Source organism: Neolamprologus brichardi, chromosome 9 (assembly GCF_056152115.1).
Source record: "Neolamprologus brichardi isolate AB-2024 chromosome 9, ASM5615211v1, whole genome shotgun sequence".
In the NCBI taxonomy this organism is placed as follows: domain Eukaryota; kingdom Metazoa; phylum Chordata; class Actinopteri; order Cichliformes; family Cichlidae; genus Neolamprologus; species Neolamprologus brichardi.
The window spans coordinates 33,387,190-33,506,552 of NC_142112.1; the positions used below are offsets into that span (position 1 = coordinate 33,387,190).

At 40.8% G+C, this 119,363-nt stretch overlaps 2 protein-coding genes across 3 annotated transcripts; one reads left to right on the forward strand and one right to left on the reverse strand.

Moving 5' to 3' along the window:
* Window positions 1–256: 256 nt before the first annotated feature.
* Window positions 257–62,512, reverse strand: rnf152 (ring finger protein 152). Of its 2 annotated transcripts, XM_006799196.3 has the most exons (4): window positions 62,143–62,512; window positions 39,366–39,396; window positions 24,364–24,441; window positions 257–5,130 (listed from the first exon to the last, which is right to left on the reverse strand). In XM_006799196.3, exon 4 carries the CDS (start codon window positions 4,988–4,990, stop codon window positions 4,358–4,360), a length of 633 nt encoding a protein of 210 aa, XP_006799259.1. In that variant the 5' UTR covers window positions 4,991–5,130; window positions 24,364–24,441; window positions 39,366–39,396; window positions 62,143–62,512; the 3' UTR covers window positions 257–4,357. The 2 variants fall into 2 exon arrangements, with proteins under 2 accessions (XP_006799259.1, XP_006799261.1); XM_006799198.2 differs by lacking the exons at window positions 24,364–24,441; window positions 39,366–39,396; window positions 62,143–62,512 and adding an exon at window positions 23,428–23,593.
* LOC148101495 (uncharacterized) lies at window positions 56,383–94,514 on the forward strand. The gene is made up of 6 exons (XM_087845516.1): window positions 56,383–56,456; window positions 73,255–73,366; window positions 84,135–84,367; window positions 93,288–93,507; window positions 93,847–93,936; window positions 94,023–94,514. Exons 1-6 carry the CDS (start codon window positions 56,383–56,385, stop codon window positions 94,311–94,313), a joined length of 1,020 nt encoding a protein of 339 aa, XP_087701642.1. The 3' UTR covers window positions 94,314–94,514.
* The last annotated feature ends 24,849 nt before the right edge of the window (window positions 94,515–119,363 follow it).

Here is a 119,363-nt window from a genome sequence, read left to right on the forward strand (position 1 = left end):
ATCTATGCTTGATATTTATTCAGATTGATTGTTTATAAATCAATCTGTCAATTCAAGTTGGTCTGTTTTGTGTTTTTCAGAGTAAACTTTAATTGCTTAAAAAAAAAAAAAAAAAAAAAAAGCAACCTAAGGAAATAACATACCATGGTATCTCCTCTTTCACGTTTGTCACATGTGCTCAGTGTGAACGAGCTGAATGACGATTGAGGTGAATGGTGCCAGGGTCTGAGCACAGCTCCCAATAAAGATGTCAGGTCCTCATAATAGAGTCTGTTTCAGACTGTTTAGTTAGAAACGTGCACTTGAGTAAACTTCCTGGAGTAAACAAAAATGCCCCCATGCACAAAACTGGGCCTGCTGCTGGGTTATTGACCTTCTTCAACCCTGTCCAACTCATAATTACAGCTCAATCCAAATGTCCACATCACAGATTCATGGATATTGAGGGGCATTACGCACATTCGGGGCATCAACAGTGTCAACCAAACAACATCACTGAAAGAGCAACATGGTAGTTTGTGCACTTTGATGTAAAGTTCATCATAAAAGTTGGTAACAGTCCTCTGTTAGCTTGCCTTGTGAAGACTGGTTGTTGTTCCTACACCAACTGCACCAGAAAAAACTGCACGTATGTCTTGCTTAAATTTCAAAGTTCAATGATGTTGACTATAAGGTTACTGAAAAACAGCAAGTATGGGAGAAGCAGCCATGTTTTCCCTTTGTTCACTCTTTAAGACAAAAGCCTATAAGATGTTCCACTGAGCGAGTTGGTCCTTTAAGTTCTTGGCTCTAAAGAAATTAAAAATAACCTTAGTTTTCAAGGACTCCTCAGACAGGTGAACACTGTGAGAAGTCAGTCCTTATAGGCCTTAGGGTGGATATTGGTATTAAACCTGCCATTTAACTGGATGGCTGTGCTGTGTGGGAACATCAGCCAAAGATAAGTTGTTTGGCAAAAACTTCTACAAAAATACTATCTAGTGTGGACTAAGTGTGTAGTACTTGACAACAGGTTGGCCGAGTTGGATATTTTTTTGTTTTTGTCTCTTTTAAGCCCAAAGATTCCTCAGATATCTGAGACATAGATACAAAAAAAACTTCAGCAGATATATTTGACCTTATGAAGCATTGCTGAATAAACCCACATGGGTTAAGCTGGTCTTTAAGAGCACATCCTCCACTTGGCCCCTTCAGCATTGCTCTTGTGGATTAAAAGTAGCAGTCATGCCACATTATGGTAATAAAACTGTGCATGACATACTTGTAATGCTTTAAACTGACATTTTGACTCAAGTTCCCAGTAGAAATGCTGTGATTCTACATTAGGCACTGAGATATGGATGTTTTTAAATGTTAACAGTAATAATGGCTTTGGGTTGCAAGGTCCATTAGAGGATCTTTTTGATGATTTAAAGGCAATGATGACATTTTAAGAAATGAATAACAATTTATTAATGTTTATTAAGCAATAATAAGCCATTATCTACAACTAACAGGCATAAATAAAATCCAACTTTTTTTTTTAATCTTGGAGAAAGCTTTCTCCCCAAAACACCACTTCAACCCCAAGTGTTGAGAAATTAGAAAGTTCTTTAGAGCATATAGAACACAAAGTGCTAGTAGCGGAAAATATTGCAACTTTGAGAAACTTCAAAAGGGCCTTCAGCGCCGTTTCATAGCAACCAGCACGACACAAACCATTTCGGCTGAACTTAACTCCATCTATCCCTGCATCTGCAGAACAAACAGCTGCCCCCTCTGCACCCTGAACGCCTTTTCAGGAGAGTGTCGCAGAGCTGAAAGGCAAAATATCTGAAGCACGTTTGATTTAATCTCCAAATTTATTTACTTTGAACAGTTTGGAATTCTTACTTTGGCGGCAGTCGATAAAATCACGCTGATATGAATCCAAACCAATAAATATTGAGTATAAATCAAATAATATTTCTTCTAGTTTGTTTGTCAGGGTAAAAGTCATTTTATAGTTTAGGTGTCTCAAATAAACCTAGAGTATTATATTAAACATTATTTTTCTCATGTTTGTCATTGGTGTGGTGAAACAAATCTGAGCGCCCTGAATAACTCATGTTTATTTAAGCTCAAACACACAAAAGAGGCTAAAATATGTCAAAGAAAAAGGAAATGATCAAAAATGACAATTACAATCATTCTGTACATGATGAGACTGCTGTACAAAAGCGTTTACCCTGTTTATGTGTACTGTACATCTACTGATTTACAGTAAGCAGACAAAATGCTTGCCTCAACATACAAAAGTGGGAATAAAATGAGTCTGGAAACATCCACCTCTGCAGTGAAATATTCAAAAGCAGATAAATCAATACAGCCCTCATTAACAGTAACCTTACAGCGGCCTCCCACTCCTGACTTGTTACTCACATACATAAACTCATTGTTTTACAGTTCAGCCCATATACAAAGCAGTTTCAGAATTAAGGGGAAGATGAGAAGGTGGAGGAAGATGGCATGTGGGCTGCTGGCGAAGGCCTGGAGGATCTGGCTTTAGAGGATGGAGTCAGTATGAGGCGGGTCAGGGTGAAAAAGCAAATGAACAAATTCAATCACATGAATAAACATCAAAAACATAAAAACTGAAAATAATAGAACAGAAGAATGCTGCAATTTTGAAAACTCTCAAATTTTACTATTTTTATGAGCTTGTTGGCTTCCTTGCAGAGAATTTGATGAGAGGATCAGCATCACTGTATCTGTCCATTCACAGCTGGAGCTCAGCTCAAATGGGGACACCAGCTAGCCTGGCTTGCTTTAAAGTTCAAAAATGTGATTTATTTTTTAATATATCCAAAGTTCTCGAATTAAAGAAAAATGTTTTGATTATTTTTTTAAAAGAAGAACAAATGAAAAAAAAAGAAAAAATATGAATAGAAAATATCAAGTTGTGATTTTTTTTTTTTAAACAGGCAGAGATGTAGAAAGCTAGCCAATCAGCTAATTTGAGGGGAAAAATGTAAATTTTAAATATTCATTAACTATTAAAATTAAGTTAACTTTAAAGTTAACAAATATACCCTCACAGGTAAGCTCTATATTGCCACGTCTTGATGTTTAAACGTTTTATTTTTTTAGAGCTTTATTTTGAAAGCTAACCTGCTAGCTAGTTACACGGACACAAGGGGAAAGCGTTAGCCTAGCTAACAAAGAGAAGTTCTGATGCTCTCAAGTTAGTGCAACGTGTTTTTCTTGCAAAGATATCCCTTCTCTCTAGCTACAAGACAGATAAGAAGGTGATGCTGAACTTCTCATCCAATTGCCTGAAGTGAAGCTAAATTATTCCTCCAACTGCTCATCATTTTCATTTAAATTAATACCAATTCAAGGTCTTAATTTCTTCATTAAATTGCTTATATCAAGTCTCTGTCAATTATGAGTTAATTGGCAATCCTAAGTGACAGCTTTAGATTGTTTTTGTGTGCAAACAACAGGCCAAAGTACAAGAGTATTTATCGTACAGTAATATAAGACAGAAAAACCTGATATATGAGAGGCTGGAACCAATGACAATCAATTCATTTAACATTGTTTATTTCTTAAAGCCCTAATAAGACGACTCTGTACTACCTGTGTTTGTATTTCAGCTGGTATGTATGAACATTACAATCCATATTTTTGACAACGCAGCCTTTACTAACTATGTGGAACTATCATCACAGCAACAGTTTGTTCTGCACAGGTTGTGTTTTTGACAAAAAAAAAAAAGAAAATTGATTTTAGCTCCCCAGAATATTCAGGCTGGAGGAGGCAGAAGAAAATCCTGCACAGTTAATTCCTGCAACATGAGGGAACGGTGAGCGGCCAAGTCCGGACTACCTGTACTGCAGCACCAGCTGGAGACATCGCACTCGGAGCGGGCGTTCATCTAAACAACTCTATGATGATGCATTTCTACAAACCACAGACTAAACGGGCAATCCAACCACAGCGAGTGTGAGTGTCAGCACAGCTTCCAGCCAAAAACAAATCGGCGGGCCAGAAACGTATCTGTAGGGATACCCAAAGCGTTCTTTCAGGAAAAATGGAAGGAATGGAGAAAGGTGGGTGTTTCGACGCCAGCAGAGTGCTGTCCAATGAGAGGAGAGTGAAGATTTAAATGCATATTTCCATTTCGATTAAAAAAACCCCACAACATTAGAGCAGTTTGTGGCTCTCCTTCCTGCCCTCTTCTTCTTTATCATCATCATCGTCTCTCTACACTGCACTGTAGTTTCCTTTAATGCCCTCGATGTGAGTTTAGTTCCCTCTCCTTAACAGTGTCCCACCCTGAGGAGAGGCAGGGCTGGTGGGAGGGAATCCTGAGGGGGGTCTGCAGCGGCCTCCCTCAGCCGCAGGAAATAACAGTGAAGCGTTTGGAGATGCAGGACATGTTGTGCAGCACGATGCCCAGGAGGAAGAGCAGCACACACGCCACCAGGATCACTGTGCACACTCCAGACCATGTGGAGCCCTTTCCTGCTCCTCCCACTGGACCAGTAACCCTCCTCTCTCCTTCACTTCCCTCCAAACCTACACCGTCTAGACCCATAGCCAGACCCAGTGGCTGCTCCTCGGGCACAGTCACCACTGTCACCCCCTTCTGCTGGCTGCCGGGCAAGAAGCGACATCCCAGCTCCCCTGGCAGGCCCAGTGCCCGGTCTTTAGCGATGGGAAGCATGTAGCAGCCATTGCTGGGGAGGCGAATAAAGACAGGCGTGTGCTCAGAGGTGTGAGGGATGGCGATGACGGTGATGATGTCTGGGTCATCCGGGAGGTGAGACACGGACAGGCCCGGGGGGAGCTTGGTGACGCCACGACACCATGGGCAGCGGATCTCCTTCTGGCTGCTGCGCATTTGGGTCAAACACACCGAACAGCATGTGTGTCGGCAATCCAGGAGTTTGGGTCGCCGTCGGGGGCTGTAGTAGTTAAAGCAGATCTGACACTCGAGCATCGAATCCTGGGAAAGAGTCTCCATTTCCAGGAAAAAAGGTATTTTCACAAGAGGGAAAACACAATTTAATCGGCTCTAGAAGAAACGCAGGGGGAAGCAGAGCTGGTTCCGTTCACGACTTCACAGTGATATTACGGCCCTTTGGGGGCAACATGGCCCTTCATCTGCAACAGAAAGAAATAAAGGAATAAAAACAACATCAATAAGAATTCAAGGTTTTGTACGCACATTGCAGAACTATCTACTGAGGATCTCTTCTTTTTGATATTCATCATTTGATATCAAGAGTCTGCAGCATCAGCAGGAACTAAGACTCTTCTGACTCTGGAGAGAAAAAGGACACAGTGCAGCTGCTGTTTGCTTAAAGTCTTTTCACCAAAAACTCATCTCTCGGTAGCTTGCTCATCACTGAATACTCAAACATCGGCTCCAATATTTACCATTTCTCTGATGCAGAAACGTCTTGTTTTTTGTGCCCAAACCCAACCTTTCATGACTGCACCGGTGCTTTTGCCTGCAATTACTGCGGCTTTTAGAAACCGTGCTGCTGAGCTGAGCGGTGTGTGTTTGACCTTTTGAAACAGCAACTAAAAGGTCAACTGACTCACTTGTTCCCAAGCTTTAATCAGCACAGGAAGTAGGTTAAATTTCCATCAGACACCAACATTTTTTTATAAAACATCAATTCATTGTCGTAAAATATGAGTGTGCAGGCTGGCTATTTTTGCCTGTACAGAAATTAGAAAGTGGTTACCAGTGATGGCAACTTGATAGTGTCTATTGGTTTGAAGGTTTGGCATTTTGGAGTTCGACATCAAGTTTTTTTTAATGACAAGTTAGGAGTGGATCTGATTGTGAGAGTGCAGCAGACTCATATTCTAGAAACTTGTCAGTCAAGCATGTAGTGCTTTATCATCTACTTTAAAACTAATAACTGAGCATAAACACATGAGACCAGTATTTATAAAAAATAAGTTGTTGCAAAAGTGGCAAAGATTTTTTGTTCAGAGACTGTCTGCAAAGTGCAACACTAGAAAAACTGAGATCCTGTTAAACATCAAATTTAGAGACCAGTCCCAGAGTCACACAGGCCTACAGACTAGTCAGTGACTGACTGGTCAGTGACTGGCAATCTGATAGTGACTAAATGCGATGAGGTTTCCAATGTAGCACCATATTGAGGATTTGCAGACATGTGACCACTAACCACATGACTTGTCTGTAATTTGGGACGTGTGATAATGTAGAACAAGTGAATAAGGCCCAAGAACTGGAGACTGGACACAACCACATGCATGCAGCCTGTCACCAAGGAAAAATATGTATTTCCCAACTGGCTGGCAAAAGAAAACCTCGTTCTGATTGCTTTGATTTCTAGCGTGTGGCTGCAATCGAAGATTGAGTCACGTTTTTGGCTACAAACACTATTCAGCTACTCTAAGCACTAGTGAAACACACACTTAAAAACTGTATTTGCTTAATTAGTATTTTCAGAGAAACATGAAAGACTGCAAACAACCTTGGCAATCAGCCACAGCAAACACTGAGGTTTTTGATGTAATGCTTTCTTTGCAAACTTCACCCAGCAATGACCAGAATGACTTTTTCCCCTAACAACTACTGGTTACCAGGGAAAACAAGAACCTTTCCCTGATATAATAACAGCAAAGGCACGAGGCCTTTTTCTAAACAGTTATATCATGTTATGACCTAAATGTTAGCATTTAAAATGTATTACTTTAATATGTATTAAATACAGTAATATGTATTTTATAATGAGTGCTTTGTTGTGTGCCTGTATTGAAGGGTTTTATGTGACCTTCATAGGGACTATAGGTTTGAAATAGCAGTTTTGCAAAAATCTGACTTTTTGACACTGAAAACTTATTATAATCTCATGGATGAAGTTAAAATATTGCTTTTATATGTGATTAGTGTGCTAAGCTAATGCTAATGCTAAGAGCCATCTTTCATGGCGTCCACATGCCTGTGCTGTATATGATTATGCATTGCTCCAATAAGCGGTTATATATCAGCTTACTCTTCAGTTTCTCGGTCAAAGTATTGCAGAACTGTACTGGACTTTTCACTTTTCTTGTTTACAACTTCCTGTCCCATTAATTAAAAATATGTTTAAATATGATTGGCTCCGATGATTTCAGATATCGAAGCAACTTTAACTAATAAATAAAAAAACATCCAACTTCTTCCTAAATGTTCAATGTCTGTTTAATCTATTTAAAAGTATTAATCTGCTGGATCTGATTTTGAGGAGGTTTGACAGCACCACGTGCCGTTAAAAATTAACAGCCTCCTATCTCATAATTGTCTGTAAACCATGCATGCATTGTGGTTCAGCTAATGAGCACCTCCTGTTCTGGATTTTGCATTCATGTTGACAAAACAAAGTAGTTTTGTGCAATCTGCTTGCTACTGCAGCAAAAACAAAATCACAGGGAGAATTAACCAAATGCCATCGTTTGCTGCTCTTATTGGACCTTCAAGCTGTGCGGCGGCTGCTTTGTATTAGAGGAGCTTTCAGAACTTGCAAAGATGCTGTAAGAGTCATGTCAAATCACTAAATGCAACATGAGTCTGCAAGAGGAACAGATGTGACTTATGCACAGATAAGAGGCCTAGAAGAAGGGAAGGTACAAGGGCAGTGGTCAAAATACAACAATGCATCATGAAGGATGAGGAGTCGTGATATGCAACAGACACTCTACACATCAGCCGGCAGTGGACTGCAGAAGAGGCGAGTTCACAAGACTCGTTGTCGGTATCTTTGTTAACCACGGCTAATTCTTTTCTCCTTCAGGCCACAAACTCCATAAACAGTTTCTTCCTCCTCCTCCTGCATAATCACGTCTCTACCGTGTTAATCCATGCGGAAGCTGTGATAGTTTGCTTTTGCAGATGATTAAACCCTGTCAAAATAGCACCAAGGAAACAATGAATACCAAACAGGGCCCTGCTGACTTTATATTTTATTTTCTCGCTCACATTGTCAAGTGTGAAAACTGCTGAGGAGGGAAGGGTACATCTATCTTTCTCTACGCTGCCATCTCGGCGCCGTCGGCGTCCGTCCGGGCGTGACTGTGGGCCGACGTCGAGGACGAAAAGGGTGAGTGGGGGTTAGCAAAATAAAGTGTTGATAGAAATGGGGAAAAAGGTGACCACTGATTGCCCTGCAACACTGCGCATCTTACACTGTTATCAAAAACAAGATCTTAGGCAATTAAACTCATCCTCTGGCCCTGTGGGGACATTGATGTAGCAGTGACAGATAAGAATGAGTTCACACTAAGCGTGCTTGGAGCGCTATATTCAGTCTTCTTTTAGTTTGCTTCACTTGAGTGAAAAAAGATGATCACATTCGACCTTGAGTGGCGTTAAATAACAACCACAACGAAAAAAAGGACAGGCTGGTCTGTTTTAAATAATTTCACTGACTGAGTCATCAATATATGCTGTAAGAAAGCGGTAGCCTAGGCACCCTCATGCATAATCACATCCTGCAGCTCTTCCTGAGGGATCCTGCATAGCCAGATGGGAAGCCTAATCCCTCCAGTGTATTCAAGGTTCGCCCTGGGGTTTCCTCCAAATTGCCCTAACCAGAACACCTCCTTAGGGACGCATGCAAGAGGAATCCTGATCAGAGGGCTGAGCCACCTAAACGAACGCTTTCCAGAATAAAGAAGCAACAAAACCCTTCCCAGATTTGCAAGACCGTTAAGCTCTTTTCTGAATATGATTACTGATTCTATTTAGCTTTAATTTTTAGGGATTCACCACTATAGCAATTTGATAGAAGATGGTGAATTCCATGCGCAGATATTTTGAAGGTGAATGTTCTGCACTTTTTTCAGTTTCGCTACCACTCAGCAACTAGTCGGCAAGCTTTACATGCAAACAACAGGTGACTGCAGCAATGTTAGCGACGTTTTTTGCTGCACACTCTTTACTACTGATTTCACCTAATTGCAGCAAGCAACCATTCACCAACCAGTCAAGGATTGCATTTGATATCCTAGCATGTGGAGGTTACCATTACACTTCATCACTTCAACCACTTTAAGCATATTTGCACTGCACAAGACACTATATAATGTGGATTGCACAACACTGGACGTTATATTCCTCATTTCCAGTTAATATTTGTACAGCTGCTGTTATTGTGTGTATATATATATATATATTTATATTTATATTTCTTCATACATTCTTATATATTTCTATACTGTGTATTGTGTATTTTGTTGTACAGTTATTTTATTTTCAACTTTAATTTATATATTTTATCTTATTCTTTCCCAGTTAAATTTACCCTTCATTCTAATTTGTGTTGTACAGTTATCTCATTCTTAACTTAATTTTTATATTTTATTTTATTCCTTCCTGGTTAAATTTACCCTTTTTTATTTTCATATTTATTTCCTATCTTATTCATAGCCTTTTCTTTTTTCTTTAGGTCACGAGCAGTTGTCTAAGCATTTCACTGCATATCGTACTGTGTATGACTGTATGTGACAAATAAAAATTTGAATTTGAATTTGAATTTGAATGGGGTCACCAATTGGTCTGTAAAGCGAGAAAGTGAAACCAAAGTAAAACTAAGAAAATGGGATACAAAGCAAGCTGGAAAAAGACCAATAACTCTAACACATGAACATGTGATATATATTACATGTAATGTTTTAATTGCAAAGTTCTTGAAAGCATCAGGCTGGGCTTTTCAGAGGCTAAAACCCAGAAGGTGATGTATTAATGATCATTTGACTAAATAATAATATTGCAGCTTTATTAGGCAAGTCCAAGTATGTTGGTACAATGTTGCACTTTCCTTCAGAAAGTTATGATGAGTCCTGTCGTGGAGCATCTCTAGTGTCTGTCGTCAGCATCCTCCACTCGGCCGCCCCGCCTCCCTCTCCTGCCTTCAGCACCAGCACCAGCACCCCCTGAGGCAAAACTCCCTCTCCAGCTGAGTCTGGAGGCTAGACCCTCAATTCCTCCTCCTCCTCCTCACTCTGCACTCCCCAGCTGACCCAGTTTCTCCACACTGAGTGAAAGCTGGGAAAAGGTGCAGAAAATTTCCCCTACTTCCATGGAAAAGTGAGCAAGAAGAGCAGAGACAGAAACCTGCCCTTGAGGGGGGGGGGGGGGAAGACAGCTCAGGGTATTACTGAATCCTTCTCCCAAAGATAAGGATTAGCTTTGATCTGACATAAATGCTTTGTGGCTCAATATTCCCATACACCCAGTCGCTCTCCCTCTTTTCTTCCCTTCTGACTGCAAATCCTTTCCTCCTCTGCTTTACATCAGTTCAGGATTTTCACTTTCCAAGTGACTTTTTCGCTCTCCTCCCTTTGGCCTTTTTCCTTTCTATGCATTTTGTCGACGCCATTGATGAAAATAAAGCCACGTGATATAAAAATACAGCATAGACTTGTAAAATAAGAAAAGTGCACTTTGTTTTAGTTTAATCAAATTGTCAAAAAGACCAATACGATAGCAGGTTTGAATGAATAGCCTGTGCTGTACAGTTGAGTCAGTCATAACCACAAACCCACTCCGAAACCCTTCGATGTAACCTGACATCACTCCCTCTGGAAATTTAACTCTCAGGAAATGTTGCATCGACACAACCTGTAACTATTGTGGTTTTTGAGTCCAATACTGGCCAACCACAGTGTGTGAAAGGTCAGTGGTTGGTGGTTCCTGCAGTCATTTATACGATCTACAATAAATCATTAAATCTATTAATGCAAACAATGAGCCTTATTTATTGCATTTATACTAAACTTTACTAGTTTTCACTGGTGCCTTTTACTTTTTGCTCACACACTTGTTTAATTTAATAATATAATAATAAGAAGAAGAATAACATATTTTGACTATAGAAACTTCCACACACTCCCACGCTTCATTAATTTCCTTGTGTTGTTATACTGTGTTTAGACCTCGAAGCCACGTTACAGATCCACATATAAACAATGTTTGTGTTTTTTAAGGGTTAGACAGTAACAGACCGCCATGAACTGCTGTAGTAATTATTGACTTCTGGTGTGTTTGTGTTCAGAGTGTAGTTCAAATGTTAATTAAAGCATTCTTTCTGTAGCTGTGTAAGATATGAAGCCTGAGAAGGGCTAAAAAATGTAATTTAATACATTGGTACAAACACTGTTAAGTGCATCTGGTTGCAAAAACTAGATGACTCAGGAGGACATTGGCTCCACTTGGGCTAAGGGGTGACTGCAGTTGGCATCTACCCTGATGGTGTTGGGTCTAGCCCAGCGGTCCCCAACCTTTTTTGCGCCACAGATTGGTTTATGCCTGACAATATGTTCACAGACCGGCTTTTAAGGTATCGCAGATACAACAAAATAAAACCAGTACCGGTACCAAAAAAAGATTTATTTATAACACACAGGAAAAGACCCAGGGAAACTGAATTAACTATAAAAATTATTTAAAAAAAAAAATAAAGCTAAAAAACGATAAAAACCCTGAAAACCATCAATTTCACACCCGAGCCTCAGCTCTCGCGGCCCGGTACCAAACGACTCAGTCCGTTGGTCTAGCCCAATCAGGATGTGCGATTTAGCCCATCTCTTTGTTCTCTTTAGTGATAAAAATGTCGTTCTTCAGATTGTGTAGCTAGCTTTAAAGCTTTAAACCAAATTGCAATTGTAACTGCAGGAGTGAGTGTTTCCATGGAAAAAGCAGAGACGAACTGATGTGTGCTCACGCTCGGATCGTTCAGCGGAGTGTGAGCATAGTCCAACCGGGGAGTGGGCAGAAGGGGACACTCGGGATTGGATACAGCACAGAGCAACCTCTGTTTGTGACAGAGCCCACAAACTCCTCTTTAAAGTGTTCACAGAGGTCAGCCGAAGGCTCTTTTCCCACAGACCTTTTTGCAACCACAAGTATTGCCCCCTAGTGGCCTTTAACAGAGTGCAGGTTTAACATTCTTCTCTGTTAGCTTAACTTTGCAGACCTGAAAGCTTTGTTTATCTTTCACATTGCCTGCAGCACCATTTAGATATTTAGAGGTATGAATTTGTATACTTTTATCTCAAATTGAGGATTATGTAACTTTGTATTTTTTTTAACATTTGTGTGAATAAAGAAAGTTCTTTAAAGTCTTTTTTTTAGTTTTAATATTATAGAAGAGAATCGGTTGCAGTTCTGAGAAACAGAAAGAGACGTAAATTACCTACACGGGATAAAAGTACACGTGTATCGTTATCATTCCCAATGCACTTTATGTACACAACAACAACCACCACGGTGCATTTCTCTGTAAATTATATCCGTCTGTGCATAGTATAGTATTTTGCGTACGCTACACTATTTTTCTTATTTATATTTTTTTATATTTTTATTTTTCGAATACATCTCTAATTTTATTCTGTCCCTTGCGGTAATGAGTGAATTTCCCCACTGTGGGATTAAATAAAGTCAGTGTCTATAATTAGCACAGATTATTTATGTTTTGGATTAATCGCCATCATTTTCCAAAATCTGTCACCATCATCGTCACAATCTGGATTTTAGTTGTTTTTGTTGTTGTTGTTCCCTGAAAATGGAGAGGGATGATAATAGAGAATCAGACACTCTATTATCATTTTCTCAGCCTGTAAGGAAAAAAAAGTCCTCGTCTGCTCTCGAGGAGCGTTGTGAGGTCATGAAATAACAGCAAGGAGCTGGAGGACCAAACGCGGCTGCGACTTAACAATATGATTTATCGATTCAACTGAGCTGTAACCAGGACAACCTGGCTGACCCACTTACTGTCACACCTACATACTGTGGATACGCAACAACGAAATCTCCACAAAAGGCTTCAGGAGCAGCGTTGAACAACAGCAACCTGAGACTGAAGCGCACCTGGAGACGGTTCGTTTGAAGGAAAGTTTACAGCGTGGGAGGAGGGAATGATGTCCGATTTAGTAACGATGCAGAGTGACCGAGCGGCAGCCTCCATAGGCCCATCGCGCCCGCGGTCCTCTGGGAGTGACCAACAGAAAACAACCCCTCCCCACGGGGCCTCCGCACACAAATGAGGAGGAGGACAGAAAAAGTGTTCCTTCTCGCAGACAGGAGTTAAAAATAACCACAACAGCCACAGCTCCACATGGCCGACATAATAAAGAAGCTGGAAGCAGCGTTGGGGAGAGCTTTGCTGCACGATCTGATATCCTCGTGTTGGTGTTGTTCCCAGATCATCATACTAAAGGTTGTTCCAGGATCAACATTGCAAGTGACCAATCAGAATGTTGTGATGTCATACTTTTGCGACTTCGGGAAAAACCGGCGTAAAACAAAAAACTGTACTTAAGCTGCGAGAAACCGCCTTTGTCCGCCGATCAACGGACCCTAACCCTGACCCTAACCCTTTAATAAACGCTAAGCAGAATTGATATTGTCCTTGCAACATTGGAATTTCATAAATGCATGAATGGGTTGGTGCGCAAAAGAATAACGTCACAACAATGTGATTGGTCACTTGCAATGTTGAACCTGGAACAACATTTTCATGATGATCTGGGAACAACACCAACACCAGGATATCAGATCATCCGAGCTTTGCTAATCCGGCGGTTTGCACCCATGAAATGTCAGTGAGCTGATGATGTACAGTGTGAGCTCGAGGGAGACGAAAGAGCAGATGACAAAGGACATTACTAAAAGGGTTGATAGTTTGTTTTGGCATATTTGGTTTTTTAAAATACTACAGACAATAAAACTCAGGTGAGGTCGAAACAAATGCAACACCTCGACCCACAAGAGCCAACAACTAACAAACTGACACACAAACTTTGTGTTCATGTGTCTAAAGGATCCTATGTCACTGCTAACCAGATCTCTTAGGAACTGAAGTGTTTTTCTACACTAACAAAATGACATTTAAAAAAACAAACAAACAAAAAAACGATTAAATCAATGCTGTCAGCTCAATGTTTTTGTCAGATTTCAACCAGATTTGCCCAGATTGAGGTTGGAAAAAATTAGACCGCAATCAGAAACTGATCTATTTTTAATTTTTCTTTTTACTTTGAACAAATAAAACCACAAACATTACTGTCAGGTGGACTGGACACGGTTTCATGTATCTAAAAGTCTAAAAATGAAAAAATTAAAGCACTCGAAATGAAAATTAAGCTAATTTATGTCATATTGAACACAACAGTGTCCAATAAATTGTTGTATTTGGCCGTCATAATCTTTATGAGAACAGCTGATCATGACTTATGATTTTCTCACATGTCACTGCTTCCAAATTAGGTCTTTGACAATTTGACAGACTTTATAAAGATAATAAATCTGATAAGAGGCCAGAATTTAAACAATCTGAAAATATCCTCCACACCATTACACCACCATCACCAGCAGCAGCCTGAACTGTTGAAACAAGGCAGGATGGATTCATGCTTCCATGTTACTTAAGCCACATTCTGAGCCTACCATCATGTTACCACCGTGTTTCAGCAGAGACTCAACAGACCAGACAGTGTGTCTTTAATCCTCTGCTGTCCCGTGTGGGTGAGCCTGTTTGAATTATAGACTCAGTTTCCTGTTCTTAGCTGACAGGAGTGCCATGCAGTGTAGTTTTCTGCTGCTGTAGCTTCAAGCTTTGATTTGTTGTGCATTTATTGATGTTCTTCTGGATACGTTGGGTGTAATAAATGGTTGTTTGAGCTACTGTTGCCTTCCTATCTGCTCAAAGCAGTCTGGCCGTTCTCTGCTGACCTCTGACATCAACAACACATTTTCACCCAGAGAAACAACACGCACTGGATATTTTCTCTTTTGTGGATCATTTTTTGAAAACCTTAGTTGTGTGGGAAAATCCCAGCAGATCAACAGTTGCTGAAATACTCACACCAGTACTTCTCAACCACATCTGCATGCTAAATTGCTGCCAATCACATATTTGCATCAATGAGGAGGTGTCCTTCATAACGTTGCCGGTGAATGTAACTCGTCAGTTTACTCAGAACAATCTGGAAAATTCAATTCAATTCAATTTTATTTATTTAGCGCCAAAATTCGCCTCAAGGCGTTTCATAGATACAGAGAAAAACCCAACAATCATATGACCCCCTATGAGCAATCACTTTGGCAACAGTGGGAAGGAAAAACTCCCTTTTCAGCCCGTTCTCACTCCCGAGGCGTAACATGCCGACGTTTTGTCACATCCCGCGGCGTTCCTGAGGAACGCGAAAGGAGACCTTCGGCGTTCTTATGGTACGTGGCGGGTTATGGCCGAAATCCAGTGCAATGACGCTCCCGCGGTAATAGACGTTCCAGCCCTGTATTCCAGCCCTAAACCTAACCTTATCCCTAGCCCTAACCATAACCTTTTTCCTGACCTTAACCATGACTTTAATTATGTTAAATAGCGTGTTTCTAAGCGATTTGAAGAAAAAGAGTGAACAGGTGTAGATTGAGTCCATACGGTTCTCATATTTCCTCATTTTTCTGAGGTAGGAACGTGGTGGGTAGCCGAAAACGTAATATGTTGACGATTTGTCACCTAGCCTAAAATGTTACGCTTTGGGAGTGAGAACGTGTTGCCCTTTTAACAAGAAGAAACCTCCAGCAGAACCAGGCTCAGCGAGGGGCGGGGCCATCTGCTGCAACCGGTTGGGGTGAGAGAAGGAAGACAGGATTAAAGACACTTATTTGAAGAGTTTCAAATAAGCGTATTTCTGCTGCAAAAATACACTGAAAACTTATTTCTGCAGCAGCTTCCTAACAATAAATTCGCTTCTGATCCTCTATCATGAACAAACAACTCAAACCAACATCAAAGAGCTGAAGCACCTGCGTTCTCCCCGGCAAACATCTATGAAATGGCAGTGTTGCCTCCAGGGTCACTGCAATAGGTTACTACTGATTAGTGTGAAAATTAGTGTGGAAATCTGTGCTGTGGCCCTGCTACCATTGTTAAAAAACGATCAATTCAACCTGTGAAAAACCAGTTTCATCCAGTTAACCCACTTATTCGTCCACAACTGCATCCAGATTTGCTTTTAATAACACAGACAGACGCTGATGTAGCTCACTGCTGGAACTCATCGCTCACCTCCACCCCACTTTGCTTTTTTCACCTGTGTCGCCTTCAGTGTCAAATAAACTGACCAGCATAGCTGCAGAGTGCCAACATCACCGCTTTAATGTATTCCGTGACATGACAGACAAATGGGGATAAAGTGTTGGTTTTACTGCAGCTAATCGTCACTAATGTATTCCAATTTTTTTAATCTTTCCATCAACATTCATGTTTTCAGCTGCAGGCTCTTTGCAACGACATAAATGTTACAGTGCGAATAAACATGCCAAATCAAACGTGCTCTCCTCTGCTGTGTGTCAGGACTGCAGGCATTGTGCTGAGGCAGCGTTTGCATAAAGCTGCTGTGTCGATTTTCTCTCCCACACATCACGAGTCTGGATGGGTCTCAACACTTCTCCTCCAGAGTACATTTAACTGAAGGTGAAGTGGTCAAGCAGGAGCTGCTGGGGTTAAGGCTCAGGCAGCTGTGTGTGCGCGCATATGTGCGTGTGTTTTAATCCAAAACTCATCAATTTCGTTAAACTGCAGCCCATTTTTCATATACATTTCATGTTAACTGCACAGGCGAGAAGGGCAAAGAACAGGCTGTCCTTGAGACGTTACATTTTACAGTATATATGTGAGTGTGGGCTCAAGAGTAGAGTACAGAATGAGGACCAGTTTTTGATTCTAGTGTACAGTCCTGTGTGGTATAATTTCATTCATCTTCTTTTTGCTATTCCTTTTAGCGGTCACCACAGCTGCCTCAACAACTGTCTGCATGTCCTCCTTCACTACATCCATAAACCTTTTCTGTGGTCTTCCACTTTTACTCCTGCCAGGAACCTCTATTTTCAACATCCTTTGTTCAATGCATCCACGATCCCTCTTGTGCACTTGTCCAAACTCTTTCCTCTCTAACTTTGTCTCTAAACTGCTTAACCTGAGCTGATGTGCTTCTTGTTTATCCTGTCTATTCCACTCAATGGAAACCACAATAAAAATTTTATCATCTTCAGTTTGGCCTCCTGTCTTGTCCATGCTACAGTCTCCGAATCTTAGATAATAGCAGGACTTACTTGCAGGACTTCTCTTGTAAATGTTTCCTTTCATTCTTTCATCTCCACCCACTCCACCCTGCCGGCACTCTGTTCTTTGCCTCTCTTCACTGTTTCTTGTATGCAAATTTTATCCACCTTACTCTATTTGCTTCTTATACCCGTCTCCCTCTCATTCATACGCATGTATTCTTTCAAGCTTCTACTGACACTCATTCCTCTTCTTTCTACAGCATACCTCCACCTCTCCAGGCTCTCTTCCACCTGCTCCCCACCCTTACTACAGATCAATATTATCTGTAAACATCATGTCCACGGAGACTCCCGGCCAGCCTCATCTAGCAGTCTGTCCACCACCACTGCAAACAAAAAAGTGCTCAGATCTGTGATGTAATCCCACCCCCACCTTGAACACATCTCTCACTCCTATCACAAACATCACAGCTGTCCTGTACCACCCTCGCTTACCTCTCTGCCTCTCCTGGCTTCGTTATGGTGTGCCACAGTTCCTCTCTTGGTAGTTTATCATATGCTTTCTCTAAAGCCACAATAACACCATGAAACTCCTTCTGACCTCTCTACACTTCTCCATCAACACCCTTAAAGGAAACATCAGTAGTGCTGCTCGCTGATCATCACCTCTCCTCTTAACTTAGCTTCAACAACTCTTTCCCATAGCTTCATGGCTCATCAGCTTTATTGCTCTGTAGTAGCTACAGCTCTGCATCAGCCTTACTCTTGAACATTGGAATCAGTACATGTGGGATTTTAGGTTTTGGAGTACTGGTGAACAGAAAAGATATAAACTATGGCTTTTAAAATGTCACCGGCACATTTTATTATTGGTCACTAGTATCACCGAAAAGAACATGGGGAAGGTTTGTTTTTCTTGTTACACTAAATCAGCGGTCCCCAACCGTTTTGGCACCATGGACCGGTTTATGCCCGACAATATTTTCATGGACCGGCCTTTAAGGTGTCGCGGATAAATACAACAAAATAAAACTAGTACCGGTACCGAAAAAAAGAAGATTTATTCATAACACACGTGAAAAGACCCAGGAAAACAGAGTTAACGATAAAAACGATAACAAAATAACGCTGAAAACCGATAAAAACCCTGAAAACGAAACATTTCACACCTGAGCCTCAACTCTCGCGGCCCGGTACCAAACGACTCACGGACCGGTGCTGGTCCGAGGCCCGGGGGTTGGGGACCGCTGCACTAATTGATAAACATTCATGCAAAAGAAGAATTACAAATCTGCAGCTAAGCCTATTGAACAGACCAAACACAATGACACACACACTGTCACAATGCATGATGGGTAATGCCAGCTAGCTGCTGGGTTACTGTGCTGCTTTCAACAGTAAAGACAGATACAGTAGAGGGTGCAGAAAAGAAAGTAGAGATGCTGTGTGCTTGGTGAACCAAAGATAACGAGTTACTGAAGACAGAAGAATTTCTGCCCCAGAATTGGGAAGAACGACTCCAAGCTGAGTTTGTTTCTAAGCTTCTCGCTGTGATCAAAGTGCAAACTGCTGCTTCCCTAATGCTTCTTTACAACAGCAGCTTAACCAAACCTGAGTCCACATTAGTAATCGTACCGTTTTCCTCTGCGTATCTAAGCATATATTACGTGCACATATTAGCTGACACTGTTGTATCTGCGCGTTTCTTTCTGTGCATCACACATAATGTGATAGTGTTGCACTGTGTATATGTGTGTCAGCAGAGCAGATGGAGCGTCTGAAAGAGGCCTGTGCAGCCGACCACTGCAGGATACATTATGGCAATTTCCAGCTTGAGAAGCCAGAGAGAGTCAGAGCTGCTGGATGGATTCCCTCCACCAGCATAGGTCTGCCTGTGCAGCACTGTCCGTCACATCAACTCCCGCAATGCTGGGAGGTTACCTGGTGAGAACCGACCTCATCCAGTACCTCTCTCCAGGTACAAAAACAAAGTCTGACTGCAAACTTAAAATCAGCTATAAAAGCCAGTTAGAATTGAGACAAAACTAAAGTCAGCTGCATTTCAGTTTCAACTGTAGTTTAATTATAAAGCATAACAACAATTCATCCCAGGATGATTTACAGTGACTTACACAGTCCATTATATTACAGATGGATAATTCAACCTTATAAACTTAAAACTGAATTTTTTTTAAATGTATCGCTTTCTCCAATAAATATAAGACCAGAAAGCACACTTCTACTGAAGCCACGGACTGATTATGAAGACTTGAGTTGACAATCTTTGCAGTCAACAACATGAAACTGGATGCTTTCCCTGGTTTATTAAAATTAAAATTAAATAAAAGATCAGCTATAACTCCCTGTTTTCTGGGCGTGAGACAAGAGCTTTAAAAGCCACAGAGGCAATAAGATGCCAGGTAATGATTACAAGGCTTGAACAGAAGCAGTTACCAATACCACATACTGTTTTACACAGCACACTGCAAGTGTGTGGTACAGCTTAAGGCTGTCTCCTTTACAGGGTTCATCTATTCAATTCAATTCAATTCAATTCAATTTTATTTATATAGCGCCAAATCACAACAAATGTCGCCTCAAGGCGCTTCATAGATACAGAGAAAAGCCCAACAATCATATGACCCCCTATGAGCAAGCACTTTGGCGACAGTGGGAAGGAAAAACTCCCTTTTAACAGGAAGAAACCTCCGGCAGAACCAGGCTCAGGGAGGGGCGGCCATCTGCTGCGACCGGTTGGGGTGAGAGAAGGAAGACAGGATAAAGACATGCTGTGGAAGAGAGACAGAGATTAATAACAGATACGATTCAATACAGAGAGGTCTGTTAATACATAGTGAGTGAGAAAGGTGACTGGAAAGGAAAAACTCAATGCATCATGGGAATCCCCCGGCAGCCTACATCTATTGCAGCATAACTAAGGGAGGATTCAGGGTCACCTGGTCCAGCCCTAACTATATGCTTTAGCAAAAAGGAAAGTTTTAAGCCTAATCTTAAAAGTAGAGATAGTGTCTGTCTCCCGAATCCAAACTGGAAGCTGGTTCCACAGAAGAGGGGCCTGAAGACTGAAGGCTCTCCCTCCCATTCTACTTTTAAATACTCTAGGAACAACAAGTAGGCCTGCAGAGCGAGAGCGAAGTGCTCTAATAGGGTGATATGGTACTACAAGGTCATTAAGATAAGATGGGGCCTGATTATTTAAGACCTTGTATGTGAGGAGCAGGATTTTGAATTCAATTCTGGATTTAACAGGAAGCCAATGAAGGGAAGCCAAAACAGGAGAAATATGCTCTCTCTTTCTAGTCCCTGTCAGTACTCTTGCTGCAGCATTTTGGATTAACTGAAGGCTTTTCAGTGAGTTTTTTGGACATCCTGATAATAATGAATTGCAGTAGTCCAGCCTGGAAGTAATAAATGCATGAACTAGTTTTTCAGCGTCACTCTGAGACAGGATATTTCTAATTTTAGAGATGTTGCGCAAATGGAAGAACGCAGTCTTACATATTTGTTTAATATGTGCGTTGAAGGACATATCCTGGTCAAAAATGACTCCAAGGTTCCTCACAGTGTTACTGGAGGCCAAGGTAATGCCATCCAGAGTAAGAATCTGGTTAGATACCAAATTTCTAAGCTTTTCAGCGCCGAGTACAATGACCTCAGTTTTATCTGAGTTGAGAAGCAGAAAGTTAGTGGCCATCCAAGTCTTTATGTCTTTAAGACACTCCTGCAGTTTAACTAATTGGTGTGTGTTATCTGGCTTCATGGACAGATAGAGCTGGGTGTCATCTGCATAGCAGTGAAAATGTATGCTATGTCTTCTAATGATGCTGCCTAGGGGAAGCATGTATAATGTAAACAGAATTGGTCCTAGCACTGAACCCTGTGGAACTCCATAATTAACCTCAGTGTGTGAAGAGGACTCTCCATTTACATGCACAAATTGGAGTCTATTAGATAGATATGATACAAACCACTGCAGTGCAATACCTGTAATACCTACAGCATGTTCTAATCGCTCTAATAGAATATTATGGTCAACAGTATCGAATGCTGCACTAAGGTCAAGAAGGACAAGCACAGAGGTGAGTCCACTGTCAGAGGCCATAAGAAGATCATTTGTAACCTTCACTAAAGCTGTTTCTGTGCTGTGATGAGCTCTGAAAAAGTCTGAAAATCTACAAATCAGTGATGGAGGCTCAGCCTTATATTATCGGACTTGTAGTTTTTTTTTGTTTGTTTGTTTTTAAGGACTACACTGTAATTAAATGACATTGATAAAAAACTTAAACATGGTTTAAAATGCTTAGTGTTGGGTGTGTAGTGGGATGTCTTCCAAACAAAAAATCTCAGTGGCATGCCACTTAAATAATTTTGACCGGTTTTAAAGGGTTAACTTTTCTGACTACAACAACAGAATATGTGCATCATGTTTTAATGTACGAGACTATAAACTTGCACACTGACCTTGTAAAAGCCTCAAAAATCTTTTTAGTGAAATAACAGATCGACTGAGCAGAGGACTCAACTGCTGCTGGCCATTAAACAGAAGCCCAGTTTAAGTCGCTTTCAGGATTGGCTTCACGTTTCAGCCCATGAAGCTTCGTCCGTCCTTTAAACTGCCTACGACTACAGCATAGGCATGATGCATCCCTTCAACTTTCACGGAGGTCACAGTAAGTCCAAAAAACTCCCTCTGGAAAACTAATCAATGTTCCTCTCTGCTCTTTGATGAGAGGCATCTCTATCCTGAGAAAACATGCGATTTTTAAAGCAGAAAAAGGTCATCGCTGCGACTACAGCAGCCGCAGGCTCGATCTACATCTGCAGATTCAAAGAAAGATCCAGGAGCTTGGAGATAAAGGCAAGCGCAGCAGCTCTGGCTAAACTTCAAAAACAGCACTGACAGTTTTAATTAAGCTAATCTGCTTACAGAAATTATGTAAATGAGGATCACACAAATTATCAACTGTGGGACAATGGCGCTGTTATTATTTTATGTTGTTTCCTGGAAGAAGAAAAAAAGTTTGAATAATATTTCACAAAAAAAAAAAAAAAAAAGAAAAAGAAAAACTTTCAGAGGTTAATGCAGTCTCCAGATGACTCATAGCTCATAATGTGCTTTTTTCCTCTCATGGCAGAAATCATTTTGTACCATCAGGTCTTCAAATGGAGCACATCTCGCTGCAGAATGAAACACTTCAATTCACTTATTAAATAACGGAGTTCACAGGCGAAGGGATGGCATTTAAGGACAGGCCGCGAGGCTGTGAGAAGACATTTGAGAGGAAAAAAACAGAAACCATAATCACAGGTGTATGAAGAAGAGCTGTTCTCTGTCTCTGTGTGTTTGTGCCCTGATTTATGGGTTTAAGCCTGACAGGAAGTGGTAAATAAGACTCTCTGGTACCTGAGATAATGCACCTCGACCCCTGATCCCTCAGTATGAGCTCATTCGCACATCAGGAAGCAGCACAGCAGGAATTTGTGTGCGTGTTGGTGCAGGTGTTCATGTGTGTGTGCGTCCATTTGCAGCATTTTCACTGCACAAGCTCTAAAAATTCCAGTTGAGTGTCTTTTAGAAGCTCGGCAGGAAAACATTCAGGGAAAAAAAAAGAAGAAGAAGAAAAAAAAGAACCAGTCGATTAGAGAGTCGTCACACGTATCGCCTCCTCTTCAACCTGCACCTTGGCTCGCACATCCATCGACGGCAGCGCTGCCAGCTAACGCTTTCAAGAGTCTGTCAGTCAGTTTGAAGCGCGTTTGGAAACCGTGGCACGTTGTTAGGAGACACGGGTTGTCATATCGTGGATGTTTTGTCAAAGACTCGCTCCGAGGGCGTCGGGGAAACGACCGGCGGTGGGAGAACTGATGAGGTGACAGCGGCATATTTTTAGAGCTGCCCTCAAACCTTTACATGTCACCTTGTCACCATTAACACCTCTATATCGTCGCCGGCGTTTTGACACGTTAATTATGGGCGAACCCAAACAAACGTCGTCTACTCCCACACGCACAAGAAAACCAGAAGAAGGCCTGAGGATTAATTCTGCGTATTTCAGTGTAATTTAATGCTTTGTGACAACTTAATTATTTCACAGAACGTAAACAAATATTTTCTTTTTGTTTTACTCGGCAGTAATTGCTGCAATAAGCAAGGTTTACCTTATCAGTATGAAGGAAATGGAAATTTTCATTTGGTAGAATAATGACACCAGCAGAGTTTAGACAGGTTTCTTATGATTCTGATTAGAGAAAGACACTAAATTGAAATCTATGGGACAAATATGTGGCAAAAAAAATAGTGGTAAAAGTATTTTGCAGACATGTGACCACTAACCAAATGAAATTACCTGTGAGAAGAGAATAAAGGCCCAGAGATTAGTCCTCAACCAGCTGTTAGCCACCGGTTGTGAGGGGAAAAATTCTGAGTGTTTGCTAAAATTGAGTCACACCAGACCAGTCCGTGATCCTGTGGCAACCAAAAATCACAAGAGAAACATTTATATTCCCAAACTGGTTTTCAAAAGCCTCCTGGTTGCTAGCATATTGTTGCAATTGTAGTTGTAGCTTGAATGGAAATTCGTTGTCTACAAATACTGTCCTGCTCTTCTCTGAGCTGTAGGAAAAAGTGCGACGCAAACCAAATATGAAGAAAGTTCACCATGAAAGCAAAAGGCGTGCCAACATGTTTTAGAGGGAGCAACTTTTACTTTGGAGATGAACCATCATTTCCTGTTTGTGTTGCACTCTTTTGTTTTTTTGTTTTCCAAATTTTACGACCACTCAGCTGGTACTTAATGAGATTTTACAGACAAACTACAGGTAACCATAGTTCAGCAATTAATGCTTACAGGTACAAGCTTCTTAAAGCCGGTAAGTACAGCGTTGTTATATCTTTAATTCATGAACTATAGTTTGACTTTAATGCTTGTTCTCATTAAATGCAGCACTTCCTTCTAAATACTACACAATTTCTGTAGGGCAGCAAGTTTTATGGTCAGGTCAAATATAGTCTGTATATGTCTGAAATGTCAAATTCACTCTCAAACACATCAGCTATCATTTCTGGAGCTAAAAGGGGCAGGACTGCCATGTTGTTCCTTCTGTCTTATTCTAAAAGAGAATGAAAGATAAACAAAAGACTAAATATAGTAAAGAGCAGAGCATAAAATTAGTGATTTCAAGTATGTAACTTATGTGTGACATGACCTAATGCGGAGAAAATAAAGGCAAACCAGAGTCTAACGAGTGTCTTTGGGGTCTCTCGACAGGCAATAGAAACTCACCCAGACAGAAGCGGATTCCAACTTATTCCGATCAGTCGTGGTGCGCAAATCACAAATGAATCAGAGCCAAAAGGATCGCTGTTAGGAGAAAAGGACAAAAGACAAACTGTCAGTACTGGCCCCGATTGAAGAGCTGCCTCTATGGAGGCCTGAGGAAGTTGAGGGGTTAAAGCCTGTATTTCTGGAGTGAACGGATGATCCACTTCTTTCATATTTTGCTAAAGAATCTCAGGTCAGGCACACCTACAGTTTGAGGGGATCGCCTCTGATCGCTGAAGAACTGCCAAAAATAACTTGTGTCTATTTATGGCTTAATAACATCACTGGTTCCAGCCCTGGTGCCCCCTCCCCCCCGACATGCTCAGATGACCAACGGATCCTGACCAGATCACCAAATCTAGACCACAAACTCCTCAATCTGGGCTGAACCCAGCCACACTAAACACAAACTTTATTGTTTTGGTCTCTAACTAAAGCTCATGACCACAGCTGAGTGTTTGAATATGGATTTGCTATCCAATCACTCTTGACCAAGATCTAGAAACATTTCAACTTTTTTTTTGAAAAAGGGAGCAATAAAAAAAAGTTTAATCATGGATGGGTACAGCTTAGCATTAATAATAATAATGTGTATGTGTTAGTCCCCATAGGGAAATTGCTCCTCTGCATTTAACCCATTCACCCAGTGAATGCAGTGGGCAGCCACCAATGCAGCGCCCGGGGAGCAGTGTGTAGGGACGGTAACTTGCTCAGGGGTACCTCAGGGTAGCCGTTCAGTGGAGTCGAACCCCCGACCTTCCGATCATGGGGCCACCACTCTACCTACTGAGCTATCCCTGCCCTGTCCTGCTATGCTAACATAAAAACAAAATCATGTTTCAAACTCAACTTCACAAACACAAATCTCATCTTTACAGTAAAATAAGAAAAATATATTAGATCACAGGTGTCGGATAAGAAAATGTCTACTTGTGAAACTCATCTTTACATTCATTATTAGCACTCAGACATGCCATTATCGGCTGTGTAATGTCCCCGACTCTTTACTAAGAGGCACTCCACAGATCCGGTGTTATCCAACAGCAAGTTCAACCTCCATGCATTAATTTCCTCCCTATAAGCTGTATTTAAATGATGGATTATTTTTCTTTTCAGAGTAACGCTCGTCCCATTAGCTGCAATCGTGTCAAACCGCCATTAAAGCAAATGCATAATAGCCAGTTTCCATTTAATGAAATCGAGACTTAACATGCCAATGAAACACAGGAGCATCGTTGTGAATAACATGAAAAGCCTCGAGGAGGATTGAGTGGCCTGAGATGACGAAGTCGTAGGATGATGGAGTATGTGCTGTTGCCAAGCAATTGGTCCAAAGACAGATGTCAGAAATGAACTGCGTCCTGTACCAATGACAGCCCAGTAAGCCATATTGTAAACAGGCATTAAAGTATATCTGATGGTTTGGGGAAATGTGGAAAACATCCCAGTTTTTGTCTTTTCATGCTTTTACTGTCAACACAACATTTATACACGTTTCATAAAAAAAAAATAACTTCCTGCCAATCTTACTTCTGAAAAAGCTGTCAGGTTGGGGTTACACGTGTGAACAAGTTGGAATATTTTCTGACACAGGATGAAAAAGAACCGTGTGCCACTTTGACACTTGCTCGAGGGTTTTTCTGTCTGGCATTGGCAACAACAACAGGTTGTTTTCCCTCCAAGTCCTCGCGGAAACGTGTAATGTGATTTCCAGTTCGGCTCACTTTCCTCTCTCGCTCTCCCCTCAGTAAAATTCAGCATGTGTCGAGTGGGATGGAGGGAAATAAAAACAGGAAACTCTGCTCTGAATCCAGCTGTAAAGTGCTGAGAGGATGGTGGTAAATATCACCTTTAAATTCCAGTGTTTTAAGGTACTGCAAAATCCTATCTACTGATATGAGCGAACCATTGATTTAATGGGGGTATGTAAAGGACCCCCCGCTCTTCCATTGCCCATTTTATTTCTAATTATAATATCTTAGTCTTTTTTTTTTTTAATCTCTTTCTAGTCAGTCTTGAAGTGAGGTCTTTTTGTATCTCATTATTTTTGTTTTGCATCTTTGTGGTTGTTCTGCATCTCTTCAGGGTTGGATTGCATCTTTATATTCAGTGATTCATGATTTTTTTTGTAACATGTTCTTGTTTTGCATCTTTTTATTGTTTCCTTAAGTTCCTTTTATTTTTCCATCTTTTTGAGAAAGTTTTGAGGAAGTCTCTTGGAATAGTTTGATTCATTTTGCAAGTTTGCTTTATATAGTTTACACCTTTTGAAAGGGGTCAGTTACCACAATAAGGCAAAGCTTTTACTTTGAAGGCTAACGGGCTGGAGCGAATCTGAAAGGTGCAATCCAAACTGGAAATTGGAAACAATGGGTAGCTTGTGAGTGTTAGCAGACAAATCAGTGTGTACCATGCAAACTATTGACAACCCAGCCTAACTGAAACTGTCTAAAGCAACTGCGCCAAGGTTAGCAACATCTTGGAAATTGGTTGGAAATGGGAATGCACATTTTTTCCTCGCCCCCAGAGGTTGCCAGGGGGTCACTGCCTAGGCCTGTATGACTAAGCCATTAGTTTGTTGTGCTCTAGTCTCCCAAACTTTCAGCCAGAAAGTGAATAAACTCAGATTATAAAATGCAAAGTTAGGCACTGTGAGCAACAATGTCACTTTTAGTAGCACACATAACATAACTGGCTTATCAAAGCTCTTACACTGACAGCCCAACAACTCTTATCTTATCTTAAGACTCCAACCTCAAATGATGTGCACTGGCATCACTTACCTCAAGAGAAAATCTTCAAGAGGAAAAGTTTTTTGCCATCTCTAATTATCAAAGAAGAACCAAAGGCCTTCGTTCCACATTCTGAACCTTAATTACGACTCAATATTGTTCTTCGTAGCAAGTAGGCTCCAGATACGTCAGGGTAAACCTGTCTTTTTGTTTCTGGGTGCTTGAAGATATTTTTCAATAAGCACCAGTCTTAGAAAGCTCTGTTTTCACCCCCAATAACATTGACTTTCAGGCAAGATGACGTAACTCTATATTATAATCCTAAATCCTTTGAGTATAAACCAATTAAGACTATTTAATCCTTCTGTTTCAAGTGAAAATTGAAATCTTAAAAACAAGGAAAAGAAGAAACACCAGAACAGAGAGCAGAAATCTTTAAGTAGCAGCTGTGGTGTCTCTGGAAGGACAAAGGAAAGCTGCCTGTGTTGTAAAACTGCAAATGAAACAAAACTCCTCAAACACATTCTACATTAGGGAAAGTAAAGGCTATTGTTTTGAAGGACTATGTGGCCAGTTTATAGATAAAAATGGGAAAAGCGAGTTAAACAGTATTTCATAAAGTCGCCGAATGCTGTGCCACCTGCTAACACAGTTTAGACTTTGAGGAATGGCCGGGATGTTGCCTCTCTCCCTCCCCGTTCATCTCTTTTAGTGAGACAGACTGTGTTGAGGCTGAGGACATATTTGGCACTCAGCCTAGGATAGAAATATTCCACAGAGACCGATGTCAGCGTGGACACCTTCAGCTGGTGAAAACACAAAGCGAGTCAATACCCTGATTGGCAGGTAGCTCCTGAGTCACAGGTCAGGACAACTACTAATAAATCCATCAGGACGCAGTGCAAACCGATACAGTAACCTCTTAATCTCTTTAACGAGCCTTATCAACAAATAAATGGAAAGATACTGTGTCACCTTTAATCAATGGTAACATTCAGTTCTGTTAGGAAAAGGTGACATTATGGCCTTTTAGACTCATTTTTATTAATAAAAAGTCAATTTTACACATTTGTACTGTTTAATTCACCAAAACTTGTTTTGATTTCTCTAAATTCATCTTCCTTGCAGCCCCGATTTCCCTTTGTCCTCTAATAGCTTTGTTGGGGGCTGTTTAGTTAAAGTTTAGATTTTATGGCCATTTAGAATAAGAGAAAATGATCAGTGCATATATCTTTACAAAGTATTGTTACTGGAAGTAATGGCTCCAACCTAAGACATCTGATTGTAAATATATCATTGTACTGAGAGAAAGGACCCAAATATAAGACACTGGCAGACGACATAACAAAAGATGAGAATCCATCTGAGGTACCCTGTTGATGCCAGATGTCAAAGGGAAGTGACCAGACTGGGTCAAGCTAACAGGACTGCAACAGTAACTTAAATAACCATTAATTTGAACAAAGGTATGCAGAAGAGCATCTCTGAATGCACAACATGTCAAACCTTGAAGCACAGTTTTAGCACAATGTGGTCCTCTTTTGCTATTACACTAGAGGACCACAGTCTGTTTCCTGTTGGGTGCCTCTCCTCTTGGGAAGAACAGGACACAGAGGCTACAATTCAAAACTGGACAGCAGAAGACTAGACAAATATTGCCTAGTCTGATGAATCTCGATTTTTGCTGCAACACCTGGATGGTAGGGTCATTTTTAGGATAAACACAGCCCGTTCTCACTCCCGAGGCGTAACATGCCGACGTTTTGTCACGTCCCGCGGCGTTCCTGAGGAACGTGAAAGGAGACCTTCGGCGTTCTTATGGTACGCGGTGGGTTATGGCCAAAATCCAGTGCAATGACGCTCCCGCGGTAATAGACGTTCCAGCCCTGTATTCCAGCCCTAAACCTAACCTTATCCCTAACCCTAACCTTTTTCCTGAGGTTAACCAGGACTTTAATGATGTTAAATAGCGTGTTTCTAAGCGATTTGAAGAAAAAGAGCGAACATGTGTAGATTGAGTCCATACGGTTCTCATATTTCCTCATTTTTCCGATGGTGGGTAGCCGAAAACGTAATATGTTGACGATTTGTCACCAGTGTGAAATGTTACGCCTCGGGAGTGAGAACGTGTTGGATAAACAACATGGAAGTATAGATTCATTCCGCCTTATATCAACACTTCAGGCTGGTGTTGGTGGAGCAGCAGTGTTTTCTTGACACTTTAGGTCCCCGGGTACCAACTGAGCATCTTTCAGCTGATAGCTGCTCATAGCAGGATAACACACCATGTCACGCAGCTGGTTTCTAGAACATTAAAAAGAATTCAACATACACAAATGGCCTCCATAATCACTAGATCTCAATCCAATGTAGCACCTTTGAGATGTGGTGGAATGAGATATTTTCATCACAGATGTGCTGCTAATAAATCTGCAAATCTGTGAGAGTATCGCGTCAATATGGACCAAACTCTTGGAGGAATACATACAACAGCTTGTTGAATCTATGAAATGAAGACTTAAGAAAGCAAAAAGAGATCATAGTTGGTACTACCAAGGTGTAACAAACAAAGTGGACAGTTACTGTGTTTACAAAGTGCACTAATTAGAGAACAAGACATATACCAGTGCAAGGAAAGAAATAACAGCATGGGAGAACAGTTAACCAGAAGGAAGACAGAGACAGGAAGTAACTGCGTAAAGAGAAAGACAAATGCACAGACATAGAAAAGGGAAGCAAAGAAAAGAAAATATTCACAATCCCTGAGACCATGACAAGATTGCAGCTGATCTCAATGAGTGGGAAGAACTGAAAGCTGTTCTTTCCACTCATCTACTTTCCAGCAGCATCAAGTGATCCTTGATGTTGCTGTGAAGCCTACACAGAAAGTCCTGAATCGTGTTTTTGGTGCAACTGATAAGAAGAAGTATCTAAAAGAAAACACACTATCAGATACTGTCAGGGATGAACTCTGGCACCCTCGCAGTTTATTTGATAGACTAAGGCATACATTGTATCACATTTCTGTAAAAGCGAGCTGCGAAATGAATGCAAGGTTATTACCTTTACATGTATGAAATATTAGAACATGTCTGGCCGATATAACAAGACTTGAGAATCTGTTATGATCCCATTAAATCAGCAACCTGTGCCAACCAGAAAGGAAATATATAGTCTTGGTGTTTCCGACCTCAGACGGGGAACTACGGCTTTGACAACTATTTGCACATCAACACACATCAAGAAAACGAAATGAAAAGAAAAAAAACCGGCTCAGCCTCGAAGCCTTTCCTTTTTCTGTAGAAGTTAAAACACGGGGCTGGTTTTGAAATAAGAAGCAGTCCTCAGTATGGGGACTGTAAAACAGCTTGCCAGCGCTAAAGAGACTCCTCTCCAGAGGAACCTTGACGTGCATAATTCCCACTTTAAGGGCAGCTTTCATTAGTTTCTGTTGCAGTCAGCCTCCAGAAAATGTCCCCAGATGTTGCCAAATAAAAAGGCTTTGATATTCCTACATGCCTTATCCCTCACTGGCAAGCTCGCTGTGTTTGCTGTGTTTAAAAAGAGCATGGAGTTGATGTGTCGGACAGCTGAGTAGCAACATCAAAGCCCCGCAGCTCTCACATATACAGGTTTGGTTTATATGAACACATAGAGGGAAATTTAGAACCTATTACGTTTGGATTACCCCTCGCATCCTATCAGCACTCACTTAAGATAATGGGCCCTGGTAGGGAGGATATAGGATGCACAGTGACTCTGGGAGCTTATGCATGTTAGTGAATGGGCAGGCGAGGCAGATAAAGGGCTTTAGAAAACAGACCAGTGGTGGCAATTTGACAGGATTAAAGCCTGACGGCGTGTTGTTGTCGTGGTGTCAGGTGTTGCTCGTTACACCCGAGCATGTCGGGGAATCGTGGCGTTGATCTGTGCGCATGTCGAGGTCATCTGAAGTCGTGGTTTAATCCTGCACTCTGGCACAAGGCATGGATGGACCCAACAAAGGCTGCGTTGTTGTTTTTAATTCATGCCAGTAATCAAAAAGGGAGATTTTGACCATTTCTTGGTGGTAAAAGTCTTAAAGAACGTGTTTTAGATCAGATCAGGTCTGTGGCTGCCTGTGACTCATTTAAGTACCACTTAATTTGCACAATAACTACCAGAAAGAAACGCATGAACATGTCAGAGTGACTAATGACCGATTGTCAGGATACAGTTGGCAGAGGTGTGTAAACATAATTTAGTGCAAATGCAAGCTTCAGAAATACAGCAGTAATACAAAGACTCTTCTAACAACAACAGTTAGCTAACTAGCTAAAGATTATATGTCATGATGTTGCAAACACAGAGCACTGCTGTATGTTAAAGTTTCCTTGGGGGAAGATACTGAACCCTGAACTGCCCCTGATGAATCAGAGTGTGAGGGTATAAATAGTTGGTTAAAAGCACTTTAAGTAATCAGATATTGTGGGAAAGCACTACACATGTACCAGTCTATGAACTATTAGCACAGGAAAGATGCTAATCTTTCAAATATCAGCAAAGTTCAAGTATCATCGTATGGTAGGAGAGGATGCTGAAAATGGACCAAACTTCTGCCAAGAGCACGTCTGAGATTGATGACTGTATTGTTTTTAGGAGCTGACAGACGAAGCACTGTGGCACGTTTAATAAATGGCAATTTCATCCATTATAGGAGAAACTCAGATGTGGACTCTTAAGCGAATGACTGTTCAGGAGATAAACAGAAATAATGAAAGCCTCTACTGCAGTAAAAAAAATCTCTAATAGTCTCAGCTGCTTGTTTTATTCTGGCCTAACGGGAGGTTAATCCATCTTGTATTACAATCCTTTGCAATGTAACAGAGAGTGGGGGGTAGTTAGCGGGAAAGACAAAGAACAAAACTAGAGGCAGAGAAGCTCGTGTCATTGTCTCTACATCCACATGAGCTGAATGACGCACCTTTGACCTGTACAGACATCACACAGATACGACGCTGACAAACCCCTGATTACCTCCACCTCCAACACCACCCCTCTCCTGTAGATCACCCCTCTCTTTAAAGCAGTGCAACACACATGAGCCCCGCAGCTGAGTGAGCTACTATTAAAAAAAAAAAGAGAGAGAAAAAAAAAGGCAAATGTCAAACACAAAACACACAGACACACACAAACACACATATTGCACATTCACAGCTGACACGCTTGACCTTCAGTGGTGTCTCCTGAGGCCAAACATGTGAAAGGGTACCTGTGCACACATGCTTTCAAGGTGCCTCTGATGAAATTGGTTCAGCCTCACAGAGCTCCTTTTGTAAAGCCAATTCTCGGGCTTGGCAGTGGACAACCTGGGGAAACAATTGGTTTCCGGAAAGACCTGCAGCTGACAGAGAGAGCTGTGGCTGTAGTGGTCAACAACATGTAGCTTGTATTAAAGAAACACCTCCATGGTAAGAGAAACCAGGAGAACAGTCCTTTGACCTGCAGACGTCAGGTGATATGTGAATATTATGTACAAAGATGTCCCTGTGTTTGAGTGCACCACTTCCTCTTACACACTGTGACATCATTGCAGTGGCTCCCACCAAAGAGAAACCGTCACAAACCAGCCTGGATGAGATCCTCTAATTTGTCCTACATATTCTCTCTTTTTTGGGGGGTTGCAGAAAAATTTGACCCAGTTTAAAATTTAAAGTGCATTTTGTCATTTTAATTGTAGCCCAGTGTAGTATATAATAACTGTATAAAACAGACATGACCTTGTCTGAATACATTAGTAGATAATGTAGTTCTAATACAAGTGGAGGAGTTTAAGTATCTCGGGGTCTTGTTCATGAGTGGGTGATTGACAAACGGATGGTTTACAGGAACGGTGGTAAAGAGAGCTGCTGACAATTTACCGGCCAATCTATGTGGTCATAGGGTAGTGATGGATGGATGAGCAGTGTATTCCCTGGCATATCGTAGCAAGAAGAGGCTGTGAGGTAGACCCAGGGCAAACCAGAAAGATTACGTTTGTCCCGTAGACGAGCTGGAGGCGGCTGTTGGTGAGAGGGAGGTCTGGAGTTTTCCGCCAGCTACTGCCGCCATGACCACAACCCAGAAAATCAGTACTAGATGGATGGATGAATGGATGGGTGAGTGGATGAACGGACGGATTGGTGGATGGATGAATGAATGGATGGGTGGGTGAGTGGGTAGATGGGTGAGTGGATGGACGGATGGATGGATGGGTGGATGGATGAATGGATGGGTGAGTGGATGAACGGACGGATTGGTGGGTGGATGAATAAATGGATGGGTGGGTGAGTGGGTAGATGGGTGAGTGGATGGACGGATGGATTGGTGGATGGGTGGGTGAGTGGGTAGATGGGTGAGTGGATGGACGGATGGATTGGTGGATGGATTGGTGGATGGGTGGGTGAGTGGGTAGATGGGTGAGTGGATGGACGGATGGATGGATGGGTGGATGGATGAACGGATGGGTGAGTGGATGAACGGACGGATTGGTAGATGGATGAACAAATGGATGGGTGGGTGAGTGGGTAGATGGGTGAGTGGATGGACGGATGGATTGGTGGATGGGTGGGTGAGTGGGTAGATGGGTGAGTGGATGGACGGATGGATGGATGAATGGATGGGTGAGTGGATGAACGGACGGATTGGTGGATGGATGAATAAATGGATGGGTGGGTGAGTGGGTAGATGGGTGAGTGGATGGACGGACGGATGGATGGATGGATGGATGGATGGGTGGGTGGGTGAGTGGGAGGATGAGTGAGTGGATGGACGGATGGATTTGTGGATGGATGGATGGATGGATAGATGGATGATTGAGTGGATGGACATACGGATGGACAGATTTCAGCTGGTCATTCAGTTTATTTTAAGAGTTGACTGAAGAGGATTTGCGACAACCTGGCAACCCAAATGCAATCAGCTGATTAACAAAGCATCAGAAAGTGACTCAATCATTAATTTCGTCCTTTGTAAGATGCACAGACTTCAGAGTGTTTGTGATGTGCTGCTTTTCTTTATCACACTTGCACAGCACACGCTGTTCTCGGACAGCAGCACAGGTGTGGATGGACGCTGTTGAGGAAAACGAGCTACATTAACACCTGCTGAGGCATTCTGCGCAGTAACCTAAATGTTAATGACTCGAGCAGTTGGCAAGAAAATGGACGGGATAACAAGCTCTGACGAGGCCTGTCGAGTTAATCAATGGCCATGACATCCGATGAGACGGTTGTAAAGGACCAGACAAACACACAAAGGTGCAGTCAATGAAGAGCACAATGCCATCTCAGCAAGTGACAGCTCAGCAGCCAGAAGCGAGAAGGAGGAAAGCTGTTTTACAGCGTCAACGTCTGATGAAATGCACCACATCCACTCCAAGATTCCTCAAATGGAAGCAGAGTGGAGGGGGGTTTCACAGCAGGAGGATCGGTGTGTTACAGAGCAAATAAATCAGCCGCTTGGCATCGAATGTCGTCAGACAGACTGCGGGCATGTTTCAATCAACAGGCCAAGGGACACACTGACAGCATGTGGTGAGGGGGGCGGGGAATAAAAAAAGAGTACAACGAGCACGAATGAGATATGAGACGCCGGCAAGAAAGACATACATCAAGCTTGAAGACATCACCAGAGGATGAACTGAGTGAAGTCAGTCCCACGAGACATGAATATGGGTCATATATATTTCTGGAGCTCATATTCGTAGCCATGTTAGCTTGCTGTCACGCACACAGTTGTCTCATGAATTCTTTCGTATTCCCTTCATATGAACTCCACTACAACAATGATCTGAAAGCAACTTTTATGGCAGTATGATACAAGATAGCATAAATGTTATACTGTAAGCTAAAGTGCTGTAATATTAAAGAGCATTTAAGTGTCAATACATGGACAGAGATATGTGAAGCCATTTTAATACAGTTCAATTAGAGGATTAGAGTGAAGAAGCTACTTCAACACGATTATATTCATAAAAAAGTTTTAAATGGGGGCCTATTATGCTCATTTTTCATTCGTCTTGGACTCTAGAGTAGCTTTGCATGCTTTACAGTCCAAAGAAATCCTATTCCGTCCTTGACATCATAAAAAAATGTAAAAAAAAAAATGTGTGAAGCCAAAGCTTTAGGGATTACATCTACATAGGCTTACCTCATTATTTGAAACTTCAACCATGTTGCAGCAGGCCGTGAAGGCTCAAGCCACGTGACACGAGACTCACTGGAGAGCCAGCTGATGGCATCTCCAGTGAGTCTTCCTACAGTAGCAAAATAGACGAACAGCGAAGGCTTGCTGGTTAGCAGCGACTAAACCTTTTAAACTAAATGGTAATTGGCCTGCATTTGTATAGATAGCGCTTTTCTAGTCCCTAAGGACCCCAAAGCGTTTCACACTACATTCAGTCATTCACCCATTCACACACACATTCACGCTACATTGTAGCCACACTGGGGCGCACTGACAGAGGCGAGGCTGCCGGACACAGGCGCCACCGGGCCCTCTGACCACCACCAGTAGGCAAACATGGGGTTAGTATCTTGCCCAAGGATATTTGGCATGCAGCCAGGAGGCAGCCTGGGATCGAACCACCGACCTTCTGATTAGTGGCTGACCTGCTCTGCCACCTGAGCTACAGCCACCCCTAAACCTAAAATGCATCACCAAATATACCTGTGGAGTCATACCATGTAAAATCTGTGTAGGAAACACTGCATTTCTTTTCACACAGCCAAAAATACAGACATGTAAGAAAGGAAGACTTCTTCAACAATGTCCTTTGGACAGGCAAGACCAAAGTGAAGATGTTGGGTGATAGTGGACAGCATCACCATCCACATCCTGTCAGTTGAAACACCGCACACCAGCTGTCAGCGCTGTGGCTGAGGGGTGATGATTTGGGCCCGTTTTGCAGCCACAGGACCCGGACACATTGCAGTGACTGAGTCAACCAAGAATTGAGGTGTTGCAATGATCCCGTCAAAGCCAGATATTAAGCTGGTTTAAATGATGTGGCAAGATCTTAAGAGAGCTGTTGAGGTGTAGTTAGTTTTTAGGATTATCACAACTTATTATTGTTACATTTAAATTTGAAAAAAATCTTTGTGCAGGAAACACTGCATTTCTTTTCAGGGATGCAGGCACGCAGTATATTCCATGAGTTTGGACTCGTCAGCTGGTATCTCAGAAAAGAGTTTTTAATGTGATTAACATTGTAACAAAGTCCACTTTACCACAAAAATAATCTAACAACAAATTAGACGAAAGCATAAGCATTGGGAGTTAAACCCCACTCTCCTGGAGTGGATCCTTGTGGATTATTAATGATGTTTTTCTATCACCTGGTGTTTCCATACTTTAATTGTGAAACTCACACAGATTTCAGCTCATTCAGTTTAACTGGTTGCTCCAGATGGCATTAAAAGAGAATTAACCATGAGTACTAATGGTGCACTCATGGTTAGCAGCTTGGTGGCCTTAAAAACACAGTTGGCCAACAAAAGATTATTACGGGTGAGCCAGCTTTCTCTGCACTGAGAGGAGATTCACTAAATGCATGACTGAACAGAGTAAATCTACAAAGCCATTTGAATTAGAGAAGGCTGGAAACATCTTTTATTCTTTGCTTCCAGTGTTCGATTTAGTTAGAGCTAATGGGCATAATTTATACATGAAACACCTGCCTGGTCCAGCACGGAGTAAACAATCAGGGGAGGCGACGTATGGACATCCGTGGATGCCTCCGGGATTTCAAAAACAGCAAGTCCATCTAAATATTTCCTGAGAGGACTTGAGAATTTATCAGTACCACTTACAGATTGAGTGATTATCAGACCTGCAGCTCACAAAATGAAAACTCCACCTGCACATAGTTAGCATCTGTTTTCCACCTGTGATTTTCTTTGTCAGCAAAGCTGAAAACTATTTATTTTCCCAGAAAAATCAAGCAGGAAAGCAAGAAGGTGGTTTGTTTGATCTGTCAGCCAGCTCCTGCTTTCATTCAGGCCACCCGAGGAGTGGACAGATTATCATCGGCAGGAAGCAGAGCAGCGGGATCGGTTCTCAACCTGCCGAGTTTAGGCCTCGAGATGTAGGCAAAGCTTTGCTTTCATCAAATACCTCGCAGAGAAAACCAATCCCAAAAGCTGCAGTCTGCCATAGCAGAACTGAAGAACGTATTAGTGCAAAATGGTAAAATTATAAGAAATAATGGCAGCAATTTTAAGATATAACCACAGTGTCTAGTAAGAATCATGTAGTTGCATGAGTATGAAGATGCTTTCACAGAGAAACTGAGTTCACGTCTCCAAAAGTTGCATTTTCATTTCAGGCTGAATTGAGACTCATCATCATCTCTGTAGCTGAACTTCACATGCCCGCAGCTCCCGACTCCAGTATGAGTCAACTTTAATGCCCAGAGAAATCCTGCAAGGTGACATCAAGTGCACGTGAACACAGCACGCTTACTTCAGCTGTCCCCGCCAGACTGTGAGGCTTTAAATCAAAGAAAACCACAAGCATCACACTCGCACAAACCCAAAACCCTGCCAGCACTCACAACTTCTCAAATCCAACTCATCCTTTCCTGCGAGCAAGGATGCGTTTGTACTGTAACACGCGCCAGATTTTTATTTGGAGGGAACCCATGTTGTTGTAGTTAAAAAATGAATGACACGTCTCATCAGCTTCATTTGTGATTAAGGTTGATTAGCTCGTTAGATTTTTCCACAGAAAAACATCATAAAAAGGCAAATTAACTTTTTGTGCAATCAGTCATTTTTGCAGTCATATCAGGTACCAGCATGCAGTTTATACATGACACAATATTGGATGAGAACTCTTTTTGAAAGTGAAATTTTAGCTCTTTGTGCAGCTCATCATCTCATCTTCTGTCAGAAACGAGCCGTTTTCCTGTTTCTTCAAATCTCCCTCCCTCAGACTCTTTGGAAATCTACTTTGGGGTGGCCCTCCTGCCTTTACTCTGTGGGTGTGTCATGCTTGTAGCACGGCAGATTATATTACAAAATTCAGCACTTGTTATTCAGACAAGTCTATGCAATGTCCATGTGCTGTGCAAGCGTTGCATCATCTCAGTGCAACTTGCCTGTTTATTAAACTTAAAGTGTAATATCCATCCATTCGCTTCCGCTTATCCTTTTCAGGGTCGCGGGGGGCGCTGGAGCCTATCCCAGCTGTCATGTGACAGCTGAAGTGTAATAATGAAACCAAAATTGAGATTTTTTTTTTTTCGCAGTGAATAAATGTTTTTATTTTATTTATTATTTGTTTATTTTGAGTATCGCCATCACAAATTCCCCAACTCTCTGTGAATGGTCCTCATGGCCAGTGAGGACCAGCTGGTCTTTAACTTCCCTTAAAGACCAGCTGCAATGTAAATTTTTTCAGATAGCTAGACAAGTTCATCGGGAGTGCAATTTGTGGTTTTTGAGAATTAACACATTGGCAGTATCTGCCAATCTGACTTGGCTTTGACACCTGAAATCAAACTTTTCCTATCTCAGACACTAAACTAATGCAATGATGTTTTCAGATGTGCCATTTTTATCATTTCAAAACGGTTCCCATTTCAAACTTAAAAGAGGCAACATTCCTCTCTGACGTCACACATACCTGTCCATTCATGTGCAATTTTAAGTCTTTCATTTGATTGCGGAGTGGACAATTTCCATATTAATGATCAAAAAAACTGACCTCACAGCCCTTTGTTCTTTAATTGGGCTGCTTTCAGTCATTCTGCAAATGTACTGTTTATAAGATTTGGGGAAACCTGCAGTCAGCTGAAACTGAAGAAGTCACTTGGATGAGCGACAAAACGTTTCTACTGAAAACGTCCAGATGAACAGAATCAACGTTTTAGGATTTACTTACCTGGATGATTGAGCGTGCATCAAGAAAAAGATAATAATGAAAACCAAAAGGTACAAACTAATGGGAACCATCACTGAAAGTCAATGAAAGAATTAGGAATAAAATAAAATACTTTTTAATATAAAAAGTAGTCCAGTGAAATTAATAGAACCTAAAGGTTACTATGAAATAAGCAGAAATCATCCCTGTTTCTCAAAGGTTTTTTTAGCACGCTGCATTTTACACCTCATAAGTTCACATCTGAAATGCAAAACGTTCATTAACAATTACTAAAAGTTAAAAACACAAGGGCACGAATCTAATTCTACTTAAATAAACTTCACTCACCAGCGTCGTTGGACTCCTGTGTTTATTTTTTCTGAAAAACAAAGAAACAAAAAAAATCATCTTAGTGCCATTTTTTTTTTTTTTTTATATAATCTGCTTCAGGAGCATAGACTGTATATAAAAGACAACATAGCCACCAGGCTGTCACCCTTTGTGTGAGAAGGTAAACTACTATGAATTGCACAGGTACAAAGAACAGACAGGGACACCTGCAAATTAGTAACAGACCAATAAAATATGAGAATTTCACACATCAAAACTGAAGCACAAACATTTAGGATGGTGTGTATCACACAAACCAACCACAAAATCAGTCAGATAATCCATTAAAAGAGGTCCACAGATTAGTGAGCAGATACCAGTCAGTCAAATACACCACGTCCCTACCTCCAGTATCAAGATCAGAGTGATCATGAAGAGGGAAACTATCGAAAAACTGTTTTTTGTAACATGCTTTGTCTAAATGCCTCTGGGGATTGACTCACTTTTGGGGCCAGCCTCAAGTGGCCACTAGAGGAACTGCAGTTTCTGGTAGGTTCAGGTCTAATTGCTGCTGCTTGTTCAGGAGCTACACAGCTAACCGTCTGGAAAGCAATTCAGACAAGTGTGCTGGATTAAGGCTCACTAATTAGCATGATTTCCTTTCAGTTTTTATAGTCAGTTAATATAATTTTATTAGTGGGATACAACCTTTTCCCAGGTGTAAATGAGTACCGCCCTCTAAATACCACCTCATCTCTTAGAGAATTTAGCAGGTGGATGTCCTTTCCAGCCACTGTGTGGATTAACAGCACCAGCTGCAAAGTGCTGAATGTGAATGCAGTCCCGCTGAGGAGGCAGCTAGCTCGACAGAGATATCAATATGGACACCTGTGGGCCCTCCTGTTGCCATGACCACCAGCAACAGCTGCAGCAGAGTCGCTCTATCGTCACCGGCGGCCGGTGGGGGAATCAGCACTTCCTAAACAAATTAGTCTGAGGAAAACTGCTGAGGCCCGAACCCTTTAATTACATCAACCCCAAACCAAATTATACGCAGACTCTGTAATAACTAATGCACATCAAACAAGCCCTCCTCCTCTTCCTCCTATCCCACTCAATCTTATGTGTGGAACATTTATATCGAGGTGTTCATTCCCAGAGGAGAGACGCAGAGAAATGTCAAGACAAAGGAGACATGGCTTCTCCTCCCTCCCTGGCCTTTTCGCTTCTCGTTCTATCACTCTCTCCATTCTTTTCGCTCCCCTTCCCCATTCATTCTCCGTCTCCTTCTCCCTTTATCCTGTCATCTACATTGTGGGGAGCGTCTTTCGCTCCTTCGAGCTTTGGCTGTGTAAGCAGAGCTGGCGAGATGAGAAGAAGCAGCGCTGTACTCTGAATAGTGAAGCACAATAGGCGATGAGGTTTTGCAAGGAGAGAATTAAAATTCTGCCACCGGTGGAGCAAAATAAGATGCCGCGTGTGTGTCTGTGAGGGGAGGGGTTTAAAATGAAATGAAATGTGTTTTTGATAGAAGAACTTCACTCTCTTGGAAAGAGAGCTTTCAAAAGTAAACAAACACAAGCTTTACAGAGAATTTAGAAGAAAAGAAAATGAGCTAAAGCAGACCAGACACATTTAAGTCCTTTTTCTCATTGTTCTTTCTTAAACAGCTAAATGTGATCTTAAGAAAAGTGCAAGACAGAAAGGAGGGGAAAAAATCTTTCATCTTTCAGGCCACACTTCATCCATGCTCTCGTGGAGAGCACCAGCTATAAAAAGGCCATTCATAAAAAGGCAGGTAAATACCATCAATCATGGATGCATGCAAATTAAGGTCAATGAGCTCCTCGTATAATGCAAACATCACACTGAGCTCTTACTACTGGGAGCAGAATATTAATAAGTACATGTACAGTGTACACAGGAAAAACCTGCTCACCAAGGATAATAAGGTCTTTAAGGGATGTTAAGATAATAAAACATGTGGCACCTTCAGGTGACTGCCCAACATTAAAAACAGTACATCCTACTATAAAGGTTAAGTGGACATGTTGTTATGTAGCGCTTTTCGACTCTACCTGAGCACTCAAAGAACTTTGTACAACATGCCACATTCATCCATTCATCCAAGCACTTTTTTCTATGTTCAAGTTCTTTTTATCTAACATTTACAAGCATTCAGCTTGGGGTTGATTTGTTGCCCAAGAATTATTGAGATAAGATAAGATAAAACTTTATTAATCCCTCGGGTGGGTTCCTCTGGGAAATTCGGTAATCTCCATCGCCTATTGGCATGGAGACTGGAGGGAGATCGAACAAATAACCTTCCGATTAGTAGACGAGTTATTCTACTTCCATATAATCGTATCATATCATCATTGTAGTATATGTATGTATGAATATTTGTGTGTCTGTACCTTATGTCCTCCTTAATTCATGGGAAAACTTAAACATAAATACAGAGATTGATACAGTGTTACTCTTTTTAGGATAACTCTATAGAGTTGTTGTTTTTTGGTTTGTTTTTAATAGCTTATCCATTTCATTGCTGGAGTTGTTGCTTGGCTGCTTTCAATGACTAGTCTCCCGACCACAGATAGTATAAAGGTCTTTAAAGTGAAGCTACCAGGGGCCAATAACTGTGGTTGCAAAAGGACTTCGGCCCTATAGATGTTTGTGAGAAAATGGTCCTCAACACCTAGGTCAGTAAAGTCCATGGTGTCAGTCAGCAGGATATACTCCTTATCTAATCGCCTCTCATCAAAAAGTGGTAACATCCCTCTTTTTATACTACCTTGGCTGGAATTCTAGAATTTTATGCATCTGTTGCTTAGCTAACTAGGAGATATGTACACGGCAGCAGTGAAACTGCAAAACACGTTTAACTGATGTGTGGTGTAGAGGTGTGGACATCCATATATTACACAGTCTGTTTTACACAATTCTGATTCAACCAATAAAAAAGACAAAGTAAAGCACCAAATTCTCTGTTTTAAGTATATTGCAACTTTATTTCAACCGAGATTTTTCAACACTGTGCGATTATAACTTCACTGATTATGCTAACTTTGCAAAACTCCACCTGTGTTATAAAGATTTGAACGTTGACATTCTATCAGAGCAAGCAAGGCAGGAAGTGCTTGTGCAGTGGACTCTAAATAAATAGGCCTAAATTAAGTGAAAGAAATCTTTTTTCATCTCAAACAGTATTCTGTCATAAAGCTTCTCTCATCCCTCATTGCATCTATCCTTTAGATCTCTGCCATCTTGTGATTGCAGTTGGATATTGTTTCTGGAAGCAAACTTGATTACAGAACTACTAAAATTTCATGGACTTCTGTCTCCATCTGCTATTAATAAAGCTTGATTGCACATGTGAAGTGTGGACAAACCTCTGGTCTGTGACGGGAGACTGTCGGAGATTAGCATGCTAGCTAAGCCACTGCTGGCTCTGCTTTCACTGCTCTCAGATCAGTTACCTTCTGTGCTTTGTGTGAAACAAAGCTAGCATTGGCAAGTAAACAACTGCTTTCATTTATCGTTGTAACAAATGAGCATTCTCTCACTGACCACCTCGGCCAACTTGTATGACGTAACCAACTTAATAACTTGTTTGATTAGCAGCTGTGAAACCACTTGGTTGGCCAAAATGTACAAAGTTTAACTTAACATGGTTGTTTTTTTTTCCTTTTTAAATAAAGTTATCTGTGTTTCTGAGCTCTCATTGCCTTTCTGTAAACGGTACCAACATGCCTCTGAATTGGTTGTCACAAAAAGGTTCCAAAAACTATCTTTCTAGAAAGCTGGTTTTTACATGTGTATATTTGCCATTCTGACAGATCCAAAGTAAATACATATATTAGCTGCCTGGGATGGCCATTTTGCTGCCTGCATATGAGGTCACCATCTAGGGATACTTCCAAGCAGAGGTGGTAAATGCAAAGTTAGCATGAGCCACAAGAGCCATTTAATGGGAACTACGTCATAGTGTTTATCTTGAAAACATTACGGCAACATGCAGGCACTAAGGCAATTAATTACTGAATTATACCATGCTGTTGCACAATGAATGCAATAAGCCCTCTGGGCTTTTTTCTCATTACCAGGTACACACTGTCCTACACGGGCGAAGCAGGGGAGGCTTTTAATAACATTTAGTATTCAGATTAAACCGTTGTACGCAGCCAAAGCTATGGCTTCCAGGGTTTTGGCTCCAAAGTAGGATCAATTTACAATCCAATTAATTCAAATTGTGTGGAAACATGCTCACAAGGAGGAAAACAATCGGCTGTCCCATTAAGGCAAAGACAAATGAGGGTTTGGAGCCGAAAGAGAAGAGACACCTGATGCGCTTGACATGCCTGCTTTCATTGTTTGGTTTACTTCCAATACAACAGGCTTTTAAAATAATATATGCATAGTAGGAGTACTTTTTTCCTTTTTACCTAAAAGCCACTGATGGGCTCCAGTTGGATTTGATCTGGATTTGAAGTGCGCTTCAAACACAGTGTTCAATTTGTCTGTTAAAAAAAGAATAATTTATTACAGCTCATCAAAGACTTGCAGCAAATAAACCACGATGTTTCCCAGAAAGCGCAAATGATACACATCTCTCACAGCAGCAAGAGCAACGCTGTCTGAATGTTTAAAAGCTGTACAAAAAAAAAAAAAAAAGACTAGAATATAGATCCACTGCCTTCAAAGCAGCTGGTCGATCATCTTTAGCCACTCTTTCCTGCTCTTTAAATGACTTGTCATCCTGTCTTTCAAACCTACTGTTGAGCCACGCACAGCTGCAGATCACCAGCATGACCTTTAGAAAGATTCAGGGAAATTCATTAACGAACCTTTGATTAAGTCGTTTCACGCTGGCAGAGTTTTTCCTTGATGGGAACCTAAATAAATAATATACCACTTCCAGCTGATGTGTCCTTATTAAGCTCAAAATAACACCAACATAGATAACTCAATAAGTGATTTGTGAGCAGATCATCTTAAACTGGTTTCTTGAACATGATAACACTGTTCTCAAATGGCCTCCACAGTTACCAGATCTCAATCCAATAGAGCCGCTTTGGAATGTGGTGCAATGGGAGATCTTCATCATGCGTGACTGTGTGACGCTATCATGTATCAAAACCTCCAAGGAACGTTTCCAGCAATTTGTTCAATCTATCCTGTGAAGATTTAAGGCAGCACTCAAGGCAAAGGGGAAGTCCAACAAGGTACTAGCAAGATGCAGCTAATGAGGTGGTTGGTGAGTGTATATAGATTTACAAAACAGAAAATCATCTTTGAAGAAAAACCATGCAAGCATAGCATTCATATGTTAATAAAAAACAGCAACATGCAACTTCCATTATTTTTTTTACCAATAGCCCAGAGCTGTTTGATATAACGATATATATCGGACGAATATAAAGACGTTGACCGTTTCATTTTACGCTATTGTTTGTTTGATGGTGTCGCAAAATAAACTGTTTGCAGCTATAATTTTTCATCGCTTTGACGGTCACTGTTAGGGGTGGGGGGAAAAAATTGCAATAATATCGTATCGTGCGTTAAGTATTGTGATAATATCATATTGTGGGATGTATGGTGATTCCCACCTCTAGTCACTGTAGTAGCTATGTTAATTTCTTAAAGTTCCCCCTTTCGCTTATATTTAAAATGACCACACTACGGACGGACAAACGGCTGTTTTTACGCTTTGTCATTAGCAACAACGATGGTACACCCAGCGTCCGCTTATTTATTTTCCACATAAACCTTTCACAATAAAGCTGAAGATCCTGTTGAGACAGAAAGACCAGTCAAAACAAATCGAGGACCTTATTCCTAAAGGACGGGCTATGTATATGTCTTATATTGGTATATGGGATTTTTGTCATATCGCACAGCCCTACAATAGCCACCAAAACCCTTAAAAGGATCTTTTCTACCACCTTAAGGAGTCAACGTTAAAGACTTGCAAAAATGCATACTTGTCTATTTAACAATCTTAACATGTTCATAAAAATGAACATATTCTGCAAAAATCTTTGAATCAAAACAACGCTTCAGGATTTTGCTTTCAATCAACTAAAACCTGCATATTTAAATGTTTAAAACAAGAAAAATATAACATCTTGACCCACAGCCACACTAAGCTCTATGTTTATGTGTGTTTAAAGTGTGTGCATCAAAAGGGTCATTTCATGCTGCTCCACATGCAACCATCAACCTCCCCATCGGCAAGGTGCTGGGCAAAGCCTCGCCACCCACCATGGTGATCCACAGCCACTCAGACGCCTAATGCAGCAGAAGGGAAGGCGGCTGGGCCCAGTTTGTCATTCTGTTTGAGCGCTGACTCAGACTTAAAAACAGGTAGAGGGGAAAAAAGGAAAAGAGGGATTAAAGTCACTGTAGTGCTTCCTGGCAGCAGTAAAGACACATTAGAGTCCAGGTAGATGGACGGTGTAGGATTGCTGCTGCAGACTTCACTGCTTTGCTTCGTCTTCTGGAGAGCATGTGTGAAATTCTCATAAATGTTCCCTTCCTGTTGTTGACTGCATAAAAAGCAGTACATAATATCAGCATATATGACAGACTAGTCTATTAATACCAAAACCAATCACATGTGTGACATCTAATCTCAGGAAGGACTCCTTTCTGGGTGAGAATGAAAGAAAAGAAATGAAAGTTATTCATTTGAACATCCTCTCCACCTCCAACCCCTCCACCCATGGCTTGTTTTATGTCCAACAATGATCCGAGGAATGACTGCCAAGCACATAAATCTGGCTACGAGGACAGGTTCGCTGGCAGAGCTGAACAGAGTGAGCACTGGGGAATCCAAAGACAGTACATCTTTATTACCGTTAAATAGCTGCAGCACAGAAAGACCTGACTCAAAATGTGGAGCAGTGGACTAATGATGAAGGACGGAAGGGAAGGCTGACTGGCATCATCCGGCACAAAGCTCAGTCACTCATACATGGTGGATTTAAAAAAAAAAAAAAAAATGAAAACAAATTTTAACATGAAATCTTATTTTATCCCAATATCACACATCACTTGGCAAATCCAGCTGTAAAGCGTCAATCTGAACATGTTTGATAGATCTGACTGAGAAACCAAGGACACTAGACACGTTGCTTTGGCGTTTACTGAGACCAGGGATCAGTGGAGCCCAAGGACCATTTTTCCCAAGATTTCTGTAAACCAAAATAACCTTTTGCAGTGGCTGTACCTGCTAGTCATTAGAAAGCAAGCAGATTTATGGCTCTTCTGGATTGCCCTAACCTTTTAGACCCAGAAGATACATCAAATAGTTACAATACAATAAAATTACATGTGTTATTGTACAATACAAATGTCTAACTTGCCAGAAAAACCACAATAATTTCACATCAAACATACAAAGGCGTCTTTACATCCAATCTAATTAATGATTTGTATAAACCACCTGTCTTAATCAGACAGAAATTTCGTTCCAAACGAGTCTGATCAGGTGTTTACATTAAGCTTTTTTTTGGTCAGGCTTTTGATCTGGTTACTTGTTTCCATGTAAACATGGCTGCCGTTTGTTTTAAAGCTCGCTAGTCAACTAGACGATTAAATATTGCTAAATACTAGTCAGCTAGATATTTATATTTAATGGAAGTTTTACACCAGTAAACTGCTGCTTCTAAGTTTTTATAATGCCACTGGCGACTAACAGAGGGATATCCAACAGAAACGAGCTCCCCGCCATCTTTCTGTGAGAGGAAATTAACAGCGAGTTGGAAAATAAACATAGCAGAAGCATGAACCAGATTTTTACTGATATTTAAACACTCAGTTGGAACAATGTCTATGTGGAGCAATTCTGCACAGCTGCACTGCTAACGTTAGCCACACTCTGCAAACTGATCTAGGACAGTGTGTTTGCAATGCCAACTACAGCAGGAAGTGCAACACATTTTAGCAACATGATCTGATTATTAAAGAATGTGACTGATGGTTTCAAAAGGTTCAGAAAAATACACAATATTTGTACAGTCAATCTTTCATCCAGTAGCTGAGCTCAATTTTAGCCATTTCTTGTAGATTAGTTGACTTGTCGATTTTTTTCTCCTGTTTTCACGGGCAGTAAAATACCTGCTGTTGTCTATTAGTCTTTTTTTAAAATCACTTTGATGTCCAAACTACTTTCTTACAACACTGTCACCACTTTCTCTGCTTGTGGGGTTGTGTCAGTGTATAAATGGTATGAAAAGTGTTTGCAGATTATAGAAATCTGTTGGTTAAAGAGCAAAATAGGCCAGTGTATTTTTTTTCTCCACAATACACGATATATATCATGATATGTTCAAATAACCTCCATAAATGTTATTCTCAACCATATAATGCCCAAAACTGCACTGGCTTCCTCATTCAAATCCAAAATTCAATATTTTTTCCTACTTTGAATAAAAAAAATAATCAAAATGTTTTATTTTAACTATTTTTTAACCATCAGCCGCACAGAGGTTTTTCTCAAATTACAATATTGTCACAGTGCGTCTCTTTGTGTGGTCAACACTACACATTTAACAAAAAAAATGTTTAAAGTGACAAAAAAGTACACCAAGTATGAATTTAAGAGACAAAATAGAATAATTCAAAATAAAAACGTTTAACATTTTCTTTGGTGTGTGGGGAGATGATGATATGCGGAGTTTAAAGCATTCTTCATTTTGCAGTGGATGACTTTTCAGGTGGTAGAATAAATTTATAGTACTCCTACCTTTAACAAAAATAGTTTTATGGCATTTCTTGAAGATAATTACATTTTGTTCAACATTCTTCTTGTGAAATCCAAACCACTGCCAGATCATTGAGCTCATCTGACTACTCTTCAGTTAGTCTCATTCCCTCGCTCATCTGAAAGCGCTGTTGTCGCCATTCTTTCCCCCCCTATCTGGTAAACACGCATGCTCAGCGCAGTGTGGCAGGCAGAACATTTTCCGATTAGGCGGGGGGAGTTAGTGATGCCTTCGCAACATGTGGGATTAAAAAACCCCCAAAAAAACCCTGAATGAATTACATGCAGTCCCAAAAACATCTAGTAGATACGATATATTGCCCACCCCTAGGCCAGTGTGCACATTTAATAAATCCAATGGTAATTTTGCATATGCACTTTTTTGTTTTGCAAGATTTCGATGCACAAGGTCTCCAGGAATAGGGACAGTGTCTCCTACTTTGTCTTACATCAGTTGCCTCTGTATTCATTATGCCCAATTTTACCTTTCTTATGAAATAATCTGAATTAATGCCAAAAATCACTTTTAAACTGTGCCTATAGCATTTTGTCTATTAACATTTCTTAAGCCTTACATTGATAAGCTTGCTGCAAAGAGAGCGAAACATTTAGCATACAGGCTTGACAACATGCCTACAAATCAACATTACAGCTTTTAGAGAGCAGCAGGATACAAGAGTTTCTAAAGTTAGAAAGATCCGTGCATTTATGCATTCTGATGAACGAGGACATCGAGGGCAAAATCACTCAGGAGCTAACATTAAACAAGACTGTGAAGGTTACTTTCCTTCACACTAGACAGGTGAGCTGTCACATGAAGTCACAGTTTATCAGCATCAGTCTTATCCTTTGTTACGGACCATCCTGCTGATCGTGACAGCTCTCGAGACACTTTTATTTTACTAAATTAAAATCTGGTTATTAAAGTCAAATATTTTGTAGGTTTAGTATGAATATTTTCTCAGCTTCACAGACACAGCAGGTTATTTCTCTGCAGGCTCGTCACCATAGCATTAACTTTGAAGTAACTTCCAAAAAAACAGGTATCCTAGTAATAAGGAATGGTTCAAAGCTATGTAACCCAGGACCAAAGAGTTGGGCTGATGGACTTGGAGCTACGCCTCAAGCATAATTAAAAATCAAATGCACGCCTCTGCTGCTCATCTACCTTTTATGTGCCCTTCTTCTAAACTTTCCGTTATCACTGATCTTCTCTTCCTCCTCCCTTTGCACCATCAAGCTGCATGCCTTTTGGGGTTTTGTCCTACGTACAAAAAAAATAAAATAAAATAAAAACTCAATCACGGCAGGAGTGCGTTGTGACTCCTCTACCCTACAGACACAAAACAGCATGCAGCCATTTCCACAGAACGTCCCCCAAAAAGCTCCAAAAGGTTCAAAAGGAGAGGTCACCCTGAAAAAAATAAAGCACATTTCCCGGGATAACAACAACATTAACAACTCACCTCCCGGGCCTCAGTTTGCCAGAACCTGGCACAGAATATGAAAAGAAAAAAAAAAAAAATACACAGAACAACTGCAGAAGCCTAATTTTTAGCTTCTGTTATGGCTTTCTAATTCAGTCCCCCGGTCAAATAAGATGTGTGTGCAAAGAGATAAAGATAAAGAGAAAAAATAAGTAATAAACAAACAGGGTTTATCTTTTTAGAGCATCTGTAACATCATTTAAGGCACCATATGCTGCTGCTGTTTATATTTCTTCTCTCATGATGCCTTCATGAAGAGCAGCTGTCACAGATTGTGTTACATCCCCGTAATGAATAACGAAGGCATGCGCGAGGCGTCAAATCGAGGCAGACGGCCCCAGATGTTGGAATAAAAGAAAAGTGGGTCAGGTGTCTAGCTGATGCTCAGCACACGGCTGCGTGACGAGCAAGCCGAGGCTTCAGCCCAACCGGAGAACGGATGGTTGAAATCTGTCAGGCTTTAAATAAAAATGAAAAACAGGTCACATGACAAGCAGCGGTCACACCTGAGCCGAGCAGGGCACAAACTCGCGAGTCCTTTGGTTGCAGTTCATTAAAAGGTCAAAAGGTGAGGCGTAGAGTCACGTCGCCTGAACTGCCCGACGAACGACTCCCAGGGGCGTCTTGCCAGCTCTCGATACATCACTCGCTGCACAGTGGAGAGTTGTGCGCTCCAGATTTTTCACAGCTCAACAATGCTTCACAGCCTCGTACGTCTCCAATACAAAACATCCATCAATCCTCCAACGTCTGCCTCAGACATTGAAAATCCCAACCCCGACGCCAGCCGACGCCATCTCATCATGCAAATCCCAGCATTCAGGACATACGTCTTTCACCGTAAATCGACCATTTACAGTCCAGCTCATCAATCATATCTGGATCATTTCACAAATCGCACAACACACCCTTGTTTTATTAAAGCTCCTCAATTCAGCCCATTAACAATTACCACCGCAAAGTGAGCTTTGCACACCTAAAAACTTAATTATGCATTTATTAACACCTTATTGACATCAGTTCAACCCTTGCGATGGTATCTTGCTTTTAGCCCTTCGTCCTTTTTTTAGCACTACAATGACTGCTCTGCAAAGAACATGTAGATACTTCGCATTTAAATGCAAAAGAGCAAAAAGGAGAAAACAACTACCAAAAAAAGAATAAGTTCTGCATCTTTTGCTGCTGTTACTTTGAAATGGATGACATCTAGTTTGAATGAAATTCAACAGCGGTACACAAAACTCATGGGCTGGTATGTACCTCAATAATATCTTGGCTAAAGCACTTCTGGATGGATGCAAACTGCATTTCGTTGCCCTGTACCTGTGACATGTGCAATGACAAAGTTGAATTCTATTCTAATTGTATTCTATAATATAAAAAGAAGTGCAGATAGTCTAATATTATGTGTACTGCCTTTTAATCTTGTGTGAGACCACATACTGTACATCAGAGGTCTCAAACTCCAGTCCTCGAGGGCTGTGCCCTAAACATTTCCATGTGTGCTTGTTGCAACACACCTGAATAAAATTAATAGGTCATTAGTAAGACTATAAAACCTGACTGCATGCCTTTGTGGCAACCCCTAACTGTACTCAAGTAAATCTAAGAGGGAGGACCAGAGTTTGAGGCCCCAGCTGTACATAAAAGATGGATGTAGTGACATCACACATGGTGATGTCACCGTTAGCAGGCAAAGTTTCGCTGTGAAGCCTGAAACTGCCTCCATCGCTATCATTTGACTGAGAAACTGAGGAAAACTAGCAAATATTTGCTGAGTTGATCAAACTACAAGACTGAGGAGTCATATTACTATAGACGTCATTTTGGAATATGAAGTTGCTTTTATATGGTTTTCACTAAAGCGACACTATTGACCTAAAAATAACTGAAGCTCGTGTTCAGAATTACAGACCATATTTTGAATCAGCCCTTGGATGTCTGATTATTATGCAAAGAATCCTTTTTGGAAGCATCCCTAATAGTGTCTAATTTAAATGCATTTACAATAATCACCTAAAACATTTAAACCTGAAGATTTTGACATGGTTTGGGTTTTTCTGCAGCTCAGGCCTGTTAAGGCATGGGTGAGATATCTCTGCTAATCTGCAACATGAATGTTGATTGCATTATAACCAAATAATCAGTAGGTAATAGGTCATTTGGGCCTGAGCCCTTTGTCAAATCAGTGAGAAGAAGCCCAGCTTGACTGTTTCTCAGCTGATTAGCAACCGCGACTACCAAAGTTTGTGACATGCACCGCCACTCACATTATATATAAATGAAGCATTCGCTGCATAATTCCTCAAATAAGCATCTCAAACGCTCACTAGCTCGCTACCTGGGTAAACAGAGAAAGGGCAGCAGATATGAATATTTTACTCAGTTACTGCCTGACACTGTGGCTAAATCACCGTGGGAGACCAACTTATTAAAAAAGCATGGCTGAGTAGGTGGACCTGCCCCAGGAACTACAAGGGGGGTATTCAAATAGTGAACAAGCACTATAAAAATCACTTTCTGTGGTCACAACATGGCAGCTCCGTAGAAAAAGTCAGCCCAATCCTTAACTCAGCCGACACAGTTTAGTCGTCCAGCGCTTGCCTGATCAAGCCGTGTGGGTCAACGGACCACCATTACACAAACACAAGTGCCAAATTATCTCTTCTCTAATAATTATCTAAACAAAGTGGCTCTCCTTGGCTAACACAATAGAGAAAGCTGATGATGACTTGTTTAATTAAGGGCACCCTGCACTTGTCTTAATGGATATATTGTTATCCATTTAACACTTGAGTCAACAACTCCACAATTCATTCTTAGTGACAGTGAGCTGCATTTGAATGCTGTACCTCTCACCGTCTTTCTTTCCAACACGTTCTCACTCCCAAAGCGTAACATTTTACGCTAGGTGACAAATCGTCAACATATTACGTTTTCGGGTACCCACCACGTTCCTAAATGACGACATCGGAAAAAGGAGAACACATGAGAACCATTTGGACTCAATCTACACATGTTCGTTCATTTTCTTCAAATCGCTTTGGAAAACACTATTTTACATCATTTAGCGTCTCGTTAATGTTAGGAATAAGGTTATGGTTAGGGATAAGGTTACGGCTGGAACGTCTATTACCGCGGGACCGTCATTCCACTGGAATTCAGCCATAACCCGGTGCGGACCATAACAACGCGGAAGGTCACCTTTTGCATTCCTCGGGAACGCCACGGGACGTGACAAAATGTCGCTATGCTACGCCACGGGAGTGAGAACGGGCTCTTCTTTCACTTTCATTTCCATTACAAAAGAATAATCACAATGTTCATTTTTTTCTGTTGTATAAAAAATGTATTGATTTTTTTAAAGCTTCTGGATGGATGGATAATACAGCAGTATGATATCTAGTAAACCCTTTGCTCAAAGAATTCAATGTTGGTTTAAAAAGAATCATCAGAAAAAGGTCAAGTACAAGGCCTGGACTTACAATATGTGAAAAAGCAGACAAAGTCCAGGTTAAGATTTTTGCCCAGTACTGTACCTGTCACACTCTTCACCTTACCAACAGGAACAATAGCATACGTTATGGTCTCCAGCTCAGGTTTGTACAGGCTCAAATCTCAACAAGTGAGATTTTGATATCAGATACTTTGTACATATTTTTCCTTGCTAGAGTCCAAGACGGAAGTCCACACAACATTCGAGCTGATCAGATGTTGAAGTAGCATCAGCACAACATTTGTTTTGGAGCCAATTTTCAGCAAAGACTAAATGTAAAGAACCGTCAGCCATCAAAGTGCATTTCATACACTCAACTTAATGTTCACAATGGCACGTGCATTACATATAAACTGCAGAATCCACAGATCCCGTTCAGTCCATCTTCTGTCAGTGTCAGAGAGAAACCACAGCTGCACATCCAACTTTTCTTCTTCTCATCGGCTTAATGGATTGTGAAGGCAAGGTAAATGATTCTCCTTGACAACACATGATGCATTAGCCTGCACCATTCGTCACCGTTTACAATGCATCCCGCGAATGGAAATAACTGAATCCATCATTGGCGGAGACACCCACCAAACAACAGGAACACCAGGACAGAGTGTGATTGAATCAAATTGGATCCTTTTCAGGAATCCGTGGCCACAGGTACACAGCACTCCTCCAAAGGGAAAAAAAAAAAAAGCATTAAATGGTGTCATTAAGGATGGATGTACGACTCTCTATGCATGCATGCAAGTCATTTTAGATTACAGCAGCTAAACAAATCGACTGTCAGGCCGCGGGAAGGAGAAACACGGCGGTATCAGCTCACAAGCCTGGTGCACGCAATCAAATCCTTGATATCAGGAAAGTAAAAACGATAACGGCATTAAAACATACTGATGTGTGCAATTCTCTGAAAGCGTCTCAATTTGTGGTGCTCTAACAATGTCACTTACTTCTCTCGTCTTCCCTCAACTGCCACACGCCAGCTCATCATTTCTCTCCTCTTTCCTTTTTCTTTTATGGCAAATTAAATTTACCCAAGCAGTGCACCATTCACCATCTCCTCATGCTATTCACTTTTTTTTTATATAACTTGCAGATATGGAAACCTTCCCTCATTACACAAGGTCAACACTGGCACCCCACCGAGTGTCGGGGAGCTCTCAAAAAGAGCTTGAAATTGATTCATCACTGGCGGCTCTCTCAGAGGGGATGGTGTGATGAGCTTTATGAGTAGAAACACACAGATGATTGAGAGCTCGTCCTGAACAGTCAGAGGTAACGGCAGCAGATGAAAACATACAGTAATATAATACTTAAGCATTATATGAAGGTAATGTAGATCATAAAGTACTGCTGAAATCTGAAAATAAGAAATGACGGAGGAAATGTTTTAATTTTTCTGTCAGAGAATAAAAACAAAATCATAAAAAAAAAGTGCCAAATGCGTTCAAAGCAATCAGCTAAGAGACTAAAAGAAAATTACCTGACACAAATGTTTATTTAGTTGCAAATTAGGTCCATTAAAAAGAGACAGTAAAAGGTATTTAATCAAGGAATATTTAATGAGTGGGCGCTTAAAATCTTTCTATAACCTTAAAGTTCTCCCTAAACGCTTGTTTGGTGCTCAGATGCACATTAAATGAAGCTCATTTGTGGCAGAGGTTTATTTCCCTCTTCTTGTTATGCAAATGTCTCCTGAAAACACTTAATCTTGTTCAGTTTTTTTAATAATAACACACACATACAAATGCTTTTTCAGTCATTATATTAATAACATGAAGACGCAGAATGTGCAGTGTGACAAAGGTCTTTATACAACAACACATTCAGGGGGCAAAACATGGATTTTATCAATGTGCCTTTGTAATTTTAATAAAATGTCATAAAACTTCACTTTAGCAGGTTTACAGATACAGGATGTGATGCACAAATGTTCACAAGTGGAGAAGGAATGCGACTGATGTATCAGAAGAATACAAACCGACTGCCGTCTCAACCTGTAGCTGGTGGGATTTTTCAGTTTGCGGTCTCTTTTTTTATCTACCAGATTGAGACACCTGTCAGTACTTCCCAGACACGTCATATTTATTATAGTTTGGGAACTTAAAGTTAGTCAACATCATGTGGTTAGCAGTCATATGACTCCAGAATACTGAACAGGAAACCAGTTACTCAGCAAACTTTGTTTGTTGTACTTAAATGTTTGCATCATGGCTGCTGCTATGTGGGTTTTTGGGAGCTAGATGTGCCCATATTTGGACAAGAGGAGCGCCAAGTTATCAGCAAACGCAGCCAACCTGCATTTATCAACTTATAGTTGTAACACACAGAGACGCGGATTAGTAGGATATAAATAAAATACTAGAAATATACTCGCTAAAACTGAACCACAAACTTATTGGATGTTCTCTACCTCACAGAAAATTATATTACAACAAAAACACGCCATCAGCCAAACACACTGGTTGGCTACAGCTGCCCTAAATCAATGCATCAATCACATTATTTTTTAAGCTTTAACCACTTTCGTATAAATGGGAGTCTACTGGGAGTGACTCCAGTGGCCACTAAAGGAACTACAGTTTTTTGCACTTACATAATGACTGCTTTTTTGGGGGGGGGCTTGGAGTTTGCAGACTAACTGCACCACACAGCAAACTATATTACTGGTTACATAATTGCAATAAAAACACTCCAAAAGATAGAATACGACAGACATGCTTGATATTCTTACAAACACAGCATCAAGTGGCCCAGATGTTGCAACTTGTCTGCAATAAATCCTTTGAATGAAAACTAAAAATACATATCAAATGCAAAGTTAGCAAAGTTAATACAGCCGAGAGGCAATGATAGTGAGGGAGAATAGTGGTGCAACGGATCACGGTTGATCCGTAATCCAATCCGATCAATCGGATCACAGCGGAGTGCGATATAATGAGCGGCATGTATTATTGTAGGGTCTACCTTACAATATAAAGCACCTTGAGGCGACTGTAGTTGTGATTTGGTGCTTTATAAATAAAATTGAATTGAATTGAGTGGTAGATACAAAGCCCTATATTGTACCTTTTTTTTTTAAAATGATTGTGTGGAATGAGTCTTGAGTTGAATGTTTTTAAACAGGCCAAAAATACTTCAATAAGTAAAAAAGTAAATGTTAAATTTTTGTCTTTTTTCTTTTTTTGCTGATCCGAAAATTGATCCGATCCGTGACTTAAAACCGTGATCCGATCCGAACCGTGAGATTTTTGATCCCTTGCACCACTAAGGGAGAATATGCCAATAGTCATGCATCCACCAAATCAACAGCTTTGGGGCACAACCAGAGAGCATCTCGTCCTTGCCAGGAACCCCATCCTTTGGTAAGTTATCACAGAATCTGCAACGCTCCAACTTAACACTGCAGTCAGTCTGTCGCTCGCCCACACTGGCTCAGCCCAGACACCGCCACCCCTCCCCCCGCCCTCACCCCTCACCATGCTGGTTCTTTGCAGCCCCCTGAGGCTAAACACAGTCATCTCTGTTAATACTGAATGTTAAACTGCTGCAGTAAAGTGCTGTATGGAAGAGAGCCAGCAGTCTCCTGGGCTGCTGTGTGAAATTATGTCCCCGACTTCAGGTAGCTCCAAAGTAAACAAAATGTCCTTTTCATGGCTCTCGCGTGTGTCTCATCAAGCGTTTCAGTGTTTCCTGCCACTTCCTGTTTTGGTTTGCTGGGCCCATGCTAGATCCAACCACTTCCTCCTCTCAGAGTTATCTTTACACAGAGAGAAACTCATGCTGCAGATAAGGATTGTGAAACTATTAACACACAGAAGCAGCCAAACATTGAAGCACAAGCCTTGATGTACTTCTCCTCAGAAACAAGTGAAAATAAAGCTTGCAGCAGAACAGTCTTCACTTCTATGAAAGGCAGAGCAGCAGAAAACAGAGCTCAGGCAGCATAAAGGAAACAAAAGGAAAGAACTCAATCAATATGGTAAAACTCCTGACACAAATTACCCACCATCCCGTAAAGGCCGCCTTCTCCCAACAGATGGGAACCAATTAGCCACCTGACTCCCAGAAAACACTTGGGCAGCCGTGTGGAGCCAAGATGCAAATGAAGCAGACGGAAAGGTGGAAGCGGACCTGCCAACGTCCTGGGAGAGGAGAAATTAATGGAGGAGACAGCGGAAGTGCGCTTTTGGAAAATGGACAGAGAAAAAAAGAGAGAAATGATGTATGGAGGGAGCACAGGGACTGAAGATCCCCAGAGAGCTAACAGAAACAAGGGGGGAAATATCTGGTTAAGGAGGATGTTTATTAATATTGCATTAGCATCAGGTTGATATATCAAATGCCTCAAATTTGACCTACTTGACATATTTAACCAACTCAAAATGGATCTTTGCAAACTCCAACTGTGGCTCACCAATCAGTGTAGGTGCAGAAAAATAAATGCAAAGTAAGTTTGTGATTTATGCGTGTTAAAATTTACACGAGAAGGCAGGGCTGTGAGCTATACAGGATCAAAGATCAGTTGTTATGCTCATGCCTTTGCTCGTGGTTTGATGCGTAGGCAATTTGTTGAATTTTTGTGAACGCACACCTCTTCAACTGTTTGTTAATGCAAATGTCTAATCAACCAATCATGTGGCAGCAATTCAATGCATGGTCAAAATAACCTGTCGGAGAGCAAATTGAGCAGCAGAATGGGGAAGAAAACTGATATATGTGACTTTGAATGTTGCATGGTTCTGCTGATGTACAGGGACGTTCACACAAAACCATCTCTAGAGTTTACAGAGACCGATTTGAAAAAGAGAAAATATCCAGTGAGTGACAGTTCAATGGATGAAAATACCTTACTCATGCTAGAGCTCTGAACATAACAGAAAGCAATGGTAACTCAAATAACACCTCATTATGACCACAGCCTGCAGAAGAGCATCTCTGAGTGCACCTCAAACCTTGAAGCAGATGGGCTACAGCAGCAGAAGACCACTCCTGTCAGCTAAGAAGAATCTGAAGCTGCTGTTCACACAAGTTCACCAAAGTTGGAGAATAGAAAATTAAAATAACCATTGCCTGGTGTGATGAGTCTTGATTTCTGCTCCAACATTCAGATGGTAGGTTCAGAATTTCATATAAACGACATGAAAACGTGGATCCATCCTTCCTTGGATGAGTGGTTCAGTCTGATCATGGAAGATATTCTCTAGGCACCCTCTGGACTCCGCACAAGCTGAGCATCATGACATGATAATGAGTTCACTGTATGACGACCCTCACTTGACCTCCAGTGACCTCCACGGTCACTCGTGACTTCAATCCAAAAGAGCATCTTTGGGATGTGGTGGAATGGGAATATCACATCATGGATGTGTAGCAACTGTGTGGCGCTATTCTATCAAATATGAATAAAAAACCTGTGAGGAATCTTTCAGTGAGCATTGGTAAATCTATGCCGTAAATAATTCTGAAGTCAAAAACCCAGCACCGGCAAGCTGTTACAAAAACCTTAACCTGCAGGGTTGAAAATAATCTCCCCGTTTCAACTGACACTGAACGAACGTGCAACATTTCATGATGTTAAATATCAAACGTCTACCCGAGAGCAGAGAAAGAGACAAGCAGCTGGAATAAGATGCCAGGACGAGTTAGGCTCTCCAGAGGACAGTCTGAAAGCTGTGCATGTTTCTAAGGATCCTTGCCTCAGCAAACTTAAAGGCAGTGTTTACCTTCATTCCCTCTGACTGCTCGCAGAAGGCAGGCAGCTGCTGAATGAAGCCAAGTAAATATTGGTAAGTGTTGGTGATATAAGGCGACATACTCCCCCAGAGATTTAGTCGCACTGGTGCTGAAGTCTGCGACTCTGCATAACCTGGACTTCTAACAAGGACTGCATGCAAATGTAGGGCAGAGATGTTACATCGTTCCCTTGAAAGTCTGTTAAAATCGCTGTGATTTGTTACTAAAAAGAAAGTTGGCTTAAAAGGGGGCTGCGACAAGAGGAAGACAAATATAGATTAATTTCAACTGTGTGCGTGAAAATTCACTCGAAACAAGGATGAAAATGCACAGCTGTAAATGAGCAAAGCAAGTCATCTTTAAGGCTTCCCTCTAGTCCAAACTAGTATACGTAAAACCTGTCCATATACTTTTGACCATCTAGTATGACCACATATCCGGAGGAAAAAACCCCAAAACATTCCATCTGCATTACTTCCAAAGATTTATGAGATTTTCACTCCGTGTGTTTATTTCTCACATACAAAGCACTATAAAATGTTTGCACGTCTGGTTCCTTGAATTAAGTGATACACCTAAACTGCAGCTCCAGACTTTTGTTCTTTTTGCCTAAAACAAAGACCGCAATGTCTCTGTGAAATACCTCAGCAGCTTCTAAATTACTGCAAGCCCAAATCTGTGAGAGGAGAACATGTACATTTTTTTGGTTTGTTTTTGTTTGGTTTGTTTGACCAAGCTTGTCAAATCCATCACATTTCAAGTACAATCAGATTTGTTTTGACTCTCACTGCCAAACTTTCTTTTTTAGGCAGGTTGACGGGTTACCACAACTCTTCCCAGCAAACAAGCAACTTATGAATACATGCAGCTTTTGTTTGGAGGAACAACTTCTAATTAGATGGTGTTGGCAAAGAAGAAACAAAACTGCAGCAATATAAAGCTAGTTTGAGCCAATGGATGAAAACTGTAACTTGGGGAGATATTTTGTCTTTTAATAATATAAGTGTAAGGTTGTAGCAGGATGACTGCACTGAAGGAACTCTTAAAGTTAAACATTTCTCCTGCTGCACTCAGTCTGATATTCTGTTTTTTCTGTACCATGCCTACTTGCTTGCACTTATTTCTGCAACATGTCCTGATGAGTCACCAACGCCAAACCCTGTTTGTTTAAACAGCATTTGATAAACACTGTTAATTAATTTCAATTAATGTCATTAACATTAAATCCTGCCAGTTTGGCAGGTATAACCAGGCAAAAGGCCCTGGACCTAGCTGCACCAACTGTTTAATAAGCCTGAATTAAGAGAACGTTTGCACACAAAATTAAATCACTCCAACTATTTACGTAGAAACTACCAGGTAAAAATGTGCTTAACTGAATCAGTTAATGCTAGCTGTTATCTAATAAACGTGAACCAACCCAACAATCTACCAAAACTACTGTTATTTCATTAATATTTAATCAAATTAGCATTAGCATTAACTCAACAACCTAAAATTAGCTAACACGTGGCCTATTTAGAGTAGCTAATAAAACTAATATATATACACTGTATAGCAAACCACTGACAAAGCTAACATTTAAGTGCTAATATCTGATATTTTAAGATAAAGCTAGTTCAAGTGGCTAACTTAGGTTAGCAACTTGCTATTATAGTAACTAATATGCAACTTGTTTGCAGTGAGCCAACTCAACACTCTGATAAATCTAATGCTAGCCTGCAAACAAGTTGACTTATTTAAAAGTGTGCTAACTCAACCAACTGACATGTGTCACAAGCTAATAGTGGTAAGAACAGTAGGCTAAGCAACACTGCAAACAGACCTGGAGCACTGGTTTGTTGAGTCATGTTTTCAAAGCTTTTTTGCATTCATCCTAGCAATTTGAAACCAGATTGACGAGTGCAGGACAAGAAACAGTAGCTATGCTCACTGACCTGTCAATGACAAAGTAACCCTCTTCTTAAGCATGCCCTCTGTTCTTCTGATTTTTTACTCTAATTTGTGACCAAGAATTACAAAATAATCATCATATCATATTAAATAACACGTAAATCCCATAAAGGAAAGTGGTTAGTCAGGCTCAAGAGGCCTGGGGCTGTTTTCCCATAGATTTCAACAATGAATTAGAAACCAGATGAGTCACACCCTGCTGGTTATTAGACAATGCAGATTCTTTTCACATCTTTTTTTAAATTTAACTTTATAATAAAAGGCTACAGTTCACTGTCAACCCTGTGGCCCTTTGAAATGGATCCTTCACTGCCTTAATATGGTGTTCAAACTTCTTGGTATTTTTCAAATAATTAAATTTAGCAGCCAAATTCTTACATTTGAAAAAGCTGACAGACTGTCGCCTGCTGAAAGTGTCTGACACACTGATTACACTGAACTGCCTGTATTATTTTTTTATTTTTTTTGTTTAAAAAAAGGGGGGGAGGACAGGTTATAAAGCAGTAAACGTTTAATTATTTGCGCAACAGGGAAATAAAACTGTGATAATAGTTCCAGATAATTAAGCTAAAGCCCAAAATTAGGTAGGAGCACAAACATCCTAAACGCTACATGAAGTCTGGCAGCTAAAAAAATAAATAAATAAATGACAATGTCATAGGGAAGATTAAGACTGGGTTAGATCAAAGTTTACATTTAGATTAGTGGTAATCGGAGTGCACAGTTTCGTGAAATGACCCTGTGTCTTCTTGCTGAAAAGGCACACAAGCGCTGCGTAAAGCACAACATGGATGGCCTGTGGCACAGCTGGGGCGCTTCACTTATTGTAGGTTGTTAAAAACCATTTACAGAATAAAATCCAGGCAGTGTTTGAGGACATCAGCGTTTAAACGGGAATGCTCGCAGTCTCAGTAAACACAGCGGGCAGATAAAGCTGAGCAGACCCAATTACCGAAGTGCATACTGGTAAGGGCAGTTTGATGAAGGCGCAGGGATCCTGATAACAACACAAAGGAAGTGCGATAAAGAAACAAAGAGGAAGGTAAATCCGCTCGTACAGGAACTTCTTGTGCTTTTGCAAAAGTGCACACTGCTAAAATACTCATTTTCCTAAAATAAGTACCTAAATAAAGTCACTATCATGCATTCCGTGTTGCGCGAATCACCGAGCACAATGCGCACGCAAAAGTGAGCAGACAAAGCCAAACAACGGGGATGCTGCTCCTACCTTTGCACGACAAAACAAAGCAATCCTCTCCCTCATGATAACTTGTTTCTTCCGTGTTTCGAACCCCTTAGACCAGGCTTCACTCACCAAATCACCATTTTAAGAGATAAGAGGAAGAGAGACACGGCGCTTACCTTTTGTTAGTTCCTCTGTCTGCCTGATGTATGACGGCGGATGTCTGCTCTCCACCGCTCCTCTGTAGATTTAAGCAGGGCACCACCAGCAGCAGCAGCAGCAGCAGAAGAGGTGGTTGCGAAATTGTTGGTACGCGCTTCGGCTTGTTTAGTGGGCGGCGTGGCTCTCCACTGTTTTCATCCCGTGTTTCCAACCAGCCCTCCCACTCCTTGCACTCACGCTGTACTCGCTCAGCCTCCTTCTCAAAGCGGATACGCCCTCTCACTGTCAGGGGAAGACAAAATAATGTGTATAAATAAATACATCACAGGCTGCAGGTATCAGAGTAAAACAGGCTGCGCTGCGATGTGATGCGGGTCCTGCTGCACTCCCGAGCTCCTCTGGGGCTCTAACTGCTCTGCAAAAGGCATGTGCGGTTTTAAAGTGGAAACAGATGCCCGGAGGAGGAGGAGGGGTACAGTCTGTCCTTTTTGACAAGTGCCATTCAGAAAAGCTGGGGCATGTCTACACCCCACGCAATCACCCCCACCTCCTTTTACGCCTTATTATATCAATTAATCCGAACCCTAGATACACAAAAGCCCACGATGTTTGACCCAGTTTCACCTCTGGTCTCCAGTCCAGTCCAGTCACATAGACTGATTTGTGCCCCCTTTTAAGCCCCAACAACCCCCGTGGTTACCCAAGTTCCTTTAACTTGGTTGTCCTACTTTTTAAGTGGCCTCCATTTTACATTTTAAGTGCCTGCCCATTCACGCAGTCATTAATTTTAAATGGTAAATGGTCTGTATGTGTATAGCGCTTTTACTAGGGACCCCAAAGTGCTTTACACACCCAGTCATCCACCCATTCACACACTGGTGGAGGCAAGCTAAGTTAAGTTAGGCAATTTTAAGCTAAATCTCCTCCTATATCCATTTCTTCCTAAAGGCTGTTCCCACTTGCATGCCATTTCCATGTATAGCTCCAGCAGGCGCCCTCCTCCAACAACAAGGAAGCTCCGGTCGTTGTCACGCCATATAAGGGCGGCTGTGAAATGTCATAAGCCAGTGAACCTCAACTATAAAAACACTGCCAGCTGTAGTGGCTGACATTCAACTACAAACTATGGATCTACCACCCACCTAAACACCAGGGCTGTTTTGACTGAGCATCCATGATCCCAGGGTTTTGTGGTTCAGATTCTTGTTTGTCATTATGATTTTTTTATTCTTGATTCCTTTTCATGATAATTCTCTTCATGCACTGTAGGTCTTGGTCAAAGTGGTATTTTTAGTTCCCTCAGTGTTTCCCCGCCTGAATCATCTTGTCTGTGTGATCAGTATTTCTCTTTTACTTTCTTCCTGCTTCACTTTGAACGTTTAGTTTCTTTCCATGTCCTGCTTTAGTTCCAAAACAGGAACAGTTTGCAAATATCATAAACCCCTATTTTATTCACAAAATACAACATAGAGAACATATGAAATGTTTAAACTGATACGTTAAAATATTAGCTTGTTTTGAATTTCATGGCGGTATCAGAACTCATAAATGTTGTAGCAGGGGAAGCAAAGGGTTGGTAATGTAAGTGATACTAAAATAAACATCTGGAGGAATATTTTGCAACTAATTAGGTTAAATGGGAAGTGGAGTCTAAAAACAGCATCTTTGAGAGGCAGAGTTTCTCAGAAGTAGAGATGGGCAGAGGTTTACAAAATCAGCAAAACTCCATCTACAAATTGTTGAATCAAGACTTTGAATGTCATTGTGAAGTAGTCAGACTCGAACGTCAAGGAAGGTGGTAGGGAAGCAGACTATGCAGACATTTCAGGGTTCCAGGGTGAGCAATTTATTTACAGTGAACTTAATTTAATGTAACTTAACAAAACTCCCCCCCCCCCCCCCCCCAAATAAACCCTATTAACAAAACATGGATCTGGTGACACAGTTCACCTCTCCCCTCTCCTGCATCTGGTAGAGACTGGCTTTAAATAGGGCCATCAATTTCCCTCCAATTGCCCAGCCAGTACCACTCACTCAACTGAGGGATCTAAAACGCTACACAGATTATCCAAAAACACAAAACCTCTACACACTTCTAACATGCACATTTACACAACTAAATGGCAGTATTAACAAAAGGAAAAACATTCAAAAAATCCCTTTAAACCTTAACACAAACAAAAGGAAGCATTTCTATGGAAAAAGAAACCCCTCCACTTGGTTTGACCTGCTGATGTCCTATATGACATCATCAGGACTTTAAAATAAGGAAATGCCGGTGGGCGTTTCCCCACACCTGACCCTTATGAGGACTGAAAAGACAAAGTATGAACAAATGACTTAATCTGTAACATAATAAAATATAAAGAAACATGTAACTGAGTATTTAGCTTAATTTGCCGAATGTTTGATTTGCCGGCAACAGAACGCTTACACAAACAAACCCGGGATAGTGAGTGAAGCAATGTTACATGACAAATAGCAAATCATAGCAAATACATAGAAACAGAATAATGTGTACAAAGAAAAGGTAAACACATATGGGACAAATGGAGAGCATTACAACTGCTCCTCCACTTTGTCACAGTTATCCAGAGAGAATATGAAGAAATCTCTGTGTGTAAGGGACAAGGCTGAAAATCAATATTGGATGCTAACAAACACTGCCGTGTTCTCTGCGCCAAAGCCCATTTACGTCTAGCAGCTGTTCAAAATGACCTTCTGTTTTTCAGAAAACTGTACAATTGATATGTACAATTTTTCTGAAAATGTATTTTCAGAAAAATTAATCAAATGTGTTTATGAGATTTGCAAATCATCGTATTTGTTTTTAATTACATTTTGTTTTAGTGCAGTGGTTCTTAACCTTGTTGGAGGTACCGAACCCCACCAGTTTCATATGCGCATTCACTGAACCCCTTTTTAGTGAAAAATAAAATGCGATTTTTTTTTTCAAATTCAAGACATAGATATGTTTTTTACTGGTGCACAAAATGAGCCATGCATGTCATGGCGGAGGCTCTGCCGAACCCCTGAGAACGACTCACTGAACCCCAAGGGTTCGATCAAACCCAGGTTAAGAACCACTGTTTTAGTGTCTCCTTGCTTTGAGATTTAACTTCTCTCTGTCTGAATATCTTCATCACTTTTACTTGTGTTTCATTCAGCTGCTGCTTCCAATCTAACAGTATAGATGTATTAATACAGTCCTGCCTCCATCTTTAGTGCATTGTCTGTTATTTTACCAGCCTGTGCTCCTTGTTTGTTTGTTTTTTGCCACTTCTTCTTCTTCTTTGTGGTTTTAATCTAGGATTCTGTAGTCTGTAGGTCCTCTACACTCTACACCACCACATCATGGGATGTGCCAGCCTGGAAGCCCCACAACTCAAGGACCCAAAGGATTGGCTGCCCTGTCATATTATAGGCAGGATATGTTCACTGCCTGTCCTTCTGATGCCATGTCTACTGGAGCAAGCAAGCTGGAGGCAAGAGCCTGTAAGAAAGTTGGTCTCTGCGGGAGCATAAGGATTCCCAGATCGTGCTGAGGGAGATCGTTTTCTTTTCTAATTGGGAAAGATGAAACATTCTGCAGAAAGCCATGAAGAAACATTCAGAATTGCTTTGTTTCCTGTTGTGACACCTCCACACAAGGCTGCAGCGAGTCAAGCATGCCTAAAGTGCGAGCATTGAATGGTTATGGTTATGCACAAGCAATAACTAATAGATCTGTAATAATCATAGCTTTGGGTGGGTGCTTTTAATATTGTGGCTGATCAGTGTGTTGCAGTTTAAAAGAATAACAAAAGTCTCTTTTAAATAACTGGAGGGAAGGCAGTGGAATTTGGCTTTGAGTTTACTTTCAAGTGATGTCAATTTCGTCATTAGACGGTGAGCACGAGGCTCGTGGGGATATCCATATGCCTGCTAGGCGTCTGTGACTGTGCAGATTTGTCCAATAACATTACAGTGCACCAACATGCATTCCAGGCAGCAGACTTTGTTGTGGACATGACTGTTAGTGATACGATGGCCTGTTCTACTTGTTTGTAATCCACTCAGAGTATAAGCAGAGGCTCAAGTCAGACTTTTTACCCAGAATGTTTGAGTCTCAGTCCAGGTTTACACTTAAGTTGTAGTTTTGCCTTCCCACTTTTATTTTCTGTCACTGTTTGCTTAATTTTATGCAGTAAAACTATGGTTATGGTTTGGATACGCTCAAATTTCATTGCTTTCTTTCTCCAATGATGATTTTACTGTACCTGTAATTACACCCCCATCTACACAACATGTCCTATAAAATCCTTTGTTATCCCCATTTAATACTGATGAGAATGCAAATGACCTATAAATGAGCAAAGGAGTACATTTTAGTAGCCATTCAAATGGAAATGAAAACAACTGGCCTCTTAGCATGAGCCTGATAGATTACCTCTATTGTTGCTAAACGACCCTGAGGCTAACCTAAACAGCCTAATTGTTGCTGTTGTTTATATATATATGTATATATATATATATGCTGTTTGTTGTATATATATATTTTTGCAGCAGGTGGTTCTGCTCACTAAAGTTGCCTTATTCGAACCAATTGTTACTCAGTCAAATAAAAGCAAAGATGCAGTAAAAACTTTCTTTAATCACAACACAAGTCACTCTAAGAGAGTAAAAGAGGTTTCTATTTAATATAATAGATTGCAGAAGATGAGAATATTGCCATATTCCCTCATAGGAAATTCAAAAACTACCATAATTGTTCAAGTCTGATCCTCTGAGAGTATTATGGGTGTATTATAACCACTTTCTGTCAGTGAAGGAGCTCTGATTTGCTTCAAAAGTCATTTCACCAGCACCAGATTGAACATTAGGATTAAATGTGATGAGTAATTAAAGGTAATGGCAAATGCAGCTCATAAGCAGACAGCTGAGGTAGATGCAGGGAAGTCTCTCAGTTAAATTATTAAAAGGGGGCCTTGGGATGCATTGAAAAAGATCTTAGATATACTTTATGTGTGAATGTGTGTGCTTACGTTTCTTTGAAGCCACCTGTAATGCAGACCTGAGCCTCGGTCCCTCTAGAGTTCAATGATTGTATTGCTGCAGCCTTTAACACATTTGCTTTAATTATGGAGGATAAGGAGTTTGAATCTGTGATGCATCAAGACTCTGAAATGGCAACCTCCCCCTGGAGTCCACAAATGTCTGACAGAGCTTCGGGCTCCAGGGAAGTTTGGGAAGTCTCATGCAAGATTGAGTTAATGAAAACAGATAGGACATCTGAAATGCTAATGCTGACTTTTTGGTGCCTAAATCTGGCTGCAGCCCATGGGACTCACTGGTTCAAATACATGAGTGAGCCTGTGATAGAGACGTGCACTTGTCACGGGAGAGCAAAGCTAAGCATTAGCTTACCCTCACTTAAATGCTGTCCATTCTGCTTTGCACTTACAAACAAAATGCTTGGCAGAAACCAAAAAAATTGTCCTCAGGAGACCAACTTATAGAAGAGCGTTCACTTTACTCTGTCAGAGAGCAGTGAAGCTTTACGCTGCCCCAATTTCTTATCCTTTGTTCTACAAAAAATATACGAAGCTTGCTCTCCATTGACATGCACATTCGCTCTGTCCGCCCACATGCAGTTAATTAAAGGAACCACATGCACGGCTCAGCCAGCTTGTCAGACCTGCCAGTCATCAGCGCAGCGTGACAATGATCTGACCATCACTGGCTTAATTGGCATTCGGTAGACACGCTCCCCTCCTTACTGTAGGCTAAATAAACACACAGACAGGCAGGATGCAACCTTCAGTCTTCATCTCTCTTGATCGATAGCCCTGCAGCAGCTCACTGGACATGCGAGCAACCGCTGCGGGAGGATTCCTTAACCTGTAAACGTGGCTTAGAGAAAAACTGCACATGAATCGTGCAAATAAAGCTGGAGAGGCCAACTGAAAAGTTTTGGGAGTTCTTGTCTATTCAGAAAAAGAAATCAAATCACTGGATCAGGTTTAAAAGTTGAGGGCCTCAGCCAGTGCAGGAGACACATGGGCAGAAACACATTCAACACATCTTCACTTAACAAGCAAAGAGGAAAAAGCTCTTAAGGTTCCTGGACACTGTCCGTGAGGTTAAACTGCCCAGTTTGACTGATAAGATAAGACTGACGTGACTTGACTAACAGATGACAGATCAGATCCCAGTCACAAAGATCTAGAGGCTGGTGTATGATCAACACAAAGTATTGATGGTCGATGGAGGTTGTTGGTGTCGCTAGGTCACAAAGAGGCATACAGTGCAGGACCAAGAGCCTCCTTTCATTGTTTTGGTCATTTGCACACATTTGCATGGAAGACATCAAGTTGTTAGCGAACACTCGCCAACTATTCTACTCTACTGTGCAAAGTGCAACATAAACAGGAAATAGAGCAAACTGTGCATTTTGAAAAATGTTGGTTGCAGTTGTGAGGTACAGTTTTTACTTTGAAAGAGAACCTTTTCCATTTCTGCTGTGCTCTTTTCTCAACTTTTGCAGAAACATCAGCGTCTTTGGTGCCAACTACATGTGATCTGGTAAATGGACTGGTTCTTACATAGCACTTTTCTCCTCTGAGCACTCAAAGTGCTTTATACAACTTGCTTCATTCGTAAAAGCGCTTTTTCTGTGTATGTGCTCTCTAACATTAACACTAAATGGATTAGAAAGCAACTTGGGGTAAGTATCTTGCCCAAGACTATGTGCATGCAGACTGGATCAGCAAGGGATCAAACCACCAACCTTCCAATTAGTAGATGGCCTGCTCTACCTCTGGAGCTACATCCACCTCGTGACTGCTAGCAACCACTCGCCAACTGGTCAGGAAATATACATTTTTTTCCGTATAACAGGAGGTTGCAGGGGGTTCTAGGCCCGTGTGGCTGAGGCTTATAATATCCATCATACAAGGCTCAGTCTTTCAAGACTTGATCATTAGGAATCAACAGTGATCAAAAACAAGTTTGTAAATGTACAACGGAAAAAAAGTCAAACAACGTCTTGCCCTTTACTATCCTAGGTGGGGAAAGAGCACTTTAAGAAGTTTTCATCACAAAATTCTGACTAACTATTCTTGACGTCCTAGATTTAGCAATGATTATTTTTGCCCTTGATCATATCTGCTTATGGTCAACACATGGATCAGTTTTTCTTCCTTTTCTTAACTTGTCCTGGCTCTAATATTTCATTGCAGATAAATTATTTTCCCAGTTTAGCTGACATATAATTCCTTCTGGATCACATCCAGAAGCAGCTTTGATTTAAAATAAATGAGGAGAAGCATTTACAAACTACATCAGTGTCAGAAGGAGGAGGTGGGGGTGGATAGTGGGCGTACAAAGCACTCGACTCTCACACCACAAACTCTAGTATGTGGCTTAAAAAAACAAACAAAAAGAACATTTTGGTCAAGGAAAAGAGGTCTATTTTCAAACACTGATTTTTCTTTAATAAAAGCAGCTAATTGCCTTTTTCTAACTCAGTTCTACCAGAACCAAAAAGTGCTAGTGCTTGGACATGCAGAGAAGGAAGAGTGCATATATTGGACTGAGTGGTAAATATGTAGCTGCCAGGCAAGAAAATAAGAGGAAGACCACAGAACATTCATGGATGTAGTGAAGTGAAGCAAGATGTAGGGTAGGGGGTTGGTGTGCTAAGTGAGGATGGTAGGAACAGGGTGAGATGTAGATAAATGATGTACTGTGGACCCGTAAAAGCAAACAACCAAAAGTGTAGTGGATATTGCAATACAAGCTTGGATGCTCGTGTCTTCCCTGAACATATCGAATGACCATATTTGGAAAACATTAACAACATTTCTTAATTATCCATCCAACCATTCGCTTCCGCTTCTCCTTTTTCAGGGTCGCGGGGGGCGCTGGAGCCTATCCCAGCTGTCATAGGGCGAGAGGCGGGGTACACCCTGGACAGGTCGCCAGTCTGTCACAGTGCCAACACACAGGGACAGACAACCATTCACACTCACATTCACTCGCACATTCACACCTAGTGACAATTTGGATTTTCCAATTAACCTATCCCCACAAGCTGCATGTCTTTGGACGGTGGGAGGAAGCCGGAACCCGGAGAGAACCCACGCAAACACAGGGAGAACATGCAAACTCCACACAGAAAGACCTGATGGTGGAATTGAACTCAGGACCTTCTTGCTGTGCGGCAACAGTGCTAACCACCGTGCCACCATGCACTTCTTTCTTAATTATGTTTGCATAAAATGTAATTTAAACCATTTATATCACTCCTGTAAGGCATTTTTTAAAGTTTAGTCTCTTATTGTTCAAGTTATTTTTGGCAATATTTTGCAATAGTTTTTCATTTCTGCCACTTGTACTTAATTCAGACAGTTTTTCTGCTCTTTGTTCAGTGTCTGGACCACCTTCTTTGTGCATACACCAGTTGTCCACCTCCCACTTGCCAGATTATCTTTGCACTTTGTCAAGTTGACCGTTCCAGCTTTCAGTTTCCTTTTTTTTCTGTTTATTATTAGTTTATTTTCTCATGCATTCCTGCACTATGAAGCAATTCACCTCACCCAAATTATCATTTCCTTATCCAATCAGATATATCAGCATGTCCATGGACAGCAGCAGAGCAGCTGATTCACATAAGAAACATAAAAATATGATATTAGAAAAATACGGTTGAAGCCACAATATAGGCTGAAAGCAGCACATGTGTACGTGAGAGTGTATGTGAGAGTGCACTGAATAAATGTCATACTGTAATTATTATTTCTATAATGTAATATTTAGATGGACACAGGACTGGTTTAGCTCTTACTCTTTCAGCAGAGGTGTTTAATGGCCTGAAAGCAAGAATTAATCTAGAAATAGAATTCAAACATAGATGTAATCTATCAATGATAATACTTTTATTTGTAGAGCACTTTTTAAAACATACAGTCACAAAGTGCTTCAAAAAAACTTCACATTAAGTTTACAGGTTCAACATTCATTCCTGCATACACACTTCTTCCATACACACAAGAGCCAAAATAATGGGGGGAAAATCAAGAGAAAATTAACCTCTAAAACAAACCACTGAATCAGACGGCAGTCTATCAGGTAGACCGATTAGACTACGTCAGGCTTCCTCGATCCGTCAGGCTGGTTAGCCTACCTGACGGACTGACGCTTCCAAAGTTTAGCAGCCACAACCTAAAAGCCTGGGATCACCTTTGGTTTTATAGGAGCAGTTAAGAGGCCCTCAGCATGTTTGCTAAAGGCAGGAGCCTGACCATGTGGGACTACATGCAACTTTGATATGAGACAAGAAAACAGATTCATCTAAGAATCATATTTGTTACTGATGCTCATTAGAGAAAGACAAAGAGCCTCTTATTGTCAACACACTGATATCTGAGCATCTTCCAGGCCTCGTGATGCTATTTTCCAGAGTATTAATAGGCCAGTAGGCGGTTGGTTTGTCCTTGCACATTTCTTATCTCAAAAACAACCTGCTCTGAACCAGATCTGTGGCATAACTTACACCAGTAAGTGAACCATCATTGTAACAGTTCATCCTAAAAGTTAACCCAAAATTCTGCTTTACAGCGCAATCCTCTGGTTTCCAGTCATTCTGTATCTTTTATCTGCTCTTAAGCCTGGAATAAATATTTGGATTTTACTCTCCCTGCCTCTGGTATGGCTCCTCCTCTCTCTGAAAGCATTACATCAGTGTTAAACATCGTCTGGATTCTGCCACTTCTTTGTGAACGCTTTTCTCTGCATCATCTGAAATTGAATCATTTTGGATTTGGGACTGTAGGTCATACCACACTATACCCTGACTGTAGTTCAGTCCGAATCAGTAGAGCCCAAACTGCTGTGTATTGGTATTTCAGCTGATATTTATTATTCTTGCACTTGTCATTTTGAGCAGGAAATAATTACTCAGATAATAATAATTACCTTCAACCTGTTTCACACACACATTGGAAATTTCCTCTTTTTTGCAACTGGATTTCTTTTTAAGCCAGATCTTAGAAAACTGTCTTGTCCTACAGTATTGACTTTAGAAAAGCAGAGACAATCAAAATGTGGGGCATTGTCTTAATATGTGGGCCAGGAGGACAAGGGCTAAAAATATTGTGCAGTCCTACATAAGGAGGGACATCTGGTCACCCTACACAGCTCTTTTTTGGGGACCTCGCCACTATAAGATAAGAACAGCTGCACCTTGCATAGCTCGAAATATCTGACATTTCCTTCTTGGATGTGCAGAAAAAATCAGATGGCTGGGATTCCTGCTGAACCCTTCCAATATTGATGGAAAGAGCAATAATATTGCAATTGTGTGTTATCGAAGCTGCTGCTAAATTGTCCAGAACTAGCAATCTGGTGTGGTAATTAAGGTTGGATAGAGCAGGGCAGGATCAATTCGGTATTTATCTTAAGAATTATTATCTATTGTGAACATTTCTCCAACCATCAGGGCTTCTCTGAATATCCTTTCCAGTGCTGAAGTGCTGCAGCCTCATCAAGAGCCTCTCCTGAGGACTCATAATGCTACACAAATCATCAGCATCATCTGTGTCAGCAGGATTGTAACTGTCTTATTTATCGGGCTTCAAAAGCTTGAATTCTCAGCTTCTTCCTGTTTCCTCCATTCAAATGTGCATTTTGTGTCTCCCAGTGTTTCTTAGCCATCATCCATGTACAGTGTTGGGGAGTAACGGAATACATGTACCGCCGTTACGTATTTAAAATACAAAATATGAGTAACTGTATTCCGTTACAGTTACCGTTTAAAAAGGTGGTATTTAGAATACAGTTACTTTGTTGAAATAAATGAATTACACGGCGGTACTTCCCTGTTTCATATTGTGGCGGGTCAGGACTGTTTGTGTTTTGTTTGACAGCTACGTTCTGTTGTTCCAGGAGGCAGCGTTACGGTTGCCATGGTTACAGGGTGACGTTCTCTCTCTACGTGTTTCCTGGGTGAGAGAGCGCCTGTTGTTGTTGTGCTAAGCTAATAGGCAGAATGCTACAGGTATAGCTCTAAAGAATGTAGCATCATAGGCAGCGTAGTCCGTGCTGCAGGGAGAATGGACTGCCATACACGTTATGTGTCTGTGAGCGAGGGAGGGAGAAAAAGGAAAAGTACGAGCTGTCATCGAGCAAAAACGGGAGCTGGAAGCATGTAAATATAATAATAACCACTGCATCCAAGAAGAGTGCCTGACGAGCCCAGTTGTAAGTAAGCTATTAAGACTCGACTGTACACCGTGTTCGTGTTTTCCTCTGAAACAATAAGTTCCGTTGGAGCAGCCTTTCAACGCCTCTCTCTGTCTCTCACTAGCAAAGTTGACCCAGACAACAAAGTAAAGCTAGTTTTCGGCTACGAGCAGAACCCGCCGTATTAGCCAGAGGTCCCTTTACTACGGTTCGGAGCCGCGGACCTTCAGTAACAGTAATAAATCACAGCAATAGTACATTCATGTAGTTGTAAACAGCATGATAATATATTAAGTAATCCAAAGTATTCAGAATACGTTACTCTCATTGAGTAACGTAACAGAATACGTTACAGAATACATTTTGGGGCATGTATTCTGTATTCTGTAATGGGATACATTTTAAAAGTAACCTTCCCAACACTGTCCATGAATACCAAAAACTTAAGGACGGGTCAAATAATTCTTTACAGTCTTTACAGTCTAAGTCTATACATTTTGCAGGGTGCCTGGGCAGACTGTCAGTGTTCATTGTTGATGGGGAAGCTGCTGCGTTATTGCTGACAAAAGGTGTAGCATCAGTGTAGGAGGAGATAGAAAGCATTCTGCTATTCTGCTCTTCTGCTCAGACTATTTGTTCAGCGGAAACACACCTATTGTTAGCATTTGCTTAGGTGCTATAGTAGTCAAATTATTGTGCATAAGTGTTCCACATTATATTATGTTGGTTGGTTTTATCGCTGTGTCTGACTCACATCAACATCATCAACTGTGTTAGATCTGCTTTTTTGCCTTTAAGTCTTAAAACCAATTATAGCTGATAAATGTCAGCGACCACCTCTGTTGCTTTTGCTTCTGTCTCTCGTTTCTCGTTGTGGTTTTACCGGCTGCTTTTGTTCTGTTCCCTCTTTTGTTATTGTCTGTGTTGTGTTCATTGCTGCTGCTGTCTCTAATTTCTGTTTGTGTACCTCTCGTTCTTCGAGCTTTTCCTGCTTCTTTTAGACTGCCATTCAGATGGATTTGTTTATTTCCAACAAATAAACGAAAAGATAAAAGTGGAAAACCAAGATACATCAGCGAGGTTGGTATCAAAAAAACTAAATTACGAACTAAACTTTATACAGGCCATAGTTATAGATACACACACATAACAATAATAATGGACAACGGTAACATCTTAATTACCAGAGTGAGAACTCAATAAAAGAGAAAAGCCACACAACTTATTTGTATTGTTATATAGTATATATATTTCTTTTATAAGAGCTATGAAAGGTTTGCTTTTTCTTTTTTAACTTCCCTCAGCGTTCTTCACATACAGCCACTCTACAGCACCACAGTATTCACAGCATCAATAGTCAAAATAACTCTTTGACCTGGTTAAAGTAATTGCAACTTTGAGGCAAGACAAAGATGATTTTCTTCTGGTGAATGGCAACAGGAATACATGATCCTTTCATATTTTCTTCCATGCATTTTTTCCTGCTCTACAGCCACTTTACAATAATCAATTAACGTAACAAGCTGTGGGAGGAAGCCAAAGTACCTTCTTCTGAGACGCAGACTGGGTTTGTTTTTGTTTGTTCTCTTTTTTACTTTTTTAAACTTTGAAATTTTAAAATTTACTATATTAAATATTAATATTCTCTGTTCGATCCTTAGTTTAACTATTGGTCTTATAATGTTAGATTCTTAGTTCTAGTTATTGTTGCCTCAGGTTTTCCCTCCTGTCTCTCTTAGATGCTTCCCTGTTTAGTTACTTTCTGTTTTATTTTGATAGTCTTTGTTTCTTTTGTCCTATATTTAGGCTGTATCCCAATTCAGGGTCTGCAGCCTTAAAGGTTGCATTTTAAGGCCGATTACGTCACAGTGGCGCGCCAAAGGCTGTCCCAATTCGAAGGCTGCTCGAAATGCGGCCCTCAAATGCGTCCTTCATTTCCCTGAATTTTAAGGCTGTGGCGGTGTAGACTTCATGGCCCAACATATCCCAGAATGCATAGCACGGTGGTGGGTGTGGATAATTTTGCCGAAAAAAACGGCAGATGAGGGGTGCCCAAAGAGTAAACTTTAAGTAAGTACTGAATATGATGTCACTTATTTATGTGCAAATGTTTAATAACGAAGAACATTAAAACATTACTGTTGGCCACATGTCGGCAAAGTTATGTGACATTAGTGACGTTTGTACTAACTTGGTTTTAAAGCCTTTACTTTAAAATATACGCCGTTCAATAGCTGAGCTTAATCTTACAGAGAATGATCAAAGCTCATGTAGAAACAAACAAACAAATGAACAAAAGATTTTCTTCTTCATTTCTGTCAAACAAAGCTGTATGAAACGTTTCCAGCTGTTAGTATCATGGTTGCTAGGCAACCTGGGCAGCGCGACGGAGGCTAGACCGTCCCATTTCACAAGCCTCGCACTTCCGGCCTTAGCGGTCTTTAAGTACGCGGCCCTTGTGGACCATTAAGGCTGTGTACTTTAAGGCTGCAGACCCTGAATTGGGATACAGCCTGTGTCTTGCTTTCCTGCTCTTGTTACCCCTTATTAGTTTCAGCTGTTTCTCCTCATTGTGTCTGGATATATAAAGTCACCTGTCTGTTTATCATCCCCATGTTTTTTCCCCTCCTGTGCTTTAAGGTTATATTTTTAATTCTGTGGGTTGTTCTCGCCCACTCTTAACACACCAGAAGAACATGCAAACTCCACACAAACGGCACCCAGCCAACCGGTGGATTCAAAATCACAATGATGCCCCTTCCCTAAGTCTAGATGCTTGAAGAATAACCAGGAGACGAGTGTTTTTAAATTGATGGCAAAGCTAAAACAAATACTTGATTATGCATGATTGACTTATTTATGTGCAGTGAATGGCAGGTACAGAAAAGCTGCAGCTGAGATGAGGAGATGTGATATCCTGAGGCAAAGTTAGAAATCTGTGATTTTTAACAACAGCTTCCGTATAAATGATAGAATATTTAACCAGGTGTTCCTGTGAAGTCTAGATGTTTCTTTTTGGTGTTAATTTATGAGGTTTCGATGGTTTCGTGGTATTGGACGTGGCAGGTATTGTGCACTCTGTAGATTGAGAAAGCTTTTGGACGATTTTAAGTAGCAAAGACAGAAATATCTGCCTGTATATGTGCGAAAGATATTACAATACAGCACACGTAACATTTTCAAATGAACTTATATTTATATTTGGATGTGGAGAGTTTGTTTATAGATTTATTTATTTGTGTGTGAGTGTGTTTACTTCCTGTGCTGTTGTTCTATATTTTCTCTCTTTTACCCCAGGAGGGGTCCAACATAAATAACTTAAACTTAGCAACTGGAGGGATGGAGACCACTTATGACAGAGTAACAGTCTTGAATGTTAATTACACAGAATTTATGCTCATCTTCGTTTAAAATTTTTTTTTTTACTGTGTTTCCAAAACATTTTCAGACTAAAGAGCTTTAAACACCGGATGTGTAAAATGTGCAAATATATTATGCATTAAAAGTATTCACTGTTAACACCGATCGCATCATTTTGCAGGACAAATTTGTGGCATTTTGATCTTTCAAACCTAGCTTGATTTGTTTTTTGCGTTTTTCCTATTTTTTGCATGCAATCGGACCAATCAGACCACTGGATCTGGCAACAAGCATGCTCGTAGATCAAAACACACATCAGTACTGAATGTACAACGATATGGAAATAGTGAAAAAATACTATTTTATTTCAGACACACAGCTGGACGCTGCTTCGGGTCAATCAGTTTCTCTGAGTCCTCAGATGTGGTCCCAACTCTGCAGACAAGAGCTCAAGCTGCCCCTCTGACATCCTGAAATATGCATGAAAGCGATCGTGATACAGCTTCAACTCCTGGATGAAACCGTGAAATTCTCCCTGCTGCTGACGTCTCGTGAGAACTGGATGAAGCCAGAATCTCAGTTACTGTTTAGAAACACGGTGACCAGCTCATCACTGTTTGTTATTGTTGGGTCTGCGCATTTGTGTGACTTCCTGCTGATCACAAAAGGGTCATATCCCCCACCCTGCTTAACCCCTCTAACGGTCTCACCATACACAAGCACAGGTGAGCGCATCTAAATAAATAAGAAAGCAGAACCCTCACATAAGATGTGCCTACAGTTACACTACAGCTCGCCTCACCGTTCAACAGGCTGGGGAGGGGGTCAGAAACAAAGGAATGTCTTTGATCACATAGTTTGAACTAAGACTTATTGAAGTACAGTAATGGCAACATTGAGCAATTTGACTCTAACAGTTATCAATTACAAATTTTGAAATTCAGTTTTTTAACGACAAAGTTTTTGAAAAAACAGCACATTTTTGATGTGTTTGTGGATGATACACGACAAGCTTGCATCTGAATTTCGTCTAATTTTGTCGCAAAATCACTCGGTGTGAAAAGGCCTTAACTGTCTTTGTTACCGTAAAGATGTCAAACTGTGTCTTTGACTAATTGTTGTTTGGTAACAATGCAAATAGGTAAATACTTCTAACTTCAGAGTAAAAGCTCCACTAGGTTTTGAAGAAACTGCAGATCGATCACAATCTGCACTACTCCATCTGGATTGTGGTGAAAGACGGAGTGTGCATTGGTGAAGTCACCAGCATCACTAAAAGCCCAGAGCAATGCTGAGAATTTGGAGCACAAAGTTGCACAGTGCATTCGCAGTTTATGCGATGACAACTGACAAACTGACTAAGCTTTGAGAAATGCAAACAGTTCAGCATTAAGATAACAAACAGTAGAAATACCAGCCAGTCTGGTTGTTCTTGATTGGCTGTTTTTGTGCATGGGGCGATCGTGGTTCAAGAGTTGGGAGTTCGCCTTGTAATCGGAAGGTTGCCGGTTCGAGCCCCGGCTCGGACAGTCTCGGTCGTTGTGTCCTTGGGCAAGACACTTCACCTACCGCCTACTGGTGATGGCCAGAAGGGCCGATGGCGCGATATGGCAGCCTCGCTTCTGTCAGTCTGCCCCAGGGCAGCTGTGGCTACAACTGTAGCTGCCTCCACCAGTGTGTGAATGTGAGAGTGAATGGGTGGATGACTGGGTGTGTAAAGCGCTTTGGGGTCCCTTGGGGGGACTAGTAAAAGCGCTATACAAATACAGGCCATTTACCATGTTTGGCCTGCTGTTCCCACGCTGTGACACACATCAGTGTAGCAGCTCAGAGATCTCCACAGAGGGAGATGCAGGAAAAGTTTGAAGAAGAAAACTTTAACTTCTTCTGTTTCCAGCCCCAGTGCATGACTGCCATCTCCTATTAATCTAATTGATCATGTCTACCAGAGTTTATGGATTTTAACACATTTCAAAACTTTGTGCGTCATGTTTCTGTTTCTGTTTGGCTGTTCAATATATGGTACGTCACTTATTTTATCTACGTCAATCTGGCTCTCTGGTCAGGCTTACTTCAATAAAATAAATTACTTTCAGTTCTTCCAGAGGACCTGTGCTTGTTGAACTGTTGCAGCTCTTTATGTTTGTACGCCTGCAAAATGAATTTGGAAGCGGGTCAGACCTCTCCCCAGTGCTGTTGCATGATGGATAAGGCGTTTCCCACAGCAAGGTACAAATGTGACAACACAGATATGTCAGCGTGCATCCAGCCAATTGAAAGGGTATCGATGGGCTTAAAAACAGAGCATCCACATTCCTGGAAAATTAGGTCAGCTGCTGCCATCTCTAAACGGGACGGCGGCTGAGATGAAAGGCGGAAAGCTTCGGCGGAGATTTTCACCGCTCCTGTCGACTTTTACACCACAAAGAATCAAACACCTGCTGCCACTTCAGGCTATAAATGGAGTAATTTAGGGAAGCATGCAGGCTGATGCCGTGTTTGTGAGAAATTTGCGATATCACAGCAGAGCGCGTGGCTGCTGTGTACTTCCCAAACGCAAACCCTTCAAGCTCCCGATGTTTCCTGCAAGTAAATTAAGGTGAATCTCCTCCTGGCGGGATCAAACTCTTCAAAGGATGCAACATCCAAACAACAACAACCACCCCCTCCTCTTCTACACCCAGTCCTTCCTCTATTTTCCCTTATTAGCTACATCATGTCTCCTCTGCTTCCATGGGAGCTTCTAATTGCCTATTGTACTCGCAGCTCGGCTGTCTCTGTGATGTGCTGTGACAAGCCACATCCTCAGAAAAGTAACTCCTGGTCCTTGTCTCCCCCCTCCCCGCCGTGTGTCTCTTGTAATGTAATGTACATGTCAAGTGGAAGTGTAATGTATGTCGAGTGGAAAGTGAGCATGCACGTGGCGTTCCCAGGACAACCAGTTCGTCAGCTGCTCTCTTTGCCCGTCCAAAGAAGTTTGTTCAGAGTCACAAGCTGCGAGGCGTTCAGATGGAAAGTCTGGGAACGAAGGACGAGGAGACAGAAGCAGCATTTTTGAATGCCAATGTACAATCATTTCCACTCTGATAGTTTAGCAGCCTAGAAATGATTTCCACAGCAAACCGAGTATAATACTTCACAGATCCCATTCTTTAAAAGTAAAGTAACATTTTTATATTTGGGAAATTGGCTTTCTGCTGGAAAGAACATCTGGATTTAATGGCGGACTCTATAAAAGGTGGATGTAGCTGCATTTTCAAGCCACCATAATGTTGTTTTCTTGGCTCATCAGATATCTTGGATCATCTGCACCACACAGCAAGTCGTATTATTAGTCAAATAACCCAATTAACCCAATTAACCCAATTAACTCAATTAACTCAATTCTAAAAACGTAGAAGTGGTAGAAAACATGACTGAGATATTTAGTGCAGCACATTGCCACTTGCATTGGCATCCACTTATAACTCTGATTTTAAGACTTTGTAAAAAAAAAGAATCTTTGTTGACAGATTTTCTAGTATTGCTTCGGTACATCACTGTTGGATTTTAAATCAAACAATCAACATGTGACTGAAGTGCAGACTTTCAGTGTTTAGGAATTTCAGCCACTTCTGCACACAGTCTCTCATTTTCAGAGGCTCAAATGTAATTTGAAAAGCTGGCATAATTTTAAATATAACGATTGTTTTTAATGCTTGGATGAAAATGATTTGCAAGTCAATGACTGCCTGGAATCTGGAGCCCGTGAACAAAACAAAATACTGACTTTCCTCCCTTCAGATTGTCTTCTAGGCCTTTACTGCAGCTGCTGGTTGTTAGGGGCGATCGTGGCTCAAGAGTTGGGCGTTCGTCTTGTAATCGGAAGGTTGCCGGTTCGAGCCCCGGCTCCGACAGTCTCGGTCGTTGTGTCCTTGGGCAAGACACTTTACCCGTTGCCTACTGGTGGTGGTCAGAGGGTCCGGTGGCACCAGTGTCCGGCAGCCTCGCCTCTGTCAGTGCGCACCAGGGTGGCTGTGGCTACAATGTAGCTGCCATCACCAGTGTGTGAATGGGTGGATGATTGTGTAAAGCGCTTTGGGGTCCTTAGGACCCAGTAAAGCGCTTTACAAATACAGACCATTTACCATTTACTTTTGTCTTCAGTAACTGAAAACCTTCTTCATTAGGCTGAGATCAGTTGAATGACTCGACCATTGAAAAATATCTCATTTGTCTAATTTAAAAGACTTTTCTGCAGTTTGTTTTCGACCATTATCCTTTGGTGACGTGAAGCACTGTAGAATCAGTTTTGCAGCTTTTCTGTGAGTCTGAGCAGAGAGTATACCGCTATACACTTCACAGTTCTTTCTTCTACTTCTATCAGCAGTTTTTAATAAACCCCAGCAATCTGTTTATCACTAATAACCCACTGGCAGCCATATATGCACATGCTGTAATGTCATGTCTGACAGATGATGCAGAATTCATCATATCATGAGCTGTTTCTCAACTTCTCCATGCTTTTCTCTTCCCATTGTTCTGGATCAAGTTCATCAGTTTCATCTGTTCAAATATTGTTATTTATTTATGTGCCAGCTCTTCTCGCTGTGTTCTGATGAAGTCTAATCTGACCTTTCTGTTGTTGAGTGTGTTTCTATTCATGAAGGCATCTCTTGATTGTAGATGTTGTCGTGGTCCTGGGTCCTTTTGACCCAGCGTTTTGTGTTTTCCACTAGTGTGATTGTTGGTTCTGTTCTTCCTGTTTAGTGTTTACTCTGTTCTGCCCGTGTGTTCCTGTATCAAGTCCGCGTTTCTTAGTCTGTGTCCTTGCATGTGTAAGTTCCTGTTTTATTGTGAAGGTCTGCGTCTTATGTGAGTGTTTTCAGTTCGCCTCCCCAGTCTCGTCACGTTAATCACTCCCACCTGTGTGTAATCTCCCTGTGTTCTCTGAGTGTTTTTAAGTCGTGTCTTCTGTCTTAGTCGTTGCTGGTTCGTCTGTGTTGTTTCCCCTCGGTCTCCCCGCATCTTCGTTTCTGGTTTGTTTTGTTAGTTTTACCCAGTTTAGGTTTTCCAGTTTCATGTTCACCCACCATTGCTGTTTGTACCCACCCCTGTAAATAAATACTCACCTGCACAAGAGCTGCCGCCTTTTCGTCATGCACTTTTGCTGTCTTCTTTGGTCTATCAGGTCTTTTGGTGTTGCTGAGCAGATCAGTGCATTCCTTCTTCTTAAGAATTTACCAGATTTTTGATTTGCCGACTTTTTGCTCTCAAAGTTTAATTTTGATTTTACCTCCTTTATAAAATGACAGTAAAACTTCTTAAGTTTAAGCTGGAAGTATTTGTTTCAATCACACCTTGATCATTTGACTTAAACTACAAAAATGATGTATTTTCCCAGCAGATTATTGACACAACTGTATCGTCTCATCAGTGCACATTAACATTAATGACCTTCAGTGCATTTGACTGTGATGAGTCTGTGCTGTTATTTGCAGTAGGGTGCTCCACTTAAATTATCCTTTTCAATTAAGAACTTCAAGCCATTCCCCTCCCAAAATGATCTCACAGATGAAAACATCTTAAATTATTATTAATGCTGTTGGATTCTTTTAATATTTATGCTTCTTTTATTCAGTGTGCAGTTTTGGTGCTCATTTTTTATTGTTGTTTACATATTTTGGAAGCTTTTATTGTGGTAATTGTTTTAACTTAATATCTTAGTTTTACACCTGCTCAGGTGACGACCAATAAAAATCCAGCCATTATTTTAAAACATATTTTCCATTTTTCAGCTTTTCTCTCTGGATAAATACACTAGCTATCTCCAAAATGGTATTTATATTCATCAATTATTTTTCATGATTTCATTCCTCATTACACTTTTTCTCACCCTTCCCCCATCACGTGTTTGTTCATAAATATTAAATGATGGAATATGGGACATGTAGCAAGGTCTAATGGGTCTAATGGGCTCATTTAAAAGTAGATGCAGCATATTACCACACTGTTTTATGTAGATTGCGTACTATATTTGTGGCTTCGTTTATATTAAAAGTGGACTTCTGGGCTGAAAATTGGCTCCACTTTGACCCTGATCGGATACACGTGTAGGTTTTTGGCCCTCAAAGATAAAAAATAATTAGTCCTGAGGTGTACATTTTTGCAGATTGTTCCCATGAGGGCAGAAATAGATATCCATACACTCAGAGACTCTCATATTTCAAGTTCTGCTGGTAACATCAAAGAGCATGAAAGTCAGCAGCACAACAGGCAAAGCCAGAGAAAAAAGAAAAGAAAAGAGGGGCTTGTATGACATCCACAAATCCAGCAAACTGAAATGAAGCTCATCCTGTTAAATTAGTGTAATCAGTGAACTTCTCTCATCAGAGGGATCTGCTCCGTCCCCCATCTGCTCCCTGCCAACCACCGCAGGGCTTCCTCGGCTGATAGCACCCCGCGAGCTTGGCACCAGGTTCAGCCACCGTGATGAGGACATTTACATATTAAGCATTTGGCTGCTGCTGGTATCAAGAGTGATTTACAGTTAGCAAGGCCCGCGGGCCGAGGCTGACCTTGTGTGAATCACTGGTGCTCCTTGTTTTATGATCTAAGCTGTGGTAGTGTGTGCACATTCATGTTGTTATCAGCGGCGGAGCCGTAGTTTTCTCATAACAACGTTCACAAAGGAGCTAAACAGCCTTGAAAACAGAGCACTTACTGACATGTGTGGCTGAGCTGTGACTAATGCACTCCCCCATTAGATGGGTGAGTTAATAATAACTGTATAATAAAAGCTTAACCTGTGCAGCACACAGTTCCAAAGAGGCGTACAGATCCAGATGCAGGGAAGCCAAAAACAATAGAAAACCAGCTGTGGTTTGTTTTAAACCATAGATTCAGTCAAACTGATGAGCCGAGGAAGTCTCTGGATTTAAAAGAAGAGCATGGAACAGTCAGAATACACCGATCAGATAATAATAAAATTAATAAAACAGATTAATAAAACCTTAGAACTTAATTCAGTTTAATTTATGAAGCACCAAATCACAAAAGCAGCTGTTTTAAGGCTCAAAGACTTTAAAATAATCATTCAGAACAGCAGTGACGTGCAGCACCAGTTTAGGTGCAGGCAGGCTTGTTTTGTTTTTTTTCTTCCCCGTCTTCTCTCTCATGCTTTCTTCCATCTTGTTACTTGCTGCTCTCAGGTGAAGATGTGGGCCACTGCTTCCTCACAGGTCAGCCTGCAGGTGGAATTGTCTTTTCCTGTGTTTTTTCCTCCCACACCTGTAGTTCATTGACTAATCAACTCATGATATTTAAAAACCAGCTGGTGCTGCTACACTCCACCATCACGGTGGTAAATAGGCCTCCTTTTTTTTATTTAACTTTCCAGCGCTCATATGTTTCATCCAGTAATTCTCTGCTCTCATTTGCTCTCCAGTTGTCTGCCCGAAGCCTGTGTTACGCTTCCAAGTTCACTGACCTGCATAACTTCAAGAAGTTTAATGAGCACAGCCAGTTTGAGCCAAACAGCCGCTGCAACTACAAAACCAAGGACTTACCTGCAGCTCACCTGCCTGCCTGCTCTCTATTGAATCTCTTATTTCCTGACTGGAATTCCCCCTGTCTGCCTGCCTGCTGCCCCTCTGAATCACCTATTCAAGAAAACAGCAAGTAAGGCATCAGAATCATATTAATATGCAAGATGATACCAGTTGCCCACTGTTAACATCTGCTCTCCTGTTCAGCAGAAACTCCAGCTGTGAATACTCCCTCTAGAGTCAAATACTGGCTCTCTGATTACTCATTCCACCTTTACAAATAAACCTTTTTTTAAACAGCTATCAGTTGTATGTATGAGTGTAATCTTCAGTTCAGTTCATATTTATTTCAAACATTTTAAACATGTGCCTTCACAATCATTACAAAATATCATTTCATTATTCGTTTGAAAAGGAATAGGCAGAAGTATTTACTAATTTGTCCCTACCAAGGTTATTATCGTTAACGAAAACTAGAAGTGAAAAAACATTTTCGTTAACGGAAATAAAAATAAAAACAAAAAAGGAAAACTAACTAAAACTATAATGAGTGTTCACAAAACTAACTAAAATTAACTGAATTTATAGCAAAAATGTGTTTAGTTTTCGTTGATGTGTGCGTGTCATACAATAGTCAAGGGTGAAAATGAAGTTTAGTTTACAGATTTTTTTCTTGCTGTGTCTCATTATGCCAGCAGGTGGCAGCACGTTAGTCGAGTCGTCTGTGTCGCTGCTCCGTCCACGCGCAGAATCATGTCAGGAAAAGTCGGAAGAAAGAGCCAGAGTCCAATTTGGGATTACTTCGAATATGACTGTGTTTTGGATAAAGCAAGTGTCTTGTAGTGGAAAGAGACAAATTATGAGGGACATTTCTAAAGGGAAAAAAATCCCACAAACCTTAAAGTGCACTTGAAAAGCTCACACAAGAAGGCTAACCTAGCTTACCTTGAGAAGGTAAGGGAGCACACTCAACCCTCATCCCCAGAAAACAGAAGCTAACCCCAGGCAAGGCAGCGTGATGCATCCCGAGACAACAGGACGGGGATATCTACACAACTGTGTGAGTCAATTACCTTCAAAAAGTTTATCAATTCACTTGAACCAAAATTACGAACACCCGGTGCTGCGAGAGTTAATAGTCTCATTGGGGCCAAGATATACATTTTATAGTTGCCTGGTATCAATGGTTGTTCATCTGCCTTTATTTATTTATTAATTTAAAGAACCCATAGGTGGGAATGTGAGTTGTCTGTCTCTGCGTGTTAGCCCTGCGACAGACAGGCGACCTGTCCAGGGTGCAGTATGGTAGCTGGAATAGCAACATACCCAAGGATGAGCAGAAGAGAATGACTGATATGATGAAACTGGGATTTTGTTACACTTAATTATTGCAAACACAACTAAAACTATAACTGAAACTAATCAAAACTAAACTGAAACTAAGGATTTTCAAAAAAAATAAAAAATAAACTAAACTAGCAAACAACTGGTAAAAACTAATTAAAACTGATATAAAATTGAAAATCTGAAGTCAAAACTAAATAAAAATAAAAACTAATGAAAATTGCAAAACTATTAAAACCCTGGTCCCTACCCCCTCAAGTTTTACCTCTTATTCATTTAAAAAATTTTTTAGTCTTAAATTAAACAAACAACATATGAAACAAAAGTAAAACAAAACAAAACATACATAAATCAAAAACAAGAAATTAGCAAGCCCCACCACAGTATAGTTTCTTTCATATGAAAAATACAGAATGTGTATATTTGCAGATACACAAGTTATGGAAAAACAAACAAACCAAAACAAAAAAACCCAAAAAGAACCACAACACCATTACCAGCAACATTACCGTCCTGGGTTAACCCCGTTTTCTTCATTCTTATACTTATTTAAAATTAGGTTTTTATATTTTACTTTAAACTGTTTTATGTTTTTACTGTCTTTTATTTCTTCTGTTAGACTGTTCCATAATTTAACTCCTGCAATTGAGATAGACATCGTTCTTAAAGTTGTTCTAGCACTTTGTATTTTTAAATTCCCTCTTAAGTTATACCCACCTTCTCTTTCTTTGAACAATTTACAGATTTCTTTTGGAAGCTATTTATTTACTTTATACATTATTTGCGCTGTTTTAAGCTTCACCGAGACCTCTTTGGGTCTATGCATGACAACTGTGTTCTGAACTAGCTGGAGCCAGTGAGGACTGAGACACTGATGTGAAAAGTGGGTTATAATGATCAATACAGTATAAAAAAGTGTGTGCTAACAGTTCAAGTTACTGGCTGAAAATGAAAGTTTGCAATGCTTCAAAAGCTGACTTTTAAACATTGCTTAAGATGAAAGAAACAACATTGAATGACCTTTGAGAAATTCAAAATTCAAGAATTACATTTAAAATATAAAATATATATACATGTATCCCAAATGTTGTTACACAAAAGCAGCTGAATTAAATATAATGATAATAAAATAATACAGTGCTGGTCAAAAATAAGATTCTTATCACATAGTTTGATGTTACTGATGAGAGTCTGCGTGTAGCCGCTGACCTGCCCAGAGAAGCTGCTGGGACTGAAAATGGTCTGTGTTGGTTAAGAGCGTTTAACCAGCTGTCAATGGAAAATTGTATTTAGTAGTCAGTATAAGCTTTTAATGATGTAAGTTTGCATATGATAGAAAATGCATGTTGACCTTTTGATGACTTAGACTGTTGTCCACTACAAGACTTGTTTGTGTTTTATAAATTCTTTCTCACAGCGATAACAGCTGAACAAGCAGTTTCACTCCTGCCAGCAAGAGGAGAGCTGGACACTTTTATCTGCTCTCACTAACAAGAAGAGGGGCTGCGTCCTTCTGTATCCCACAACACACACACACACACCTGAACCACTCTTATCTTCACTCCCTTCTACATACGCACCAACATTCCTCTGTCTACTCACTATTGTATTACTTTTGTATATAAATAAAGACCAGAGCGGTAACAGGGCGCACGTCACAGGGCCACCACTCAGGTGTGAGCGTTCTGTGATCGCCCTTGCAAGTTCAATTCAATTCAATTTTATTTATATAGCGCCAAATCACAACAAATGTCGCCTCAAGGCGCTTCATAGATACAGAGAAAAGCCCAACAATCATATGACCCCCTATGAGCAAGCACTTTGGCGACAGTGGGAAGAAAAAACTCCCTTTTAACAGGAAGAAACCTCCAGCAGAACCAGGCTCAGGGAGGGACGGGGCCATCTGCTGCGACCGGTTGGGGTGAGAGAAGGAAGACAGGATAAAGACATGCTGTGGAAGAGAGACAGAGGTTAATAACAGATATGATTCAATACAGAGAGGTCTGTTAACACATAGTGAGTGAGAAAGGTGACTGGAAAGGAAAAACTCAATGCATCATGGGAATCCCCCGGCAGCCTACGTCTATTGCAGCATAACTAAGGGAGGATTCAGGGTCACCTGGTCCAGCCCTAACTATATGCTTTAGCAAAAAGGAAAGTTTGAAGCCTAATCTTGAAAGTAGAGATAGTGTCTGTCTCCTGAATCCAAACTGGAAGCTGGTTCCACAGAAGAGGGGCCTGAAAACTGAAGGCTCTCCCTCCCATTCTACTTTTAAATACTCTAGGAACAACAAGTAGGCCTGCAGAGCGAGAGCGAAGTGCTCTAATAGGGTAATATGGTACTACAAGGTCATTAAGATAAGATGGGGCCTGATTATTTAAGACCTTGTATGTGAGGAGCAGGATTTTGAATTCAATTCTGGATTTAACAGGAAGCCAATGAAGGGAAGCCAAAACAGGAGAAATATGCTCTCTCTTTCTAGTCCCTGTCAGGACTCTTGCTGCAGCATTTTGGAATAACTGAAGGCTTTTCAGTGAGTTTAAGTAAAAGCTGCAGCGTCTGTGTGTTTCTACCTTTAGATTCTTAGCTGAAGAAGTGTCTTTAGAATAAATCTCTTGACACCAGCTGTCACGGGGAGTGGTGGTAGCATTATGCTCTGAGGCTGTTTTCCACTCAGTGGTGCCGGCTGGTTGAAACTTGAACACAGTCGGGTATTCCAACAGGACAATGATCCGAAACACATATGAGAACTGGTTTTGGAATGGGAACACCATGATTGTCCCTCAGACAAGTTCAAGGAGGTGGTCAGCAGTGTTGGGGAGTAACAGAATACATGTACCGCCGTTACGTATTTAAAATACAAAATATGAGTAACTGTATTCCGTTACAGTTACCGTTTAAAAAGGTGGTATTTAGAATACAGTTACTTTGTTGAAATAAATGGATTACACGGCGGTACTTCCCTGTTTCATGTTGTCGCGGGTCAGGCCTGTTTGGGTTTTGTTTGACAGTTACGTTCTGTTGTTCCAGGCGGCAGCGTTACGGTTGCCATGGTTACAGGGTGACGCTCTCTCTGCGTGTTTCCTGGGTGAGAGAGCGCCTTTTGTTGTTGTTGTGCTAAGCTAATAGGCAGAATGCTACAAGTATAGCTCTAAAGAATGTAGCATCATAGGCAGTGTAGTCCGTGCTGCAGGGAGAATGGACTGCCATACCCGTTATGTGTCTGTGAGCGAGGGAGGGAGAAAAAGGAAAAGTACGAGCTGTCATCGAGCAAAAACGGGAGCTGGAAGCATGTAAATATAATAATAACCACTGCAGCCAAGAAGAGTGCCTGAGGAGCCCAGTTGTAAGTAAGCTATTAAGACTCGACTATACATATATACATGTTCGTGTTTTCCTCCAAAAACAATAAGTTCCGTTGGAGCAGCCTTTCAACGCCTCTCTCTGTCTCTCGCTAGCAAAGTTGACCCAGACAACAAAGTAAAGCTATTTTTCGGCTACGAGCCCGACACAGAACCCACCGTATTAGCCAGAGGTCACTTTACTACGGTTCGGAGCCGCGGACCTTCAGTAACAGTAATAAATCACAGCAATAGTACATTCACGTAGTTGTAAACAGCATGATAATATATTAAGTAATCCAAAGTATTCAGAATACGTTACTCTCATTGAGTAACGTAACGGAATACGTTACAGAATACATTTTGGGGCATGTATTCTGTATTCTGTAATGGAATACATTTTAAAAGTAACCTTCCCAACACTGGTGGTCAGGGAGTGGGAGGTCTGAGCTTCTCTGCTTAGGCTGCTGACTGGATGGCTGGATGAATGGATGGATGGACGGACAGATGAAGCTTGTTGATGGCTATCAAAATTATCTGATGGTGTGACTAACCCTGTGTTTATACATTTAACCCTCTGTGTACAGTTAAATGTATAAATAGAGAAAATCCAAGATAAATTCAAACTCATGCACCCAATTCTTGTTTTTTAAAGTCATTTAATATGTATGCTGTGAAATCGTTCCAGCCTGCAAAAAGAACAATTCAAAGAAATCCTTAAAAGCCCCAAATCCCCATGACATCCATGTCAAGTCAAGTCAAGTCAAGTTTATTTATAAAGCACATTTAAAAACAACCAAGGCTGACCAAAGTGTTGTACAATAAAATACAAATATAAAATACAATAAAACACAAGTACATAAAACACCTCACTGATAAAACAATCAGTTAATACAGTAAGTTAAACCTTGCTAAAAGCCAATGAGAAGAGGTGAGTTTTAAGAGCAGTTTTAAAAGTTCCTAGGCTTGTGGAGAATCTGATGTGAGGAGGTAAACTGTTCCACAGTCTGGGTGCAGCCACAGCAAAAGCCCTCTCTCCCCTAGTCTTTAATCTGTACCTGGGAACATCTAAAAGCATCAGGTCTGCTGACCTCAAAGATCTCCTGGGGCGGTAAATGCTAAGAAGCTCTGCCAGGTAAGGAGGTGCAGTACCGTTAAGAACCTTAAAAACCAGCAGTAAAATTTAAAATCAATCCTAAAAGCAACTGGGAGCCAGTGGAGAGAGCATTGGAAGGCCAAACATGTAAAAATGAACTTTGATGGCAAATATTTGCTTCAACTCTTCACCAAGGAGAAGTTTGAACTCAAGGAACTGTAGTGGTTTCTTCCCCCAAAACTGCAAGTCACTGCTATACTGAAGCCACGAGTTGGTGATTGCCAGATCAAAATTAGAAAACTGCACATACTGTCAATTTCTGAGTGCGAGAGACCATCCTGTAGAAACTCAACATTCGGCAACAAGGTCCACGTCACCTATGTTGGTAGTGTACTCAGCAATTGCCAGTGGACTTGGCACATGGACAAACCTTTTGTTTTTCTTAGACTATCTTGTGCGTCTCTCCTGAGGTTGATTGCCATAGGCAGAGGATGCCTTGACAACTGTCCAACCACTTAATGACAGCAAGTTCAGGTCTGAGTACCATCCCTGATGCTCCTCCTTCTTTCTTCTTCAAGGGCTTATTCTCTATGATCTTCTCCATCAGACAACTCGAGATCTGGGTTTCCCTCATCAAACTGCAATAAATTTCTTTCTGCTTCTAAAAAGGACTCCTTTTCTGGTCATTTAAAAAAACAGAACAACATGGAGGAAATGTACGGAGCCCCGCAGGGGACATGGGAGAAAAAAAAAATTAAGACGGACTTTTGCGAGATCTCGCAAAACTAACTCGGGATCTCGCAAAACTTTTGCGAGATCTCGCAAAACTAACTCGGGATCTCACAAAACTTTTGCGAGATCTCGCAAAACAAACTCGGGATCTCGCAAAACTTTTGCGAGATCTTGCAAAACAAACTCGGGATCTCGCAAAACTTTTGCGAGATCTCGCAAAAGTTTTAGCCGCATTCTTCCCATTAGCTTGAAGCTAACGGGAGGTCGAGACCTCCTCTCGAGCTATCGGGAGGTCGAGACCTACTACAGCCGGGAGGAACACCGCTTTCCCGGCATATCGTGCCTCGACCTCCCGGTCGGCTTCGAGCCAGCGTCCGAAGAATGCGGCAAAAACGTTTGCGAGATCTCGCAAAACTTTTGTGAGATCCTGAGTTTGTTTTGCGAAATCTCGCAAAACTTTTGTGAGATCCCGAGTTTGTTTTGCAAAATCTCGCAAAACTTTTGTGAGATCCTGAGTTTGTTTTGCGAGATCCCGAGTTAGTTTTGCGAGATCTCGCAAAACTTTTGCAAGATCTCGCAAAAGTCCGTCTTAATTTTTTTTTCTCCCATGTCCCCTGCGGGGCTCCGTAGAAATGACTACAAATGTCCACTATGGAGGACATTTTTTAAACACTTCAATACTATACTAAAATGAAGTTAGAATTAAGCATACTATGTTTTAATGTGTTATTAAGAGACTTATTTAAAATATGTTAACAACATTTATAGCTAAAAATTGCTCAATAAGAAGTTTTATGCACTTACTTTTCTTCTTCCCATAAAATGTGCTTGCAGCGATGGCCACCATGTTCCTTAATGAAAAAACTAAAGTTCCCAAAGCTCCACCCCTTCACATTTGGTATCATTGGAAAGCCCTAAATGTCCTCTGTAGATACCAAAAGGAGGCAATTCTGTAGTATGCAGTGCATGGGAGATATTCAGGTTTAGAAAGGTGCTCTACAGAGGACAAATTTGCATTGCTGGTAGTCAGGAGGTTAAGCTGAAGATGAGAAATGGTTATGAGGATAAAGAGCATCGTCATACTAAATCGTAACTTTAAAAACGCAACACTTTGATCCTTTATGAGACACTGCCACAGATCATCTTCTGACTGCAAGTGTTACACTTTCTATGCATTTAGTGCTTCAAATTAAAATTTGTTTATTATAAAAATCAAATGAAAATAATAATTTTTTTTAACTACTTTTACAACACGTTTGAAGCCTTTACGTATTATCTTTATTCACACAAACCTTCCAGCAAGCAAACCCTCAACTGCACAAAACAGGCTGAAAAGCGATAAGACATCTGCTGACTCACCCCTCGACTGACCACCTGACTGCTCCATTTTGCTTCACACTCCAGCTGGCTTTACTCCCTTGGCCTTACCTTCCCCTAAGCATATCCTTCTAAAAAAGATAGACGGGATATGTTGATGATAATTTACCAATATACCCCACCGCCACCACCTTCTGCTTCGGCTGCTATCATCCAATCAAATCCCCTCTTTCAATCTCAACTCGATGAGGAAGAGATAGGAGTTAAGGTGACCTCGTTCTGAAAGAGGCTGGCAAGGCTGTATAATTGGATACTCTGACATGAGATTGAGTTTATCCCAGGTAAAAAGGGCCCCCACTGACCTGCTTTCCCAGAGTGTTTGCGCAGGGATGGATGTTTGTGAATGAGAGTAATCACTTTACAGAGGATGAGATGGGGCCGCTGCTCCTTGAGCCTCTGAAACAACAATCAGTTTATGCTTGCTGAGAGAAAAAAATGCACCAGAGGTCAACGTTAGTTTGCTGCAAAGCATTTGGCCATTGGTACACTCTAAAAAATATTTGTTGTTTTTGTTGGTAGAACTTAACAAAAAAGCATTTTTCTGCTAAAAAAAAAAAAGTAAGTTGTCTACATGTACACTTTCAGTAATTTGACTAATCAATGTTAAAAGTCAGTGCAAAACAAAAATTAAAAAACAGCTCCTTAACTTAAATGTTTGAGTATATTAAATAAAATGCTTTTGTCATCAATCAACAACAGAAAATATTAAGTTTGTGTAACACGTAAAAATGAGTTTCAACAAACTTCCACGGTGGTATTTAAATAGTTTACAAGAAATTTCTCTTACACGTTTGGATTTGACACCTTATTACAAGTTTAAACTGCAGTCTGTGAATGTAAATTATAAAATTCAGTTTTGTTCAGTCTTTGTAATTCATCTTTTCAGTGTTCCATTGTAGTGTTTTAGAGAAGGTTTTATACTTAAAATAGCTTGTTAACTCAAAAGCTTCAATAATTCTTTGCATTACGAAAGGTTGCAGTAAATTTCAAAATGCATTGGACTTGCAAAATTTGCAAATTTGAAACATCAAGAAGGAATGAGCTCTGAAAGCATTGCAGGCTTAGACATAGCCACGGTGGACTGTTTATGCCTTGCCTGTACTGGGATTGTTACTGCTCATTTAAATGTTCATGAAACGTGTTGAACATGTGCTTCTCATAGGAACCGAAAACACGCTCCTCACTCATTGGATGACTTCAAGCCTGAGCTGATACAGAGGTGTGTCAGTCGTTTGACTGCAGGAGATGATCCTCTTGAGGAACATAATGAAAATCCATTGTGTGAAGATGCAGCAAATGCAGAGGATGAAGAAATTGGTGAATTGCCTAATTTAATTGAGAAACATTTAGCCCACCTACTAAAACTGGAAAGTTTATATAATGTACCTCGAAGGTGTATTGATGAATTAGTTGTTACAGTTACAATTCATTTCTTCCTCTGCTTCAGGTCCTATTCATCAAAAGCACAATTGTGCTGTTGATGAAATTTAGGTTACATTTACTTTTACTCACCTCATCCTACTGCTAGCAAAGTGGGCATTTAAAGCAGGCCAGTGTGTAACAGTTTAAATTGAAGTTACAAAGATTAAATCTTTAAGTCTTTTTAAAACATATTTAAAATCAATATGTGGCACAACGCAAGTCACATAAATGTAACGGTTTTGACTTTTCACCTAATAAACTGTAAGTTTAAGTTTTGTTTTGCTTTTTTTATTCTCCAGAGTTCGGTGGAAATGAAGAGAGAGGTTGCAATCCGTTGCCTGAAGGTGTATCTGAAAGAGAAGGAAGAGGATGTCTTCAGAGAACAGCTGGTAGGTGAATCTCGCATTCTTTTGTTTTATTTTTAAATAGCACATAAAATGCTGACATGTTTCTATTTAAACTACCTACTTGCCAGGATGGTGAACAACAGTTCCCAGAAGAAGTGGTAAACATTGTAGTCACCAGACGTGCAGCAGTGTCTCTCCCAGAGTTCGCTAAAATTGTGATTGAAGGAACAGCAGTCCTGGAAGACCTTGATGTGCCCAGAGCATGTGCCTTAATGATGGGGCTTATATACGCTCTCAATCTGAGCTACCCAAAACAAGTAAAGAACACTCTGGAGGTATTCCAGAAGGTATTTCTGGAACTTGATGGGCTTAAAGCCAGTCCACGGGTAGTGTCTCTTAAGTGCAAACTTCTGTCGTGAAACAAATGTGAATTGGACCGATGTGCCTCTTATGTTTTTGTATGCAGTCCTAGATGAGTGTAGTTTTGAGAAAAGTTTGTAATACATATAATCTTAGCTTTGGATTGTTCCATTGTTGAACATTAAAATCTTTTGTCATTTCCTTGATTCTGCAACAAGCTGAACAAGTTGATACCAATTTAAGTTAATGTTAACCCTTTAAGACCTACCATAGAACAAAGTCTTATAAACTTATATTATATTTTTACATGTTGTAGTGTCATTTTTGGGAGCATTTCAAGTTGCTATACATCAATACAACTATTATAACCCAGATTTTAATAATATGTATGCATTAAGTGCATAGTAATTACATAACTTGCAAAAAAGTGCAATAAACTACAAAAAAATTGAAAATTGTTTTTGCTTTTTTAACATATATTTCTAGTTAGAGAAATTTAAGAGGCGTATCCCTCAAAACTGTAAATACAAAAAGGTTGCACAAAATAGTTTCCTACCACAAGAAATTTATTTTGAGTGTCTTCATAGTTTTATTTTTGAAATACACCAATTTTTATATACTGCAGGAAAAACGAAAATAAATATTATAATGCAAATTTGCAAAAACGCAGCATATGCATCAAAATAAACTATTTCCAGCAGTGCAATATGAGTCCTAAGCATCCCAGAAACGACACAGAAAGTCATAAAGTCAAAGATAACTTTTAAAAACACCAGTATAGGCTCATGAGGCCCTGATGGTAAAACAACTACATTTCCGCGAAAATGACGTCACTTCCGGTTTCGGGCGCTGACGTCTATTCCAACGTAGGAAGAGCTACAAATAGCTGATCGGATCGGCAAAGCGTGTTTCTGGAATATTATGTTTGTGTTGCTGCAAGCCTTTTTATGCAGTTTTTGCAAAGCGATATGTGGAAGGAAACTGTGACCTAGGACAAGCTGATGGCATAAGATGTAAGTACGGCTTTAAAGGGTTAATGTACATGAAGACTTTTTGCTTAGTCATTTATAATTAAAGGGCTGCTGTAATGTTTCATTTATGTTGTATTGACACAGAAGTGTATTACTTTAAAAATGTTTTGTAATAAAATAATCAATTGGAATAAGTGAAATGGCTTTGTGTGATTTTAGAAAAGTTACTATGGAAACCTAAACTAATTGGCACGGATAATTGAGAGTAGGATGTATGTAAAAAAGTTAGTTGGTGTAACTCAACTAATGTCATTTCTCAACTTAATTTTACCAGAAATTTTAAATTAATATTAGGTTGCATAAACTTAATTATGCTTTTGGAGGTCAAGGTAAATCATGTTGGTTTGTTAAACAAGTTGAGTTAGCCAAACGTAAAAATTGCTGAATTTACTTAATAATATGCAAAATTTACTAAACTTAAAAAGCTGAGTGGAAATTGTTGCCTTAATTTTTTAAGGCAATTTTTTTATTCACTGATACCCTATCAGTAACTGGATGGATTACAATGAGGATTATTATGAGGACCATACAAACCCTGCTGACTTTGATCAACCCTGACTTTACTGATACTGGTTCACAGCATGTGATGTCACATCTCCCCATTTTTAAGTCTTAACTTTCGTATTTTGGCGCGACATTGGCATTAGGTGATGATTCAAGGTAATACATCCTTGTTATCTTTGTTGAGATGAATTTTAAAAATTCAGAAGTGTTGAAATCATGTGGTATATAGTCCTGTTTGCCCCCTTGCTAATTTCCTACTTTGTTTTTTTGTTTTTTACATATTTGTCACACTTAAATGTTTCAAATTGATCAAATTATTTATAAGCTTATAAATGATTATTTAATTTATTAGAGGGAGGAAGCTATTAAACCTTCCATAAAGTTCAACTTTTGTCTTGTCAGTCCACAGAATATTTTTGCAAATGTGTTGTGGATCATCAGGATGTTTGTTGGCAAACGCGAGGCGAGTGTTTGTGTTCTTTTTGGTCGGCATTGGTTTTCTCCTTGAATCTCTCCCATAGATGGTGTTTTTGCCATTGTTGAATCAGGAATCCTGACCTTAACTGAGGCAAGTGAGGCCTGCAGTGCTTAAGATATTGGTCTGTGTTCTTTTCTGCCCCCCGATATGTAGCTGATATGCTCATGGAGTAATGTTGGTTGGCCGGGCACTCTTGGGGAGGTTCACCACTGTTCCAAGTTTTCTCTATTTGTCGATGATGGCTATCACTAAGGTTCACTGAATGACTTTATGACAGAGCCAGGCTAAGTTGGATGGTTTTTTAACAATGTGGATTCTTTTTAGTTTATATATTTGCACAAATTTGTATTTCGAAATATTTTTATTTTTGTCTGATTAGATTAGAACCCAAATTAATTTTGTGTCCTGAGCTGCATGATTTTGTCATCATTCACATTTATAAGCTTAAATGGACATTATCACTTTTCCCCACATGCTCAGATGTGACAGTTTGTTTAATTTCTTTATGTAATGATAGAGCTGCTTGGACTGTTAGACAGCTTCTTACTTTAAGGCACTGTAACCAAGACTGTAACTAAGGTAATTATCTTATGTAACAATGATTTTTTTTTTAAATTCACATAGTTCACAGAAAGACGTGTAACAGCACAACAGTGCTGCTAATAAAACACTACTTTACACCAATTTAAAATCACAGAGGACTGTCTTTTCCTTGTTGGGTGAACTTCTACATCACAGTCTCTGTCGTGCTTTGACTCAGAGTGGACGCTCAAATTTTACTGTAACATAAGAGTGACACACATGGCTGTCCCTGCCTGAGCCTGAACCAAATCACAGAGCATTATAGGCCTTTAAACTGCAAATATTACATGTTTTCAATTATTTTCTCAATCAAGTCATAAATAACTTTATATTTTATGTTGTATTCCTGATGTTTCTATTTTATTTATTTACTTTCTCATCAGAACACTGTTGCCTCTTTGGCTACGTTCACTCTGCAGGCGAAAGCGCATCAAATCAGATTTTTTTGACCCCATGTGACCAATATCCGATCATGGTATGACAGTGTGAACGGCACAAATCCGATATTTTCAAATCCGATCTGGGTCACTTTCGTATGTGGTACTGAATCCGATACATATCTGATGTTTCAGAAAGCGACTGCTGTTTGAACGGTCATGCTGCATTAAATCCGTCTTTTACGTCACTGACACAAGACAGACGCCAATTGTCAGCGCCGGAGAAGCGCCCGAGAAAACATCGCGATCGCTTCCTGGCCATCCGGTGTAGATGTCAGTGAAACTGTTGGGAAGTTTCACGGAAGAAACGTGAACATTTTATTTGTACTGTATAATCTGCAGATTCTGACAGAAATCTGAAACTATCCTTTGAAGCACCGCTCCTCTAAAACAGCAATAAGGATCATTATTAGGTTATTTAAATTATTATGTAAATAACAAAATAACTTAAAGCAAAAATTGGGAAACGTAAAGTCCGAAGTCTTTATATTAAGGCCATCTGTCAAACAATATTGTTTGGTCTGGGTCTAAACAGAGCACGTTGTGTGACATTTTCTTTTGCGCATGCGGGCCACTTTGAGCGTTCACACTAGAGCGCGTTTGCCGTCGCATTTTATTTGTAGTGTGAACGAGCAGACAAAAAAATCTGATTTGATCAAAAAATCAGAATTGAGCATTAAGACCTGCAGTGTGAACGTAGCCTTAGTTAACAAACAAAGATAAATTACTGTACCTGAGTATGATGTGGGGAATCAGCTTGTGCTTCCAATCTCTTCAATTAAGGGGAATTACAGATGAAAGTAACTAGTCTTTGCCTCGTTATTCTTAAGCATTTAAAATGAAGCCTTTAATTGTGTCCTTGTAGATTCCACGCTGGTGTTGCCTCTCGGATACAGGCTCTCTGATGCAGTTTAAATCAGCAGAATAGCCTGTAGCATTTCTGCCTTTGAAGCCAAGCTGAGATGAATTTCAGGGATTATTGCAGTAAAGGTCTGATCAAACACCGCCCAAGTAAATCTGAGGTGCAAATCAGCACTGGAAAAGCTGGAAAATGTAGCTTCTTCCACATTAAGATAAAAGGTGAATAAAAGAGATTTAACGCATTATCAGTTTGTAGTTTTTTTCTTCAAGTTTGATGCTTCGGAGTGCAGTGTCAACCCTCACACAGAAGTTTACTGGAATCCACCAAAATTGATGAAACAACACATTTTGGTTTGTGTGGGAAGCAAGAAAAAAGTATAGCAAAGCAAAATATATTTCAGTCTTAGATTCTTCAAAGCAGACTCCTGCTTTGCAAACTCTTCATTTTTCTCAAACAGCTTCTTGAAGTCATCACCTGAAGGAGTTTACGCAAACGCTCAGGACTTGATAGGTTGATTTTCTCCCTCTCTGTGCTCCAGTTCTTCCCAAACCAACATGTTTGTGGTGCAGCAGAAGATCTTCCAAGATCTTCTTCCAAGATTGTGACAGTTTGTGTTTGTGATTCATTTACTAATAGCGTGGCATGTCAGGAATTCTTTCCTGACATTTAAGATGTTAAAGGTTTGGCAGCTTATCCTGTTTGTTTGTTAGAATTAAGGAAAACAATGCAATTTTCATCTCATGGCATCTAACAGGTGCTGTTGGTGCTTATAGGAGTGGTTGGTGGCATCCAAAAAATAAATAAATATATGTGTGTGTATATATATAGATATAGATAGATAGATAGATAGGTGAATTCAGGCTGTTGCAAGATGTCCACCTGAGGAGCTAGCTTATTTACATCAAAATTAACTACTGGATCGATTTCCCAAGTTTTAAAATCATTATAACCAAATATAATGACATTAAAATGCAGCTTCATATGAACTGGAAGATACTGAACCCCCTGATTTATATATATATTATATACATACCTGAAGATTTCTAAAGGTGCTATGGACATGAAATTCTCACAGGATTTTGAGAATATGTCTGTGAAGGTTCTCAGTCATCCAGGTCATTGTAGTCAAAGGAGCTTGCAAAGAAAAGCAGAGTGGGCATTAAGCGCCTTAACGCCCACTCACATCCTGGGCCATCTGACCTCAGGAATTCCATGATAAGGTGGGGCCAGGTTTCACAATGAACTTACCCGAAACTCTGGCTGATTGATTGATTGATTGATTGATTGGTAATTTATTTCAACATGTGAACAATATACAAGTACATTTAGAAAAGAAAATAAGAAAGAAAAAAAATACTGTACAAATTACATACAAAAAAAATTATTAATTTACATGTTGAAAGGGAGTGGGAAGAAGTAAACACTTATTTAATCCCACCCCTTTGCCATAAATTATCAGTTAATATTTAGTCAGCTTCCTTACTGATATAATTTGTAATAAAAACAGTGAACAGATTTCTGATATACTATATACTATAATATCACATCATGAGTTGTTTTGTTTTTTTTTTGTTTTGTTTTTTAAATAGAGACATTCACTTAATTTCAATATTTTCCTTTTCTTTATAGTTCGAAAAGATCATATTTTTATAACTCTTTTTGAACAGTTTTATGTTTGGACATTGCTTTAATTCCATATTCAGACTGTTCCATAGTTTCACTCCATGAACAGAAACACAAAAGCCTTTTCTTGTAGTACGTACCTTCATTGTTTTGAAGTTACAAAAAACCCTTAAATTATAACTTCCTTCTTTCAAAAAAAACATACTCTGAATATTACCTGGCAGTTCTTTATTTTTTGCTTTGAATAGAATTTGTGCTGTTGGGACCCACACCCAGTTTCACACCTTGGCTCAGGCGATTAGAGGATCATCAGGGGGTCCTTTTGTCCCTCTGTGGGGGGACACTCCCACTAGGTTTAAATCTGGGACTCTCCACCATTTGACATTAGAACTGAAGAAGCTTCTCGGATGAGAGGTGAAACGTCTTCAAGCAACTTAAAGAAGTCCAGACGCTTTTCTTTGCAAGCTCCTTTGACGATTTTGAGAATAATCCATCCAATCCACACATGCAAAGAAATCAAAGCATAGATGTCCATAAATTAAGTTCTGTGTAATAATGAGAACAGGGAAAAAGCATTGACCAGGCTTACTGACATGTACTTAATACACGGCCTGTATGGAGAAACGAGTCCATGCACTGCTCAGGTGTGATTTCGACCCATTCTTCCACACACAGAGTCTTTAAATCCCGAAGGTTCTGTGGGCCTCTTCTATAAACTCTGAGCTTTAGTTCTTGCCAAGGATTTTAAATTGGATTCTGGTCAGGTGATCGGCTCGGCCAATATAGCGGCTTTATTTTCTTTCTCTGAATCCAATCCAAAGTTTCCTTTGCTGTATTTTTGGGATTACTGTCTTGCTGAAACATTCACCCTTGTTTCATCTTCACCATCCTGGTAAATGGCAGAAGATTTGTATGAAGAATGTCTCTGTACATTTTTCCATTCATCCTTCCTTCAATTACATGAAGTGTGCCAGGGCTGTATACTGAAAAACAGCCCCACAATATGATGTTCCTACCGCCAAACTTCACGTCTTCCTATTTAATCCGGCTGGCACAGTTGTTGCTGCGTTGGGACTTCTTAGTTGCAGTGCAGCATGTGACAATTAAACGATAGATATTAGCAGTGGCTCATGGTCGAAGTAGCTATTCAATTTGCTCGAATCCTTGAATTGCCCGTTTCTTAATTATATCCCTCCTTCTTAGTTATGTCCACACTTAACTTTGTTCTGCAAGATGCACGACTGCACAGCAAAGGTAAAAGAGGGGCTGGGTGCATTAAGAGATTTGAATTGGTGGTCCAGTGAGTAAATGTGTGGTCTGGCAGATTACCAATCCAGCCCTATGAATGCGTTTGTGATTGGCTAAATGAACTTTGTTTTAAAAAGTGCTTTGAGTGCTCAGTTAGACTAGAACATTATATAAATGACCTCCATTTATCACATGTTGTCAAAAGAGTTCTTCGAACTGTTGGTGTGAGTTCAGCAATCCATGAGCAGCGTCAGGATTTCATTTAAGAGACATAGCCAAAATAAAAGCTTATCAAGAGCGTATGGACATCCACTTCTGAAGACTGAATTGAATTGAATTCAGTTTTTTTATATAGCACCAAGTCATAACAACAGTCACCTCGATACGGAGCCCCGCAGGGGACATGGGAGAAAAAAAAATTAAGACGGACTTTTGCGAGATCTCGCAAAACAAACTCGGGATCTCGCAAAAGTTGAATTCCAACAATGGCGGCAGCTACTTAGTTGTAATATTACTCTTTCTGGGTCACAAAATACACTTTTAAGATATTTTGAGGCGTGAATGTAGTTGTGTAAACGTCAGATACCTGCTCGGTTTACAAGACATCACATATTTGCAAAAGTGATGTCAGATCTCCGACGTTTTCGGAGATCTGACCCCCACTAGCTTCGAGCTAACGGGAGGTCGAGACCTACTACAGCCGGGAAGAACACCGCTTTCCCGGCACATCGTGCCTCGACCTCCCGGTCGGCTTCGAGCTGGCGGCCTCCGAAGAATGCAGCTAAAACTTTTGCGAGATCCCGAGTTTGTTTTGCGAGATCTCGCAAAAGTCCGTCTTAATTTTTTTTCTCCCATGTCCCCTGCGGGGCTCCGTACCTCGAGGCACGTTTTATTGTAAATAATACAATTATTGGAGTAAAGCTCTCTGCTGCACTGTTGGGTTTAGGATGGATCATTGTGAACGTTAAGTGTTTTGGTTCTTTGCAATGAAGAGATAATGGAAAGGCTTCCAAGCCTTACAGGAAGTATGTAAATACACATGTAAGGTAAAAGTTTGTGAGTGTGAGAATATGCCAACTTCCTGAGGGCTGTTTATGCCAGAGTAAACTCAGTTTGAGCCACCAACAAAGACAAGTGGAAACTGCTTGTTTGTTCATTCATTGGCCAGCACAAGCATTGGTTTCCAAGTATCTGTTGGCGTCCATAAGACTGGCAGAAACATTTTCGACTTCCTGCCTATTCGCACAAAACTAAATTTCAGAAAAGAAAAAAGCAAAGAGAAAAAGAACATCTTCCCCCAGAAAGACTCGAGTTATTGGAGGAGTTGATTGAAAAACAGGATGTTATTTGAGCATGTTCTCATCCCAGCGTGTCACGTAATGTTATTTTATCATTGCCTGCATCTCACCATCTCACCATTACACACTATGTGTCCTTTGGCATCTGTGACGCACCAGTTGTAGCAATAACAATACCCATGAGAGCCATCCGCCTTGGTTTTATGGAACTTGAAGGTGCATATTAATAGAAAGTATGAGCCAGAGACTGATTGTACATTTGCTTGCTGTAGATTTAGGGACTAAAAACCTCATTAGTAATCATTAGTCATTTTCTTAGGACCACATTTGCCTTTAACTAAAGATTATGACTCTGGGCTGAGTTTGGTTGTCTCAGTTTGCACACTGGTCCACTTTATATGAGCCAGATGTCAGATGTGTTGTGGGATTTAGGCCACATCTGGCCAAAATAAGTGGTCCCAACCCATCTCAAGCCCAGCTCCTGACCACATCTGGCCCTCTCAGCATTTCCCAGTACTGAAACTGAGCTGAAAGTAGCAAAGATTAAGGTGGAATATATCTGTTTTCTTGGTATTAGGTTATGTTTAGGCACTAAAAGTCATAATGATCATGATCAGGTTTTAAAAGAGTGTTAAAATGATGCTGTATGCATCACATACAGCTAGAAAATGACATCTTGGTCATACACCAGCAGCTTGGACATTATATTCTGGGACTAAGTACAGGCGACTCATTTTATCAGAGTTATTATCAGTGAGGAGGTGAAAGCTATACACACTTAATTCACTGACCAGGGCTGTCATATTTAACAGGATGACTTAAATGAGGGAGGACGTTACTGGAGCATTTCATTTTACTGAGGTGAGGTTTTGGGCAAGGTTGCTTTCTTTTTCCTTCTGCGAGTATGATTCCAAAGATGGTTTCCAGACAGGCAGAAATACTGACGTCATGATGCCTGTAAATATGGATCCAAAAGCACAACTCCACAAACTAGAAAAACTGTTTATTTACAGTCTCGATTCAAAAGGACAGGACCTGGAACTTCGAAACAGGTGAGAGATCAGGTCAGATTTTTTTAGCAGATTGTGGGGATGGAAGGAGGCAGGCCAGAGGAGTCCAAAGGTGAAGGGGGAGTGGGCAAACAGGTGAGTAATGGGTAGGTATGTTTCCCCCAGCAGAATTAGACCAGCTTGTGAGAGCAGGTGAGTCAAGTTTGCAGAAATTATCCAAAAACCCTTCACTGAGGAACAAAATTCATACAGGAGTTTCCAGCTGTTTATGGCAATGGCAGTTTTATTTATACAGTACAACACGTTTCATTAAAGGTAAACTTAATGTGCTTAACCCTTTAAGACCTACCATAGAACCAAGTCCGCCAGAGCTTATATTTTTACATGTTGTAGTGCCATTTTTGGGAGCATTTCAAGTTGATATACATCAATACAACCATTACAGCCTAAATTTTAATAATATGCGTGCATTAAGTGCATAGTACTTACATAAATTGCAAAAAAGTGCAATAAACTACCAAAAAATTGAAAATCGTTTTTGTTTTTTTAACATATATTTCTAGTTAGAGAAATTTAAGAGGCTTATTCCTCAAAACTGTAAATACAAAAAAGTTTCACAAACTAGTTTCCCACCACAGGAAATTTATTTTGAGTGTCTTCATAGTTTTATTTTTGAAATACACCAATTTTTATACACTGCAGGAAAAACGAAAATAAATATTATAATGCAAATTTGCAAAAAAGCAGCATATGCATCAAAATAAACTATTTCCAGCAGTGCAATATGAGTCCTAAGCATCCCAGAAACGACACAGAAAGTCATAAAGTCAAAGATAACTTTTAAAAACACCAGTATAGGCTCATGAGGCCTTGATGGTAAAAACTACATTTCCGCAAAATGACGTCACTTCTGGTTTCGGGCAGGTCATGGCGGACATGCGATAGTTCACGCTGATGGACATAGGAAGTGTTATGAACAGCTGATCGGATCAGCAAAGCGTGTTTCTGGAATATTATGTTTTTGTTGCTGCAAGTGCTTTTTATGCAGTTTTTGCAAAGCTGTATGTGGAAGGAAACTGTGACCGAGGACAAGCTGATGGCATAAGATGTAAGTACAACTCCTCCGGTTTCATATGCAAAACAAATTATTGCGCTAGCTTACGTGGTTGCAGAGCTACCGGGATTTAAAAATAGTTACGCAAAACAGACCGGTTTTAAAGGGTTAACACAGAAGATAAGAGCACCAGGGAAAAAAGAAAGAGCAAGGTCACAACTGAGGAGGCAACAATCAAGCAGAATGTGGAGGCTTGAGATGGTCTTTAAATACTGCAGGCTTGATGAGCTAATAACAACCAGGTGGGACGGCTGGAGGTACGAAAAGCTGGAGAAAAATCTGCAGAACCAGCCCCCTGCTACGCCTGAGAGGTGATAAAGAGGGAGAGGGAGAAAGGAAGGAAAACAAACTCAGGCCTGCCGGGACGGTGACGACTGAACCACAACAGAGCCCTAACGATTCGCGGAAAAGCCTATCCTTTCATGTGGAGGACGATGATGAGTGTATCAGACATACGTATTGGAAGATAGGTCTGTGGAAGATCTCTGGTCCCACCAAAACTTACACATTTACACCAGAAACAAGAGTTAAGGATGGAGGGAGAGGAAGAAAAGAAGGACAGTGACAAGGTCGTGTAATCTAAAAACCACCCCACCTGTCTCAGAGGAATAAATCCCACACAGATCAGGATTAAGACACAATGCTGACAGTATCTGCAGCATGCTGTCCTTTACATGTCATGCAGATTGAGCTTTGTAAGACAGGATGCCCTGATTGTGATAGTGGGACTATCTTCAGATAATAGAGTGCCTGAGGAGCTACATGGAGAGACTCGAGGGGATGACTGTCTCAGCTTGATGGACAACACCAAGAGTCTGGCTGTGGATGTCTTCAAAGAAAAAAAAAAGCTGTAAATCCACTCGGTTTGTGTTTTTCGCTGCATCTCACTCTGCAGACACTGTTAATCTCACGGTGTCGCTCTACTTTCTCACCCAAATTTCCTCTTTCCTGTCCTCCTGCCTGTCTGTCTCACTTTCAGATCTCTGTGTCTAATTAATTCTCTCATATATCTCAGGCTGTGGGTGATCAATGACCTCTCACTAATTTACTTGGCAGCACATACAGTACAAGTCGAGCGCTATCTGGCAGAGCTGCTGGTGGGTACAGTACATGTCAGCAGGCGGCCGTGTGCAAAGTATAAAGTGAACTGGCCTCTGAATATATCGGAGGCTGTATTAACATCTCAGCCTGGAAATGATGCAGAAATTGAATTTTGAGGCCCACTGCTTCTTATGTCAGAAAACTGACCTTCAGTTCTAATGCTAAGTGGAGATGGATGAATATATTATACACTGTGTACAGAGAACCAGCCCACCAAACAGCTCATATCATGCAGAGGTTTTTATATGTCAAGGGACCTCATTATAAAAAACAGAAAAGGATTTTAAACCAGACCAATGAGACTGAAAACACACAAAGAGGCACAAAAATACTACAGAGCAACAACAGATACAAGATAGAGGAGCTTCAGTTTTAATGTTAATTGATGGCAAGTGAAAATGTATTATTAGCTTTAAACTTATTATACTGTAATTTTTTATATAACTAGAAAGAGATGCTATATTAGAGCAATATTATTACAAAGACACAAGAAAAACAAATACGCAAAGTAACCACTAAGATGCAAAATGACTAAAAAAGGACACAAAATGATTCAACACAATAAGAGAGACACTAGGAAAACACACAATAACTTACAAAAACACAAAAAAGACTGCAATGATATGCAAAATCACATTTTGAAGACATTCAAAATAACAGTGAAAACACAAAAAATGACATGCATGCTGCAGAGAAGAGGAGGACACATCTATTATAACAGCATGGCTTCGTAGAACTCGCCTGCCTGCAGCTCAGACCTTTCACCAGCTGTAAACATTTGGAGCACCAGGAAACTAAAAAATACAACAAAGAAGACCCAGGTCTGTGGAGCAACTCATATCTCAGCCAAGAATGGGTCAACATTCCTCTCCCAGAAGTCCAGCAACTGGTGTCTTCATCTCCCTGATGTTTGTAGACTGTTGTTAAAAGAAGAGGCTAAATACATTTTTTTTAAAAAGAATTCAAATACAGTATTTTTAAAAATTAAAAAATAACTTTAAAAAAGTAGAAAGGAGGCCACACGATCAACATGGCCTTATCCCAGCTTTTTTGAAATTGTAGTCATCAAATTGCAAACCAGACAATGTTTTTTTCTTAAAATTGTGCAGTTTCTACATCCTGTTTTATGAATAAAATTTGAAATTCATTGCAATTGTAGAATAACAATAAAAAACAACTATTAAAAAATGAAATTGCTTACTCTGGGGCCTCTGCATATCTGGGGCCTGGATCTCCTCCATACCTGCTTCACACCCTGGGGGACGGGGCTATGGCTCCCCACACTCCCTAGCAGATCGTTACATGGAGAAACCTTTGGAATACAAGCATGCTGATCCACACAGGTGTACACACAGGTGTGCACAGATGCGGACTACACCTTTCTTGGCTGCCGCCTCAAAGCACATTGTGCGCTGTCTATCTTGCGTGCTGCACAATATCGTTTAATATTTAGTATCTACTGTTATCTACTGCTAGCTAGTTTATTGTAATGGTGCTGTTTTTATTATGTTGCTATTTTTGTGTTTGCTTTCTCTTCTGTTTTTTTTCTCCATACAGGTGATCCAGGTGTTTTGTTTGTTTTTCTTTCTTTCTTCCCCCCTTTCTCACCGTCTCTTCTTCTCTCCCTCTCTTTCTTTCATTCTTTCTCCCTGTCCTATCCCCCAGTCATGTCTGTCCCGTTTGTAGCATCCGAAAATAAAATAAATTCATAATTATAATAAAGGTCAATCAAATGGACCAATATGGTAAGGCCATGATGATCCACTTGGTAAAATAAATCCGCTTGACATCTTTCTTGGCCTTAAGACAACAATTCTGATGGCTAAAGATCCAAACGGGACACAAAAAATAAATAAAAAATAAAAAATGAAAAATGAAATCGCTAAATAGAGATGCAAAACAATCTCAGAGACTCAAAAACATACAGAATAACTAACAAGACATAAAAAAAAATGACAGAAAGGCAAAAACACAGTATAAGAACTGCAAAATGACACATAGTCACCACAATGATCATTACAAGCAGCAATGTGCACAAACAGAAGCAGAATGACTACAAAGACGTGCAAAGCAAGGTCCAAAATATTCATAAAGATTCTAAATAGTTACAAGGAGACAAATAACTATTCAACAGAGCTGCAAGGAGACTGAGAATCCCCACCGGGAGATGCTAAATGTTAGAGGCGTACTTGTGCAGTGTACTAAATGAACTGGCCTCTGAATATCTGGGAGGCTGTATTAACACCCCTGTCGCAGCCTTGAAATGAATCAGAAATTGAGTTTTGAGGACGACTGCTTCTTATTTCACAAAACTGACCTTCAGCTTTAATACTGGCAGAAATGGCTGAATACATTATGCACTGTGTATAGAAACAGCCCAGCAAACCGCATCCACCACTGCAGAGTTTTTCCCTCCCGCTGTGTCCAGGGGTCTAATGACCTCGTTATGGAACGATCTCCAGGGAGGAAATTTCATGCATTTTGAGATGAACCAAACCATGACGGTAAATGTGTGCACTTTCACACCTGGACGGCGCCTCTGCCCATCGGCTGCATCTCCTCCCCACCTCTGATTCAAATTCAACTCCACTAATCCATGATAGACACGCAGCAGGGTCTCCAGAAATCAGTGACCGGGTCAGCTGTTTCCTATCCACGAGGGATTATATCAGCCTGCCGCAGGAAAGCAAGAGAAGAAAGGGGGGGGAAAAACTCCATATCTTGTGTTAACAGGCTCCAACAAGCAGGCAGGGGATCAAGTTTTTGCTCGCTCTCGAGGTTCATTCATCACACTTGCAAGATAAGCTAATTTTACAGGGAAAGCGTTAAATCTAGTGACGATACCATTCATTTCAGCTTCACATCAGAACATCAGCTGAGAGAAGCATCTGTGAGATAAATGAGTCAGGGTTTGAGCATCACAGATTTAATTAGGTTGTGAAAAGTGAGTGTGCGTTGTCGCGGAAGCACCGGCACAGCGTGAATCGTTCAAAAACGGCAAAGGAGAGTACAGTAGAAGTTTCTTTTCTCTTAGCAGACAGCATGGTCGAGGCTTTCGTGCCATCTGTGCTTCAGTCTCATCATCTTTGGTGAAAATGTAGCGGCGCTTATCGCAGGAGACGCACAAAGAGAGCTCAGCTGAAAGAGGACATTATGGTGTCTGACAGTATAAAGGCTGCAGATCTTAGTGTGTGAGGCTCCCACTGTTTTGTGAGTCTGAGCTGAAGTGTTGGAGAAAAGCGAGTGACAGGTTTGGTTCACGCAGCAGCTTATCTTTACAGTTACTGCCATATGTTTGCTTAGGGATGACGATATTAAATTACAGGACATTTATTAAAGGGGATCTATTCAGTTCATTTCCAAGTTCTTATTTTTATATTTGGACTCTACTAGATACACTTAACAGCTTGTGATATTGCATCTTATTGAAATAGCAAAGTCTGCTGATAATTCTCAGTTCCTAATCGGCTCTATCTTTCTGTTGTCACGATTTCACTGTTACCGGATATAAGAAGAAGGAGTTGAGTCTAGGAACTGAGCAGGAAGAAAGTACCAGTTACTCTGATGGTCAGGAAGGGTCTGTTAAAGGGAGAGACACAGTTAATACTGGTGGGCAGTGGGGAGTTGGGAAAGAGAGTTAACTCCACCCGAGTTCTTCTGTCGAGAAGGTCATGGTGGCAATGGAGTATGTCAGAGGACGTGCTGTGTTCCAGAGTTGGCTGAAATGAACAGTGGAGAGGCAGCACGCAGGTGCTTTTCCTGAGAGAGCAGGACTTTGTGGAGTTCGAGGCTTTGGTGGTTTGAAGGGTTGTCCAAGAGGCAAGGCAGGAAAGTCTTTTAGGTGAGTTGCAATTTTCCAGGAACAGAGTTATAGCAAGGAGCCTGTGACACCGTGAGCACAAGAGAAAAGGAAAGAGACTATTTGCCAACATAGTGAAAGTAACAATCTGGTGGAGATTTGCAGCCACAGCTGGTCCCAACATCCTACAGATGAGCAATGGTTTGAAGTGCGAGAGTGTGATTGGAATGAGATGCAAAGCTGCCTCTAATTTTAAGCGGAAGGAGAGAATGGGGGGAAAAATCCACCAAGCATGAACCAGAACCTGATACCAAACCAACACAAACAGAAAAATAACTTTAGAGATGCTGGAAACACTGATGTGTTTGATGTCTTGCTTCTGCTGGCTCCTTTCCACTACAACACTGAGTTAGCAGAAACTTGAACATCCCCCTAGTCAGGCCTCTGAGCCCCTGTGTCTCACAAATAGATGTAATTTTTTGGGAGCGCTTCAGTTTCAAGCATTACCCTGATTCCTTGACAAAAATTGGATTTTCCATACAGTTTTTGCAATGAAACTTAGTCGTGTCACTACCATTCTGCAAGTAGCTGGCAAGCAAATTTCAGGTGTGGCACCCTCTTTGTGACTAATTTACCCTTGAACAAGAAATTGTCAGTAACCACTTGCTAAATGGCACATACACATTTTCCCCTAGCAACTGGAGGTTGGAATAGGATTACCAACCATTCTCTAGTCTTGTGTGACTGACTGTTGGTTTAGATTTCTGCAGTAAATCTTTGTAAAGCCTACGACGCTGCCAGCATTCGAGCTTGTACGTAAAGCATTCAGTCTTACCTTGTCCCAGTGTTATATAAGCGGCTCCATGCACAACAGAAATATGTAAAATCCTGGAATATTTTCCCCTCCTGGATCTCCATTCTGCCCTTCAAGTTCTGCCACTGTGTATATTCTCCACTTTGGGCAATGTCCCTGCAGGAATTTGCTGACATCTGAGGGGTCCTTTTTGACCCTGTGATTATTTTTCTCTCACTTATTCTTGCAAAAACTTCAAAAAGTAGCAAGAAATAAACAGGAGGACTGAATAGTACTGAACAGGCCAATCACAACAGTTGCAGGCTGCATAAACATGACATATGTGTACATTTCATGGGAGGTGGACATCATGTTATGACATACCGTAGGGTTACAAAGGGGTTTGCAGTTACACACCTCAGCTACTTCTTAACAATCGGGCTTCAAAATTCACCAGTGAGACATTTACATGTTTTATTTTGTAGGACAAAATGTGAAAATGTCTTTGGGTGATGTTTAGACATTTCTCTGAATTCATTAAAAGATAACTGAAAAAGCTGTCATTCCTCCACCTTTCTACAGAGGGAATCTTGATGGCTTTTACATTGCTGTTCGCTGTGTTAATCTTACATTGTTGATCAATGGTGCTTGCTTAATGGTGAACCAATCAGTGTTAAGCTCTGCCTAACAGTTTCTCAGAAATCTTTTTTTCCCCTCTGTAAATGGCACTAAAAGCAAAGTCCTTCAGGTCCTTCATTTCCTGCCTGCTGCTTCCTGCAGGGAAAAACAAGCTCATGTAGGAGCGATGGGGGGCGTTTTACAAGTCCGTGTGCAGTGGCCTGTTGTCTAATATCCGCCACTAAAATGTTCGACCATGCCAAACATGGAAAAAAATTTAAACCAGGCACATTGTCTTCACTGGTGCTATTAAGAAATATTACAAATATTGCATCTTGCTCTTTGGAGCGTTGTTTTCTTGTCATTTTACCTTAAATCAGGTGTTTGATTGTTTTTTCAGCAGAAGAGCACCCAAAGTGCACCAGAATATACACATCAAAGAAAACAAGAGATAAAATAGGCTCCAGAAAATTCTGTTTTTCCTGACTCAAATCGTGCTGTGTCACAGTGTAATCAGCTGCTAAACTTTCAGATGAAATCCTAAAAGAGGCAGCTGCAGCTTCACAGGTGTGTGTGTGTGTGTGTGTGTGTGTGTGTTGTTTCTCCGCAGTGCCCCACCTCACTTCCCCACCACATTACATAATCAGGATTATCTCATTCCTCCATCCTGCACGCTATTGTTTGCTATTCCTAACCTCTTCTGTAATCCTTTCCTGCAAATGAGCGCTCAGCTTCTGATAGCCACATCTGCTGCGTGTTACTGCAAATTAACGGGGAAAACAACATTCCTCCGAGCTCTTCGAGGGCCCCAGCTACACGTGTTTGCAATCTCCGTCGTCATGAATTTGCTCGTCATTGGCAGTCCCGCTGTGTTTGTTTGGGTAAAATGCCCTGCGCCCAGGCCTGAAAAGCCCCAGATGCCAAGCTGATTACCCCCGGGTGGGGTAACAGTGCTGCCAATGCTCAACTCAGGAAAACAAGTCCATGCTCAGGTATTTATAGTCTTTGAAGCTGAGCTCATTGTTCAATAAGTCATACTGTGATCTTAAAGTGGACCTGTTATGCACATTTCAACTCTTGGACTACACCACAGTAGCTTTGCATGAGTCACAGCTTATAATAATCCTTATTATCTTATACTGGACTTTGGCGCGGCCCTTCTGTTCATCCTCTGTCTAAAAAGAAGCTGTTTAAGCTCCTCTCCCTGCAAGCCAGTTGTACTCAGAGTGGTCGGGCATGAACAGTCTGCATGTAGGGTATGGACATCCAAGAAATGATTAAGGAGCATGAAAGAAAATTTCTCCTAAGATTTTCATATCATATCTGGAGGATGCCCAGACTACCCTCATCACAGCATCCCCCAGTTCATCTGGTGGGACACCAAGACATTCCCAGGCCTTCCCACGGCAGCCCTGACTACCCTGTTCAGCAGGTGACTGTGTGCTTAGATGACAATATTTGGGACATCACCACTGTCTGACATCATAAAGATTGAGTAGTAGAAAAAAAACTGAAACTGAGTGTTTAGAGCAGCATGAACCCTGATTTTTGCCTCACGAGGATTACTTGCACATACACTGACCTCATTATTTGAAAGTAGTGCATATATGTGACAGAAAATAGGCACAACAGGTCCACTTTAAGTCATGTATATCATAAATCCAGGGCTGCTGAATGCCTGTTCAGCAGCTGATTATGTCTCCTTATCCACGAGCAGATAATTTACGTCTACTTAATATTCATTTCATGCCTTGAACTGAGTATAATCAGCAGTATTTACTGCTGATAATTACTTCACAAGATGAATGTCCTGTTCTCTCTGTGTGTGTGTGTGTGTGTCCACTTCATCATCATTATTATCCTATAAATATGATTTCTTATCTCCAGCAATTGTTGGTAATAGTTTTTCTTACTTACGATGAAAAAAAATCATTTAATAAATAATCCTCTTTAGATTTTTACTCTAAAATCATGTGATTTGATCATCATAAAGATCCCAGTTGAGTCTCCAGTAACATTTCTTATGGATAAGTCCTTGTTTTGTTTATTTTGCCTCATAGTTCCAGCATCCGTGTCTCAGTAAAGTCATTCCCCCAGCAGTATGTATCTCATCAAGCAGGCCACGAAGAGCTTGAAAACAGCAAAAAAGTTTTCCTGCAAAACAAACCATAAAGCACTGTAGTAAAGTTTTAATTTGGAACAATGACAGATATTTGAATGGGTCATTAAAAGCAGATCCTAGTTGAGTTTTCAGAAATACATTATCAGAGTAAAAAGCATGACGAAGACGAATAATTAGGCTGGTTGCGAATAAGCCAAACTATGAAAGTGTGACACTTGGCAACACTGGTGCAATGGTTTCTGTTATTTCACTGATCTAGCAGCTCTGGCAACTCACAAAAAAAAGAATCCAGCAATGTGTCGTTTGCAAGATAGAAAACATGGAAGATTTTAAATATTAAGAAGTAACTTTAATGATTTACGAGCAGGAATACTGAATACTGATTGTGGAAACAAGAGCAGCCCCTGCACAGCGTGCATGAATTGAGACTCTGCATACAGATGATGTCCAGATAGGTTTGTGGTATTTTCTTGAGAACGTCATCATAATGCCTAAGAACTTTCTTGTTTAGATCTAATATCTCTTTTTGAAGATATGACACCTAACATTTATTTTTGGCCTATTTAGCAACATTAAAGCAATTCCTGGTTCTGGATCTACTCCAACACTTCAAATCACTTCAAAGTTGGGCCAAGTCACACCTGTTCTCCTGCAAATCTGTCTGCAGTGTTTTAATTCATTTTAACAAACATAATCATCTCTTAAACTGGAGTAATTAAACGTTCTGGACTGTCATGAAGCAACTGTGTCAGTTAAAGAACGATCTGAAAATGGAGGCATCTGCTGCCCAGTACAACAAATCCCGTTATGATTTTCTTCATTAAAGTCTGAAGGTGTCATAGCTCATCTTAGAAATGTTTCAAAAATAAGATCCATTTAATATTTAGAGAAACAGACTATTTTACATGATTTTTTTTTTCATGTGAACGTCTGTCTGGAAAAGAAATCTTTATTGGTATGACGAGCTTGGTTAAGAAAAGTTTACTTTAACATTTGTCCAGTGTGTATCCTACTGGGTTGGAGAACCATTATACACCCTAATAAGTTAACATTTGGACTAGGGATGCACCGATACCGATATCGGGTATCGGCCTCGATCAGCCCGTTCTCATTCCCGAGGCGTAACATGCCGACGTTTTGTCACATCCCGCGGCGTTCCTGAGGAACGCGAAAGGAGACCTTCGGCGTTCTTATGGTACGTGGCGGGTTATGGCCGAAATCCAGTGCAATGACGCTCCCGCGGTAATAGACGTTCCAGCCCTGTATTCCAGCCCTAAACCTAACCTTATCCCTAGCCCTAACATAACCTTTTTCCTGACCTTAACCATGACTTTAATGACGTTAAATACCGTGTTTCTAAGCGATTTGAAGAAAAAGAGCGAACATGTGTAGATTGAGTCCACACGGTTCTCATATTTCCTCATTTTTCCGAGGTCGTCATTTAGGAACGTGGTGGGTAGCCGAAAACGTAATATGTTGACGATTTGTCACCTAGCCTAAAATGTGACGCTTTGGGAGTGAGAACGTGTTGCCTCGATACCACATTTTCTAAAGTACTCGTACTTGTTAAAAGTCCCCCGATACCGGGGACCGATACCACGGTCTGAGACCTGTCTATGTTTGAGCGGCATGTAAGGGGTTAATCACAGGCGCCGAGTTTTTGTTAAATTATAGGACTAAAGCTGTTACCTGCAAATTTGAATCATGTTTTTATTAAGTACTCGGTATCGGCGAGTACTGAAATGCAAGTACTCATACTCGTACTCGTTTCCAAAAAAGTGGTATCGGTGCATCCCTAATTTGGACTCCCAGATTATAGTTTAGCCAAAAGAGTTATTAGTTTAGTTTGTAACCCCTGTTTGACAAATTTTGCCTCAAACCTCCTATTTTAATTTACTCACTGAGGATCACCCTAACACTCATTTTTAAGTTAATTTCTAAAAAGTTTTGAGATAAGAACCTGAATTTTTTACAGTCTTTTAAGTAATCAAGGCTTCTACGCTTCTAACCAGAGTAAAGATGGGACCACAGCACTCCTGTTTTAGTGGTTTAACTCTGGCTCCCAGTATGCTTTAGAATTGATTTTATTGACTACTTTTCATCTCCTTGCTCTCAGCTTACCACCCTGGCAGAGAATGATGACTCAGGCTGATCCTTAAGTAGTGGTGAGAGATGATGAGATAAGGAATAGATGCATTGGTAGAAGAGGGGAAACCAGGTGGCTCAAGAACCTGCCGACCATCAAAGAGGGGGGGTGGGGGGTGGGGGTCGTGACAATAAATAAATGAATGTTCAGTAAATTTTCACCTCTAACCACGTACTTGTTTTCAAATAAATGATAAATGGACTGATTCTTATATAGCACTTTTCTACTATCCCAGAGTGCTCAAAGCGCTCTATACAGCTACACAGCATGCCACATTCATCACATTCACTGTCTTCTTTGCACTTACGAACTACCATTTACACTCCGATGGATGCATTGGAGAGCAACTTGGGGTTAATATCCTGCCCAAGGATATTTGGCATGCAGACTAGGGGGGAGCCAGGGATCAAACCACCCACCTGCCGATCAGTAGATGACTTGCTCTACCTCCTGAGCTACAGCCACCAAATAAAAGCTTTGCACTTGAAGACCTCAAGTATATACGGTGTATGTAGAAACTAGTTATCCTCCCTTATTTATTCCAGCATCTTTGCACTCATAAATATGCAAGACGTGTTGTTTTGTGTGTCATGTTGTCAGTATTTTCTGTTGTCTTCTCTGTTACGTGCACTGAGAGCGAAGAAATAGCTGAAGTCGAGATCCTTGTATGTGTACACATTTTATTCTACAGATTCTCACATTTTGCAGCATATTTACGTCATAATTCTGATTCTAGTGCCAGAAAAAAGGGAACTCTTTAACCTACCGTTGTCACAAGGGGCCGAAGACCAGTACCAGAACTGAAACCAAGCGCAGTAACCCTGAGCAGAGGCAGCAAGAAAGTTTGACCAATGTTTATTGAAATATCACAAGGTAATACTTGGCAGTGGCTAAACAACTAGGCAGAGAATACACAGTGGCCTGGTGTGTGTGGCGTGATAACGTGGGCGTGGGCAAAATAGGGGAAACAGGACTGGGAGGAGCAACTGGACCGTGACTGGTATGTTAATGGTCCCACTGGGGAAACGGGATTAGAACAGAAGTCAAAGGTGAGCTTTGGAGAAGGTGAGTATGGCTGTATTTCCATCTTGCTTGCAGGAGTCGTGAAGGAAGCATCGAGGCGGAGGCGGCGTGAGTCCGGGTGAGTTAGATGGTGTGAGATGGCTGACCTGGATTCTGTTGGTTCCTAGGGAGTGTGATGGCAGGAGGGCACACAGGTGAGGAACAGAGAGATTCCCAAAGAGAAGGTACGTTATCCAGAGGGTGTTAAGAGGTTCCAGAAGCCAATGGAGCATCTGACGAACAGGCGGAGATGAAACGCCAGCGTAGGGCTTAAATCTCCCCAGCTTGATTGCTTCAGTTAGCTCCAGGTGAGTGAGGCTGTCGCAGATGTGGCAGCCCTGTCTAGGAGCGAACACCAAGGACACTCGGGAACCTGGTGGAAATTTCCTGCCAATCACTTAGATCATTACAAATTGACGTCTCATCAGGTTTGCTGTCGCTTCAAACTCAGGACTGTGGATTTGTTTGAATTCGGTGTATTTTTGTGAGTTTAAAATGTATTTAAATATGGATATAACTTCCAGGTCCAATTAAACCAGCTGGGATTTCTCCCCTGAATTCACAGAAAACTCCAGCTGTATAGAGGTCAGAGCCACAGCTCTGTGGAAACTTGTTTAAACCACTTATTTTTAACACTCTCCTGTTTCTCCAATGCGATAGTAGTGCGATTGCTATGAGATCGGATACAAACAGCCAGCATTTACCACTGGGTAGTGTCATAGTGGTTACTTTCATCTTTTAAAGACAGTCTTTATTTTAAGGTTCAAAAAGTCTTGCTCTACTACAAGAGGAATAAAACGCACATTCATTAGACCTCAGGGGTGCACACAATAAATATGGATGAATGAAATGCTCCCCGTGCACCTCGCAGCAAGACTGTTTCATCAGCTACTTTTCCAAAGAGGCCATGAATGAGCTTTCAGTCTTCTGAGCCTTTAATCTGACATGAGCGAGGAGTGCAAAGGAGCCACAATGGCCACATTAATGGGAAATATGATCTTTTAAGTCCAGTCTGCACCCAGAAGATGATGTAATCACACTTTCAGCAGTTTGCATTATCGCGTAACAAGCTTTAGAAACGGCAGAGGTAATCAGTTGCACTTTGACCCTCTCGTTTTGTCGTGGCACCATCGATATCGCCCTGCTCCATTAAATGCTCCTCTCACTTCCTATAAAACCTGGATCGTTGTGGGGGTTCAGTGCCACTGGCTGCTCCACGAGGTGCACTTTGTAAACACGGGTCGTTCGTCAGTTGAAAGACATTAAGTGTAAAAGCCTGGGGTATTAAGACCGCCGAGCATTGGCTGATCTATCTGCCGTCATGTCGGTGGAGAAATGCTGAGCCTGCAGCGACGGGGCGCCTGGGCTCGCTCTCAGGACCTGTGCGGTTAACAAGTGGACATGCTGAACTTTGCAGCTTCTGCTTCCCTTTGGGCTCAGCCGATATTGTAAACCACACTCCTTATCGCAGAAGCCAATATCCGGCAAGGCCGCACTCCACTGTCGTTTACGCTGCAGAGAAGTGGCACGAGGGATTTTTCACTGCTGTTCCGAGGGTCACAGCTCCTTAAGCTACGAGCAGCAATATCCCAAAGAGCAGGGGGTGGGAAAAATAGGAACTTTTGACATTTACGAGAGCAGCCGAGCATCACCTGCTTTTCAGTCTGACCTTCTCAACAAACACTTCATCGTCTAAAACAAGGAGTGGTTTTCTAATCCTCATTTCCCTCCAGTTTCACACTGTGAAGACGCGAACTCCTCCAGAGAAAAAGGAATCTGATGCAATGGTTGCAGTGTACAGTACGAGATTAACATAAAGGCTTTCTGTTGATGAAAGTGTGCCATTCATACGAGCCCCTTTGTGTCCTTCAGATATCACAGCTGGAGAAATAATCATATTCAGGCTTGTTTTTTGCTAAAAATCCACTCCACTTGTGGATAAAGCTGCAACTGCAAATGTGGCAAATTAAGTAACCTCAGAAGTCTCCTTGATTTGCTCTTTATTCACACTGTCTTCCAGCCATGAAACTCACAGCTGCAAATGATGGTTAGCAGGCAGCTAAATTAAGGTCTGTATAGTTTAAACCAGGGGAGACCCATTCACCGGCATCTTCATGTGCCCCCTGTTTGTTTACATGTGTGGTCCTGCAGAGTTTGCTGGAGCACAGACAAGGAGCTAAATTAAATGCCCACAACAGTACTGGAAATAGATCAATTGGCAGCGTTTGTGTCGCTGAGGAGACGACGTTTCACCTGCTCGACACTGAATGAACCAAACAAAAGGAGTTGTGATTGGACTCCAAATTTAATTAGGAAAATGAGCATTTCAATAAATAAAACGCATATTTGTTCCCTTTGCTTTACAATATGTTAGCTTGGGGGGTCTAAATTGCATTTTTGCACCAGCAAAGTGATTCCCAATGAGCTATTATCCAAAAACCTGGCATTTCTCGACATGCAGACATTCAGAGGGAGCTCGGAGGAGGTTTTTTCAAGTTAGCCCAACTGGGAGGAGGCTCCAGGAAGAGCTACATCTCATCTGGCACGGAAATGCCTTAATGAGTCTTGCTAAGGAAAGAAACATCTGGAATTTCTTAACCAACTGCCCCTGTCACCTGATTCTGGATAAGAGGAAGATGGGTGGATGGAAGTTTCTGCTCCAGTTTAGGTGAAATTCTAGTATTTTGCAGCTTGTTAACCACAATAAATATAGTCTAAGATACCAAATAACATGGTTTTCTACTGATGTGGAAGAACTTGACGGGCTCACACAGAGCCAAATAAAGCTGATCTAATAAAATGTGGAAAGCCTGATCAAGAAGATTATAGAGCGTGAACGACCAGAACAATCTTTTAGGGTGGTAAGGTTATTTTCTGTCATATTTTATAGTATTAGAAAGAATTAAATAGTGAGATCAGCTTATGTATAAGTCATTCCTGGGACGTGGGTATTTCTTTTATTGGGTCTTTATGATGTCACAGAAAAGGGATATCCCTTATAATGTCATGTCTGCCACACAGATTTGGCTGTGTGTATGGAAGCTCCACCCACCTGCTGGCCAAACCTTCTGTTTGTAAGGGGCAGCCAATCAGAAAAAAGAGATCAAAGCTGACTTAAAGTGGGGCGAGCTAATGTGGGTTGTTTCAGACAGAGGGTGAACTGGTCTGTAAGGTCCTGTATGAGATAAATAACTATTCTTTTGAACTGTGACACATGCAAAGCTATTCTATTGCAGTCCAAGACTATAACGTTTGTGCAAAGTAGTCACAGTAGAAAATGT

Excerpts from the sequence above, each read along its gene's own strand:
- rnf152 (XM_006799196.3), bottom strand. The coding sequence starts at position 4,990 with ATGGAGACTCTTTCCCAGGATTCGATGCTCGAGTGTCAGATCTGCTTT.
- LOC148101495 (XM_087845516.1), top strand. The coding sequence starts at position 56,383 with ATGCATCCACCAAATCAACAGCTTTGGGGCACAACCAGAGAGCATCTC. Across the intron at positions 73,367-84,134 it reads AGTGCCTGACGAGCCCAGTT|TTGTCTGCCCGAAGCCTGTG; the intron begins GTAAGTAAGCTA and ends TTTGCTCTCCAG. Across the intron at positions 93,937-94,022 it reads ATGTCTTCAGAGAACAGCTG|GATGGTGAACAACAGTTCCC; the intron begins GTAGGTGAATCT and ends CCTACTTGCCAG.